This window comes from Esox lucius, chromosome 14, assembly GCF_011004845.1.
Source record: "Esox lucius isolate fEsoLuc1 chromosome 14, fEsoLuc1.pri, whole genome shotgun sequence".
Taxonomy (NCBI): Eukaryota; Metazoa; Chordata; class Actinopteri; order Esociformes; family Esocidae; genus Esox; species Esox lucius.
This window is the reverse complement of record NC_047582.1, coordinates 37,067,602-37,179,116: the sequence shown is the minus strand read 5'-3', so window position 1 is coordinate 37,179,116 and position 111,515 is coordinate 37,067,602. Positions and strand designations below refer to the sequence as shown.

The 111,515-nt window shown below is 41.7% G+C and overlaps 1 protein-coding gene across 3 annotated transcripts; it reads left to right on the top strand.

Annotated features, from left to right (window-relative positions):
* Positions 1-8,642: 8,642 nt before the first annotated feature.
* Positions 8,643-108,550, top strand: ano2b (anoctamin 2b). Of its 3 annotated transcripts, XM_029125222.2 has the most exons (26): positions 8,643-8,859; positions 11,950-12,230; positions 30,821-31,207; positions 33,161-33,259; positions 35,193-35,341; positions 40,220-40,274; positions 40,602-40,653; positions 42,198-42,253; positions 42,666-42,713; positions 44,685-44,749; positions 45,532-45,666; positions 47,425-47,585; positions 50,501-50,583; positions 52,822-52,911; positions 56,968-57,051; positions 86,178-86,252; positions 86,557-86,758; positions 88,720-88,831; positions 89,763-89,820; positions 91,800-91,900; positions 95,153-95,301; positions 95,921-96,073; positions 96,180-96,232; positions 97,718-97,893; positions 103,406-103,511; positions 104,759-108,550. In XM_029125222.2, exons 1-26 carry the CDS (start codon positions 8,829-8,831, stop codon positions 105,113-105,115), a joined length of 3,318 nt encoding a protein of 1,105 aa, XP_028981055.2. In that variant the 5' UTR covers positions 8,643-8,828; the 3' UTR covers positions 105,116-108,550. The 3 variants fall into 3 exon arrangements, with proteins under 3 accessions (XP_028981055.2, XP_028981057.2, XP_028981056.1); XM_029125224.2 differs by lacking the exon at positions 56,968-57,051; XM_029125223.2 differs by lacking the exons at positions 8,643-8,859; positions 11,950-12,230 and adding an exon at positions 19,994-20,410.
* The last annotated feature ends 2,965 nt before the right edge of the window (positions 108,551-111,515 follow it).

Genomic DNA, 111,515 nt, shown 5'->3' with positions numbered 1-111,515 from the left:
TTACTTTTAGTCAGGGAGTTAGTGTTTACTTTTAGTCAGGGAGTTAGTGTTTAAAGACACGCTTCAAACTGACTTCCCTAAGAGGGACATGACACTGGGGTGTGTGTGTGTGTGTATGGGGTGTGTGTGTGTGTGTGGATGTGGAGTGTGTGTGTATGGGGTGTGTGTGTGTATAGCTGAGGTGATTCACTCTGACAAACCATTCTGTTAATTACTGGTCGGATCAGCCTCTTTCGGCTATACCTAATCTGACTCCTCACACATACTCACACAAACAGATGGACAGTGAGATAGGAGAGCGAGGACAGAGTGACTGTGTCCTGGCAGAACAATGGTTCCTGTTGTGTCCAGTGTGGCTGTCCTCCCACTGCAATGTGATAGACATGCCACATAGCCTGTTCCCTGTGTGTGTGTGTGTTTGTGTGGGAATGTGTGTGTTGGGGGTATTTGTTTGATTGTGTGTGTTTGTGACTTAACCACAGAAAACAAATCCCCAAACTGGATAAATCAGAATTTGATTAATGGGACATTTTCCTCTTCCCATTTTGCATTAAATTACTTGGCTTAAGTGTTTAGGTCTAGGCCAAAACTTTGTGTTAGGTTTAGAATTAGGGTTAGGCATTACCATTTAGGCATTAGGTTATGTTTAGGAAAGAATGTTGATATTAATGGGTTTGGTTATAGTTTCAGGTTAGTATTAAGGTTAGGGTAAGGTTTAGGGTCAGCAGAAGTACAACCTTTTATGTGCAAACCAAATTTGGTGTCCCCATTTATATAGCAAATCTGTATAAGTAAATCTGTGTATGTGTGTGTTAAGGTGCGTGTTCATTTGTGAATATGGGAGTGTGTCGATTTCTGTTACCCTATTCTTCCCAAAACAACAACAGCCTTCATCAGCAGGCGCCTATCTTGACAAAGACTTTGTTCAAAACCCGGCCTGGCCTGGAAAATTGGGCTGTGGTGTGTGTGTGTGTGTGTGTGTGTGTGTGTGTGTGTGTGTGTGTGTGTGTGTGTGTAGTGTTACAAGATTAGAGAACGGAACAGAGCAGAAATGCTTCTGATGTACACATTACTGAAATATAACACAAAGTAATATGTTATGGTAACTATGGACGTGAATTAAGATAACAATTGTGTTATGATAACTGTTGTTATGGTAAGTGTTGTTATGATAATTATTATGTTAAGATAACCATTGTGTCATTTTATAATAACTATTGTGTTATTAAAACTGTTATGTTAAAATAACACAACATGTGTTATGATACGTATTATGATAACTATTATGTTAAGATACCTATTTGGTTGTGATAACATATGTTATGATAACCGTTATGTTAAGATAATCAATCAATCACACTTATTTATAAAGTCCTTTTTACATCTGCAGTTGTCACAAAGTGCTTTTACAAAACACCTGGCCTTAAACCCCAAGGAGCAAACAACAGTAGTGTTGAATTTCAGTGACTAGGAAAAACCCCCTAAGAAGGCCAAATATTAGGAAATAAACCTAGAGAGGACCCAGGCTCAGAGGGATGACCACCAGTCCTCTTCTGGCTGTACCAGGTGAAATATTAAGAGTCCAATTGGAATAATTAATAAATGCATGTGGGCTGAGTCTAGAGTCTATTTAAACTTAGTCCAGGTCGGGAGCATGACCAGATGGAGAAGGACAGGGACAACACAGGGGAGGGGGAGGTGTCAGCACAGTGGCAGCAGAAATCGTCAGGTATTGTCTTGATCTGCAACACAACCAGGAAGACTTTGGACAGGGATAGCAACGGGTCTTTCAAGCCTGGTACTCCTCAGGTGTGGGCCAGGACCTCATGTCCTCCTAAGTTTAATAGGTAACTATTGTGCAATGATAAAAGTTGTGTTGTGATAACTATTGTGTTATGGTAAAAGTTGTGTTATGATAACTATAATGTTATGATAACTATTATATTCAAATAACTATGGTGTTAAGTGCTGTGTTACAGTAAAACTTTTTAAAATAGTTTTTGTTATGATAACTATTATGTTATGACAACTACTATGTTACAATATTATTATTATGATAAATATTGTTATGATAACAATTGTGTTACTGTAACTACTGTGTTTTGAAATCTTGGACTACGCCTTAAGACTAACTGACCTGATGACTCTTAGATGTTCCTGTCCAAAGTCCTCCTGGTTGACCTGATGATTCCTAGATGTTCCTGTCCAAAGTCCTCCTGGTTGACCTGATGATTCCTAGATGTTCCTGTCCAAAGTCCTCCTGGTTGACCTGATGATTCCTAGATGTTCCTGTCCAAAGTCCTCCTGGTTGTCCCTGATCTAGTTGCTGCCTGATGATTCCTGCTGGCACTGTGCTAATATTCCAGTGAACCACAAGAGGGTGTTGTAAGACCATATGACCTCTCGTTCATGTGCAGTCAGGATCTGTTGTAGTGCTGGTAGCAACGAGGACTAGGCTGTAGTATCACTTTATGTATGTCATGGCTTCAAGGAGAGAGGTGGCTTGAGGAAAGATGTTTTGGGGAGAGAGATGGTGAGAAGAGAGAAGTGGTGAGAAGAGAGAAGTGGTGAGAGGTGGTGAGATTAGCAGAGCTACGGAGAAAATAGCCAAACCATTGTGAAAACCATTAGTGAGGAAGTGTACATGCAACATGGGAAAAAGAAAGGGCACTTTTGAATGCATGTTCTGTGGGAGAACCCAAGAGAAAAATAAGAGGAATTGTCCAGCTTTGCACGTGAAATAATCACTTTGCTGTCTACAGGAAGCAAAGGGAAACCTGTACATAAGGTGACTACTGAACTGAACGAAACAGGATCTGAACAGGACATTGACCAATACACAGAGAATGTGAGTGTTACTACAGAGACTGAATGTGGTAAAGGGATGACAATATCGAGATGCAGAGTCAGCAGTTTGCAGCTATGCTGATTGGTCAATAACTTGTTTCAGTTAGATTGTGGACCTGTCATATAATTCCAATATATCTACTAAACACTGGCACACAGATGAAAAGGCTGGTCAACACACTACAAGCGGACAAAGACCGACAAGCAGAAAAAGTCCTAACCAGGATTACATCTTTTCGAAAACATTGGAGAGGGTGGTGGCTATCCAAAAACTACTACATAGACCCAACCAGCAGACACACTGGGAAAATAGAACCAAAAAAGACTACATGGTCACTGAAAGGATTTCCTTTGACATTAACTGTTCTTTAAACGCAGACTAATTTGTTAAGTTAAATGTGCCAGAGCATTTTCAACAGGACATTCAACTATTGTGTAAAGAACATTTATTAATTAAGAATAATAGAAATTAAATGTGTATCTCATTTAAAAAGAAAAAATAAGTAAATAGCAATTAATTGTCAAATGGAACTTTTAAATCTGTTGTTGGAACATCCAATGTCTAAGAACCTTATCTTTTGGTCTCAAAAGCAGGAACTCAGACTTTCTTGGAGAAATAGGTGATTCTGATATCATCATCTGACCGGAAATCTGGAGTAGATGAGAAGAATCCACTGGCTGCCTTCTAGAGAGATGATTGTCCCTTCTACCAAGAGGACAGGGATTAACCAGTGTAGGTTACAGATAGATGGTTGTCCCTTCTACCAAGAGGACAGGGGTTAACCAGTGTAGGTTACAGATAGATGGTTGTCCCTTCTACTAAGAGGACAGGGGTTAACCAGTGTAGGAACATGGTACAAGACTGAATTAATATAAGGATGTATATATATAGCACAATTCATACATAGAAGCAATTCAATGTGCTTTACAAAAAAAAGTAAAGAAGATAAAAAATGTAATAGCATAAAAACAAATACTCAAATGAAAACATCAAAATAACATCTTAATACACTCAATACAGCTAATCAGGAAAGAGGAATTCTTCATTTGGCAAAACATTTATAATCAGGAAATCTCCTCAGACAAAAATGTATTCTTATGTGCCACATATATCGCCCCATTAGAATCCCCTTATTTTAAGAACCACAGCTTCTCCAACCTAGAGGATGAGATATACCATTTCCAGGCCCAGGGAAAAGTTATGATCTGCGGAGATCTCAAGAAGCACAGGACCTGACACCATCAGTGTACAAGGAGACAAACACATACCAGGAAATATCCGCAGCCCCCTAACATTAAACCCACTCAGAAGCTTCTATGACAAATTCAGCAACAAAAATGGAAAGTGGTTGCTACAACACCATTGAAGCCTGGGTCTGTACATAGTCAAAGGTCGGCAACGAGGGGACTCATTTGAGCATTACACATACAGCTTACCTCTTGGCAGTAGCACAGTACACTACATCACAACAGATTTAGATCCAGTGTGCCTCAGCATTCACAGTCAGTCCTCTAACATCCCTATCTGATCATAGCAAAATCACTGCATACCTTAAAAGGACAGTCTATCAGTAAACTATACAGTTTGGATCAGATGAATTACATGACACAAAGCAGCCCTACAAGTGGACCACTATTAGCTTAGAGGAGTACCAGAGAGCTATTTGTATCAACAAAATCCAGAAACATTTTTAACCAACAAGGACCCAAACAATAAAGAAGGCGCAAACCTTGCTGTTCAAGAAATAAACTACAGTTGTGGTCCGAAGTTTACATACACTTATCATGGACATGGACATGAATGTCAAGGCAATATTTGGCTTTCAATGACTTGAGACAAAGATTGAGTTGTTTGGCCCCCATGACCAGAGCTATGTTTGGAGGAGTAACGGTAAGGCGTTCAACCTGAAGAGCACAGTACCAACTGTTAAGCTTGTGGGTGGAAGCATCATGCTCTGGGGCTGTTTTGCTGCCAGTGGAACTGGTGCATTGCACAAAGTGGATGGAATAATGAAGAAGGAGGACTACCTCAGAATTCTTCAGCATTACCTCAAACCATCAGCCAGACAGTTGAAACTTGGACACAATTGGGTGTTCTAACCGGACAATGACCCCAAACACACATCAAAGCTGGTTCTAGAATGGATAAAGTAAGCTAACATTAAGCTTTTGGAATGGCCTTCCCGAAGTACTCAACCCTATCGAAAAATTGTGGACTGTGCTTAAAAGTTCACATTTAATTGAACGCTACCAAGAAGAGTGGTCAAATATCCAACCAGAATTATGCCAGAGGCTTGTTGATGGCTACCAAAAGCATGAAACTTGCTAAGGGACATTCAACCAAATATTAGATGTGCTGTATGTATATTTTTGACCCTGTAAGCATTATTTTGACCCTGTGTTGATTACAGAAAACACAAAATGAACACCAAATTTAATCATTCTGCCCCAGAAAAAGAAAAGTTCAGAAAAATTGTTGAAAGCCCAATATTGCCATCACATTCATGTCCATGATGAGTGGATGTAAACTTCCAACCACAACAGTATGTGACAACCTGCCTTGAGAGCAGAGAGGTGGTGACAGGAGAGAGGTGGTCAGAGCTGATGGAAGATGTTGGTGATGGGGTGTGATGTTCTTGTATTAGGCCAGTCTGATGTTGGTAGATGATGATGATGCGGTATGATGATTGTGTATTGGGCCAATTTGATGATGGTGATGGGGATTGATAATCTTGTAAAGGGCCAGTCTGATGATGGTGATGGGGATTGATAATCTTGTAAAGGGCCAGTCTGATGATGGTGATGGGGATTGATCATCTTGTAAAGGGCCAGTCTGAAGGGTGGTGATGAGGAATTGCCTTTTTGTCTGATTGCCTTTCTGACTGTCCATCTGTCTAAGACTATATGTCTCATCGTCTATATGTCTAAGACTATATGTCTCATCGTCTATATGTCTAAGACTATATGTCTGACCGTCTATATGTCTAAGACTATATGTCTGACCGTCTATATGTCTAAGACTATTTGTCTGTCTGTCTATATGTCTAAGACTATATGTCTGTCTGTCTATATGTCTAAGACTATTTGTCTGTCTGTCTATATGTCTAAGACTATTTGTCTGACCGTCTATATGTCTAAGACTATATGTCTGACCATTTATCTGTCTAAGACTATATGTCTGTCTGTCTGTCTATATGTCTAAGACTATATGTCTGTCTGTCTATATGTCTAAGACTATTTGTCTGTCTGTCTATATGTCTAAGACTATATGTCTGTCTGTCTATATGTCTAAGACTATATGTCTGTCTGTCTATATGTCTAAGACTATATGTCTGTCTGTCTAAGACAATATGTCTGTCTGTCTATCTGTCTAAGACTATATGTCTGTCTGTCTAAGACTATATGTCTGACTGTCTATCTGTCTAAGACTATATGTCTGTCTGTCTATATGTCTAAGACTATATGTATGTCTGTCTGTCTAAGACTATATGTCTGTCTATCTGTGTAAGACTATATGTCTGTCTCTCCCTTAGCTTGTCCTTCTCACTCTTACGGGAGTTACCTGTTTTCAGGGAAATAGTATCTTCAAACTTGCTTTCTGCATTTCCACTGAAAAACGGATGCAGGAGCTCTGCTCAGGTGTTTCTTTACACCTGGTACATCAGGTAACTAGACACTAAACATGGTTCAGTTGTACTTGAAGCATTTACCGGTTTCATAGGTTACAGCTGTGCATGAATATTTAACAGGGAGGCTATATTAGCCTGTGGGGTAACTGGGGTAACTTGAGATTGGTAGTGCTGGTGATTGTGGTATGTATGATGGGAGGGAGCATTTAAGGGAGTTCAGGAGGGCCATAGAAGCTCATCAGATACTCTTAATGACAGAGACCCACCTGACACCCAACATCATGTTACATTAGACACCTTTATATAACTCTAACCACGATTTTAGTGAAGCTACATGACATTTTCACAGGCTTTTTTTGGGACAGTTTTTGTCTTTTTGTGTGTTTTAATAGTTTTGGCTAATTGGTTTAACTGTCCAAGGTTCTGCCAATGTTATGAAATACACCGATCAGCCATAACATTATGACCACTGAAAGGTGAAGTCAATGACACTGATAATCTTGTTATCATGGCACCTGTCAGTGGGTGGGATATATTAGGCAGCAAATGAACATCCTGTCCTCAAAGTTGATGTGTTACAAGCAGGAAAAATTGGGAAAGTGTAAAAGATCTGGGAGACTTTGACAAGGGCGAAATTGGGATAGCTAGATAACTGGGCCAGAGCCTCTCTAAAACTGCAGCCCTTGTGGGATGTTCCCGGTCTGTAGTGGTCAGTACCTATCAAAACTGGTCTAAGGAATGTAAAGTAGTGAACCGGCGACAGGGTCATGGACGGCCAAGGCTCATTGGGAAGTGAAGGCTGGCCTGTGTGGTCCGATCCAACAGACGAGCTACTGTAACTCAAATTGCTGAAAAAATGTATGCTGGTACTGATAGAAAGGTCTAGTGGAGTCCATACCTCGACAGGTCAGGGCTGTTTTGGCCGCAAAAAGGGGACCTACAGAAAATTAGGCAGGTGGTCATAATGTTACGGCTGATCAGTGTATGGTCTAAATATTATTTTAGAAGTAACACTTTTTTTCACACATATGAACTACTGCATAGTCAAGTGTGCTCAGTGGTCTGGGCTATGCAATGTTGGAACATGGATTCCAGCTAAACTAAGTTTAGCTGGAATCTAATAAAGCATGAAATTAATGAGAAGGTCTTCAAAAATAAACTATATTAAACTATTATAAAACAGTGCAAACAACAATAAAATGCATTTTTAGACTGAGTGATGTTCTCCATGTGTCATGATATGACCTCACAGCCTGTGAGGGACCCTTCAGTTCAAGCAGAAAGATGATTCAATCTCCTATAAATGTTACATCTATCATGACAGCGAATCATTTTCACACACAGTATTAACTATTACATTTGTGTATTGGTGTAAATAGTTCAAATGTTGTCAAAGATTATGGTGCATATTCCATTCTCACTCTTCTAGTTATAGAGAGGCAGTTTAGAAAATTGTAAATGACTACACAGTATATATTTGGATAGGTGCTTATGAGTTGTAGTTTCACATTTTAACAGGATACACAAAGGATGAGCCATTCAATTAAATGCTTTCTTACCAGTTCCCTCATAAGCATAGAAATAATACAGTAAATTAAGTAAAGAAAAATATGACACTATAAATTATGGATTGCATGCTTAGCTAATTACTTATTTTGTAATTTTTGTAGCTGGCTTCTAAATATCATTCTAGCTAGCTAGATTACAGTCTTTATAGAGAATTCACAAAATGTGCAAACCACAATATGGCTGTTTGAAAGACATAATCATGAAGATTTTTGTCACGAAAAATGTAGGGAAAATAATGCTATATTTTGAAAATAATGCAATTTCTTGATTTGGAACCATTCATTACGATTGGAATATATATTTGTTTATTTTTATGACATTTACATAGGTTCTGTATGACATTTTTAAAAGACTAAACATGTGGATCAGGTTAAGAACGCAACAGACAGTTAGCATGGTTCTGTACAGAATACTGTCAGGTGACATAAGATGAAACATTGTGTTTTCCATATAGGGAGCCAGTAAAACCAACACAACAGACGGCCAGTAATTAGTTCAGCATTCTCCCCCCATAATCTTCTGTGAGGGAATTAGCCTGAGACCACACCCTCTAACTCTTACACTGCAGCTAGCAACAGCACTAAGCCTGGACACAAACTTACCACTGCCTGTTGGACATAACCTTAACCTTAACACTACTTGATGGCCTCAACATTTAGATCACCTAATGATAACACCCTTCGGGACTGTTCACTAAATGAACACCTGACTGACTCAACACCTGACTGACTTGACTGCCTGGCTGATTGACAACCTGATTGACCGACTGTCTCTCTGCTCACCATGGCAACTCATATGCCCCCTTTCCGAACAGGTGAGAACCACAGTCCTGTCCCATCAGTGTGAGTGATTGTATGTATCTATGTGCATAGGTTCAGGTGTGTTTATGCGTGTGTTTGATATTTAAAATGTATGTGTGTGTGTGTGTGTATGTGTGAGCTGCCATGTTTTTGTTGTGAGAATGCAGCATGCGCAGACTAGTGCTTGTCTTAGCATGAGTTTCATTTAATTAGCACATGGTACACATTGATCACATGGTAGTGTCCTAGTCATGTGACTGTCTCCTGCTACAGACCTTTGATGAGGACACTAATGCCTTTACCACCAGATGGAATACACTACATTACTCTACATTACAGAACACAACACTGCATTACCCTACATTACAGAACATAACACTACATCACACTACAATACAGTACATGCGACTACATCACACTACATTACAGTACTACAATACAGTAACATGGGACTACATAACACTACATCACACCACATTACAGAACATAACACTATGTCACACTACATTACAGAACATAACACTACATCACACTACAATACAGTACATGCGACTACATCACACTACATTACAGTACTACAATACAGTAACATGGGACTACATAACACCACATTACAGAACATAACACTATGTCACACTACATTACAGAACATAACACAATATCACACTCCATCACATTACATAACAATACATCACACTACAATACAGTACATGCGACTACATCACACTACATTATAGAACATAACACTGCATCACACTGCATAACACTACATCACACTACAATACAGTACATTACAATTAATTACATTACATGACACTACATTAGAGGACATCACATTATATCTTAATACACTACATTAACTTACACTATATTACATTGTTACACCATATTCATCAGATCTTGGTACTTAGTGGGACGTTGGGTTTATTTTTCTAATGCTTCTCTAGGGGAGCCTCACGGTGACCCTTAGTGGAGGTAATGCATCCCTATTTAAGAAATGGCTGTCCATTTTCAAAGACAAAAAGTTCAAATTAATTCAGCTCTTGAAAGGATGGATATACAATATTAGCCAAACAGACAAACATAGCACGCACATAGTAGCACATAGTAGCACACAGCATGCACATAGTAGCACATAGTAGCACACAGCATGCACATAGTAGCACACAGCATGCACATAGTAGCACACAGCATGCACATAGTAGCACATAGACCAATTAGAATTAAGCAGGAGGTAGTAACTCAAGATTATGATGAGTGGATCCAGTGGGATAGTGGAGTGAATAAGGACTAAGCAAGTGAATTACTGAGGGAATATGACTAACTAACAAGGCATTACTGGCCAGTAAGAACTGTTCAGATCCATCCCACTGTGGGAAACATTGGTGGAATACACAGTTTTAGAGAGAGTAGAAAGAGGAGATGATAGGAGGAGAGCAGGAAGAAGGTATTGAATGCATTGGGAGGGGGCATATCAAAGTGGAATACAAATAACTATATTTTTATATTAGATATGTAGGACAGTTTTTGACCATGTTATCTCCCAGTCAGTGAGACCCAGCAGTGTCCAACCCCCATGTCAGTGGCTTCATTGTGACATCAATATTAGGAATATTAATTTAAGCTTGGTGGATTATATTTAAATTCTTTATATACAGAATCACATTTTTTAAAGGACCAAATGGAAAAAGGTCAAATTACGCTTAATGTTTCTGGATATTCATGCTATTATTCTGCATTGGTCATTTTTGGTAAAATAACTTTAGGAAAAGTAACTCTTTTGAAAGGTGAATTCTGGTTGGTGGAAAGTGCTCAATCGATAAAAACATCCTTATAGAACCCATTAGATATTTAAAATACTTTGGAGTCAATAGAATTGGGCAGAAACCACTAGATAATTAAAACACAGTGGTGTCAATAGAACAGGGTAGATCCACTTCTTTCTCTCGCACTCTCTCTCTCTCTCGCTCTCTCTCTCTTTCTCTCTCTCACATGACACCAAGGAGGGAATATGGTTAATTGGGCCCAAATTGGACATTTTCAGTTAGGGATGTACACACTTTTGTTGCCAGCGGTTTAGACATTAATCACTGTGTGTTGAGGTATTTTGAGGGGACAGCAAATTTACACTGTTATAAAAGCTGTACACTCACTACTTTACATTGTAGCAAGTTTCATTTCTTCAGTGTTGTCACATGAAAATATATAATCAAATATTTGCAAAGATGTGAGGGGTGTACTCACTTTTGTGATATACTGTATAAATACACTGTTGTACTCAAAAGTTTGCTCCGGAAAAACTTAAAAGTACACAGCACCTTTTTGTTTCCTTTCCAAAAAAGTTGAAAAGGAAGGTTTTGACTGAGGAACAGAAGCATTCAATTTACAGTGGTCTTTTAATTTTAACCCTTCTGTTCCTCACTCAAAACCTTCCTTTTCACTATCCATAAATAAAATACATTTTATTTGCATGATCAGTCTTATTTTCAAAATCAATGCCAAAATGTCACAATTTCTTCCAGGGTATGCAAACTTATGAGCACAACTGTATATACATACAGTATTTGTATATATGTATATAAAACACTGGAATCAATAGAATAGGGTAGAACCTATTAGATATCTTAAAGAGTGTGGGGTCAATGGAACAGGGTAGAACCTATTAGATATCTTAAACAGTGTGGAGTCAATAGAACAGGGTAGAACCTGTTAGATATCTTAAACAGTGTGGAGTTCCAGTCTGTCCATGATGCTGAATTGCAGCACACTGTGTCACTATGGCGACGCTCTCTAAATAATCACACCGCTTTTAGACATCACACCCCCTCTAGGCTGACCTTGCTCTGTGTGTGTTTTATAATGTGGTTTGATAAAGGAAGTGTGTGTCTGTGTGTTTATATGTGCGTGTGTATACTGCATGATGTTTTATATAAAATGTGTAGTTGTGTTTGTAATCTTGGCCAAATAGAATGTATGTTTTTGTGTGCAGGGCCAAGCATAACGTGTTTGTGTGCAGGGCCAAGCATAATGTGTGTGTGTGTGTGTGTGTGTGTGTGTGTTTGTGTGCAGGGCCAAACATAATGTGTCTGTGTGTTTGTATGCAGGGCAAAAGAGTGTTGTCAGGATGACCACTGCGGTTAGTGAGTCTTCATCCATTCACAGTGATGCTCTATTTGACCTGAGACCTGGTTCTCCTGATCCATGGCTGCCCTTGGGTCCAAACCGGGCCATCTCCCTGGACTCTACAGGTGGTCTGGGTCTGGACCGGGCCATCTCTCTGGATTCTACAGGTTATTTGGATATGGACTGGGCCATCTCGCTGGACACTACAGGTGGTTTGGATCTGGACCGACCAACAGACTACCTAGAGGAATGGACAGATAAAGTATGAACATAATTTAGGGGCGGTGCTTGAATAAGGTGCTGGTACTCATTTTGGGTTGCAGTACTATTTATATTTAGGTCTGACTTCTTAGCTAATATTCTTCAGTGTGAAATTCAGCACTGTTATGTTGATGCCTATAGTAAACAGATTAATTTCTAAAGTTTCTCAGTTTTGGTCCAGTGGCAATTACTACTACTAATACTCATGCATAGTTAAGAAGTAATACAACCTTAGGGTTAACGAAAACCTTTAACGTGACCTATAACGTGAAGAATTTAATTGAAAAACAAACTGAAATCTTTGAGAAAAAAATAAAATAAAAATCATAATAACCTGGTTGGATAAGTGTGCACTACCTTAAACTAATGCTTTGTTGAACCACCTTTGATTTTATTACAGCACTCAGCAAATTAATCTTCTTCTTCTTGGAACTGTTCATAATTCCCTCCACCCTGACTAAGGCCCTGGTTCCAGTTGGAAAAAAAAACAGCCCCAAAGCATGATGCTGCCACCACCATCTCAGTTCCAAGGTCTTACGCTGCTATACTATTATGCTGGGGGATTGGTCAGTTCTCCTTCCCTGCTAAGTTCTAAATTTAAATAGACTCTGGATTTAGCCGACATGCATTTATTAATTATTCCAGTTGGACTCTTAATATCTCACCCGGCACAGCCAGAAGTGGACTGGTCACCACTCTGAGCCTGGGTCCTCTCTAGGTTTCTTCCTAAAATTCAGCCTTCTAAGAGAGTTTTTCCTAGCCACTGAAATTCAACACTACTGTTGTTTGCTCTTTGGGGTTTAAGGCCGGGTGTTTCTGTAAAAGCACTTTGTGACAACTGCTGTTGTAAAAAGGGCTTTAAAAATACATTTGATTGATTGATTGACCATGCTTCACTGTGGGTATGGTGTTCTTTGGGTGATGTGCAGTGTTGTTTTTGCGCCAAACATACCTTTTGGAATTATGTCCAAAAAGTTTAATCTTGGTTTCATCAGACCATAACACATTTACCCACATGCTTTTGGGGGACTTGATGTTTGTTTTTGCAAACTTGAGCCAGGCTTGAATGTTTTTCATTGCCACCCTACCCCATAGACCCTTCTGTCTTGCCACCCTACCCCATAGACCCTTCTGTCTTGCCATCCTACCCTATAGACCCTTCTGTCTTGCCACCCTACCCTATTGACCCTTCTGTCTTGCCATCCTACCCTATAGACCCTTCTGTCTTGCCACCCTACCCTATTGACCCTTCTGTCTTGCCACCCTACCCTATTGACCCTTCTGTCTTGCCACCCTACCCCATAGACCCTTCTGTCATGCCACCCTACCCCATAGCCCATTCATATGAAGAATACAGGAGATTGTTGTCACATGTAGCACACAGCCAATACTTGCCAGAAATTCCTGCAACATTTAATGTTGCTGTCGGCCTCTTGGAAGCCTCCCTGACCAGTTTTCTTCTCGTCTTTTCATCAATTTTGGATGGACGTCCAGTTCTTGGTAATGTCTTGGTATATCTAATGCTTTGGAAATTATTTTTCACACTTTTCCTGACTGATATCTTTCAACAATAAGATCCCTCTGATGCTTTGGAAGGTCTCTGCGGACCATGGCTTTTGCTCTGAGATGCAACTATGAAAATGTCAGGAAAATCCTATTAGAACAGCTGAACTCTATTTGTGATTAATCAGAGTCACCTAAAATCATGGCAGGTGTGTAATTACTTCTATTTAACATGAATTTGAATGTGATTGGTTAATTCTGAACACAGCCGCATCCCTAGTTATAAGAGGGTGTGCACACTTAGGCAACCATGTTATTGTAAGGTTTTATTTTTCGTTTTTCAATTGAATTGCTTCTGACATGATTTATCTTTGTCTCATTCTTTTACATCACAAAAACCTGGCATTTTAACAGGGGTCTGTAGACTTTTTAAATCCACTGTAATTGAACCATGAGTCCCCAGCCAGAAGTTGCTTAAGTAGGGCAGACAAGACAGTCATTAATGACAACAGGTGAATAGAATCATCTCTACCTTACTCACCCCTCAGGCTGGTTCCCTTTGGGTCCTGGGGTTCCCAGGATGCCGTTCCCTCCCATTCCTCCCCATTAAAGGTTTGACCTAGTGGGTTGGTGCTAGTCACAGATCTGTTATGGAGAGCAGTGCACGCTACTCCCAACTGGGTTGCTGAGGAAAGTGTCAGACGTAGTGAGTGAATTCAGCCCCTATGGGACAGAACAACAGTCCTGGGTCCAGGGGTTTCAGTGGCGGCATGAAACCTAACCATCTGAGGAGCCTGGACTTCTAACTCTGCCCTGTTGCCAGGGGCGTTATTTTTGTCCCCTCCAGATGAGGGCTTGTCCCTGGCCTTGTCATCCCAGGTGCCCCCCCACATAGACTGGCATGGGGTCAGGTGGACCTGGTGGGTTCTGAGGTTGCTGTGTGCTTAAGGGTCTCTCTAGGAACATGTTCCTGTCGGGATTGTGTTCTTGTCGAATCTTGTTCCTGTCTGGATTGTATTCCTGTTGGATCGTATTCCTGTTGGGAACGTGTTCCTGTCAGATTGTGTTCCTGTTGGATCGTGTTCCTGTCGGGATCGTGTTCCTGTCGGGATCGTGTTCCTGTCGGGATCGTGTTCCTGTCGGGATCGTGTTCCTGTCGGGGTCGTGTTCCTGTCGGGATCGTGTTCCTGTCGGGATCGTGTTCCTGTCGGGATCGTGTTCCTGTCGGGATCGTGTTCCTGTCGGGATCGTGTTCCTGTCGGGGTCGTGTTCCTGTCGGGATCGTGTTCCTGTCGGGATCGTGTTCCTGTCGGGAATGTGTTTCTGTCGGGAACGGGTGCCCTGTCTAATGTCTATCAATGATCTCCCTGCTGGGTGTCTGGCCTCTCTGCAGTCACAGGGAGGGGTTTTGCTGGGGCTGCATCATCATGGAGATTGCTCTGCGGGTTGGGAGTCCTATCCTCCTGCTGGAGAATGGGATGTTTCGGTGAGCTGGGAAGTGTTTGATAGACTGTGGTCCTGCTTAACCCACTACTATTTTTATCTCATTGGGCGACTCCTGGAATAATTTATCCAGGATGATAGTGTCCATGAAGGACTGGATTGCTCTGCCTGGCCAAGGTTGTAAAATGGCACCAGCATTTTGCCTACAAGCAATGATGCTAAAAGTCCTGGCCAATCATCCTGCTGCCTCCAAGGTGGCTGCCTGTTCAAAGCAAGGAGGTCAGTCTCAAACTCTAAGTCCATAGACAGCGTAAGGATTAGGCTTGTATGTTTGTAGACTTCTTCATGGGGACAGAGTGTCCTCTGGCAATCTCTTCCAATAACTAGTCTTGGACCTCTTCTCTAAGTTATGGTGCAGGCTGCTGTAGCGGATCCACATCTATAATTAGGCATAGAAGGTACTCCAACTACATGAAAATCACATCTGCAGGAAAAAAGGGTCTCATACTCTGAGTGCCCGCGTCTTGCACCAGTTGTTACAGATTTGATTTTCCCCTCAAAAATTTAACAAAACAAGATAGTTGAAATTGTTGAGACCGGAGGCACAAAGGAAGTTTTAAAGATGTGTTATATATTATAAAGGAGTGCTTTTCCACAAATGTGTACAATTCATCAAAAAATATTCAATGATCAGAAATACAGAATGAAAGGGAAAACAAATGGCAATTTCCAGGCTACATGGTAGTGTAATATAACATGGGCAAAATAATTTATAAAAACCCCAGGATTTATGAAAATAAGGCTAGTATCTAAAACAAATAAATGTACCCAGCCTAAGGTTGCCAAAGTAAGGCAGAGACAAGACAGTCATTAATGACAACAGGTGAATCAAATTATCTCTACCTTACTCACCACTCATGCTGGTTCCCTTTGGGTCCTCGAGACACCCGATGATGTTCCCTCACAGTATGTTATGTGTGTGATTTGAGGCCTTGTTAGTGTCATGGACTGTGTTATTTAAGGTCTTTCTAGCCTCTTGGACTGTGTAATGTGATGCCTTGCTAGTGTCATGGACTATGTAGTGTGAGGTCCTGCTAGCCTCATGGACTGTGATGTGAGGTCTTGCTAGTTTCATGGACTGTGTGATGTGAGGTCTGGCTAACCACTTGGACTGTCATTTTAAGTCTTGCTAGCCTTGTGAACTGTGTGATGTTATGTCTTGTTAGCCTTGAACTGTGTGGTGTTAGGTCTTGCTAGCTTTGTGGACTGTGTGATCTTAGGTCTTGCTAGCTTTGTGGACTCTGTGATGTTAGGTTTTGCTAGCATTGTGGTCTGTGTTATTTGAGGACTTTCTAGCCTCTTGGACTGTGTAATGTGGAGTCTTGATAGTATGATGGACTGTTTGTTGTGAGGTCTCACTTGCCTTGTGGACTGTGTGATGTGAGGTCTTGCTAGCTTCATGGACAGTGTGATGTTAGATCTTTCTAGCTTTGTGGATTATGTGATGTTAGGTCTTGCTAGCTTTAACTGTAATAATAATAATACATTAAACATATAAAGCGCTTTTCTGGGACCTAAAGACGCTTTACATCAGGTACAAAACAAACAACATCTGAGGAGAGTGATTGGACAATATATAGACAAATGTAAAGAAAAGGACTCAGACATGACACTGGACGAAGGGAAAGGGCAGGGGCTAGGGCTAGGCTTGTTTGAAAAGATGAGGCTTGAGGTGGTGGATGAAGATGCTAACAGATTCAGAGTCATGGATTGAATGTGGAAGAGAGTTCCAAAGCCTTGAGCTTTGATTGAGGGATGATGAGGTGACCAGCTGTAGCAGAGTGGAGTGACCGACAGGGTTGGTATTGGGGAAAAGATCTGCAAGGTAGGGTGGAGCAAGCTGATGGAGGGCTTGATAGGTGAGCAGAAGGATTTTATTATCACTGCTGAGGGACGGGAAGCCAGTGGAGTTCCCAGAGGATAGGGGGGATTTGCTGCCAAGACTTGGTGTGGGTGACAAGTCTGGCTGTTGAGTTTTGGACCATTTGTAGCTTATGGAGAGGGGAGAGTTGATGCCAGGAAGAAGAGAGTTGCAGTAGTCTAGACGGGAGGAGATGAATGCATGTATTAAGAGTTCAGCAGCGGTACGGGAGAGGGAGGCCTTTAGCTTGGCAGTAATGCAGAGGTGAAGAAATGAGGATTTGACTGTCTGTTTTATGGGTTGTTCAAAGCTGAGGGAGGAGTCCAGGATGACGCCTAGGTTGCGTGCATGAGGAGAAGGAGGGACAACAATGTCGTCATTGGTGAGAGTGAAGGTGCCAGTTTTGGTGAGCGTGGATTTATCCTATGGGTAGTAGTTCCGTTTCATCACTGTTAAGCTTGAGGACGTTTTGCTAGACTGTTATATGAGACTGTTATGTGAGAAGCTCAGAGCAGAGCTGAGGTACCTGGAGTCCCTTGGGGATCTTGTGTATGCTCAGTTTACCCAGTACTAACTAATGTTGTGTAAATGGTCAGATGTTCAATTAGGTATCATGGTGTGGGTCTTTATCATAAAAAATATTGTAGTCTGCTGATTGGCCAGTTCAAACGCCTCAGGAGGTCAATATCCTTCTCCTGAGAATTTTCATTCCAATTTAAACATAGGCCACTAGTACAGGACAAATCAAAAACTTAATTTGGGTATGAACTAACAGCATACAAACTTTTTCATGTGAGAGTTTTAAGAGAAGAGGACAGAACTGGATTAAATGCAGAGTTCCAGTCAGCTCTTGGAAAGGACAAACATTGTACAGATACATGTCTGTGTGTATCTGAATGTGTATATCTATGTAATTCAATTAGATCTGACTTTATACCATGTAGACCTATGTCTGTATCATTGAAGCTCACCTAGACCTGGGTCTAAACCGTTGACGCTAACCTAGACCTGGGTCTAAACCGTTGACGCTAACCTAGACCTGGGTCTAAACCGTTGATGCTAACCTAGACCTGGGTCTAAACCGTTGACGCTAACCTAGACCTGGGTCTAAACCGTTGACGCTAACCTAGACCTGGGTCTAAACCGTTGACGCTAACCTAGACCTGGGTCTAAACCATTGACACTTACATAGACCTGGGTCTAAACCGTTGACGCTAACCTAGACCTGGGTCTAAACCGTTGACGCTAACCTAGACCTGGGTCTAAACCGTTGACGCTAACCTAGACCTGGGTCTAAACCGTTGACGCTAACCTAGACCTGGGTCTAAACCGTTGACGCTAACCTAGACCTGGGTCTAAACCGTTGACGCTAACCTAGACCTGGGTCTAAACCGTTGACGCTAACCTAGACCTGGGTCTAAACCATTGAAGCCCACCTAGACCTGGGTCTAAACCATTGACACTTACATAGACCTGGGTCTAAACCGTTGACGCTAACCTAGACCTGGGTCTAAACCATTGACACTTACATAGACCTGGGTCTAAACCGTTGACGCTAACCTAGACCTGGGTCTAAACCGTTGACGCTAACCTTGACCTGGGTCTAAACCGTTGACACTTACATAGACCTGGGTCTAAACCATTGACACTTACATAGACCTGGGTCTAAACCAATGAAGTTCACCTAGACCTACAATTAGGTCCGGAAATAATTGGACACTGACACAAGTTTTGTTATTTTGGCTGTTTAACTAAATATTTACAAGTTACAGATAAATCATGAATATGGGCTTAAAATGCACAGAAGACAACAGTGGTGGATGATCATAGGATCCATCCATGTTAAAGAAAAACCCCTTGACAACATCCAGCCAAGTAAAGAACACTCTCCAGGAGGTAGGCATATCATTATCCAAGACTACCATAAAGAGAAGACTTCACAAGAGCAAATACAGAGGGTTCACGACAAGGTGCAAAATATTCATAAGCCTCAAGAATCGAAAGCCCAGATTAGCATACTCTGGACAGATGAAACTAAGATCAACCTGTACCAGAATGATGGAAAGAAAAAAGTATGGAGAAGGCTTGGAACAGCTCATGATCTGAAGCATACCACATAATCTGTAAAACACGGTGGCAGTGTGATGGCATGGGCGTGCATGGCTACCAATGGCACTGGATCACTAGTGTTTATTGATGATGTGACAGAAGACAAGCAGCTGGATGAATTCTGAAGTGTATAAGGATATACATCTGCTCAAATTCAGCGAAGTTGATGTGACGGCACTTCACTTTACAGATGGACAATGACACAAAAAATTCTGGGAAAGCAACCCATGAGTTTTTTAAGGCAAAGAAGTGGAAAATTCTGCAGTGGCCGAATCAATCAGAAACGCTCACCTAGACCTGGATTTAAACCATCAAGCGCACCGTTTTATTTCCGTCCACGTTACCTGTGGCAGCCTTGACCCAGTGTTGATACTCAGAACAGGTTTCTAGGACAACGCACTTGGGGAATGAACATGTATAGCGTAGTCCTGTAATAAAGCATGAAAATAAAAACCAACAAAAGCCCTTGACAACTACCTTTCCATGCTTACAATTTTTTTTAAAGTGTAGAAATTGTAGTGTGATTCTAATGAAAACAACAACAATTTAAATTAGTGCTTCGTGCATGACATTGCGTTTCACTTTAACTCCCTGAGCGCGTCGCTGTAGAAACCATCAGTATCACCCCGCCTGTGCGCACCGTGGTGCCCACTGGGCGTGTTTGTTGTGCATGGATCGGTGTCTCGGGTGGCAAGAAATTTCACATTTTATATTCTTCCTTTGGTCTTTATGAGAAATCTCCACCCACACGGGGCACAGTTCCATGTACAACGAACACGCCCAGCGGTTCCTCGTTACAGTAATTTATCAGGGGAGCTTCGACCAATCAACGCACCTGGGTGAACACGAGTTGCGCGTGTGCCAAACTCCGAGGACGCGCGCAGTCAGATTTAACAAACGTGTTGCTGTATGGATTTTGTATCTCAAAGGTAGATGGACAGATAGACAAGCCTCTATCTCACAGATAGAAATACAAATGAACTCGTTGGAAGATCTAGTTATACCATAGCTGTATAGCTATCCAGATGAAGCGTGTGAGTAGGTTTTACTGATCCGGGGTTGCCTGTCCAGTGAGAGACGCGTGGCTGTGTGTCCCCCCCACCCCCCCAAATTGACGGATTATCAAGATGCCGGTGCGTTCTGCTGCTGCTACTATTTCTTTACCATTCTCCCAGTCTAACACCGCCAGCCAAGACAAGATACTGGTAAGTCTCTCGGCTAATGGTTTTTCACTAACGGTCAACTTTCTTATAACTAACTGTTGATTCTGCGACTTAGTTGTGACGGCATGGTTTTTGTTAAGAATATTTAATATCGGTTAATTGGTTATGATGTGGAGTTTGTCCTCCGTGAACAGTATGCTACCAATGAGACCGTCTCATTTTAAAAGCTCTTACTGAATTATTTAACCCTTAGGTTACATTACAAGACTTGACATGCCCTCACTAGTGGACCCCAACACTGGTTGTTTATAGATACGTCATCATCAATAGTCCTGTTGAGATGCAAGTATAGTCATTGGTGGTTCTTTAAATACACCATGTGGTCATCACTGGTCCTTTATATTACAATGTATAGTAATCAGTGGTCATTAGTGATTCTTTTTAGTTATTAATGATATTTTATGTTTATCAGTCTTATCGTCATTGGTCACCAGTGGTCCTGTGTGGTCAAAAGCAACTATATTCCCTGCCGTCCAGACTCAAAGTAACCCAACATAATAACATACACATAAAAATACCACATTATTCCTATTTCGCTGTGCGTTTGTGTTGTTTAAACTTTTTCTGATTCAGGTTATCACTGAGTTACCTGGGGGGGCTGAGCTCCATCTACTCATGGCTCTACCACCCAGCCTCTGTTCTGGAGTTCTGGGAAGAGACTTCTGGTGAACTGTCTCATGTAATATTGCTGGGTGTCTGACCTGTATGTCTGTTTGACCTGAAAGTTCTGTTCTTTCACACTAACTCATTTTAGTAGTTCCAACCAAATAATCACATTCCTTAAAAATGTGAATGATTAAAGAATTGTAGTAATTTAATTCACAAAATGCCGAATCAGTCTCATTGGAAAAAGAATCCAACTGGGTGAAACAGCTGCCTTTTCTAAAGTATCTGTAGCCCATACATTTATCTGTCTGAATGTGTAGCCCATACATTTATCTGTCTGAATGTGTAGCCCATACATTTATCTGTCTGAATGTGTAGCCCATACATTTATCTGTCTGAATGTGTAGCCCATACATTTATCTGTCTGAATGTGTAGCCCATACATTTATCTGTCTGAATGTGTAGCCCATACATTTATGTTTGGTTTGGTTGACTTTATTGGTCCTGTGGGGATATTTGAATGAGACAATAGAGTTCTGCTGCTCCCATGGAAATACATAAAGTCATACATAGATTCATGCCTATGATCTTTGTCAGGTTACCAAACCATGTAACAGCGCTCTAATGTAGTGCTGTAAAGTGACTTAATCTGTAGAGGAGGAGAATTAATTTCTGGGTCACTCCAGAGGCTAAATCCATTAGGTCTCTTCCCTGGTGGTGTGTACAAACTTTTACTTTGTTTGTCATCTAAAAAGTGGTCAGAAAGGGACTTCCAGAACGTTCTTGAGATAAAGGGGCTAAAAGGTAATGTTTTTTGTTTACCTCACCTTGCTACTACCAGGACATTACCATACAATTACCATACACATACCCTTACTGTTACACCTTTGCTTAACTGGCCGTATCTGTGTTAGCCATGACATGCAAATACATTTTGTCTTGGTTACCACACGGGTTGTCTTAGTTACCAGCCCTAACCCACATGGTGATGCGTTCCGGGTCTTGGTTACCACACGGTGACGCGTCCATGATTTCACAACTGGAGAAGACTGTTAAAACTGGTATAATTTCCAAGCTTAGTTTTGTCAATTCAGTTCTACTTAGATATTTATTTTGTTGTATATTTTGTAGTTTCGACTCTGTGACCGTATAGGAGGTGTTTGTGTTCTGCCTGCTTTTATTTGAGACCAACCCACCCTTGGGTTGAGGCTTGATGTTATTTAAATTATAGAAATATAATTAATATTCATAGAATTGACATTCCTTAAGACCACTGCAGTTTAGCTGGTCCACGATTGAAATTTAAATTGAATTTACATTTTCTTCTAAAACCATAAATAGGACTGCCGGTTCACCCACAGTTGAATGTGTACATAAAGCCTCAGTTTTATTCTTTCTTCATATCTATGTTTTGACTGGGATTCCTATGGAGTGTTGATTTAATTGAAAATAGATATTTCCGAATGTCCGGACCGCTAAACTTTGTTTAACCACTTGTATTATACATCTATTTCTATGCATTATGGTAATTTGATACAGATTACTTGGAACCTATTAGGGGTTAAATGTTGTGCTGAAGGATTCAGGTCAGATGCTGTAACTGCTAAGCTACATCCTCCCCTTGCCATTTATCAGATAAAGCGCAAGTTTTCTGAACACTTCAGAGGAAGTGAATTTGGGTCTAAGATAGAACATATTCAAACATGAAAATAATCTGAGAAGACTAACAGGGCAGCAGGTTGCCAAATCGTTAGAGCATCTGACAAGTACATGAAAGATTGCTAGATAAAAACTGTTGTTCCATAATTGCTCCCAGTTAATTGCAATTCTAAGTCAGGGCCTATTAGGGATCAGGCTGAGTCAACATGGTTTAATAAGACTATCTATCAATCATTACACTAAGAATGATCAGCTATAGCTGTGTTTTCATAAGCAAATGCTTTACCTCAGAATGGAATGAGATATCTTGCAATTTCTCTGCTTTCCTTAAAGCAGGGCATATCATCAATACATAGACTAGGATATTCTATATGCAACAGACCAAAGACTCAACGCCCTGGTGAGCAGATGTGCCAGTATTAAGGGGTGACTAGAGAGGGCATCAATGACAGGTTTTGGTTCTATTTACATTACTTCATGTCCCCCGGGCATCAGTAACCCTATTGCTTAGTTAGGCTGGAACACTTCCCCTAGACCTTTATAACTGTCTAAAGTGAGACTATAGCCCTTTTCACAGGCCATTATAACCTGCAAAACGTTACCGGTGCTGGTCATAAAATTAGAATATCATCAAAAAGTTGTTTCTGTAATTCCATTCAAGAAGTGAAAGTTGTATATTATATTCATTCATTACACACAGACTGATATATTTCAAATGTTGGTACAGTCAATCAATCAATACAATTTATTTATAAAGCCCTTTTTACAACAGCAGTTGTCACAAAGTGCTTTACAGAGAAATCCGGCCTTAAACCCCAAGGAGCAAACAACAGTAGTGTTGAATTTCAGTGGCTAGGAAAAACTCCCTAAGAAGGCCGAATTTAAGGAAGAAACCTAGAGAGGACCCAGGTGAGATATTAAGAGTCCAATTAGAATAATTAATACATTTCTCTGGGCTAAATCCAGAGGGTATTTGATTTTAGACTAGGTCAGAAGTATGACCAGGTGGACAAGGACAGGGACAGCAACGGGGCTCCCCAAACCAGGTAATCCGCAGGTGTGGACCAGGACCTCATCTCCTCCTAAAAAAATCCGCGACACTGTGGCCCTACCCTGGGGAGGCCCCGGACAGGGCCCAACAGGCAGGAAATTAATCCACCCACATTGCCAGGCATGAACCAAAGGGACACCCACCAACCGCAACCCCCCTGAACCCCCCAATTGCAAGTGAGCAACAGAGAGTCAACAACAAGCCAGTGACTCTTCCCCCGAAAGGCATTGGAGGGAGGGCATCCCAGTGGCGACGAGAGCCCACCTGGCAAGATAGCAAGGGTGGACAGTATCAAGCCTACTGGTCACCTTCACGCCCCCGGGCCAGGCTACACCTAATTATAAACCCTGCTGTAGAGATTTAGTTTTTAGTAGACACTTGAAAGTTTGCACTGAGTTTGCATTTCTAACCTTAATTGGCAGATCATTCCACAGTAGTGGAGCTCTATTAGAAAAGGCCCTGCTGCCAGCTGTTTGTTTAGAAATTCTAGGTACCATTAAAAGGCCTGCATCTTGCGATCGTAGGTTACGTGTAGGTATGTATGGCTGGATCATTTCAGCAAGGTAAGTAGGAGCAAGTCCATGTATTGATTTATAGGTTAAGAGTAAAACCTTAAAATCAGCCCTAACCCCAACAGACAGCCAGTGTAAGGACGCTAGGACAGGAGTAATGTGTTCAAATGTTTTTGTTCTAGTTAGGATTCGTGCAGCCGTGTGCAGCACTAATTGAAGTTTATTTATTAATTTGTCTGGATAACCAGATAGAAGAGCATTGCAGTAATCTAGTCTAGATGTAACGAAAGCATGGATTAATTTTTCTGCATCAGTTTTTGATAGAAAGTTTTACATTTTTTGCAATATTCTTCAAAGGAGAGGTCAGGGTCAAGGGTAACGCCTAGGTTTCTTACAGTATTTTGGGATACGACCATGCAGCCGTCGAAGTTTGTTTTTTGGGTCCTAAAACGAGCATTTCTGTTTTCCTTGAGTTTAAGAGCAAGAAATTCTCTGTCATCCACTTCCTAATATCTGAAACGCATGCTTCCAAAGTAGCTAATTTAGGGGCTTCTCCATGCTTCATTGAAATATATAACTGTGTGTCATCAGCGTAACAGTGAAAGTTTACATTGTGATTTCGGATTACATCGCCCAGAGGGAGCATATATAGTGAGAACAATAATGGGCCCAGAACCGAGCCTTGAGGAACACCAAAGCATAGCTTTGACTTGTCAGAGGATATGCCATCCACACTAACAAACTGATATCTTTCAGATAAATAAGATTTAAACCAGGCTAGAACATGTCCACGTAGCCCAATCTGGGTTTCCAGTGATCAATAGTGTCAAAAGCAGCACTAAGGTCAAGATGCAACAGGACGGATGCGGAACCTTTGTCCGAGGCCATTAGAAGGTAATTTGTTACCTTCACGAGTGCAGTCTCAGTACTATGATGGGATCTGAAACCGGACTGGAGTATTTCATAAATGTTATTTGTCTTTAGGAAGACATTCAGTTGTTTGGAAACCCATTTTTCTAAGATTTCTGAGAGGAACGGGAGGTTCGATATTGGCCTTTAATTGTTTAATATGTCGGGATCCAGATTTGATTTTTTTAGAAGAGACTTTTGACACCTATCCCATGGAGGTTCAGGACATTTTTAGGACAACTGAGATTTTGAGGACCATAACTATTTAAGGAGTCAGTTATTTGTTTTCTAATGATGATCTTTTCATCAAAGTAGTTCATGTATTCACTACAACTAAAGTGAAGACCCACTTCACTTGTTGAGCTTTGCTGTTTTGGTAAATTTGCAACTGTATCGAAGAGACATTTTTGATTGTTTTGTTCACCTCAATCAGGTTGGAGAAATAAGCTGATCGAACAGACGTGAGTGATTTTCGGTATTGTAGTGTACTGTCTATTGTTGTGGAAATTCTGAAACCTGATGCATTCTTACTGTTTAAAGGACTGAGTCCCATTGTTTGGATGTGAGAATGAATGAGTTACTAGTTAAAGATGCCAAGAGGGGTCTGGTGTTCGAATAGGAGACATCCTTGACCGGCACCTGTGGATTAGAGGGTTACTCGTAAATCTGTATAAACCTTTAGTGTCCCTGTTGATTATCCAGACATTGTGTCTCCTCAGGGGTTGAGAAGGATAAGGTGGGGGGACAGCCCGCCCTTTGGGTAAATGTTACACAAGACAGATGGCAACAACTTACCACACCCCTTCTAACATTTGAAATAAATACGGATTGTTCAGGTATGGAGTGAGAGACTCCTTGGATGATTATGTTTGTAAGCGTTTGACACGTCTCTCATATTTGCAAATATTAATAAAACTGTTAGATAGTGCCAAAATAACTTTGTCTCTGTTTCTTACTCTTTTTAAGAGTGTCGATCGATGGAATTACCATCACATTATCCAGGCTAGTCTGAATACTTCCAACTTGATGGAGCGCCACTTTCCCTCCAATTTTATGGAGGCTTGCTTAAGTGCTCTAGTATTGTCTGTGTACCAGGGAGCAAGTTTCTTGTTGCGTATTTCTTTTGTTTTTAGTGGTGCAACTGTGTCTAATGTATTTCGCAGTATTGAGTTTAGATCCTTGATTTGATCGTTTACAGATTTATTTACTGTCGTTAATGAGCGAACTTGTAAGAATATCAAGGAATTTTTGAATGGGTTTTGTTTCACAATCCTCTCCAGGGTGCGGTTATGACTATTGCTTGTACACTTTTTTTTTTATACCACATCTTTTCCTTCCCTTTGCCTCTCTATTAATTTGCTTGGACACAGAGCTCTGTGAACAGCCAGCCTCTTTAGCAATGACCTTTTGTGTCTTGCCCTCCTTGTGCAAGGTGTCAATGGTCGTCTTTTGGACAGCTGTCAAGTCAGCAGTCTTCCCCGTGATTGTGTAGCCTACAGAACTAGACTGAGAGACCATTTAAAGGCCTTTGCAGGTGTTTTGGGTTAATTAGCTGATTAGAGTGTGGCACCAGGTGTCTTCAATATTGAACCTTTTCAAAATATTCTAATTTGGGGTTTTCATTAGTTGTCAGTTATAATCATAAAAATTTAAAGAAATAAACACTTGAAATATATCAGTCTGTGTGGAATGAATGTATACATTATACAAGTTTCACTTTTTGAATGGAATTACTGAAATAAATCCACTTTTTGATGATATTCTAATTTTATGACTAGCACCTGTATGTGAAAAACCTTGGACAACATGCTGTGGTTATTATGGGTGCTAGCAATGTTTTTGTGATCAAGGTTGAAAAAAGATTTAGTCAAGCTCCTTAGGAAATTCATTTTCATTTTTCCTTTTCTTGTTAGATTTTTTTCTTTAAAGAATCGTGTGTTTTGGTGGGCCTCTCTGGTTTTTCTTCTGTTAGTTCTGTTCATCAGATAGTGATAGCTTTTTGGGATTTCCATTGTGTTTTCTATCTTCAAATGTCTAGGAAATTTACAAGATATAATTTACCTGTTGGACTACATACTACATTCTTGCTATGGTTTCTTGTCAAATGTTATCATTTTCATGAGCAAATAACCACTGACATGTCAATACGCAAAGAAGGTTGTGAAGACTTTTAATAGGTGTTGCTGCACCTAACCATTACTGGGCATTTAATGGACATACAATGTCTATGGTCCCTGAAGGTTTCTTACCAGCCTTATTGAAAACACAATGGAGTGTTAGGACTGGTTCATTGTGTATCACACTGGCCTCTAGATGTTCAAATATTGTTAGACCGATGTACCCTCATTGACAAATATCATTAGTACTTATACAATCAGAGCATGGCAGATGACTGGGAGAACTGTATTGTGCTTTCAAATATACTGGAAATAAACATCAGATCATATTGCAAAGATTGTTATCACAAAGCTAACTCCTCAGGTACCATGAATTCAAAAGGTTAGAATGGGATGGGAGGCCGAGTCTGAAGAACCAATTGACTCCTTTCTGTGTTTGCAAACATTGCTGCTAAAGGGTGATGGGTGCCATTTTGGTGTCAAAACAGGGAGTTCTTGTAGAGTGGCAAGTGGAAAAAACTAAAAGATTGTACAAGCACCATATCTTTTACATTGTTCTTTTTAACGACAGAGAGAGACAGGGCGACAGACAAAAGGGTGGAGGTGTTATTTAACCCTGGTTTTTATCAGAGACTTGCATAGAGCCGGGATAGTTACCATTGACCCACGGCTATGCACCAATAACATCCATTTACCAGTTATTTATGAGTGCGTTGCCCACTTGGATCATAATTACTTTTTAAATTATATATTGAACCTTATTTTGAGACACAAGGTTCAATACATAACCTTATTTTTGTGCTTTCACAGGTATCGTAATTAGTGTAATTACATTTTGATTGATTGATTAATGTATTTCATAAAGCCCTTTTTAAATCAGCAGTTGTCACAAAATGCTTTTACAGACATCCTGCCTGTAACCCCAAATAGCAAATGTAAAACAAGCACCTGACCAAAAGGGTCACCAACCAACCGCCCTGAAAGACATGAGCAGCAACCTATGACATTACTTTTACATCTTGGAAGAAATGTCAGAAAAGGAACAATTATTAACAAGCAACTGGAATGTGTCAACGTTTATGCCATGTATCACAATCGATTGGGAATTCCATAGTATTGTATATTTTCCATTGTGAAAATGTTCCCCCTTGGGTTGTTCTACAAAGTCTTAGGAGAATCCATAAAACCTTGTGCTTTAACTCTCATGGTAGCTTGACCCTGTTTTCCCTGAGTATGGCCTTGTTTTACTTTGAGAGAGAATAAAAAGCTAGATTTGCTAGTTTGCATAAATATTTCTACAGCTTTTCAGTTTACCCTGGCATGTTCGAGATGCCCCACGCAGGAATGTGGCTGTCAATCGTGGGAAAATCAAGCGATGTGTGTGTGAACTGCAAAATTCCAGGGGGCCCTATAGAAGCGCCTGCTACCTTGCTATCGATATCTGAAGTTTACACAGGAGAATAATTAAGCGTCTTTGTCAAATGTAGCACATGATGTAAATATAAACAACCTCTTAGCTGTGCGCTGAACATTGACTTATACATCTACTGAACAATATTTGGCTTTATATTTTTACAGTTGGCCACGCCTAACACCACAAATCATCATAAGTAGAACAATAATACAGAATGAATCAGAAACACATCACAGGCCCCCAGATTGGTAGTAGAACATTAAGATGTAAAGTATTTTGGACTTTATTCCAGTAATGTTGTGCTTCAAATCCAAATGCAGATTTACCCAACTCACTGGAGACCCAGGGAACCTCAGGAGTAAACCAACTCTAAGGCAGGCAGCTTAGTTTTCTATACTTCAGTAGCATAGTCTTGGTTCCTCTGCACAGTTACAAGTTTTCAGATCACACTACGGTGATCAGTAACAATGACGATATCTCCATTAATGTTCCCGTTTGTGTCGCGTTGTAGGAAGCGTTACGGCAGGTTTCCAGTGATGTCGCTATGGGCAGGTACAGGGTACAATATGCAGTGGAAAACCAACTGAGGCGAGCTGGGTAAAGCTGGCACCATGCAGTGGAAAAACTGCCAAAGTGGTTAAAGGCGAGTAAAGTCGAGTCGGTACCATGCAGTGGAAAAGCATCATAGGTTTCTTCCTGAATTTTGTCCTTCTTAGGGAGTTTTTCCTAGCCACTGAAATTCAACACTACTGTTGCTTGCTCCTTGGGATTTAAGGCTGAGTGTTTTGTAAAAGCACTTTGTGACACCTGCTGATGTAAAAAGGGCTTTATGAATACATTAGATTGATTTGATTGATTGATGGCACTGAGGTGGAGCGTGTGTCCAGCTTCAAATTCCTGGGTGTTCACAACTTCTGGCTGAAGAAAGCCCCCCTGTCCTCCAAGATCCTTGTGCAGCAGTAAAGGTTTACAATCGAGGGAATTCTGTCTAAGTGCGCCACAGTCTGGTTTAGCGGTTGCTCTGTTGCCGACTGGAAGTCCCAGCACATCACTGATGCCCAGCTCCCAGCCATCGTAGACTTCCAGCACAAGTGGTTATGGTTAGGGCACGCTGGGCGCGTGGCATCAGGGACCCTTCACATCCATGCCACAAACTGTTTGCCCCCCTGCCATGAGGCAGGTGGTACAGGTCTCTTCGTTCCCACACCAGTAGGCTCAGGAACAGTTTCTTTCCGTCTACTGTAACTCTGAACTCTGTAACCCATCACTAATCTTACCCACCTGCCCACCACTCAGGGACCTTGTTGCACTACACCCTTGTACTACTGGTCTCTGACACTTTCTTGCAAAGTCTGATAATGGTAGTTTTCAGTTGTTACAGGTACGTGTCTATTGGGATCTCATTACTCCTTCTATTTGCCTCGATTGCACATTTGGAATTTACATTTGTACCTGCACAACTATATATCCCACTTGAAACATAAACTATAATAAACAAACTATAATAATCTATTTGCACTTCTGGTCAGATGCTAACTGCATTTCGTTGTACTGTACTTGTTCAATGACAAAGTTGAATCTAATTTGGATATTTATGATGGAAGGCTTTATGAACTTAGAGCTGTGATAACCGGTTCCAGCCAACAGTTCAATACAGGATACAGTGAAGATTAACAAAATGAAGGGTGCTCTGGTAGAAGGCTAAACTTTTGTCCGTATTAAGTAGATGTTTTAAACAGACTTCCTGATTGTACTGCTAAGGGGCAAAAACTCACTCTAGAAGCTTGGATTCAGTCTGTGACCAAAGAAATCAGATAAAAATGACCAAGGTAATTGGTGCTACCTCCCTAATGGAACGGTGGTACAAAAACTGTTTTCCATACTTTTGGAATATTAGATGTAAGATGTGGGTTACTGGGCCAGAATGAGTGCAGCACAGATAAGTAGAGCAGGCTCCAAGCCCCTGTGGACGTCTTTGAAACTGTGCAAGCAGGGCATCAAGGACCTGATCTGCTGTACATTTCCAAAAGGAAAAACTCCAGACCAACATATTCCGAATTGTCACCCAGGCTTAGGGTTACCGTTGGGATCACTACTGACCAGTTCCTGTCTTTTCTCCTCTAGGGTGGGGGTGTTGGGTCAGTAACCCCCCCGGATGACCAGAGGCCTGGTCAGTTCTTCTCAGACGGGCGAAGGAAGGTGGACTATGTCCTGGTGTTTCACCACTGCCGACAGACCTCTTTGAAGGGGAGCGCCCACCATCACCCCCCTCATCGCCTAAATGTCATCTCCAACGGGAGCTTCCCCCCTGCAGACCCTGTTGGTGGTGCTGTTGGGCAGAGGGGGGGGGGTGACAGGGAGGTGTGTGTGGATCTGGGTGTAGGTGTGGATAGTGTTGTGGAGGAGGCATATTTGGAGGGTGACCCAGCAGAAGGAGAGAAGGTGTTGATTAGGGAGGAGTTTGAAGCCAGGCTGCTGGAGGCGGGACTGGAGATGGAGAGAGATACAGAGGTGAGAGATCTACCATTTGTGGATTATTTTCCTACAGTAGTTAGGTTTCAAAATAGTTTTCAGTACCCCACCTTGCAACAAACATTACCAACAGCCTGAGAGCCACATATGTCATATGAGATGACATTAGACCCACTCCTTTGAATCCTTTGATGTAGAAACACAGGGTGGCAGCACCAGTCATTGTTTATTGGTTGACTTGGTAACAGGAGAGGTTTTTTTTTTGGGAAGAGCCCCATTCTCTTATTGGGCTGGGTGTGATTATCACTGGAGATGATACCTCCTGTTAGACTGGGTGTGATTATCACTGGAGATGATACCTCCTGTTAGACTGGGTGTGATTATCACTGGAGATGATACCTCCTGTTAGACTGGGTGTGATTATCACTGGAGATGATACCTCCTGTTAGACTGGGTGTGATTATCACTGGAGATGATACCTCCTGTTAGACTGGGTGTGATTATCACTGGAGATGATACCTCCTGTTAGACTGGGTGTGATTATCTCTGGAGATGATACCTCCTGTTAGACTGGGTGTGATTATCTCTGGAGATGATACCTCCTGTTGGAATGTGAGAGATTATGGGCATGAAAAACTTAACACAATGCATAAGTACTGAATAACTCTGAACAAAGGACAATAAATAGGACGTGGTGCTGGGACCATTACTGATGGGCTCCAAACACCCTACCCACACATCCTGTCCATACCTCCTGATAGGAGTTGTCCTTGTGACTGTCATAGTCACAAGGAGAGCTATGGACCATAGGTTGGAACATAACATTGTGAGAAAGCATATCTTTTCCTGATAATTTGTTCCGGAGCTGTATATTAAGAGACCACTGCACGTTTTTCTTTCCTTTCCAAAAAAATTGAAAAGGAAAGTTGAGTGAGGAACAGAAGGGTTAGAATTAAGAGACCACTGCAAATTGAACATTTCTGTTCCTCACTCAACTTTCCTTGTCAATTTTTTGGAAAGGAAAGAAAAAGGTGCAGTGGTCTCAATGTTTTCCGGAGCTGTAGGTGTATTTTAGTTCCATACTCTTGTTAAAGAACACAACAAGAGGAATGGTACTTCGCTATCTTGTGCTATATGAGGTACTGTGTAAAAAAAACTTATGTGTGTGGAACCAAGAATTCAAGAGGGGACTCTATACCAGTCAAGCAAGAAACTGTAGATGACATCCGCCACCCTGTCTGACAGTGGATGACATCCGCCACCCTGTCTGACAGTGGATGACATCCGCCACCCTGTCTGACAGTGGATGACATCCGCCACCCTGTCTGACAGTGGATGACATCCGCCACCCTGTCTGACAGTGGATGACATCCGCCACCCTGTCTGACAGTGGATGACATCCGCCACCCTGTCTGACAGTGGATGACATCCGCCACCCTGTCTGACAGTGGATGACATCCGCCACCTTGTTTAGAGCTGTGTGTTGAATGTCACTTATCCACCCCCATGTCCACACCCCCTCCTCCCCATGCCCCGTTCACAACCCAGTTCCTCACCTCCCCCATGAGATGCAACTAATTAAATATCTTCTACTGATTACTTTCTTCTCCACCTCTTTTCCTCTCAGCTGGTATTTTTATCCCTTACATTTCAGGAGATGAGAGTGACACCAAACCAGACCTTTTCTTTCTCTGCCTCTTGTTTATCTTTATCTACCCCTCTGCTCAGCTTCTGTTACACATGGACTGATAATGTTGTAGCCAGTCCCTCATTGGTTAATCACGGTGTAGTTAACCAGCCCTACATGGTTAATGGTGACAGACATAAAGGGTTAATCACAGTTACTCGTATAGCTATAAATCCCTACAGGTTTTATACTGGTGTAGATGGCCAGCTCTACACGGTTAATAATGGTGTGTATAGCCTTTCCTTTTCTAGTATTAAACTATGGTTCCTAGTTTCCTAGCTTGTTGGCTCTTCTCTCTGTCCCAGATCAGGGTATATGGTCCCAGCTTCACACGGCTCCATGCCCCATGGTCAGTCCTAAGCAGGGAAGCAGAGTTCCTTAAGATTAAAGTCCCCACTAATAAGGTAAGACTTCCAACACTTTCTATTTTTTCTATGTACCTGTTGTTTAACCAGAGGCTTTACTACAAAGCACATTCAACATGCCCAGGATTTCTTTTCGTTAGCTGGCTTCACTAAACCTTAAGCTGTGTCACGACGGTGGTTATCAATTTGTTAAATCAATGCAGGTTTTCCCAATCTAGCGACGAGCACGTTCACATAAAAGGGGCGGTGTTTGCACCATATAACCAATCGCAAACATGGACAAGTCTACCAGAGCCGCATATTTAATTGAAGCACAATAATTTTTGAGAAATATGAACATAAGACACACACACAACCCAATCAGCCATAACATTATGACCACCTGCCTAATATTGTGTAGGTCCCCCTTTTGCCGCCAAAACAGCCCTGACCCTTTGAGGCATGGACTTTACTAGACCTCTGAAGGTGTGCTGTGGTATCTGGCACCAAGATGTTAGCAGCAGATCCTTTATGTCCTGTAAGTTGCAAGTTGGGACCTCTTTGGATCGGACTTGTTTGTCCAGCACATCCCACAGATGCTCAATTGGATTGAGATCTGGGGAATTAAGAGGCCAAGTTAACACCTTGAACTCGTTGTTGTGTTCCTCAAACCATTCCTGAACCATTTTTGCTTTGTGGCAGGGCGCATTATCCTGCTGAAAGAGTCCAATGCCATCAGGGAATACCGTTGCTATGAAAGGGTGCACATGGTCTGCAACAATGCTCTGGTAGATGGTATGTGTTAAAGTAACATCCACATTAATGGCTGGACCCAGCAGAACATTGCCCAAAGCATCACACTGCCTCCGCCAGCTTGCCTTCTTCCCATAGTGCATCCTGGTGCCATGTGTTCTCCAGGTAAGTGATGCACATGCACCTGGCCATCCACGTGATGTAAAAGGAAATGTGATTAATCAGACCAGACCACCTTCTTCCATTGCTTCGTGGTCCAGTTCTGATGCTCACATGCCCATTGTAGGGGCTATCGGCAGTGGACAGGTCAGCATGGGCACCCTGACTGGTCTGCAGCTACATAGCCCCATATTCAACAAACTGCGATGCACTTTATTGTGAAACCTTTCTGTCAGTACCAGCATTAACTTTTTCAGCAGTTTGAGCTACAGCTGCTCGTCTGTTGGATCAGACCACACAGGCCAGCCTTCGCTCCCCACGTGCATCAATGAGCCTTGGCCTCCCATGACCCTGTCGCTGGTTCACCGCTTTTCCTTCCTTGGACCACTTGATAGGTACTGACCACTGCAGACCAGGAACATCCCACAATGGCTGCAGTTTGGTAGATGCTCTGAGCCAGTCGTCTAGGCATCCCAATCTGGCCCATGTCAAAGTCACAAAGATCTTTTACACTTGCTCATTATTTCTGCTTCTAACACATCAACTTTGAGGGCAGAATGTTCACTCGCTGCCTAATATATCCCACCCACTGACAGGTGCCATGATAACGAGATTATCAGTGTTATTTACTTCACCTGTCAGTGGTCATAATGTTATGGCTGATTGGTGTTGGTAACTACAGTTGTAGATGTATGGGTACAATGGGAACTGCAGGGATAGTCCAAGTAATGTTGGATTTCCTGTTCAGACGCTCATGACAATAGAAATGATATTGACCTGTTGGCCTGCATATACAGCTCCAGAAAAAACAAGAGACCACTGCACCTTTTTCTTTCCTTTCCAAAAAAGTTGGAAAGGAAGGTTTTGAGTGAGGAACAGAAGCGTTCAATTTGCAGTGGTCTCTTAATTTTAACCCTTCTGTTCTTCACTCAAAACCTTCCTTTTCGGCTTTTTTGGAAAGGAAAGAAAAAGGTGCAGTGAATTCTTAATTTCTTTCCGGAGCTGTATCTATCTTTTCCTGGGGTTTTCATGCAGTTTTAGATACTTTAGATATTTTATAGGTGCGTGCGTTTGTGTGTAGAGTTACAGGGTTAGGGAGGAGCGTGGGTTGAGTGGCACACTCAGTGAGTTCTGGAGGAAGATGAACCAACCGTTCCAGCCCAGCATCCCCCAGCTGGACCATAGCACCAAGCACCTCGCACACTGCTTCTCCAGAGACAAACTACACCTGTAAGTCTCCAGTCAACACAACATCACTGAGGGGTTGGTCTGAATTGAGGCGGAGGGGTAATGCTGTGTCATGTGTCGTCATTGAGGGGTTGGTCTGAATTGAGGCGGAGGGGTAATGCTGTGTCATGTGTCGTCATTGAGGGGTTGGTCTGAATTGAGGCGGAGGGGTAATGCTGTGTCGTGTAAACAGACAATGAAGGACCAGCAGGTGTCATAGATTTCTACTCCGCTTCATCTTCCAGCTGTTCCACTCCCTTTTTAAACAATCTCAGGTTACCTACATTACAAAAGGAAACCACTCAATGTAAGCCATGTCAAATAGACCATATACCCAAAGATTGTATAGACAGACCTGGGATGATCCATCTCCCAATTCTACCGCATAAAACTCCCATCTCCAATATCTAAGCCAACCCTAACTGGAAACTTCGCACATAGCAACACCTCACCACCCAACACTCATTCACTCTTGCCAAAGCAATTGGAAAATAAGAAAGAAACAAAACATTATACAGTTTCAAAAAGATTAAACCATGTCCAATTTTATATTAGCTATTTACAGTGAATTATTGACAGATTGTTCATTCTCCACCGGTTGCCTTTTTCTCTGAGTACTTACATTTTTTCACCTCTACCTGGTAGTCCTGAGGTGTAGTCCAAGACCTCATGTCCACCTAAGTTTAAACAGAGCAGGAGACAAGGAACATTTAGAAAGCGCATTCCTTAGATTAACAAGGCTGTACAGTGGTGACGGAAAACTTGCCCTACCCCCCAGCGCAATAATATAGCAGCAGAAAACCTTGGGGCTGGAACAGGGGAGACCATTGACACTGTGGCCCTATACGAGGGTAAACCCTTACAGGGCCCAACAGGTCAATCCACCCTCATTGCCAAGCATCAACCAAAGGACCACCAATCAATCGCTAACACCCTGAAAAAGAGCTGAGTATCATTCTAGGTACAATTAGAAGACCTGCTTCTTGGGTTTCTAGACTACTTGTAGGTATCTATGGCTGGACCAATTCAGGGAGGTAAGTCAGAGCAAGTCCATGCTTTATAGGTTAACAATAAAACCTTAAAATCAGCCCTAGTCTTAACAGGCAGCCAGTGTGGAGAGGCTAATACTGGAGTAATGTGATCACTTTTTTTTCCTTTCTAGTTAAGAGTCTAGCAGTCATGTTCAGCCCTAATTGAAGTTTATTTATTGATTCATCAGGGTAACCAGAGAGAAGAGCATTACAGTAATCTAATCTAGAAGTAACAAAAGAAAATTAGATTTTCTGCATCTGTTTTTGATCAAAAGTTTCAAATGTTTGCAATGTTCAGATATAAAAAGCAGCTCACTGCAAAATTATCAGTTTCTCTGGTTTTACTATTCATAGGTATGTACTATTCATAGGTATGTGTTTGAGTATAATGAACATTGTTTTATTCTATAAACTACTGACAACATTACTCCCAAATTACAAATACAAATATTGTCATTTTGAGTATTTATTTGTAGAAAACAACTGGTCAGAATTATCAAACAAACAACAAAATACTAATGCATTTTCTACACCGGGACTCGGTACTGACAGAACTACTCACCTCTGAACACCCGACTCTAAGTATCATTACAATGCCTTATCACTGTAATTGTTGTAGCAACAACACGGAGGAGAACTATCGTCTTCAGGTAAAGATAGCAGAGTTAGAGGCTCGGCTTCTGACGCAAACGTCAGGCAATGATTATGCTAGTGTAGAAATAGAAAAAACTGCGTCTGTGCCACCAGGAATAAACTAGTGTTGTTAGGCCCCCGGCACAGCTCCTGCAGCCGGGCAATAACTTTCTCTTGGTCACTGGGAAGAAATGCCGTCGACCAGTTAAACCTGAATCGTTGCTAAATCCAACTGAGACTTTCAACAGGTTTTCCCCACTGGAGTCGGAGTCAAGGCCCGAGCCGTCTTCGGAGGGGAATGATCGGCAGGCATTTTCTACCGGTGGCCTGGAAAAACTGAAAACTTTAGTCATCGGCGATTCCATTACCCGCAGTATTCGACTAAAGAATCTGCCGGCAATCGTACACTGTTTACCGGGGGGCAGAGTCACCGACGTAGCCGCAAATCTGGGGCTGGTGCTAGCGAAGTCTAAAACTGGCAAGTATAGAGTACAGAGATATTGTTATTCACGTTGGCACCAACAACATTAGGATGAAACAGTCAGAGGTTACGAAGTTGAACATAGCATCAGCGTGTAAATTAGCTAGAAAGATGTGTCGGCATCGAGTAATTGTCTCTGGCCCCCTCCCAGCTAGGGGTGGTGACGAGCTCTACAGCAGACTTGCGGAACTCAGTCGCTGGCTGAAAACGGAGTTCTGCCCGTCGCAGGAGGTAGAGTTTGTAGATATGTCTCTCGTTTTGGGACTCTCCCAGAAATAGGGCCAGGCCTGATCTGCTGTTAGCCAGCCTGCTAGCCTAGTGGAGTTTGTCGATAGCATAGCCAGAGTAGTTAGTACAGCTTTACCTATTGCCACTGTGACTCGTTCCAGGCTGAGAGAAGTTAAACAAGGAAGGGCTAACAATAGCAACCTTGTTATGATAAAGCCTTCCTCCACCTCGATCACAAATAAAAATGACTATCGCATCGGAAAATGGGACTCCTAAATGTTAGATCTCTTGCTCCAAAGACGGTTGCAGTAAATTAATTAATCTCTGATCATAAACTAGATGTTATTGGTTTATGTGAAACGTGGCTAAAGCCTAATGAATTCACTGCCTTAAATGAGGCCTCTCCTCCTGGTTTTACTAGTGATCATATCCCTCGTGCATCCCAAAAAGGAGGGGGTGTTGCTAATATTTATAAATTTACTCTCAAACATATCACTGAGTTTCATTCTTTTGAAGTTTTTCTCATGAAAGTTAACCAGACCAATAAATCATTTTACATAGCTACTAATTATAGGCCCCCCGGGCCATACACAATGTTCCTCAATGAGTTTCCAGAATTCTTGTCTAGCCTTGTAGTCATGGCAGATAGTATTCAAATTTTTGGCGATTTCAATATTCATATGGAAAAGTCCAATGAATCTCTTCAAAAAGCCTTTGAAGCCATAATTGACTCAATGGGTTTTATCCAACATGTCTCAGGTCCAACACATTGCCACAATCACACCTTAGATTTAGTCCTGTCACGAGAAATAGATATTGTAGGTCTAATAATTTCCCCCCAAAATCCTGGATTATCGGATCACTGTTTTATTACATTTACAATAGCCTGGGTCCTCTCTAGGTTTTTTTCCTAAATTTAGGTTTCCTAGCCCCTTAAATTCAACGCTACTGTTGCTTGCTCCTTGGGGTTTAAGGCCGGGTGTTTTGTAAAAGCACTTTTTGACACCTGCTGATGTTAAAATGGCTTTATAAATATATTTGATTGATAATGTTTTAATTTAGGAAGAGTTCAGAAATCAATATTTGGTGGAATAACCCTGATTTTTAATCACAGCTTTCATGCGTCTTGGCATGTTTCCCCCAGTCTGTCACATTGCTGTTGGGTGACTTTGTCACTCCTGTCACACATTCAAGTAGCTCAGCTTTGTTTGATGGCTTGTGACCATCCATCTTCCTCTTGATCATATTCCAGAGTTTTTCTATTATGTTCAAGTCTGGAGATTGGGCTGGCCATGACAGGGTCTTGATCTGGTGGTCCTCCATCCACACCTTGATTGAACTGGCTGTGTGGCATGGAGCATTGTCCTGCTGGAAAAAAACATTCTCAGAGTTGGGGAACATTGTCAGAGCAGAAGGAAGGTGTTCTTCCAGGGTAACCTTGTACTTGGCTTGATTCATGCATCCTTCACAAAGACAAATCTGCCTGATTCCACTCTTGCAGACGCATCCCCAGATCATCACCGATCCTCCATCTAATTTCACTGTGGGTGCGAGACAATGTGGCTTGTAGGCTTCTCCAGGTCTCCGGCAAACCGTGGGGCCACAGACTCTGTTTAGATGACCATGTGTTGGGCAAAGCTGAAAATTTGACTAGTTGGAGAAGATGACCTTACACCATTCCTCTATGGTCCTTTGCAAACTTCAGCCTGGCTTCACCTAATCAGTACCTTAAGTAAAATGAGGTGTGCCTGTTTGAATTTAACCAGCACTGTAATGGAATGGCTGCCATACATGTAGAGATTCTGATTTAAGAGAAATTAGGAGTGGTCAAAAATTTTTCCAGAGCTTTATTTCATATGTTCATCAAATAGGTCAGGGTCGATGGTAATGCTGAGGTTTCTCACAGTATTTGGGATATGACCATATAACCGTTGAGGTTCACCAACAAAACTGTTTCTTGAGTCCTAAAATTAGCATTTCGTTTTTCGTCATCCACTTCCTAATATCTGTTTCCAAAATGGATAATTTGGGGGCCTCTCCATGTTTCATGAAAATATACAACAGTGTCTCATCAGCATAACATTGTGTTTGCAGTTGACATCACCCAGAGGCAGCATATATAGTTAAAACAATAATGAGCCAAAACCAAGCCTTGAGGAACACCAAAAACATACCTTTTGATTTGTCAGAGGATATGCCATCCACACGTGAGCTGATATCTTTCAGATAAATACGATTTAAACCAAGCTAAAACGTGTCCACGTAGCTCAATATGGGTTTCCAATCTCTCTAAGAGAAGGGAGTTTCCTTTCCAATGTGTCTCTGACTCCCTGTCTCTCGCCCTATCGCTCCGTCCACCCGGCCCTGTCCCAGTTTCTCTCTGTCTCTTGAGAAATTGTTGCTTCGTGGCCTTTAAAAAAATAAAATAAAGTGTGTGTGTGTGTGTGTGTGTGTGTGTGTGTGTGTAAAAAAACAGCCTGTCTTTAACATCTTGTTTGTTTCCTCCAGGTACAACATCACATCTAAAGATACATTCTTTGACAATGCAACACGGAGTCGAATAGTAAGTCTGTTTTCCAGGATGTTTCTCTGTTGGATTATATGAATATGCTGAATCAATATGAATATGCTGAATCAATATGAATATGCTGAATCAATATGAATATGCTGAATCAATATGAATATGCTGAATCAATATGAATATGCTGAATCAAATGTCATTTGGATGTTTTATTCCTGCAGTTCTAATACAGGACATCATTGAAAATGAGACCTCTGTCTCAATGTGTTTCCCTGTATGATTAAAATAAATATATTGAATCAACATGAATATATTGATATCAATATGATGTTTATAAATTAATATTAATATAATCGTATTCCTATTCAGGTGTACGAGATTTTGAGACGCACTGCCTGCACACGCACCTGTCAAACCATGGGTGAGTCTGACCATTATGGAACTGACCTCCTGGAACCATGACCCACTGACCAGGACAGATTTTTCAATTATCGAAATCGTTGTTAATTGCTGGCCATTAATTTAGAAAAATGTATTACTCACTACTGAGTATCTGCTTGAGGACTTACACGTAGATGTACTTTGACAAGGGCCAGATTGTGATGGCTAGAAGACTGGGTCAGAGCATCTCCAAAACTGCAGTCCTTGTGGGGTGTTCCCGGTCTGTAGTGATCAGTACCTATCAATTGTGGTCCAAGGAAGGAAAAGCAGTGAACCGGTGACAGGGTCATGGACGGCCAAGGCTCATTGATGCACGTGTGGAGTGAAGGCTGACCCGTGTGGTCCGATCCAACAGACGAGCTACTGTAACTCCGATTGAGATAGAGTTAATGCTGGTACTGAAAGAAAGGTGTCAGAACACACAGTGCATCGCAGTTTGTTGCAAATGGGGCTGTGTAGCCACAGACCAGTCAGGGTGCCCATGCTGACCCCTGTCACTGCCGAATGTGTCTCCAATGGGCATGTGAGCATCTGGACCACGGAGCAATGGAAGAAGGTGTCCTGGTCTTTTACATCACGTGGCTGGCTGGGTGCGTGTGTGTCGCTTACCTGGCTTCCAAATTCCCCAGATCTCAATCCAGTTGAGCTTCTGTGGGATGTGCTGGACAAACTGGTCCAATCTGTGAAGGTCCCACCTCGCAACTTACAGGATTTAAAGGATCTGCTGCTAATGTCTTGGGGCCAGATACCACAGCACACATTCAGAGGTCTAGTAGAGTCTGTGCCTCGACGGGTCAGGGCTGTTTTGGCGGAAAAAGGGGAACCTACACAATATTAGGCAGGTGGTCATAATGTTATGGCTGATTGGTGTATTTAAGTTGTAAGTTACTCTGGTTGAAGTGTCTCCTTAAGGACTTAAATGTCAAGATATATATACAAAAGCTTTAAAATCTCATGCAATTTTGTCCAAGTTCAAGTTAAATTATTATTTTTATGTTGATACATTTTTGTTTGGCTTTAAAATGCTTTAACTTGAGTTTATGTTTTCAGTTGTCTTGTCTTTAGGGCTTGGTTTTAGAAGTGTCGGGCTGCTTTCTTCCTGTCCCCTCCGGAAGTGGGTCAAGGTTGTGGGGTCAGGCTGAGATTGAATCAGAGGCCGGAGGGAGTTTGGTCCCTGTAGCTATACTGTGATTGGCTCGTTGATTAAGCTAATCACTGTGCTGTTTCTCACTTTCTAGAGGTCTGGTTAATTAGTTAACAAGCTAATGAATGATTCTTTAAAATGTCCCCACTGAGCCCTCCTGTCCTTTGAATGTGAAAGCTGATACAGATCCCTGGAACATCTCTCACTAATATTAGATGAGCTTGATAATACACTGAGTAACCTATACCTCTCTCTCTGTCTTAATCTCTTTATCTCTTCCTTTCTCTTTTGCTTCTTCTTTATCTCCATCTCTTTCTCTTCCCCTCTCTCTCTCCCCACTATACCTCCCCTCATTTCTCTCTCCCCTCTCTGCCTCTCAGGCATCACCACATTAATAGCTAAAGGTGTCTATGATTCTGCATTCCCTCTCCACGATGTAAGTGACAGATTGTCTTCTTAATGGTTGTTAATGCTGCTGTTAGCTCATGTTAATTCTTGCAGCAAACTAATGTTGCTTTAACGCCACAAGCTAATGCTACTGTTAGCCACAAGCTAAGGTTGCTATTATTCTCATGCTAATGCTACTATTAGCTTCAAGCTAATGTTGCTGTTTGTCTCAAGCTAATGCTGCTATTTGTCTAAGGCTAGTGTTATTTTGAGTCTGAAGATATTCTTGCTCTCAGCCTCATTAAAATGCTACTGTTAGAATCAATATAATGTTCCTGGTAACCTCAAGCTAATGTTCATGTTAACAACGCTGCTGTTATATGCTGTGAGCTTCACTTAGTGTTGTTTTTAGAATCTATTTGAGGGCCATGTGTCTGACCCCCCCCCCCCCATTTCTGCAGGGTGACTATATGGTCGTGGGTCACTCAGAGGAGAGGAATGATAGGCAGGTAACTGCTGTGCTACTCTCCAGTAACATGCTGTATTATTCTGCAAGTTTCTCTGCTGCCCTTGTTTAAAATCTACTGTACTGTAATCTGCTGTATTATACTGTAATTTACTGCACTGCCCTAGTTCAAAACCTGTTGTACTGTAATCTGCTGTGTTATACTGTAATTAATTCTACTGCTGTAGTTCAAAACCTACCCTCCTCTAATCAGCTGTATTATACTGTAATTTCATCTGCTGCCCTAAATCTACTGTCCTTTAATCTGCTTTATGTTACTGTAATTTAATGTGCTGTAATCTAGAGGTCAATATGGATCTAAAAACCATTGTAGATCAGCTTAATTCTTACTGATAGGATCCAGATATTTTTAGGGGAGAGACTGATCCTTCTTCTAATAGACGTGGACCAGATCTGACATTAGATCAATATTGTTAAAATTTTTAACTGCAGCACTAAATTCAGATAAGTATTGTGTTTAACCTTAATGTTTCGCATGCATTTCCTGTGTTAACATAATATTTTCCCTCTAGACGCAGCAGAAAAAACTGCATAAAATAAACAACCCATGTGATAAGCTATATGTTGTGTTAAACAGTATGGGAAAACTTTCATTTTATACTAATGCAATTGCTCATTGAAATAGTAATACATTGAAAAATTAACTACTTTATATATACAGTTCTATTTCATTCTCTTTATCAACAATATAAAGAAATACCAATGTTTTGAGGCATTTAGGTATGTTGAGGTTTTTAGGAATTTGTTTTTTTGACAAAATATTTTGAATATTTTAATGAACTGGCCATTAGCAGTTTTTAAGGAGCAAATAATTCACTTTTTTTCTTTAAGGCTAACCACATGATGTTGGCGTTATATTATCTATAGCTCAGTTGGCTCTTAATGAAATGTAAATATTAGTCTGATTGCTTTAGATTGCTTTGACAACGTACGGCCATTCCTTTGTCATGTTTAGTGTTGTATAGCTGCATTTTACTAAACCATGGTTCCTTTGTGGAGTAGCCTGTTACACAGGCAGAATGACCAATTAATCAAGTCTCACAGATAGTACTAGCAGCAAAATTAACACTGTGTAATAAATCTCTAATTTCTTCAGAATAAAGTTATAATTTATTGAGACCCATCAGTCAACGGTCGTAGGGTCAACTACAGGATTACAGACCAGACCTAAATCAGGTTCTGTCTGGATCTTTGAAGACCTTTTACTGTACTCTAGTGGACTGTACTCTAATACACACTAGTGGACTGTACTCTAATACACACTAGTGGACTGTACTCTAATACACTCTAGTGGACTGTACTCTAATACACTCTAGTGGACTGTACTCTAATACACTCTAGTGGACTGTACTCTAATACACTCTAGTGGACTGTACTCTAATACACTCTAGTGGACTGTACTCTAATACACTCTAGTGGACTGTACTCTAATACACTCTAGTGGACTGTACTCTAATACACTCTAGTGGACTGTACTCTAATACACTCTAGTGGACTGTACTCTAATACACTCTAGTGGACTGTACTCTAATACACTCTAGTGGACTGTACTCTAATACACTCTAGTGGACTGTACTCTAATACACTCTAGTGGACTGTACTCTAATACACTCTAGTGGACTGTACTCTAATACACTCTAGTGGACTGTACTCTAATACACTCTAGTGGACTGTACTCTAACGTATTCTACTGTAATGTACAGTAATTACCTATACTCTACTGTACAATAACATGTGAAAATTACCTATTCTCTCAACTTTACATTACCTGTACTCTAATACTTTAATGTATTCCAGAATACAATACGGTACTCTGGTTTATTCTGCTGTATTTATCTCTACTCTACTGCACTCTGCTTTACTGTGCTTTATACTGCTTTAGTGTACTTTACTCTGAAGTACTTTATTTCTACTGTATTTTAGTGTCCTCTGAAAACTGTCTGTTCTGTCTCAGTTGCTGCATGATGAGTGGGCCAGATATGGAGCCTTTTACAAATATCAGCCTGTGGACCTCATCAGGTATTAATATTACCACATTATTGTTACATTACCTTATTCTTACATACAGTGGGGAAAAGATTGTTTGCCCACTGACAAAGAAATTATCAGTCTATAATTTTAATGGTAGGTTTATTTTAACAGTGAGAGACAGAATAACAAAACAATCCAGAGAAAGGCATGTAAAAAAATGTATTAATTTATTTGCATTTTAATGAGTAAAAAGTATTTGATCCCCTCTGCAAAACATGACTTAGTACTTGGTGGCAAAACCCTTGTTGGCAATCACAGAGGTCAGACGTTTCTTGTTGTTGGCCTCCAGGTTTGCACACCTGGGAGAGACGAGCAGAGTGGGAAAATGGCACATTGATCAATATTTTAAAAGGATCCAGATATGTTAACTAGCATCAGACTTAGTGTACTTTTTATACATTCGTTAATAATTTGTGTGTGTGTGTGTGTGTGTGTGTGTGTGTGTGTGTGTGTGTGCTCCCAGTTTGTGTGTGTGCTCCCAGTTTGTGTGTGTGCTCCCAGTTTGTGTGTGTGCTCCCAGTTAATCTGTGGCCCCCTGATGACCGGTACATAATTTCTGTGACCCCCACCACCATCCAAGTTGCCCATGACTAATCTAAACCTAGCCCTAATACCAGCCTCATCAGGTTTAATACCAGCCTCATCAGGTTTAATACCAGCCTCATCAGGTTTAATACCAGCCTCATCAGGTTTAATACCAGCCTCATCAGGATTTAATGCCAGTGTTCTGAAATATGGTGACTGCTTTCCTCTTGACATCTACCCTACAGGAAGTACTTTGGGGAAAAGATTGGTCTGTACTTCGCTTGGCTGGGCCTCTACACCCAGCTCTTGATACCAGCCTCCATTGTGGGCGTGTTTGTTTTCTGTTATGGCTGTAATACTGTGGACACCAACATACCCAGGTACACATTATCCTTGTTGCTCCTTGTGAGAACCCAGACATCCTTGTTTCCTATTCCCTAGCGCTAAACCATTCCCTAGCACCTAACCATAAACCTGTAATTATAGAGGACTGGGAGAGAGATCGTTACCTGGATTGGTTTCTCTGTCTGGTCACCTGTTACTGCCGGGGGCAGCTGCTCCTGGTTACTACCTGGTTCCCCCCCATGGAAACTGGTTTAGAAAATTATTTTTATAATTCTACAAACGTGTAGAGGAATGCTACAGGAGTTCTGTTCCTCGTTTGTTTGTGACACACGTGTGAATGATATCAGTGGACCATTGGGTTCTCTGACCTGTTAATTGGCTTAAACCAACAAGTGTGTCTGTTCTTTATTCTTCAGGTATGTGGCCGGCTGTCATTTGCAATGTTCCTCTTGCCCCTTGGGGGGATTTAGGGTCAATTTGCCCCTTTGGGTGAACACTTAGGACAGCATAGAGGAAGAGAGACAACGAGGGGCAGGAAGGGATAAAGGAACAAATGTTGTCTTTACAGGATGAATATGCAGATTCTAATCCCCTCCCATTCTTGTATATGTTTTGAATGTATTTCCAACTGATCCCAGAGATGTCTCACTTTATTCTCTAAGCTTTAATACCTCTCTATTTGCAAATAAACTGCTAATTGTGCCAAGAGAATTTTCTCTGTACCTAGTTCCTAAGTTCTAATCTATACAATTGCTGTCACAAAACGCCACACATCATAAAAACAACTTTCTTTTAGCTTTAGTACCAAGTAGTCCATGGTTCTAAGGGGTAGCTATAATGGTCCATGGTTCATTATAAGGGGTAGGGTCCATGGTTCATTATAAGGGAAATTGTAATTAACTTCACCATGAAATTCAACACTACTGTTGTTTGCTCCTTGGGGTTTAAGGCCGGGTGTCTCTGTAAAGCACTTTGTGACAACTGCTGTTGTAAAAAGCGCTTTATAAATAAATTGATTGATTGAAGGGGTAGTTATAATGGTCCATGGTTCATTATAAGGGGACCCTAATGTTGTTTGTATCTTGATTCAGAGTTTATTAGGTCAGTGAGATTTGTTACATAGAGGATTGTCCAGAAGGAATGCAGGAGTGGGGCTTGTGCGCTAAACTGTTTTATAGCGACTGTGTGTATATATCTGTGTTTACGTGTATTTCTGTCTGTATTTCTGTATGTGTGTGTGTATATCTGTGTTTACTTGTATTTCTGTATGTGTGTGTATATCTGTGTTTATGTGTATTTCTGTCTGTATTTCTGTATGTGTGTGTATATATCTGTGTTTACGTGTATTTCTGTATGTGTGTATGTATGTGTTTACGTGTATTTCTGTCTGTATTTCTGTATGTGTGTGTATATATCTGTGTTTACGTGTATTTCTGTATGTGTGTGTATATCTGTGTTTACGTGTATTTCTGTCTGTATTTCTGTATGTGTGTGTATATATCTGTGTTTACGTGTATTTCTGTATGTGTGTGTATATATCTGTGTTTACGTGTATTTCTGTATGTGTGTGTATATATCTGTGTTTACGTGTATTTCTGTATGTGTGTGTATATATCTGTGTTTACGTGTATTTCTGCCTGTATTTCTGTATGTGTGTGTATATATCTGTGTTTACGTGTATTTCTGTATGTGTGTGTATATATCTGTGTTTACGTGTATTTCTGCCTGTATTTCTGTATGTTTGTGTATATATCTGTGTTTACGTGTATTTCTGCCTGTATTTCTGTGTGTAGCCAAGAGATGTGTGATGAGCACCAGAACTTCACCATGTGTCCGCTATGTGACCGGGCCTGTGACTACTGGCAGCTATCCAGTGAGTGTGGCACTGCCCGCACGTCACACCTGTTCGACAACCCTGCCACGGTCTTCTTTGCCATCTTCATGTCAGTATGGGGTACGTAACATTTACTCACCTCTCTACATGTGTAGAGAAAACAAATGTGCAGACACATCACCTCATTCAAGGGTATTTCTTTATTTTTACTGTTATCCACAAAGGTGTCAAAACTATGAAATGTCACATGCAGTCATGTAGTTACCAAAAACGTATATGGCTGTGGGGGTGTTCAGCTCATTAACTGATGTAGGCTGTGTGTTGCTAAGGGGTGTTCTGCTCATTAACTGATGTAGGCTGTGTGTTGCTGTGGGGTGTTCAGCTCATTAACTGATGTAGGCTGTGTGTTGCTGAGGGGTGTTCTGCTCATTAACTGATGTAGGCTGTGTGTTGCTGTGGGGTGTTCAGCTCATTAACTGATGTAGGCTGTGTGTTGCTGTGGGGTGTTCAGCTCATTAACTGATGTAGGCTGTGTGTTGCTGTGGGGTGTTCAGCTCATTAACTGATGTAGGCTGTGTGTTGCTGTGGGGTGTTCAGCTCATTAACTGATGTAGGCTGTGTGTTGCTGTGGGGTGTTCAGCTCATTAACTGATGTAGGCTGTGTGTTGCTGTGGGGTGTTCAGCTCATTAACTGATGTAGGCTGTGTGTTGCTGTGGGGTGTTCTGCTCATTAACTGATGTAGGCTGTGTGTTGCTGAGGGGTGTTCTGCTCATTAACTGATGTAGGCTATGTGTTGCTGTGGGGTGTTCTGCTCATTAACTGATGTAGGCTGTGTGTTGCTGTGGGGTGTTCTGCTCATTAACTGATGTAGGCTGTGTGTTGCTGTGGGGTGTTCTGCTCATTAACTGATGTAGGCTGTGTGTTGCTGTGGGGTGTTCAGCTCATTAACTGATGTAGGCTGTGTGCTGCTGTGGGGTGTTCAGCTCATTAACTGATGTAGGCTGTGTGTTGCTGTGGGGTGTTCAGCTCATTAACTGATGTAGGCTGTGTGTTGCTGTGGGGTGTTCAGCTCATTAACTGATGTAGGCTGTGTGTTGCTGAGGGGTGTTCTGCTCATTAACTGATGTAGGCTGTGTGTTGCTGTGGGGTATTCTGCTCATTAACTGAAGTCTGGCCCACGTTTGAGACACCAACAGTTGAATGTGAGTTGTCCTGGACTCAAGTACAGTGACTCCATACCCTTTGAAGCATACCCAGGAAGACATCAGGACAACATGTTGGACAGTTCTGAAGTGGCCAGTAATGAGTCCAGTTGTAAATCCCATTGAAAACCTGTGGCGTGATCTGACAACAGCAGCTAGGAGGCATCCTTCAAATCTGGGAGAACTGCAGCAGTTTGAAGGGCAAGAGTGGCCCAAACTGCCAGTCCAGAGGTGCCGGAAGCTCATCAATGATAAGATGCACTTGATTGTAGGTTTTATGGTCAAAGGCTGTGCTATGTGATATCGAGTCTGGGGTGTCAGTTTTGTAAACACCATTTTTTCCCAGATATAAAAGGATATATTAAGTTCTGAATAAAAATTGTTTAATTCATATAGGCAATTCCGACAAATTCAGCAATTTCATCAATTGCAATTGTCCACATTAAAAGCAGTAGCCCAATATTAAATAACTATTGTATAAATACAAGCAAATCAATGGTTTTGTTTTTTAAGTATACAGATACATTACTCTATATCTGAGTCCCATCATATTCTCTGAATGACATTTATGTTGCGCAATATGGCAGTAATTCTGCTATCTTCGGCATGGGTTTGGGTTATCGGTTTCTTGCCATCCCCTGGTCAGATGTTGGCCGGTTCCTGGATAGCTCTTTGGAGGTCTGGGGTATAGATGTCATTCTATTGTCTTCAATGCGTAGTCCCTTTATCTTCTATACTGAAAGAAGATAAAACCCAGTTGTTTAAATATTGATTGAATCAAGAGAGTTTATATCTTCAATACAATAACTGTTCTTTTGGCACATTGTCCTGAGTGAGCAGTAGTTTTGTTGCATGGTGTTCTGATTGCATTCAATTCATACTACAATCATCTATACCCAGTAGCTACATGCAATTTCAATAGCTGATTGCATTCAATTCATACTACAATGAATTACACCCAGTAGCTAAAGGAGACACCCAATAGCTGATCTGTCGTGGTGATGTGTAATTATATCTTTTTAAAGTAGTTGGCTTCCTTATAATTTGCCTGTTTTAGAAATGGTATCACATTGAACTAGTGTAATTTAGATGAAGCAGTCAGTAGCCCCTGGTAAAATTTAGATTTTCCTACAAAAATACTGTATATCTGAGGCTAGCTAACTACATGGCATTAGCCAGAATTATCCAATGGATGATTGTAAATACTGTACTTAAAATTACGAGGCTATTACCAAGGCCAGCTATTGGAAAAATGTGGTCTATTGTCACTCCACAGGTGGTGGTTATGACAGCTAGGTTACATTCCAGTAGAGGGAAAAATCATGGGTTCTGTTACCATCTAGACAATGTCTCCAAGTGGGAAAACAGTATTATGATATTTTCTGTTGCTGTTGGGTCGGTCCAAATGTCCATCAGTCACTGAGTCAGAAGCTTGGTGAAAGATGAGAAGCTGCGTAGTTCCTGACAGAGTGGATATAGATTTCTTCAGGACTGGGGTGGGTGGGTGGGGGTGTGTGGGGGTAGGGGGGGTAACTAATTACATAAGACCTCCACTGGGAGGGGAAGGAAACAATTAGATATTTATAACACACACACACACACTCCATAATACTGCTGCATATCAGGTTCAGTTTCTAGACTCTATAGTATTGAAACCTCACTATTAATGCTAATATTGGACTAATAGAAACATTTAATATTGGACCAATAATGGCCTTTAATATTGGACTAATACAAATCTTTAATATTGAACTAATACAAAGTGTGTGTGTGTGTGTGTGTGTGTGTGTGTGTGTGTGTGTGTGTGTGTGTGTGTGTGTGTGTGTGTGTAGTTGCAATGTTTCTAGAGCAGTGGAAACGCCGTCAGATCACTCTGAATCACAGCTGGGACCTGACCGGACTGGAGGATGAGGAGGTAGAGACACACACACTTCTGTTTATATATCATTATGGGCATCTGAGACTTTAACCTGACTCACTATAATCCATGTTCCCTAACTGTAACCCCTAACTTTTATGCATGAAACCTAGCCATAACACCCTAACCATAAACCTACAGTTGTGCTCAAAAGTTTGCATACCCTTGGAGAATTGGTAATACATGTACCATTTGTAAAGAAAACATGAGTAAGCAGGCAAAACATGTCCTTTATTTTTTATGGGATTCACATTCAACTGTAGGTCATAACAGAATGGCACAATCATAAAACAAAACATGGCAACCATGGAAAAACTGAACTGACCCCTGTTCAAAAGTCTGCATACCATTAGTTCTTAATACTGTGTATTGCCCCCTTTAGTATCAATGACAGCATGCAGTCTTTTGTAATAGTTGTCTGTGAGGCCCTGAATTCTTGCAGGTGGTACAGCTGCCCATTCGTCTCGACGATATGCCTCCATAACGTGCAACGTCTTTGGTTGTCTGGCACAAACTGCACGTTTGAGATCTCCCCAGAGTGGCTTGATGATATTAAAGTCAGGAGACTGGGATGGCCACTCCAGAACCTTCACCTTTGTCTACTGTAACTACTGGAGGGTCAACCGGGCCTTGTGCTTATGGTCATTGTTGTGCTGGAAAGTCCAAGAGCATCCCATGCACAGCTTTCGTGCAGAAGAATTGTCTGCCAGTATTTTCTGATAACATGCCCGCATTCGTCTTGACATGAATTTTCACAAGATTCCCCATGCCTTTAGAGCTCACACACCCCCAAACATCAGTGAGCCACCACCATGCTTCACAGTGGGGATGGTGTTCTGTTCACTAGAGGCCTTGTTGACACCTCTCCAAACATATTGCTTATGGTTGTGACCATAAAGCTCTATTTTGGTCTTGTCATTCCAAATTAGTGTGCGAGAAGCTGTGAGGCATGTCATGGTGTTGTCGGGCATATTGTAACTGGGCTTTTTTGTGGCATTGGCGCAGTAAAGGCTTCTTTCTGGCAACTCGACCATGAAGCTCATTTTTGTGCAAGTATCGTGATCGGTCAGTGAAACAACCACATTGTCTTTTTCTAGAACAGCCTGCATTTCTTCTGAGGTTACCTGTGGGTTTTTCTTTGTATCCCAAACTATTCCTCTGGCAGTTTTGGATGAAATCTTTCTTGGTCTGCCTGACCTTGGCTTGGTATCAAGAGATCCCCAAATTTTCCACTTCTTAATAAGTGATTGAACTGTACTGACATTTGCAGGGCTTTGGATATCTTTTTATATCCTTTTCCATCACAAAGTTCCATTACATGGTTAAGCAGGTCTTTTGACAGTTATTTTCTGCTCCCCATGGCTCAGTATCTAGCCAGCTCAGTGCATCCATGTGAGAGCTAACAAACTCATGGACTATTTATACACAGACACTAATTGCAATTTAAAAAGCCACTGGTGTGGGAAATGAACCTTTTAATTGCCATTTTCACCTGTGTGTGTCACCTTGATCAGGGCCATTTGGATGATTTCTGTTATCATTATGATTTTAAAAAGGAGCCAAACATCTATATGATAATAGATGGCTTCATATGATCATTATGTTAAAATAAAATTTCACAATTTCTGCCAGGTTATGCCAACTTATGAACTGTAACTTGTAATACTCCAATTATAACACTCTAAACCAAACCCCTGGGCCAGAAATTGCATTTGCCCTAGTGGGGACCACACAAAAACCTTGTAGAGACAAAATTGTCTGGTTTTACTGTCTTTGTTGGGACAATCTTGTCCTGACCCGAACCCGACCGCCAGGGTGGTGTGTTGACGCCGGGCTGGGTTGCAAGCTGTCCTTACAGATCAAATCATCATGTCTGCTGCTCCAGGTTTTTGCTTCCTTCCCCCACCCCATGGCCCTCAAACCCACATCCCTGGAGGTGTTAGGGCGGTTACCAGCTGGGAACCATAAACCAGGCAGCTGATTTGTCAGTTTTACCATACAGACTTCCTGTTTCTGTGACCAAACGGTGTCGTTCATGAAAACACTGACAAATGTTTTGATGTTTTTGTTGAATCTGTCTACTTTGGACTGTTAATAAAAATATGGATAATAGAAGCTAGAATTCTCAATTTCTCCCTGTCTCTTTTTCCATAACCCTAACCCCTAACTCATTGCTCTGTCCATCTCTCTCTACTGCTTCCCTGTTTTTCCCATCTCCCCCCTGCCTCTCTGCAGGAACACCCCAGGCCTAAGTATCAGACCATCCTACTGCAAAAGAAACAGAAGATAAGAAGAAATGACAAAAAGAAGAAAAAGAAGATTGAGGTGGGAACAAGGGATTTCATTTGGGGGGGGGGGTGTCTATCTATCTCTACATCTCTACTCTGCACTGAATCCCCAAGCAGCATCACATTGTCCTGACATCAGAGGATGCCACCATGATACTAAACACTGTTGGGTGGAAAGTGTGTGGTGTGTGTGTGGTGTGTGTGTGTGTGTGTGGTGTGTGTGTGTGTGTGGTGTGTGTGTGGTGTGTGTGTGTGGTGTGTGTGTGTGGTGTGTGTGTGTGTGTGTGGTGTGTGTGTGTGTGTGGGGTGTGTGTGTGTGTGGGGTGTGTGTGTGTGTGTGTGTGTGTGGTGTGTGTGTGTGTGTGTGTGTGTGTGTGTGTGTGTGTGTGTGTGTGTGTGTGTGTGTGTGTGTGTGTGTGTGTGTGTGTGTGTGTGTGTGTGTGTGGTGTGTGAGAGTGGTGTGTGTGTGTGTGTGTGAGAGTGGTGTGTGTGTGTGTGTGTGTGGTGTGTGTGTGAGAGTGGTGTGTGTGTGAGAGTGGTGTGTGTGTGAGAGTGGTGTGTGTGTGAGAGTGGTGTGTGTGTGTGAGAGTGGTGTGTGTGTGTGAGAGTGGTGTGTGAGAGTGGTGTGTGAGAGTGGTGTGTGAGAGTGGTGTGTGAGAGTGGTGTGTGTGTGAGAGTGGTGTGTGTGTGAGAGTGGTGTGTGTGTGTGAGAGTGGTGTGTGTGTGTGAGAGTGGTGTGTGTGTGTGAGAGTGGTGTGTGTGTGTGAGAGTGGTGTGTGTGTGTGAGAGTGGTGTGTGTGTGTGAGAGTGGTGTGTGTGTGTGAGAGTGGTGTGTGTGTGTGAGAGTGGTGTGTGTGTGTGAGAGTGGTGTGTGTGTGTGAGAGTGGTGTGTGTGTGTGAGAGTGGTGTGTGTGTGTGAGAGTGGTGTGTGTGTGTGAGAGTGGTGTGTGTGTGTGAGAGTGGTGTGTGAGAGTGGTGTGTGTGTGTGTGAGAGTGGTGTGTGTGTGAGAGTGGTGTGTGTGAGAGTGGTGTGTGTGTGTATGAGAGTGGTGTGTGTGAGAGTGGTGTGTGTGAGAGTGGTGTGTGTGAGAGTGGTGTGTGTGAGAGTGGTGTGTGTGAGAGTGGTGTGTGTGAGAGTGGCGTGTGTGAGAGTGGCGTGTGTGAGAGTGGCGTGTGTGAGAGTGGCGTGTGTGTGTGAGAGTGGCGTGTGTGTGTGAGAGTGGCGTGTGTGTGTGAGAGTGGCGTGTGTGTGTGAGAGTGGCGTGTGTGTGTGAGAGTGGCGTGTGTGTGTGAGAGTGGCGTGTGTGTGTGAGAGTGGCGTGTGTGTGTGTGAGAGTGGCGTGTGTGTGTGTGAGAGTGGCGTGTGTGTGTGTGAGAGTGGTGTGTGTGTGTGAGAGTGGTGTGTGTGAGAGTGGTGTGTGTGAGAGTGGTGTGTGTGAGAGTGGTGTGTGTGAGAGTGTGTGTGTGTGGCGTGTGTGTGTGAGAGTGGCGTGTGTGTGTGAGAGTGGCGTGTGTGTGTGAGAGTGGTGTGTGTGAGAGTGGTGTGTGTGAGAGTGGTGTGTGTGAGAGTGGTGTGTGTGAGAGTGGTGTGTGTGAGAGTGGTGTGTGTGTGAGTGGTGTGTGTGAGAGTGGTGTGTGTGTGTGTGTGTGTGTGTGTGTGTGTGTGTGTGAGAGTGGCGTGTGTGTGTGTGAGAGTGGCGTGTGTGTGTGAGAGTGGCGTGTGTGTGTGTGAGAGTGGCGTGTGTGTGTGAGAGTGGCGTGTGTGTGTGAGAGTGGCGTGTGTGTGTGTGTGAGAGTGGTGTGTGTGAGAGTGGTGTGTGTGAGAGTGGTGTGTGTGTGTGTGTGTGTGTGTGTGTGTGTGTGTGTGTGAGAGTGGCGTGTGTGTGTGTGAGAGTGGCGTGTGTGTGTGAGAGTGGCGTGTGTGTGTGTGAGAGTGGCGTGTGTGTGTGAGAGTGGCGTGTGTGTGTGAGAGTGGCGTGTGTGTGTGTGTGTGTGTGTGTGTGAGAGTGGCGTGTGTGTGTGAGAGTGGCGTGTGTGTGTGAGAGTGGTGTGTGTGTGAGAGTGGTGTGTGTGTGTGTGTGAGAGTGGCGTGTGTGAGAGTGGTGTGTGTGTGTGAGAGTGGTGTGGGTGTGTGTGTGAGAGTGGTGTGGGTGTGTGTGTGAGAGTGGTGTGGGTGTGTGTGTGAGAGTGGTGTGTGTGAGAGTGGCGTGTGTGAGAGTGGTGTGGGTGTGTGTGTGAGAGTGGTGTGGGTGTGTGTGTGAGAGTGGTGTGGGTGTGTGTGTGAGAGTGGTGTGGGTGTGTGTGTGAGAGTGGTGTGGGTGGGTGTGAGAGAGTGGTGGGTGGGTGTGAGAGAGTGGTGTGTGGGTGTGTGTGTGTGTGGGTGTGAGAGAGTGGTGTGTGGGTGTGTGGGTGAGAGTGGCGTGTGTGAGAGTGGTGTGTGTGTGTGTGAGTGGTGTGTGTGTGTGTGTGTGTGTGAGAGTGGTGTGTGTGTGTGTGTGAGAGTGGTGTGTGTGTGTGTGTGAGAGTGGTGTGGGTGTGTGTGTGAGAGTGGTGTGGGTGTGTGTGTGAGAGTGGTGTGGGTGTGTGTGTGAGAGTGGTGTGTGTGGGTGTGAGAGAGTGGTGTGTGTGGGTGTGAGAGAGTGGTGTGTGGGTGTGAGAGAGTGGTGTGTGGGTGTGAGAGAGTGGTGTGTGGGTGTGAGAGAGTGGTGTGTGGGTGTGTGGGTGTGTGTGGTGTGGGTGTGTGTGTGGTGTGTGTGTGTGGTGTGTGTGTGGTGTGTGTGTGTGTGTGTGTGTGTGTGTGTGTGTGTGTGAGAGTGGTGTGTGTGTGTGTGTGTGTGTGAGAGTGGTGTGTGGGTGTGAGAGAGTGGTGTGTGGGTGTGAGAGAGTGGTGTGTGGGTGTGAGAGAGTGGTGTGTGGGTGTGAGAGAGTGGTGTGTGGGTGTGTGGGTGTGTGGGTGTGTGTGTGTGGTGTGTGTGTGTGTGTGTGTGTGTGTGTGTGGTGTGTGTGTGGTGTGTGTGTGTGGTGTGTGTGTGGTGTGTGTGTGTGTGTGTGTGTGTGTGTGTGTGTGAGAGTGGTGTGTGTGTGTGTGTGTGTGTGTGTGTGTGTGTGTGTGTGTGTGTGTGAGAGTGGTGTGTGTGTGTGTGTGTGTGAGAGTGGTGTGTGTGTGTGTGAGAATGGTGTGTGTGTGTGTGTGTGTGTGTGTGAGAGTGGGGTGTGTGTGTGTGTGTGTGTGTGTGTGTGAGAGTGGGGTGTGTGTGTGTGTGTGTGTGTGAGAGTGGGGTGTGTGTGTGTGTGTGTGTGTGTGTGTGTGTGTGTGTGTGTGTGAGAGTGGGGTGTGTGTGTGTGAGAGTGGGGTGTGTGTGTGTGTGTGTGAGAGTGGGGTGTGTGTGTGTGAGAGTGGGGTGTGTGTGTGAGAGTGGTGTGTGTGTGTGTGTGTGTGTGTGTGTGTGTGTGTGTGTGTGTGTGTGTGTGTGAGAGTGGGGTGTGTGTGTGTGAGAGTGGGGTGTGTGTGTGAGAGTGGTGTGTGTGTGTGAGAGTGGTGTGTGTGTGTGTGTGTGTGTGTGTGTGTGTGTTGTGTGTGAGAGTGGTGAGTGCGTGCGTGCGTGTTTTAGGTCTTACTAAACTCATGGGGACCAAATGTACCCATGAGTATTGTAAAACCAGAAAAAATTTGACTCATTGGGACCTTTTGCCAGTCCCCGTTAGGCAAAAGTTAATTTCCGGGTTTAGGTTTAATGTCAAACTTAAAATGTATTTTATAGTTAGAATTGGGGTTTCTTTAAGGTCCAGGCGTTGTTGGTTAAGTTTAGGGCTAAAGTTAGGCATTACATCTAGTTAGATTTTAGGCATAAATGTTACTTTATTGAGGTTAAGGTCAGGTTTAGGGTTAGATTAGGTTTAGGTTAAGGTTAGGATAAGGGATAGGGGTAGGTTTAGGGTTAAGATTAGGGCAAGGGAGCATGCAATTTGTATTTTCTGGTCCCCATGAGGGTAGCTGTACAAACTTGTGCGTGCGTTGTGTGTTGAGCCGTTGTGCGTGCGTTGTGCGTGCGTTGTGCGTGCGTTGTGCGTTGAGCCGTTGTCTGTGTTGCAGCCGGTGCAGAGAGGGGAGGACGTGGCAGCAGGGAAAGACAAATGGAGACAGAGGTTACTGTCTGCCATGAACACTGGGACATCGGTAACCACGCTTTCCTCCTCTCTTTATTCTCTTCCTCCTTGTCCTCTGTCTTTCTCATCGTCATCCTCTTCTTCCTCTTTTTCTTGAGACAGACAGACAGTCCCATCATAACACGTCTTGATCGTTCTCTACTATTGTCATGTTGTCTGGAACCTCTGCACAGATACCAGCAGTCTGCACAGATACCAGCAGTCTGCACAGATACCAGCAGTCTGCACAGATACCAGCAGTCTGCACAGATACCAGCAGTCTGCACAGATACCAGCAGTCTGCACAGATACCAGCAGTCTGCACAGATACCAGCAGTCTGCACAGATACCAGCAGTCTGCACAGATACCAGCAGTCTGCACAGATACCAGCAGTCTGCACAGATACCAGCAGTCTGCACAGATACCAGCAGTCTGCACAGAAATCATGTTGTAGTTTATTGTAGTTTATTCTAATTTCTCTTCCAGAGTAGTTTTGGATTCTACTGCTGTATCATCTCAATCATAGCTGCCCCAATCAGCAACATAAACAGTAGTTCACTCTTGATGAGACTGAAGACTGTTCCCAGTGACTCTTCCTCCACATCATATTAACTCAGATTAGATTAAACTTTGTCATTGAACAGTGAAAGTACAGTACAACGAAATGCAGTTTGTGGCAGAAATGCAAATAGAGGAGGGCAAAATAATTTACAGGTATTAAGTATATGTATGTACAAGTGAAATGTATCGGTAGGCAATTAATGCAAATGTATTACATATGGCAAATCTAAATGTGCAGTGGGAAATGTACAGGTATTAGTATAATGTTTGTACAAGTGAGATAAATAGTTGTAGGAATTCTAAATGGCATTCTGAATTTGCAATCGAGGCAAATTGAAGTAGGGTAGCATGTGCAACTGAAATGCAGGGATAGCAGCAATGAGGTTCTCAAGGTAGATGTGTAACAATTGAAAATGCAAGTACAGTGGCAGTTCTAAATGTGCAAGTTTAAAGAGGGCAAGTTTTTAAGGTGCAAGTCAGCATGTGCAAATGGGTTAGGGTTAACCCTGAACCTAATATGGGAATAGCAGCAATGACACATACCTGTAGACATCTGCCTCTACCTAAGTCTGATATGGTTTTTCAGTTTCAGAGTCCAGGAGTAAAAAGGGTGGCTGTGGTTAGTGATGGACAGTCACAGAGCTACAGCTAGGGCTGCACAATATATAGTTTCAGCATCGACATTGTGATGTGCGCATCCGCAATAGTCACATCTCAGAACATTCGATTTAGTAAGGTAAACACATCAGTCAACAATATATATTTTTTCAAATGGAAAACTAGCATTATATCTCTGATATAATGTAATTTTCTCAGATTTATGGGTTATTGGATACAGTTAATTATGATAATTATTATTTTAAACAGAGTTCATTGCTGCATGTGGTTGACAGCAGGCTCTGCTTTCGTGTGACGAAATGAGCGAGGAACAGGCCAAAAAGACAGAAATGGAAAATTTGGCAGCAAAAAGAAATGCATTGTCAATTGCACTCACCTAAAGGATTTAGGAACACCTGTTCAATTTCTCATTAATGCAATTATCTAATCAACCAATCACATGGCAGTTGCTTCAATGCATTTAGGGGTGTGGTCCTGGTCAAGACAATCTCCTGAACTCCAAACTGAATGTCAGAATGGGAAAGGTGATTTAAGCAATTTTGAGCGTGGCATGGTTGTTGTTGCCAGACGGGCCAGTCTGAGTATTTCACAATCTGCTCAGTTACTGGGATTTTCACGCACAACCATTTCTAGGGTTTACAAAGAATGGTATGAAAAGGGAAAAACATCCAGTATGCGGCAGTCCTGTGGGCGAAAATGCCTTGTTGATGCTATAGGTCAGAGGAGAATGGGCCTACTGATTCAAGCTGATAGAGCAACTTTGACTGAAATAACCACTCGTTACAACCGAGGAATGCAGCAAAGCATTTGTGAAGCCACAACACGCACAACCTTGAGGCGGATGGGCTACAACAGCAGAAGACCCCACCGGGTACCACTCATCTCCACTACAAATAGGAAAAAGAGGCTACAATTTGCACGAGCTCACCAAAATTGGACAGTTGAAGACTGGAAGAATGTTGCCTGGTCTGATGAGTCTCGATTTCTGTTGAGACATTCAGGAGGTAGAGTCAGAATTTGGCGTAAACAGAATGAGAGCATGGATCCATCATGCCTTGTTACCACTGTGCAGGCTGGTGGTGGTGGTGTAATGGTGTGGGGGATGTTTTCTTGGCACACTTTAGGCCCCTTAGTGCCAATTGGGCATTGTTTAAATGCCACGGCCTACCTGAGCATTGTTTCTGACCATGTCCATCCCTTTATGACCACCATGTACCCATCCTCTGATGGCTACATCCAGCAGGATAATGCACCATGTCACAAAGCTCGAATCATTTTCAAATTGGTTTCTTGAACATGACAATGAGTTCACTTTACTGAAATGGCCCCACAGTCACCAGATCTCAATCCAATAGAGCATCTTTGGGATGTGGTGGAACGGGAGCTTTGTGCCCTGGATGTGCATCCCACAAATCACCATCAACTGCAAGATGCTATCCTATCAATATGGGCCAACATTTCTAAAGAACACTTTCAGCACCTTGTTGAATCAATGCCACATAGAATTAAGGCAGTTCTGAAGGTGAAAGGGGATCAAACACAATATTAGTATGGTGTTCCTAATAATCCTTTAGGTGAGTGTATGTGGAAATATTTCCTTATAATTGGAAATATTACAGACAGGATGATGTTGACTAAAAACAGGTACTTTGTCAAGAGTGCCTTGCAATTGTTGCCACAACACAACCAATTTGTTTGATAATTTAAGGCGGCACCACAAATCTTCGTATGATGCGTGCAAAGCATCTCAATGCCGTCCAAAGCAAAAACACCATACAAGAAAGGTTCCAAACGGCAGAGAAATATCACAGATTCAATAATGTTTCATGTCGCCAAAGACATGGTACTAATTAACATGGTTACCAAAGAGGGTGACAAGCGGTTTGACAAGCGGTTTGGAATGCCATCACACAACGCAATACAACTTCCCAGAGTTGTACGAGAAATGCAAGACACAAGTAGAAACAGAGCGGTCACAAGTGGAATATTATACAGCAACTATAGACTTGTGGTCCAGCCGGACAACGGAGCCCTACATAAGTTTGACCGTACACTTAATTAATGAGGACTTCCACCTGAAATGTCTCTGTTTGCAAAATGCTTTTTTCCCCGAGGATCATACAAGTGAGAACATTGCAACAGGGATGAGAGAAGCTTTAGCTGATTGGGGCCTAGATGAGTTGTCTAGTCTGTCCTGAACCTCCCTGACCAGGTGTCAATGGGGACACTTGAATTTTTTGATACCGCATCGCTCGTCACATTTACTAAATTTGTAATGAGTACTAAACCCACAAACTCTCAGCTAGACCCGATTCCAACAAAATTACTTAAGGAGCCATTTCCTGTGCTAGGTCAGCCAATGCTGAACATAATAAATTGCTCCCTTTCCTCCGGATGTGTACCAAACTCACAAAAAATAGCGGAAATTAAGCTTCTTCTATAAAAATCTAATCTGGATCCCGACATATTAAACAATTATACGCCAATATCGAACCTCACGTTCCTCTCAAAAATCTTAGTGAAATGTGTTTCCGAACAACTGAATGTCCTCCTAAAGACAAATAACATTTATGAAATACTCCAGTCCGGTTTAAGATCCCATCATAGTACTGAGACTGCACTCGTGAAGGTAACAAATGACCTTCTAATGGCCTCGGACAAAGGTTCCGCATCCGTCCTGTTGCTTCTTGACCTTAGTGCTGCTTTTGACACTATTGATCACTCCCTTCTCTTAGAGAGACTGGAAACCCATATTGGGCTATGTGGACATGTTCTAGCCTGGTTTAAATCTTATTTATCTGAAAGATATCAGTTTGTTAGTGTGGATGGCATATCCTCTGACAAGTCAAAGGTATGCTTTGGTGTTCCTCAAGGCTCGGTTCTGGGCCCATTATTGTTCTCACTATATATGCTCCCTCTGGGCGATGTAATCCGAAATCACAATGTAAACTTTCACTGTTACGCTGATGACACACAGTTATATATTTCAATGAAGCATGGAGAAGCCCCTAAATTAGCTACTTTGGAAACATGCGTTTCAAATATTAGGAAGTGGATGACAGAGAATTTCTGGCTCTTAAACTCAAGGAAAACTCGTTGCTCGTTTTAGGACCCAAAAAACAAAGCGCATTGTTAGCAGATCTCACTGTGAACCTCGACGGCTGCATGGTCGTATCCCAAACAACTATAAAAAACCTTGGCGTTACCCTTGACCCTGACCTCTCCTTTGAAGAACATAAAATGTCTCAAGAGTTGCTTATTTTCATCTTCGAAACATTGCAAAAATTATGTTGTTGTGTAGCCACCTTTCTGAGAACATCTATATGCTGCAATCCAGAATCCTTTTTTGTGAGGTGAATCTTAGTTGTATTTCATACATTTGTGCATTGTGTTCCAATATCCACGAGTTCTTGTCAGCTGTATATACTATATGCTAGGCTGTACCAAGTGAATGAAGTAGAGACGATTAAATAAGTTATTGCTAATTTGAATTAACTGGGTAGACTCTGAGCCTCGTAATGTACAGGCATTGCCATCTTGGTCATCTCATGTAGGTACACAGGTGACATTAGGTTCTGGATCTGGTTGTAAGTTCTGTGCATTGGTTTTGCCATATTTCAGTCAATATTTTTCTTTGTCATTGAGAGTTGTACCATATTAAAAGTTTAAAACAATTAACATTTTTAATAGCCTTTGATGCTCATCTTTGCCAAGGTGTCATGGATGGCACTTTTGCTAGATCTGCCATGGACATAGAACATCATACGTGTGTGTGTTTGTGTGTGTGTGTCATACCAGTTTACTGCTACTTACCAGTTACTTACTCAATGATATTCTGAGGGCAGAAAGAATTGTGATTGGTTCAGGTGAACACCCAATCAATCAAATTATCTTCATTATTACATAACAGGCAAACTGTGTTGCAGAATTGCATTAGGGTGTTTTGATAGGGTGTTTGTCTGTAGCAATTACATTTCTTTCTACCCTCAGAAAATGTTTAACTAACGTGCGTCTTTGTCTGAGTGTGTATGTGTATGTGTGTGGCATTGTGTTTGTGTGTGTTTTTTAACTCTCCTGTCCCAGTTTTCTCTGCCCTAAATCTATCATATCCCAGTTGTTAGCTGTCTGTCTGATCTCAGCTGTATGTCTATTAAGGACATACAGTGGGCCTTGACTCTGACTAGACTCTCGAATAGGAACTCTGGAATAGGAACATGAATTGACTCTGAAACAGGAACAAGACTTGACTTAAGGAGTTGTGTGTGTGTGTGTGTGTGTGTGTGTGTGTGTGTGTGTGTGTGTGTGTGTGTGATTGACACAGGAACAGTTCAATTCTGTCACATTTGGTAAAGGACTTGTCAAGATCAACCATCTATAGGCAGGACAGTTATTTTTGTGTTTAGTTTCCTCTTGCCTCAAGAGCAGCCAAAAATGGATCTGCTGCTATGGAAACCCACACACGCAGCACTGTGCTGGAGACTGTCTACAGTGTCAACCTCTAATGTCAACATCCATAGACAACATCTAATGTCAACATCCATAGACAACATCTAATGTCAACATCCATAGACAACCTCTAATGTCAACATCCATAGTCAACCTCTAATGTCAACATCTATAGTCATCCTATAATATCAACCACCATAGTCATCCTCTAATATCAACGACTAATAGTCACCCTATAATATTAACCACCATAGTCATCCTCTAATTTCAACGACCAATAGTCACCCTATAATATTAACCACCATAGTCATCCTCTAATTTCAACGACCAATAGTCACCCTATAATATTAACCACCATAGTCATCCTCTATTATTAACCTTCATAGTCAACCTCTAATTTCAACCACCATAATCAACCTCTATTATTAACCTTCATAGTCAACCTCTAATTTCAACCACCATAGTCAACCTCTATTATTAACCTCCATAGTCCGCCTTTAATATTAACCTACACTGTCAACATGGGATATTAATCTGTAGTATCAGTGTCTAATAGTAAGCTCTTATCAATCCCCAGTGTTTACCTCTGGTATCAATCCCCAGTGTTTACCTCTGGTATCAATCCCCAGTGTTTGCCTCTGGTATCAATCCCCAGTGTTTGCCTCTGGTATCCATCCCCAGTGTTTGCCTCTGGTATCCATCCCCAGTGTTTGCCTCTGGTATCCATCCCCAGTGTTTACCTCTGGTATCCATCCCCAGTGTTTACCTCTGGTATCCATCCCCAGTGTTTACCTCTGGTATCCATCCCCAGTGTTTACCTCTGGTATCCATCCCCAGTGTTTACCTCTGGTATCCATCCCCAGTGTTTACCTCTGGTATCCATCCCCAGTGTTTACCTCCATTGTCAAACTCTAATAATGACTTAATCTGCGTTTCCACCAAAAAGTACCTGGAACTTTGAGTCCCAGGAACTGTTATTCAAGGAACTAAAGGGTTCCTTCAGCCCATTGTTGTGTGCGTTTCCACCACGGTCTGAAGCCTCGCGAAGATTAGGCTAATTAGTCCGCTGGCGCGTGTTCCGCCGCTGGCGCGTGTTCCGCCGCTGTTCCAACGCTGGCGCGTGTTCCGCCGCTGTTCCGCCGCTGGCGCGTGTTCCGCCGCTGGCGCGTTTTCCGCCGCTGGCGCGTGTTCCGCCACTGGCGCGTGTTCCGCCGCACCCTACACCTTACAAAGCGACCGACAGGCATCTTCATTTATGCGACACTGCAACATCACAGCAACCAGGGAGGAGATTAAAGTTGTTGCTGTTGATCATGATTTCATTGCTTTACAAATGTGGTCATGCAGCGGAGGAGACGAGCAGTAGAAATGCTTTTCGAGTTGCAAAACGAATAAAGTGAATGGATTTTGAGTTATCGCGGAGATTGACCATGAGATGACTGATGAGAAGGATTCGCGTCATCCGCACAAAGAGAATGGTACGATTTTTTTTTTAGTAGGTCTTTATACGATTAAATAAATCACAATTGGGAATAATGTTACTCTAAACTACATCGACTTATTATTGGCACCTTTTTGTGTGTTTCAGATATGAGTACTACAGAATGCGTCGTGTTCTACATCCGTTTGGGTACACAAACGGTGGGAAACTGTGGTTTCAACTTTCACGAGGCCTAGTGGATAAAGAATTTAAGGACACGTTTCTGTACTTGTGCCGTCGATTGCAACCATAACTGGGGTGACATGACATCGCCATCGTGTCCCCATTCACAAAAGATCTCGCCGTTGAGATTTAATAAATATTTCAGCAGTGAGCCAGACAGTGTGTGGAAGTTCCTCTGTTTTCAGATGTACACAAACAGCCACTATACACGTATTTGGTTCAACAACTATTTAATCTGCAAAAATGTAGGTGCAAAATACAGAGTACTGTAAACCAGCAGCAATCTGAGTAGTATTATTGAACATTTAGATGTGGCAGTAACATAAGTAGACTTGCAGCAATTGGTAGTATTATTCAGTAGTATAGATACATGAGTGTAATATGCTTATGAATGGTGGCATAGCACACCAACTACGTAGTGAGAATTATAAAAATATAGCAAGAACATAAAGCAGTAATATACATAACACTGTACATGGTTAATATACATAACACAGATTCTTCCCCCTGAGACTCGAGGAATGCCAACTCTCGCCTCCTTATCGTTCTTTACGCAGCTCTCCTCAGCCTGACTCTTTCCTCAGTATAGCAGCTGCATATACTGGTCCTGCTGCTCCTGTGCTAGCTGCAGGACGGTCCGGTTAACGTCGTCCATGTCCCTCAGTGCGTCAAGGAAGTCTGTGTCTTTTCCAAAAAGAACAATAAACACAAACACACCACAGTAAATGAATAATACACAAGCACAGTCCGCATAGTCAACAGCAGTTTTGAAAAATGTCTTGTACCGACGAATCATTTGATCAAGTTGTTAATGTTTAGTGATTATAAGATACATACAAATGTTAACTATCATGTCATTAATGATCATTTCTGAAATTCCAGTGGAAATATTACTATTTTCAACTAGTTGGTTAGCGACGTGGCTAAAAAATACGACCCCTATTATCAGCCGCCTTACTATTTTCTCCAAATGACGTTTCATTTCCTCTTTATTTATGTTACAAATGCCTGATCACAGTTTCAATTACGTGTTTACTAGAAAGTTTTAGCTACCTTTCTGGTGAAGAAGGGAAAAAAGTCAGATCACTGATAACAGCCTACGTGATGTCTGGTCTGTCACGCAAGTCGACGTTCACGATTTGCAACAAAAATGTCCATACATTACATTAAGTATTTAACCTCCATACATTACATTAAGTATTTAACCTCCATACATTACATTAAGTATTTAACCTCCATACATGACATTAAGTATTTAACCTCCATACATTACATTAAGTATTTAACCTCCATACATGACATTAAGTATTTAACCTCCATACATGACATTAAGTATTTAACCTCCATACATTACATTAAGTATTTAACCTCCATACATTACATTAAGTATTTAACCTCCATACATGACATTAAGTATTTAACCTCCATACATGACATTAAGTATTTAACCTCCATACATTACATTGTTTAAGTATTTAACCTCCATACATGACATTAAGTATTTAACCTCCATACATTACATTGTTTAAGTATTTAACCTCCATACATGACATTAAGTATTTAACCTCCAGACATTGTTTAAGTATTTAACCTCCATACATTACATTAAGTATTTAACCTCCATACATTACATTAAGTATTTAACCTCCATACATGACATTAAGTATTTAACCTCCATACATGACATTAAGTATTTAACCTCCATACATGACATTAAGTATTTAACCTCCATACATGACATTAAGTATTTAACCTCCATACATGACATTAAGTATTTAACCTCCATACATGACATTAAGTATTTAACCTCCATACATGACATTAAGTATTTAACCTCCATACATTACTCTATAATAGGAGGTGGCAGATAATAGGGGTTGTTAGCTAGGCTAACATCATTGATGTTCCTGTAGCTAACATTGGTTTTTGTCTAGAGGGACAATAGCATGACAATAACATGTAGTATACAAATATCCTGACTTTCCCAAAACATAACGTTATAGCATTTAACATGCATCATGTAAAACATTGTGATTTGCCTTAAACCGACTGGTTATCCAGTTTCTGTGTCTTCCACCACGGCTTCCAACAACGCAGCAGCCGAGTCAATCGTTGCCGCAGCATCATAGAAGGCCGACCTGTGACCCGGCAACGCACGTAGACGGTCAAACTATTTGCTCAGCCGGTCAGAACCGCATCTGTTATTGTGATCGTCGATCTTCTTATTTGGTTTACATTTTTTACACTTCTCCCGGCACTGTTTCCCGGTGTGAATAATGTTCAGCTCACCTAACTTGTAGGATATTTTCGTGTACACCTTATCATTACGAATCGCCGTTTCAAATTCTCGCTGGATTTGGTCGTCAGCATAAACACTCTTAAGGCCTGGACTTCGTCGTCGCTCGATTTCCTCTCCATAATGTCTTTTTTTTGTAAGCAAAATAAACTATTTTAATAAATCCTGTACATTACTCTGCTGAGGACATTTAAAAATGGCGGTTGAAAACTTCTGCGAGTAAACTCTACTACTTCTGGACCAATCAGAAATGTTCAGCATTTAAGAACCTCTTATATACAGGTGCTGGTCATAAAATTTGAATATCATCAAAAAGTTGATTTATTTTAGTAATTCCATTCAAAAAGTGAAACTTATATATTATATTCATTCATTACACACAGGCTGATATATTTCAAATGTTTATTTCTTTTAATTTTGATGATTATAACTGACAACTAATGAAAACCCCAAATTAGAATATTGTGAAAAGGTTCAATATTGAAGACACCTGGTGCCACACTCTAATCAGCTAATTAACCCAAAACACCTGCAAATGCCTTTAAATGGTCTCTCAGTCTAGTTCTGTATGCTACACAATCATGGGGAAGACTGCTGACTTGACAGCTGTCCAAATTCAGTATCTCAGAAAATCAATACAAAAAAAATGATTTTTAGAAATGTTGGCCAATTGAAAAGTATGAACATGAAAAGTATGAGCATGTACAGCACTCAATACTTAGTTGGGGCTCCTTTTGCCTGAATTACTGCGGCAATGCGGCGTGGCATGGAGTCGATCAGTCTGTGGCACTGGTCAGGTGTTATGAGAGCCCAGGTTTGCTCTAATAGTGGCCTTCAGCTCTTCTGCATTGTTGGGTCTGGTGTATCGCATCTTCCTCTTCACAATACCCCATAGATTTTCTATAGGGTTAAGGTCTGGCGAGTTTGCTGGCCAATTAAGAACAGTGCAGAACATGGTCATTAAACCAGGTACTGGTAGCTTTGGCACTGTTTGCAGGTGCCAAGTCTTGTTGGAAAATGAAATCTGCATCTCCATAAAGTTGTTCAGCAGCAGGAAGCATGAAGTGCTCTAAAACTTCCTGGTAGACGGCTGTGTGGCTCTTGGACCTCAGAAAACACAGTGGACCAACACCAGCAGATGACATGGCACCCCAAACCATCACTGACTGTGGAAACTTTACACTGGACTTCAAGCAACATGGATTCTGTGCCCCTCCTCTCTTCCTCCAGACTCTGGGACCTTGATTTCCAAAGGAAATGCAAAATTGACTTTCATCAGAGAACATAACTCAGCAGCAGTCCAGTCCTTTTTGTCTTTAGCCCAGGCGAGACGCTTCTGACGCTGTGTCTTGTTCAAGAGTGGCTTGACACAAGGAATGCAACAGCTGAAACCCATGTCTTGCATATGTCTGTGCGTGTTGGTTCTTGAAGCACTGACTCCAGCTGCAGTCCACTCTTTGTGAATCTCCCCCACATTTTTGAATGGGTATTGTTTCACAATCCTCTCCAGGGTGCGGTTATCCCTATTGCTTGTGCACTTTTTTCTACCACATCTTTTCCTTCCCTTTGCGTCTCTATTAATGTGCTTGGACACAGCTCTGTGAACAGCCAACCTCTTTAGCAATGACCTTTTGTGTCTTGCCCTCCTTGTGCAAGGTGTCAATGGTCTCTTTTGGACAGCTGTCAAGTCAGCAGTCTTCCCCATGATTGTGTAGCCTACAGAACTAGACTGAGACCATTTAAATGCCTTTGCAGGTGTTTTGGGTTAATTAGCTGATTAGAGTGTGGCACCAGGTGTCTTCAATATTGAACTTTTTCACAATATTCTAATTTTCTGAGATGCTGAATTTGGGGTTTTTATTAGTTGTCAGTTATAATCATCACAATTAAAAGAAATAAACACTTAAAATATATCAGTCTGTGGTGAATGAATGTATACATTATACAAGTTTCACTTTTTGAATGGAATTACTGAAATAAATCAACTTTTTGATGATATTCTAATTTTATGACCAGCACCAGTATAATCTGCTTTAAAAATGAACCTCTAAGGCCAGCCTTTACCAAGAACTTCTAATGTTACACTCTCTAGAATCAAACCCTAGTATCAAACATTAGTATCAACTTCTAATGCCAGCCTCTGGTATTAACCTCTAGTATCAAACCCCGGCATCAGACTCTAGTATCAAACCCCGGCATCAGACTCTAGTACCAACTCCTTTGAATCTCTATTATTATTATGTACCCCTGTTGCATCAACCTCCAGTGTCGGAGGCTGACCTGCAGAGAGAGACAAACTCCAGGGTTAGAGGGGGAAAGCAAGAGAGAGAAACATTGGGGGGAGTGGGGGGAGAAGTAGAGAGGGAGATGTTTAGAGTTGCTGAGTGGGAAGGAGGGAGAGATGCATGCTGGGCTGGGGGCCAATACAGGATTAGCAACGGCTCTAATATCACCATGGAGACCAGAACACACCCCCACGCTGGGACAGCCTTATCGTCCCGAGGGCGTGTGTGTGAGAGAATAGCAGAATGTTGCTAAAAAGGTTTTTAAACCATTGACGTCTGACTATGTCAAGCCCATCAAATGCCTTGCTAGGGCGGAGCTTAACACACAGCACTCCTCCTACAGGAATGTGGGGGAGGGTTTTTGAAATGGAACTCTGGGAAGCCATATGAGGCAGTATGGGAGCCTGGTTACAGCATCCAATCCATCACCACAATGTTGCAGGACCAAAACCGAGAGCTGACAAGTTGTCCCTGAGCAAAACATTTACCCCAGGATGTTATTGAAAAAGGAGCTCTGCTATTCTGTTTTAATGATAGAACATGGTCAGTAGGGACCTTGTTCTTTTTTATTGATAGAACATCGTCAGTAGGGACCTTGTTCTGTTTTATTGATAGAACATCGTCAGTAAGGATTTTGTTGTTCTATTTTAATGATAGAACATTGTCAGTAGGGATCTTGTTCTTATTAAATGGTAGAACCTTGTCAGGAGGGACATTGTTGTTCTATTTTAATGACAGAACGTCATCAGTAGGGATCTTGTTCTTATTAAATGGTAGAACCTTGTCAGGAGGGACATTGTGGGACAGACATTAGATACACCCCTTCGGTACCATTAGTAGGAAGTAACTGTGAATGAGTGTGTGTGCAGGTGACACATGTCCCAGAGGAAATCCCCAGGCAGTAATTTCCCAAAAAGCTTAACTGCCAGCAGGGGGTGAGGATGGAGGATGTGGATTGTGGTGTGTCTTTGTGGGCATGTATTTATTGTGGTGTGTGTGTGTGGCATGTGTTAGTTTGTTATGGTGTGTCTTTATTTAAGTGTGTGGGTGTGTGTTGTGGTTTGTGTGGGGGGGCTGTATTTATTGTTGTATGTGAGTTTGTGTTTAATGTGATGTTTGTGGGGGTGTGCATTTATTGTAGTGTTTGTGGGGGGGTGTATTTATTTTTGTGTGTGTGGGAGTGTGTATTTATTTTGGTTTGTGTGTTGGTGCCAGGGGAGAGTACTGGCCTTATTGTGTGTGTTTGTGTGTGAGTGTGTATTTGAGTAGTGGGTTTATTTCAGTTCAAGACCTCAAGGTCAGTAATCTGTAAGGGTTTCATCAGTGGTATTGAAGAATAAGGTGTGCGTGCGTGCGTGCGTGTGACCTGAGGGTGATAGAAATAAGTGTTAGAGGAAATACCTTCTGATTAATATATTTTATAATCTTGTAATCACATTTATAGTGCTTATTACATAATAATATCAGATGAGGTGTTGTTGAGACCGATAATCTCACATCACAAGCCTATAATGTGCATGTGTCTGAAATTGCCATTAGGTGTTAATGAAAGACTATCCAAACAGCTGATCCCTGCGATGTTTATCATAACAGTCAGAGGATTGAGTCAGATCTTATGATCTGGGATAATCAGTCTGGAACGGAAACAAATTGGGTGTGGGTACTTGTGTGTGGGTACTTTATACAACTGCATTGTAAGTTCATACAAAGGAATGACTGAAAGGACAATGCTGTAGTTTCAAATAGTTGAAATGCCTCTTCTAGGTGTTTAGTGTGTAAATACTGCTGTAACGCCCATGTTGAATGAATTTCAGGAGTACTGTTCTCCACATTATAGAATTAGGTTTTTCACCTAACCAACCCAGACATAAGATCCTACTAAATCTCCATGCTGTCAAATTAGCATCACCACCTTGGCCACAGGAAGAAAACATCTTGGCCAAAACACGAATCTACATTTGCTTGTTGCTAGATTCATCTTAGAACAAAACAGGACCATTGTAAATAGTTATTTCTGTTGCAGTCCTGAGGATGGTCTTTGATGTGCATATGACTCAGAGATATGGATCTAACGTCCTGCAGTGTCATAACAAGCCATTCAGTGGATATCTCTTTGACCGCAATTGCATGTTAGTTGTTCTTCTAGCTATCCTCTTCATAACAATCAACTTATGGGCCTGCATAGATATTGTTCAGCTATGCACTTTAAAGTATTGTTAAACTTGTTGCTGATTGGCTAGAAGGCAGATTAATTCCTGATATCAGGACAGTACTGTAGAATGCACGTTAATTTATAATAAGACTGGACTCCTAATCATGATGTATAAGGCCACAAAGCCACTGTATTTATATTGTTTTTGGAGTCATTTATCCCCATTACATTGCCGATGCCAAAAAACAAGAACCTAAACATTTGCACATAGTACGTGTTTTTATTCATAATTTCATGTTTTATTACAACCCTGTTTCCCAAGAATTTGGGACGCTGTGAAAATGTAAATAAATAAAAAAAATGCAATAATGTACAAATAATTTAAAACCTATCTTCAATAGAAAATATTACAAAGACAACATATCAGATGTTGCAACTGAGACATTTTATTGTTTTTTGAATATGTGCCCACTCTTTATTTGATGCCAGCAACACGTTTCAAAAAAGTTGGGACAACAAAAGACTGTAAAAGTTGTGTAATGCAAAAAAAAAATGGTGGAATATCACACAACTAATTAGGTAAATTTGCGAGAGATCAGTAACATGATTTGGTATTCAAAGATCATTCTAGAGAGGATGGGTCTGTCAGAAATGAGGACGGTTTCATCAATCTGTGAAAGGCTGCACGGGCAAATAGCTCAACAATTTAAGAATAATGTTAAAAATGCAAGGAGTTTGAGGGTCTCAATCTATGGTACATAATATCATTAAGAGAATCCAAAGTATTCTCTATATGCTAGGGACAAGGCCGAAAATCAATATTGGATGGCCATGATCTTCGGGCCCTCAGGCCACGCTGTATTAAAAACAGACAAGATTGTGTAGTGGAAATCACTGCACTGGCTCAGGAAGACTCCTGAAAACCACTGTCTGTTAACAGTGTCACTGCATCCACATATGCAAGTTAAAACTCTACCATGCAAAGAAGAAAAAAGATATATAAACAAGATCCAGAACCGCCATCGCTTCCTCTAGGCCCAAGCTCATTTAAGAATGGAAAACTGTCTTGTGGTTTAACAAATTAAAATGTGAAATTGCTTTTGGGAATCATGGACACTGCGTCCTTCAGGCTAAAGACAGGGAACATCCGGCTTATCAGCACACAACTCAAAAGCCATCATCCGTGATGGTATGGGGGTGCATTAGTGCACATGGCATGGGTGACTTGCACATCTGTGAAGACACCATTAATGCTGAACAATACAGGTTTTGGAACAAGACGTTGCCATCCAGATGACATATTTTTCAGGGAAGGCTTTGCCTAGTACAAGTGTTGCCTATTTCAACAAGACGATGCCAAACCACATCCATAGTTGGAGTCCGGGTGCTAAACTAGTCTGCCTGCAGTCCAGACCTGACATCCATTAAAACCATTTGGTGTATAATGAAATGAAAAATAGGAGACTCTGAATTGCTGAGCAGCTAAAATCCTATATCAAGCATGAATGGGAATAAATCACACTTTCAAACTGCAACAGTTGGTCTCCTCAGTTCCCCAACAGTTAGTGTTGTTAGAAGGGGTGCAGCACAGTGGTACACATGTCCCTTTCTCAAAGTTTTTGAAACGTTGATGGCATGAAATTCAAAAATCCCTTTCTGCAAAAACAATAACATTTTCAGTTTTAACATTTGATATATTGTCTTTATACTCTTTTCAATTAAATATAGGGCTAAACGATTTGCACATCATTGCATTCTATTTATTTGCATTTTATGCAGCGTCCCTATGTTTTAGAAAATGGGGTTGTAATACATTTGTGCTTTTTCATATATTGGTTGCTATAGACGCGAATTAGTTGTTCATTTGATTAATAATTTTTATACATAGTTGCGTCTGTAGTTAACATGAAAAAGCGTACATTTATTAATCATGCGGATATACACTGATGAGCCAAAACATTATGACCACCTGCCTAAAATGCTCAGATCCTTCAAGTCCTTCTACTTGAGGTTGCCAGGTGAAGTCGCCGTGGATCAGACTTGTTGGTCCAGATCATCCCACAGATGCTAATTCGGATTGAGATCTGGAGAAAGGCCAGGGCAACACCTTGAACCTTTCATCATGTTCCTCAAACCATTCCCAAACAATGTGTGCTGTGTGGCAGGGCGCATTATCCTACTGAAAGAGGCCACTGCCATCAGGAAATACCATTGCCATGAAGGGGTGCACCTGGTCTGCAACAATGTTTAAGTAGGTGGTACGTGTCCAATTGACATCCACATGAATGCCCGGACCAGGGTTTGCCAGCAGAACATTGTCTAGAACATCACACTCCCTCCACCGGCTTGTCATTTTCCCACAGTGCATCCTGGCGCCATCACCTCCCCAGGTACATGGCCGTCCACATGATGTAAAAGAAAGTGGGACTGATGGGATCAGGCGACCTTTTCCTTGCTCCAAGGTCCAGTTCTGACACTTGTGTGCCCATTGTAGGTGCTTTTGATGGTGGTCTGGGGGGTCATCATGGGCACTCTGACCGGTCTGCAGCTACGCAGCCCCATACACAGCAGGGTGTGATGCATTGTGTTTTGTGACCCATTCCTCCCAAAACCACAGTAGACCTTCTGTTGTTTCAGACCAGACAAGATAGCAGTCTTTGCCAACACACATCAATGAGCGTTGGGCGCCCAACACCCTGTCGCCGGTCTGTGGTTTGTCCCTCCTCGGACCACTGTCAGTAGGTACTGACCACTGCTGACTGGGAGCACCCACAAGCCTTGCCGTTTGTGAGATGCTCTGACCCAGTCGTCTGGCTATAACAATTAGGCCCTTGTCAAATTTGCTCAGGTCTTTACTCCTGCTCATTTCTCCTGCATCCATGACATTGACTATGAGAACTGATTGTTTACCATCTGTCTATTCAGTCCTTGTTGTGTGCCCTTGTTGGGGGATGAGTATTATTCGCTACACCTGTCAGGGGTCATATGCTTTTGCTCTTCAGTGTAAAACACAAGCAGTATTTCATACTAGCCAATTGTTTATTGTGTTGTTGTATATGTGGTTAAACATTTTCATTCTGTGCATTACCTTGGAAACTTCACAAAAGGAACTCAGCTACGCCTCCCTTCCTGCAAACTGTTTAAACAAATGCAACAATTGTCAAGATGCTGCAGGCATATTGCACACAACAATATTACCCAGATACTGTAACCTATATTTTCTTAAAAATGGTAAGTCATTTCTATGTCATCTCTGTGTAATGTAGAGAAATACTGTCTCTGCACACCAAGCAGAATAGAATAAGGTTTCAAATTTAAAGCACAATACAATCTAAAAAGTAGCTTGTTACATAATGTAGCGCTCATGCCCAGTTTGTCAGAAATGAAGCAGGTGATTTAGATTTTATTGGTTCCATATGCAATAATCTATTCTTAGAGTGTATAAGAATTTGTCCATTAGAAAGTATTTTTGGTGAGGTAGGGCTGAAGTACAAGTGTTGGGTTGATGATTGTTTTAAAATCATTTGCTCCTGAAAACTGAAGTGGTGAATTCACTGCCCCATACTACAGCTGGTCAGTTGTGGCCGTAGTTTAAATTCTGGTTGCAGCTTACCCACAATGCACTGGGCTGTTGCATGGAGCGAACTGGCAACACTCATCACCACTAGTGCTGATGCCTGTAGTTACATATAACCTTAATAGGCAGTTCTAGGTATTTATAACCTTAATAGGCAGTTCTAGGTATTTATAACCTTAATAGGCAGTTCTAGGTATTTTTGTTTTAGATTCCGTCTCTCACAGTTGAAGTGTACCTATGATAAAAATTACAGACCTTTACATGCTTTGTAAGTGGGAAAACCTGCAAAATGAGCAGTGTATGAAATACTTGTTCTCCCCACTTTATATGACCCTAATAGACAGTTCTAGGTATATATAACCTTCATAGGCAGTTTGCCCTAACTGCTCTTGTAAATCTCTCTGGATAAGATTGGGGACAAGAGAGGAGGGAGAGGTTGGGCATCTCAGGAACGGTCATAATGTGAAACCACTGAAAAAAAGGAGAACAAGAGAAATAGTTATCAAAGACATGGAGGCCCAGGAGATGTAGAGATGAGATAGCGGTAGGAGTATGTTCTCTCCTGAGGTTGAACCATTTAAAATCCTAACCTATTTCACTTCCCGTCTTTGCCTGCCTGCCTCTTACTGTACCCCAAGTGAGGGAGAGTTAATTCTGCCACCTCCTCCCCGGACATTCAAACGCACTCTATGCTGTGTGTGTCGGGCTGTGTGTGTGTGTCGGGCTGTGTTAGGTTGTTAGGTTCTGTGTGTGTCTGTGTGGGTGTGTGTGTGTTGGGCTGTGTTAGGTTGTTAGGTTCTGTGTGTGTCTGTGTGGGTGTGTGTGTGTCGGGCTGTGTGTGTGTCTGTGTGTGTCGGGCTGTGTTAGGTTGTTAGGTTCTGTGTGTGGGTGTGTGTGTCGGGCTGTGTTCTGTGTGTGTCTGTGTGGGTGTGTGTGTGTGTGTTGGGCTGTGTTAGGTTGTTAGGTTCTGTGTGTGTGGGTGTGGGTGTGTCGGGCTGTGTGTGTGTGGGTGTGTGTGTCGGGCTGTGTTAGGTTGTTAGGTTCTGTGTGTGTCTGTGTGGGTGTGGGTGTGTGTGTGTCGGGCTGTGTTAGGTTGTTAGGTTCTGTGTGTGTGTGTGTGTGTGTGTGTGTGTGTGTGTGTCGGGTGTTTGCACATTAGCATGTAGCATGTCATAGCACATTGCATGTTATAGCATATGGGCGGTTGTGTCTATGTGTGTGTATAATGACTTAATACCGTTATTGCACAACATGATAGTGCTATATCAAAATAATGTTGTGGAAAGTTTACAATATTCCGTTTATTTTGTGGAGAGACTCGTCCATTGGCTGTGTGGCTTAGTTGTTTGATTTAGAGCCCACTTGAAACCACTATAGAATGATCATATTTCATTGGCCTGTTGCCCTGTCACATGCAAGTGTGAGCTCAACGAGTCCACTACATGAACATACCCTGTGGAGCATACCATGTGACGTGCATACTTCAACAGTGTGTGAGTGAAGAGAGAGACAGCGAAATGAGTCAGGGGAGCGAAAGAAAAGAAAGGACAGAAAGAGAGAGCGAAGCGAGTCAAAGGACCGAAAGAAAAGAGAGGACAGAAAAGTAAGAAGATGAGTGTTGAAACAACAGATCGAAGAGGAAACAGTTGTTGCCCAAAAGTTACGTGATGAACTGTGACTGTAATTTTGATCCATGTCACAAAAGGAATTATAAAATGTGTATCCAAAATAAATATTAACATCTTGGCATTAAATGGAGTCAAGAGTTTAGAAGATTGCGGGATAAAGAAGTAATGAGTCTTCGATATTTGCTATAGAGGCAATGCTTCTAAATTGCCTTAGCACTAGATTTGAGATTTTATCAATTTAAAACATCTCAAATTATGTACACGCTGCCAAGAAATGGAGTAGGAACATTTACATAGGCCCGAAACACCGGATTCTTCTAGCAAACAGCGTTCAGATTCCCTTTGCTGTAGCCTACAAGGCTTTGTGTAACTAGTTTGCAGTCATTTGTTTTGATGTTTTCTAAATGATTTTGTTTTAAGTGTTGATTAGGTATCATGTCTAAAAAGCCAATACCTGTGATTGGCCCTGTTTGAGAGTTGACAAGCAGTCCTCTGCTGTAGAGACTAAACTTGGGGGCTTATCTTAAGAAAAACTTTTGATTCAACTTTGTCATTGAACAGTACAAGTACAGTATAACAAAATGCTGTTAGCATCTAACCAGAAGTGCAAATAGAAGAGGGCAGAAAATATAAGTATAATGTATGTACAAGTGGGATTTATAGATGTGCAATGAAGGCAAATGCAAGTGCAAATGGCAGTTTTTTTGTTTTAGAATTTCAAAATGAATATTGGTATTACAATATTCATGATCACTATCGCTAATATATCACAACCCTAGTGTAGGTGTTTGTGGGTGGGTGTGTTTTTAGCTAGTTGGGGTTTTAAATGCTATGTAAAATGTGTGTGAAGGGTAAAGGGTTATACTCAAAGGTAACTACAGGACTGAACGTCTAACATGAAAACAGTTTCTTGGTCATGTGATGTTCGCTTCCCCCGAGTCACCCCCAAGATTAAATGAGGCCCGATACAGCGTAGCAGGATTTTAACTTGTATTAACAAGGGAAACCCATGAAAACAAAGGTGGCTTTTATAGCGCAAACCAAGATAAGTCCAGGAAAGCTGTGCTTCTTTCTACTACATCTTCCCTTACTCACTCCGATGGTCCACTAGCTAAAGGTTTGGCATTTGTCTCAGGTTCCTTAAGCGTGTGTCTCGGTTTCTCCTTCCTCCTCCTTTCGTGTGAGCCGGGTTGTTCCTGCTTATGAAGGGAGGCAGAAGATGATCAAAGGACGGGCAGGTGTAGGTAATTAGCCCAGTCAGAGTTACCTGTGATAACCATTCCTGTCATCAGATCGCCCTGAGCTCAGGTCGGCCACAGATCCAACACAGTAATATACGTTTTCCATTTGAAAATCTAAGAAGTAGACTAAGATTTTAATATGGAGTCCACGATACGTCACAGCTTTAAAGGTGCACTCAGCGATTTGACACTGACGCAGGAATTATAGTGAGTCAAATAACTGAAATTATTCTATTTGTGGCAAATTGTAGTTGATTCCATCGGTTTGCTGGCTGGATAGTAAATCAATCAATGAAATGTTACATTTCTTGACTCTTATGTCACCAGGTAAGCCTGTTTTACTTAAGCATTTGTCACAAAGTGCTTATACAGAAACACAGTCTGAGAAAATGTTGCTTGTACTAAACAAGACAATCTTCTGAAAACAAGGAACCGTCTGATTCCTTTGCATTGAAATTTTAATGGACCGCTCTAAACTTGTTGGATTCGTTTAGTTAACCGCAAACAAAATGTAGCAGTACAACTCCGAGATTGCTTTTTAATGCTATATAAAAATCCCTTGGTCAGGTATGAATGGGTTGAAAAATTAGACCTATGGAGCTATAAGTAAGGTGATATGATGCAGATCTCCTCCACCTACCACTCATGGACACACATCTCCCAAATGAAAAACCATGAAACCATGAGCTGCTACAGTTAAACGGCCACTGTTACCCTCTCCTGCGTGTTCAGCCTGTAAGCCCAAGAGACCACAGTCAGGGCTGGCCCAGGACGTTCTTCCACCTCCCCCACACACACACTCCTCAGAATATTTTTTGCAATGCTGTTAGAAAATAATCGCAAGGACTTGTGTGATATCTAACCATCATCCATGACATCATAAATACCTGTGTGATATCTAACCAACCATGACATCATAGATACCCGTGTGATATCTAACCATCAACCATGACATCATAGATACTGTGTGATATCTAACCATCAACCATGAAATCATAGATACCCGTGTTATATCTAACCATCAACCATGACATCAAAGATACTGTGTGATATCTAACCATCATCCATGACATCACTGATACCCGTGTTATATCTAACCATCAACCATGACATCATAGATACTGTGTGATATCTAACCATCAACCATGACATCATAGATACCTGTGTTATATCTAAGCATCGACCATGACATCATAGATACCCGTGTGATATCTAAGCATCGACCATGACATCATAGATACCCGTGTGATATCTAAGCATCGACCATGACATCATAGATACCCGTGTGATATCTAAGCATCGACCATGACATCATAGATACCCGTGTGATATCTAAGCATCGACCATGACATCATAGATACCCGTGTGATATCTAAGCATCTAAGGAGGTTCTACCGACACAGAAAAATGTAAGCTTCAACTTCTGGCTATGCATTCAATGTACAATAAATAACCCAACAACAGACAGGTTCCCTGAAAGCTGCCTGGTTTAAACAAATAAACCATATATATATATATATATATATATATATATATATACAGGTGCTGGTCATAAAATAAGAATATCATCAAAAAGTGGATTTATTTCAGTAATTCCATTCAAAAAGTGAAACTTGTATAATGTATACATTCATTCCACACAGACTGATATATTTCAAGTGTTTATTTCTTTTAATTTTGATGATTATAACTGACAACTAATGAAAACCCCAAATTCAGTATCTCAGAAAATTAGAATATTTTGAAAAGGTTCAATATTGAAGACACCTGGTGCCACACTCTAATCAGCTAATTAACCCAAAACTCCTGCAAAGGCATTTACATGGTCTCTCAGTCTAGTTCTGTAGGCTACACAATCATGGGGAAGACTTCTGACTTGACAGCTGTCCAAAAGACAACCATTGACACCTTGCACAAGGAGGGCAAGACACAAAAGGTCATTGCTAAAGAGGCTGGCTGTTCACAGAGCTCTGTGTCCAAGCACATTAATAGAGAGGCGAAGGGAAGGAAAAGATGTGGTAGAAAAAAAGTGTACAAGCAATAGGGATAACCGCACCCTGGAGAGGTTTGTGAAACAAAACCCATTCAAAAATGTGGGGGAGATTCACAAAGAGTGGACTGCAGCTGGAGTCAGTGCTTCAAGAACCACCACGCACAGACGTGTGCAAGACATGGGTTTCAGCTGTCGCATTCCTTGTGTCAAGCCACTCTTGAACAAGACACAGCGTCAGAAGCGTCTCGCCTGGCCTAAAGACAAAAAGGACTGGACTGCTGCTGAGTTATGTTCTCTGATGAAAATACATTTTGCATTTCCTTTGGAAATCAAGGTCCCAGAGTCTAGAGGTAGAGAGGAGAGGCACATAATCCACATTGCTTGAAGTCCAGTGTAAAGTTTCCACAGTCAGTGATGGTTTGGGGTGCCATGTCATCTGCTGGTGTTGGTCCACTGTGTTTTCTGAGGTCCAAGGTCAACACAGCCGTCTACCAGGAAGTTTTAGAGCACTTCATGCTTCCTGCTGCTGACCAACTTTATGGAGATGGCACCTGCACACAGTGCCAAAGCTACCAGTACCTGGTTTAAGGACCATGGTAGCCCTGTTCTTCATTGGCCAGCAAACTCGCCAGACCTTAACCCTATAGAAAATCTATGGGGTATTGTGAAGAGGAAGATGCGATACACCAGACCCAACAATGCAGAAGAGCTGAAGGCCACTATCAGAGCAAACCTGGGCTCTCATAACACCTGACCAGTGCCACAGACTGATCGACTCCATGCCACGCCGCATTGCTGCAGTAATTCAGGCAAAAGGAGCCCCACCTAAGTATTGAGTGCTGTACATGCTCATACTTTTCATGTTCATACTTTTCAGTTGGCCAACATTTCTAAAAATAATTTTTTGTATTGGTCTTAAGTAATATTAAAATTTTCTGAGATACTGAATTTGGGATTTTCATTAGTTGTCAGTTATAATCATCACAATTAAAAGAAATAAACATTTGAAACCTGTGTATATATATAGTCCTTCGCAGGCATTTTAGAGATTGTTAGATTCCCATTTGCCCCTTTCTTAACAAAAGGGAATGTGATGTCCTCACTTAATTTGAGTACTGGTTTTAACCAAACACACCAAGCCCTTCCCAGGCACGGATTAATTTAATCAGTGCGTTCGATAGTTGGCTATACTGATATCTATGGAGAGCATAATTGTCTGTCAAACAAGAAGGTGTACCACTTATTTTTTGGAATAGAAAGATATATATATATATTCCAATTATATATTTAATTCTATGATATGATGATAATGTATCCTATGCGATCACTCTCTAACCCTGCATCAGGGATGGACAATGTTGCTGTCACTTCACAGCCAACTACCTATAGTAGGAACCCCAATGTCTTTATGATAAGCCGCCTGTTATCCCCCATGGCACCATCCCATAGTTGTTACAATTACAATAGAAATAGCACTATTATATTACATATTTATTGTATATTTTTATATTCCCGTAGAACTGTTAAAAAATTATATCATATGAGCTTTAGAAACAAGTGCTTTCGTAAATGCATGGTTGGTATAGTTTCGCTGGAGCAGTGTAAAATAAGCATTACGTTAATTGACCCAGCCTTACGAAATTTTGTTTATTTACATATCGAATTTGATTTTCCAACATCGGCCTTGCTTTTCAGAGGTGGCAAGAAATTTGAAACCTGCATGGGCTAAAAACAGACACAGAGCTTGCTTTCCTATTACTAAACAGGTAAAATACACTGTTTCGATGTGATAACTTCTGACAGCAAGATAGATATTTTACATCCATTGATTTGTTTTGGGGTATGCAGCATTGCACTTCCATCTGGTTACTTCATAGCTAGCTTGCTATCTAGTTCACTAGCTAAAGCTGTTCTGTCAAATGTTACATACTGAGCCTTTAACAACTGGCTGTAGGGCCTAATACCACCTATTACTCTACTGTTGATTTGGTTTGGGACAGGTCCCCTGTGCTTCCTGCCATTAACAATATTCTCGATTACTTTGCTGATGTAGAGGGAGAGATTGTTGTACTGACAACACAATGCTAGATCACTTGCCTGTAGACTGACTCCTCATTGTTGACCTGGGGAGACCAGTGTTCAGAATTGGAGTGTTGAGGGCACCTGGGGAGACCAGTGTTCAGAATCAGGGAGTGTTGAGGGCACCTGGGGAGACCAGTGTTCAGAATCGGGGAGTGTTGAGGGCACCTGGGGAGACCAGTGTTCAGTCTCGGAGTGTTGAGGACACCTGGGGAGACCAGTGTTCAGTGTCGGAGTGTTGAAGACACCTGGGGAAACCAGTGTTCAGTGTCAGGGAGTGTTTAGGACACCTGGGGAGACCCGTGTCCAGTGTCAGAGTAAAGAGGGGAGGGGAAACTTTTTGGCTCAGTGGCCACATCAGAAATTTAAAATGAAATTGAGGGCCCCATTTGCTTTGTAATTTCTTGACATCTTTTTTTTGTATTTTTTTTTAAAACTTTTATTTAACCAGGGAGGCAGTATGCCCTGGGAACTATAATCCAAGAATAAAACAATTAAATACAAAATACATACAATTTACATACAGACTGACATTAGCCATCTCAATCTATTAAAACACATTTCTCACTATAAAAATCTAACTTTTCTTTTTTTAAATTGGCATATGAACACAGAGTCATCCAAACGAAACTCCAATTGGATAATATTCCACACATGAGGTGCTTAATATGAAAAGGCAGATCTACCCAACTCAGTAGTTACAAAAGGTGTCTTACACTAACCAAACGAAGGGCACTATGAGAAACTGAATCAAGCAACTTCAGAAGAATCTGATGCACTTTGGTATATTGTATCACCATAGACAAACACAGGCATGAAAGTTGACTGAACATTTCTTTTCCTGTTTGCCAGAGAAAAACAAGATTTCTATAGAAGAATACCACTTTGCACTTAAGCTTCTTAACAAGCTCATTTGTAAGTTTCTTAGAGGGATAGTTCCAAAAATCTTATTTCGGTGACAGTCCCCTTACTCCCAGTTTTCCTTCAGGCACATTTATACAGTAGAGTCTGGGAGTAGAGTGTTGAGGACAATCCTCGGGAGACCAGTGTTAAGAGTCAGTGAAGAAGAGATGTTGCTGCGTTTTGTGTAGCCTTTGGTCGGAGGTCAGAAAGTGCAATATCCAAGTGTGTTGTCCAGACCCACATCATACTGGACAACACACTTGGTTGAGGGTTAGGTTTCTACTGGCCCGTTTGTCTCTGCTGGCCTCTGTTGGTGTCTGCTGGTCTCTGTGGGTTTCAGTTGTGCTGGTGGCTTTCTACAGTTCTATATTCATCTCTACTGTATTATATGGTAACATTGATTTCTACAGTTCTATATTCGTCTCTACTGTATTATATGGTAACATATTGATTTCTACAGTTCTATATTCGTCTCTACTGTATTATATGGTAACATATTGATTTCTACAGTTCTATATTCGTCTCTACTGTATTATATGGTAACATATTGATTTCTACAGCATTCTGTGGTTCTACGCTTTATTCTAGGCCAGGGATTTCTAAACAGATCCACTGAGGGCCGAGTGTCTGTGGGTTTTTGGTTCCCAGTTCACACCTAAACAACCAGGTCAGGGTAGAAACTAACCAATTAGTGACCTAATTAGTCAATCAAGTACAAGGTGAGAGCAAAAACCTACAGACACACACTGAACTGTGATAATATCCTATATTATACTGGGCTCTGGTTATATCCTATATTATACTGAACTGTGATTATATCCTATATTATACTGGGCTCTGGTTATATCCTATATTATACTGCACTTTGTTGTTCTGTATCGATCTCCACTGGAATCTGTGGTTCTATACTGTTTTCTACTGAACTTTACAGTTGTATAGGATTCTCAAGTGGATTCTATAGTTCTATATTGTTCTTTAGTGGACTCTCCTGTTCTGTATTGCACTTTAGCACTCTACTGGACTTTATTGTGATCTACAAGATTCTCCTGTTCTTTTGTGGTCTCCAGAGGTTTGGACCATTCTCTAATGGTACTCTTCTCCATTCTATACTGTTTTCTAATGGTTGCTACCAGAGGCAGTTGTAGTGATTTGGGGGCCCTAGGCAGAGACTGGTTGAGGCCCCTAAATTATGCATTTCTTTACCTTCTAAGCCATACCAACCAAAATTTGGACATACTTTCTTTTTTTTATGGTTGATTGGAAATGCCGCTTCCTAAGACACTTGCATTGCTGCCCCTTTCTGAAGAGAGTAAATCTAGAAGTAGAAAAAGTATTTAATTAAGGATATAGGCTGCCATATTAGCAACAACTACAGTAAGTCATGTTGTTCAACTACAGAGAAGCACCTAGTCATGTTGTTTAACTACAAACCCGATTCCAAAAAGGTTGGGACACTGTACAATTGTGAATAAAAACAGAATGCAATGATGTGGAAGTTTAAAATTTCAATATTTTATTCAGAATACAACATAGATGACATATCAAATGTTTAAACTGAGAAAATGTATCACTTTGATTTAAAATTTCATGGCATCAACACATCTCAAAAAAGTTGGGACAAGGCCATGTCTGTGTGGCATCCCTTCTTCTTTTTAGAACAGACTGCAAATGTCTGGGGACTGAGGAGACAAGTTGCTCAAGTTTATGAATAGGAATGTTGTCCCATTCTTGTCTAATACAGGCTTCTAGTTGCTCAACTGTCTTAGGTCTTCTTTGTCGCACCTTCCTTTTTATGATGCGCCAAATGTTTTCTATGGGTGAAAGATCTGGACGGCAGGCTGGCCATTTCAGTACTCGGATCCTTCTTCTATGCAACCATGACATTGTAATTGATGCAGTATGTGGTCTGGCATTGTCATGTTGGAAAATGCAAGGTCTTCCCTGAAAGAGACGATGTCTGGATGGGAGCATATGTTGTTCTAGAACTTGGATATAATTGTCAGCATTGATGGTGCCTTTCCAGATGTGTAGGCTGCCCATGCCACACACACTCATGCAACCCCATACCATCAGAGATGCAGGCTTCTGAACTGGGCGCTGATAACAACTTTGGTTGTCCTTGTCCTCTTTTGTCCAGATGACATGGCGTCCCAGTTTTCCAAAATGAACTTCAAATTTTGATTTGTCTGACCACAGAACACTTTTCCACTTTGCCACAGTCCATTTTAAATGATCCTTGGCCCAGAGAAAACACCTGCACTTCTGGATCCTGTTTAGATACGGCTTCTTTTTTGACCTATAGAGTTTTAGCCGGCAATGGCGAATGGCACGGTGGATTGTGTTCACCGACAATGTTACTGGAAGTATTCCTGAGCCCATGTTGTGATTTCCATTACAGTATCATTCCTGTATGTGATGCAGTGCCGTCTGAGGGCCCGAAGATAACGGGCATCCAGTATGGTTTTCCGGCCTTGACCCTTACGTACAGAGATTGTTCCAGATTCTCTGAATCTTTGGATGATATTATGCACTGTAGATGATAACTTCAAACTCTTTGAAATTTTTCTCTGAGAAACTCCTTTCTGATATTGCGGCACTATTTTTCGACGCAGCATTGGGGGAATTGTTGACCCTCTGCCCATCTTGACTTCTGAGAGACACTGCCACTCTGAGAGGCTCTTTTTATACCCAATCATGTTGCCAATTTACATAATAAGTTGCAAATTGGTCCTCCAGCTGTTCCTTATCTGTACATTTAACTTTTCTGGCCTCTTATTGCTACCTGTCCCAACTTTTTTGGAATGTGTAGTAGCTCTCATGAAATCCAAAATGAGCCAATATTTGGCATGACATTACAAAATGTCTCACTTTCAACATTCAATATGTAATCTATATTCTATTGTGAATTAAATATAAGTTTATGAGATTTGTTAATTATTCCATTCCATTTTTACTCACAATTTTTACAGTGTCCCAACTTTTTTCGAATCGGTTTGTACAGTGAAGCACCTAGTCATGTTGTTTAACTACATATATGTAATATTTTTTTACATTTTATTTAGAATTTTCCCCGGGGCCCCAGGCATTCTGGGACCCTAGGCAGCTGCCTACTTTGCCTGATGGTAGCGCCGCCTCTGGTCGCTACCAGACTCTTGTTTTCTGCTGGACTACTGTTCTATACTGCTCTCTACTGGATTCTATGATTATATACTTTTCTCTATTGGATGTTATGGTTCTATAGTGGTCTCTACTGAACTATTTTGGTGCCTGATTCTATAGTTCTATACTTTTCTGTATTGGAATATGTGGTTCTAAGCTGTTGTCTAGTGGACTCTCCTGCTCTATAATGCTCTATAGTTAGTGCTCTACTGTTCTCTAGTATTATCTGTCTGTGTTTGCTGTTCTGTAATGGTCTGTACTGGACTTCTGATTTCTACTGGATTCTACTGTTCTCTACTTGTCTTTAATGATATATATTGGACTCTGATTTCTACTGGATTCTACTGTTCTCTACTTCTCTTTAAAGATATCCATTGGAGTCTGATTTCTACTTGTGCCTAATGATCTTTACTGTTCTGTACGTGTCTAAAGACCTGCTCTTTAATGATCTCTTTTGGTGTCTGCTGTTCCATATTTGTCTTTAATGTTGCTGAACTCTATAAACTTGTAAGGGGATTGTGCTTTTAATGTGTTCATCTTTGCCCTTCGACCTAGACTGGTGAAGTGAAGCTGACTTGGAGGGACCGTCTGCCTGGATACCTCATTAACATCTCGTCCATCCTCTTTATGGTCAGTTCACTATCCCACTCTCCCTCCCACCCATTGTCCCGCCCATTGTCCCGCCCACTGCCCCGCCCACTGTCCCGCAATCAGACCGACCCACAGACCCTCCCACACTCTCAGACATACTCTGCTCTGAATATCAATCTGACAGTCCGCCAGTCCGTCTTAATTCCAAAGGATATAAGTTTACATTATAAAAATGAGTGTAAAACACATAATGAACATTTAAATTGAAGGGTTAGCTTTAGGCTGCACACATTCTTGATATAAGTATTACATCTCCTCCTCTTTCCCCTGTGTTTCCAACTAGTTTGGGCTGACTTTCTCACTGGTGTTCGGTATGATTGTTTATCGGATTGTCTTATCTACTGTCATGGCGATGAGTCCGGACCCCCAGACGAAGTCAAACGTTCGTGTCACTGTCACCGCGACGGCGGTCACCATCAACCTGGTGGTCATTCTGATACTAGACGAGATCTACGGAGCTGTGGCCGTCTGGCTCACCGAACTGGGTAACACATCCCACTCAATGTGGCTAAATTTCCTGTATAACACACCCCTCTCCATGTGGCTACATTACCTGTATAACACACCCCTCTCCATGTGGCTACATTACCTGTATAACACACCCCTCTCCATGTGGCTACATTACCTGTATAACACACCCCTCTCCATGTGGCTACATTACCTGTATAACACACCCCTCTCCATGTGGCTACATTACCTGTATAACACACCCCTCTCCATGTGGCTACATTACCTGTATAACACACCCCTCTCCATGTGGCTACATTACCTGTATAACACACCCCTCTCCATGTGGCTACATTACCTGTATAACACACCCCTCTCCATGTGGCTACATTACCTGTATAACACACCCCTCTCCATGTGGCTACATTACCTGTATAACACACCCCTCTCCATGTGGCTACATTACCTGTATAACACACCCCTCTCCATGTGGCTACATTACCTGTATAACACACCCCTCTCCATGTGGCTACATTAGTGTTGTATTGGGTTGGTCATTATAACATCGTTTATCAGGCTGCTCAGCTTCAGATGACCGGCCTGCAAGGAAATGTTTTTGTAGCACTAATCTCATCTAGTTTACTGCCAGAGCCCAGCACTAACCTAGCACCCAGATTACACACACCCAGCACTAACCTAGCACCCAGATTACACACACCCAGCACTAACCTAGCACCCAGATTACACACACCCAGATTACACACACCCAGCACTAACCTAGGACACAGATTACATACACACATCTAACACTAACCTAGGACACAGATTACACACACATACACACACCCAGCACTAACCTAGGACACAAATTACACACACCCAGCACTAACCTAGCACCCAGATTACACACACCCAGCACTAACCTAGGACACAGATTACATACACACATCTAACACTAACCTAGCACACAGATTACACACACATACACACACCCAGCACTAACCTAGCACCCAGATTACACACACCCAGATTACACACACCCAGCACTAACCTAGGACACAGATTACATACACACATCTAACACTAACCTAGCACACAGATTACACACACATACACACACCCAGCACTAACCTAGGACAGAGATTACATACACACATCTAACACTAACCTAGGACACAGATTATACACACACCCAGCACTAACCTAGGACACAGATCACACACATACACACACCCAGCACTAACCTAGGACCCAGATTACACACATACACACACCCAGCACTAACCTAGGACCCAGATTACACACACACACACATACACACACCCAGCACTAACCTAGGACCCAGATTACACACATACACACACCCAGCACTAACCTAGGACCCAGATTACACACACACACACATACACACACCCAGCACTAACCTAGGACGCAGATTACACACACACACACATACACACACCCAGCACTAACCTAGGACGCAGATTACACATACACACACCCAGCACTAACCTAGGACGCAGATTACACACACACACATACACACACCCAGCACTAACCTAGGACGCAGATTACACACACACACACATACACACACCCAGCACTAACCTAGGACGCAGATTACACACACACAGACATGCAGCCACACATGCACACATTAAACATCTTGGGAGGAAGCATGGGGGAGGGAGGGATGAGTTATAGTGTTATCAACCCTCCCTTTTCCCCCCTCTACCTCCCCCTGTCACCTCCTCCTTTCACCTCCCCTCCACAAATCTTTTTTTATTTCCTCCATTTTACCTTGCCTCCTCTCCTCATCCCCCTCTCCTCATCTGACCTTTATCCATGTCCCCTTTTGCATGTCTTTTCCCCTCTCCATCCCTCTTTCCTCTATTCTTTCCATCTCTTTCTCCTCTCTCCGTCCTTCTCTCCTCTCTTAACATCCATCTATCTTCTGTTAATCCCTTTATTTTCTCCTCATTTATCTTTCCTGTGCCAGAGATTCCAAGAACAGAAAGGGACTTTGAGGAGCGTCTGATCTTGAAGGCTTTCCTCCTGAAGTTTGTGAATGCCTATGCCCCGATCTTCTATGTAGCGTTCTTCAAGGGACGGTACGCACACGCACATCTTTTTATAACCCTTTTTCTCGTGTTTTGATAGCTTTGTATTTCAGTTTTGCTAACTTCTTAGTTGGCTAACAATCACCGTTACACTAGATAGAATTATTTTAAAGGGGCAAAATGTTGAATTGGTTCTCTATGTGGAATCTAGGTGAATTAATGCAATTACATTTCACATTGTACCCAACTCCTTCCAATCCAGTGAGGTACAATTTGTTTTATAATTGACATTTGGTTTCCCCCTTCAACAGCTCTTCGGGCAAGCATTCCGAGACTATGGGAATTAATCTGAGAGACTGAATATATACCAGCCATTACAAACTAAATTTCACCTCGATCGTCAGCTTTAAAAAAACGGAAACATTAAAGTGTTATCTCTTGACACTATTCAGTGTTTTTCTTTTCAATTTAACATACATTTAGTGAACTGTGTGAAATAGAAGCCATCGGTAAATGGGGATTTTTATGTTCCGTGATGATAAAAAGGAGCTGAGCGTGTTTTTTGGCAAAGCTGACGGAAAAGAGAGATATGCAGACTTTTCTTTGGACAGAATATGATTATGTCCTTTAGACTTCATCTGGGTGGGGGCTTTAAACTTTTTTGGTACTTAAGAAGCGTTCCCATAAAAGCCTGCTCCATGTAGCAATCGAATAACCAATTCACTTATTATTTTGAACAATTGGACAAACTTGATCAGTGTCAAGCCAGGCCTGACAACTGAATGAATGTTGTTCTTGAGACCATCCATCACCTTACAAGCTACCAGGTTGAGGAAGCGATCATGTCTAGGACCTCTCATGCTGATGTTTTTCAAAAAATCAGAATCTCCAGGCTGTTCATGTCTGTCCTGGTGCAGTTCATCCTGAAGGTCTGGAAAAGGTCTTCCATCTCTAACTACATTCCCCCGGTGTGTGTTTGCAGGTTTGCAGGCAGGCCAGGAGACTATGTCTATGTGTTTAATGACTACAGGATGGAAGAGGTGAGCAAAGTCTCTGTTTGTTTGTTGAAGGGAGTATATACACTGCCCTCCATAAGTATTGGGACAGTAAAGTGAAAATTTAATTTTTGCTGTAACACTCAAGGCATAGTCAAATCCATTTAATGCAGTTATAGCTGTGAGTCTGCAACCCAATGAAATCACCAATCTCTTGGTGTCACCCTTTTTAAATGCTTTGCCAAGCCTTTACTGCAACTATTTTGAGCGTTGCTTGTTTTGGGGTGTTTCTGACTTAAGTCTCCTCTTCAGCAAGTTAAATGCAAGTTCAATCGGATTTAAATCAGGAGATTGACTTGGCCGGTCTTAAAAGTTCCATCCTTTCATGAGCTCCTTGGTTGCTTTGGAAGTGTCTTGGGTCATTGTTCTGTTGCATTATGAACCGCTGGTTCCAGAGGCAGTCATACCTTCCCATACCCTGACTAGACCCCCAACCTGACTTGACCCCCACCCTGACTTGACCCCCACCATGACATAACCCCCACCCTGACACAACACCCACCCTGACACAACCCCCACCATGACATTGCCTCCATCCTGACTGTACCCCCACCCTGACACTCCCCTCACCCTGACATTGCCTCCACCTTGACACTCCCCTCACCCTGACATTCCCCTCACCCTGACATTCCCCTCACCCTGACATTCCCCTCACCCTGACATTCCCCTCACCCTGACATTGCCTCCACCCTGACATCGCCTCCACCCTGACATTCCCCTCACCCTGACATTCCCCTCACCCTGACATTGCCTCCACCCTGACATTGCCTCCACCTTCTCCACAGACGAGGTGATATGCTTTGTATCATCTGGGGTTCCTTTTTGCCATCCAATAACTTAGTTGATAAAGGTTCTGTCCATAAATAGCACCTTCCAAACTGTTGATTTGGGTCTGACTAACATTTGTGAAATGGTTGTTACTGAGTTCCTCTTTTAGTATCCCAAATTGCTTTCATTTCATAAACAGCTCCCTAGTCTTCATGTTTCCCAAGGCAAAAACAAAGGATGGAACTGAGACAACACTGCTCTCATATGTAAACAATCACTGCAACAGGCAACACCTGATCAGTTAGAAAAACATGTGTGCCAGATATCCCAATATTTATGATCACATAAAATGGGGGGGTGGAACTCTTTAATTGTTTTTGTTAAAATGCATGTTGAAATGGACAGAAATAAAAGGTGGCTTTTTTGCCTCCATTTTTTCCAGCCTGCGTAAGCCGAGCCTACTAAGAAGACCGAATGTCTCTTACTGACTGACTACCCCTTGTTAAATAGCGTAGTAGTTAGAGATGCCTTTCACGTGGGCGACCGTGGTTCGAATCTCAAGGTGGCAACATTTTCTGTTGGGGGCCGGCTGAACTAGACTTGTTTGATCATATTTTCATATGTCTTGAGTGTACAGAGAAAAACAAATATTGAATTTCCTGTTCCAATAAATACGTTTCTTGTTTTAGACTAGGCCAACAGGTAACGGAAGCTCCTAACCAATCAAAAATCTTAGCCAATTAATACCACAGTTGTGCTGACACTCATGCAATGAGTTTGACAACCGTTGATTTAATTGGTTCTGTGTTTTCATTGTTTCTGTGTTTTCATTGGATCTGTGTTTTCATTGGATCATTGGATCTGTGTTTTCATTGGGTCATGACATCTGAGGCTGAATGATCATGTGTTTACCGGATGGAAGTTCCTGACCCAAAAAAGTCTTAAAATATAAATGTCATTTTTTGTGTAATACATTTGTATTCTCTGTGTAATAAATAATAATTTGTAAATATTTATAATACTCTGTAATAAGTTATAATACTCTGAAATAAATGATAATACTCTGAAATAAGGGATAGTACTCTGTAATAAATGATAATATTATAGTTATAATACTCTATAATAAGTTATACTATTCTGTAATAAATGATTAATCATTCTCTGTGTAAAGACTGATTTGCCTTCCGTTCCTCCAGTGTGCTCCAGGAGGCTGTCTTATAGAATTGTGCATCCAGCTCAGTATCATCATGGTGGGGAAGCAGCTCATCCAGAACAACATGTTTGAAATAGGCATCCCGTGAGTACACTCTGACACACACACCCACTCTGTGTTCTGGCTGTGGAGACCATAACAAGTTCTCAAACCGTTTCCACGGTCACCCTCATCTTAGGTCATCATGTGACTTCTGGTTATCTGCTCCATTGAGATTAAATTACACACGCGCAAGCACAGACACACACATAACACAGATATGTACAGATACACACAAACACACACATGCAAACACAGATACACACAAAAAACAGAGATGAGCAGATAAACACACACACGTGCAAACACAGATACACACAAAAAACAGAGATAACTCTTGGGCTTCCCTCAGCCCTTGGGCAAGGAAATCTCCTGTATGGTCTTCCAGGAAAAAAGCTGTTTGCAAACATCCACTCTTCCGCTCTTCAAGCGCACAGTTTGGCTAATGTTCGGCTCGGATGTTCGGCTTGACCATAGGTCCATTGTGCTGGCAAAGTGTGTCACGGTTTGAATCTCCCTTTTCACTCCTTCACGGCATTGAGTACTTCTTTTGCAAGGCAAAATGTATGTAGAATGTATGCTGAATATATGTCGAATACATTTAACTTAATTCAAAATACATTTCAGGTATCAAAATGTATTTCACCTTTTATTCTGAAATGTATTTAAAAATGTATAAATACATTTAACTATATTTAAAATAAATTTCAGCTATTTTTCCGAAATGTATTTGAAAATGTGTAAATACATTTCAGTTTTGTCCAAATGTATTTCACTGTCAACAATGCTCTCATTACAATTGTAATGTATTATAGAAAATACATTACAAAATGTTTTTTGAAGCCCATATTAAAATGCATTTTCCAGGTCCTGTGAACATAAAATGATGAAATGTAATTACCGACGAATTGATTATATCACATTTCGGTGTTGAAACACATTTTATAGATGTGTACATTACCAAAATACATTTAATCTTAGTCAAGTAAACGTGGTAATACCACTACTTGTCTGTCATGTCAACCTAATTCTGTTTGGTGTAGTGGTTAGCGATCCTGACTGTGGAACATAAGGTGGTAGATTTGAAACACCACCTTGCCGATTGTCCGATATGTTTTAAGAATGCATTAAATAAATGTTTTATAAATATATTTAACCAGCCAATTTCAAACATTTTGACATATATTTACCAAATGTATTCAGGAATATATTTTCCAAATGTGTTTGGAAATATATTAAAAATACATTTATTTTCCGTATGGGTTTCCCGCTAATGTATTTTCAGCCAGGCAGTACATACCTGGGATCCAAAGTTTATACCATGTTTTTAAATCCCTGTTTCTCTATTGTCTGAACGAGGAGCATATCCTTGGCGAATCCGTAATTACTAAATCCATAATGTCCCTCCATCTTTTACTTTTCTTCTTGAAAGGGCGTCCACTTGACAATGATGCAACCAGTGTGCTTTGATTCAGACTGGCTGTCGTTTTAGACCTGGCCCGGTGGATGTTGGAGTTTTGCGCTTCTCCATACTTTCACCATATTAGACCACATGGCAGCTTTTTAGGTGGCTACAGAGGTTACTCGTGTTTCCACCTTTTGTAACCACAGACTGCTTGCGTAACTTGATTTTTATTTTTTTTGTTCTGTGTCTGTTGTCTTAAAACCAAACCATGTCCACACTATCGACGTTGCACCTTTTTTAACCACACATTCTTCACCTACTGTGGTAACTGGCTGAGTATCTCTATGACTCTCATCCTCCATTGGGTTTTTCCCACCTCCCAGACTTCTCTGTGTTCCTTCCTGTGTGTTTGTTTGCAACAACATGCTGTGCACGTGTTTTTTTTCCAAGGTTGATAGGGGCCCCTTTAATTCCAAAATGAGAGAATTCTCAGTCATTGCACCTGGTGGAATGACATACATTTGTAAATTAATACATTTAACATAGAAAACTAAAATACCGGTATGGAAGGTAAAAAATTTATCCAAACCGGTACACACTTGAAGACCAGTATATAGTTTTTTTCAGTATACCACCCAGCCCTACTTTCCAGCTACCTAGTTAGGAATTCCAACTTCTGAGCTAGCAAGCTAATAGCCTCACCATATAGAAAACCGAGCTACCCCCTTAATAATGTGGTATTTGCGTGTCTCGCTGGTCAAGGACGCTATCCCAATAAGACATTTCGCTAGCTACTGACAACTATCTAATTCTAAAGACATGAAGGCAATGTTGTTTTAAGCACTTTAGCAATGTCAATGTATTTCCACATCCTGGTGTAGACACTAAACAGCAATGTTTCCATACATGCACTTATATCAGCAAAGTTGTGACAACTGCTGTTGTAAAAAGGGCTTTATAAATAAATTTGATTGATTGATTGATTGATTGATTGAATCTTATAGGCCTCAAAGGGCACATTTGAAGCCCATCTGCACCAGACCTTTTGTTATCTTTGGTGCAAGTGTCTGGGAATGAGATTAAATGGTATCTCAATCTGACTTGTCGGTCCAGCACATCCCACAGATGCTCAATTGGATTGAGATCTGGGGAATTTGTAGGCTAGGGCAACACTTTGAACACATCATCATGTTCCTCAAACCATTCCTGAACAATGTGTGCAGAGTGGCAGGATGAATTATCCTGCTTTAGGGAATACCATTGCCAGGGAGGGGTGCACCTGGTCTGCAGTGATGTTTAGGTAGGAGGCGCATGTCAAATAAACATCCACATGAATGCCCGGACCAGGGTTTCCCAGCAGAACATTGCCCAGAGCATCACACTGCCTCTACCGGCTTGTCCTGTTCCCACAGTGCATCCTGGTGCCATCACTTCCCTGGATACACAGCTGTCCTTGTGATGTTAAAGAAAACGGGACTCATCAGACCAGACAACTTTTCCTTGCTCCAAGGTCCAGTTCTTGTACTCGAATGCCCATTGTAGGCACTTTTGATGGTGGTGTGAAGTCCTCATGGGCACTCCCCTGCATCCATCACACTGACTATGATAACTGATTGTTTGCTTATCATCTAATCTACCCAGACCTTGACATGTGATCCTGTTAGGAGATGTTATTTTCTGTGAGTGGTCATGATGTTATGGCTCTTCAGTGTACACACACACACACACACACCCAAAATATCCACACATTCGTACATATGAATGTAATAGATGCAGAAAATATCTTCTTTCCTCTATCCATTAACATCCCTCCCTCTGTTCCTCCCTCTCCCATCCCTCTCTTCATCCCTCTCTCCATTCCTTTCACCCATTCCTCTCTCTCCCCCTGTTAGTAAGTTGAAGAAGTTGATCCGAGCGTTCAAGGACAAAGGGATCTCCCTGGAGGAGCGCGAGGGCCAGCTGACGAGACATCCTCAACAGTGGAACCTGGATTACACTCTGGTCCCATTTGATGGCCTGACGCCTGAATATATGGAAATGAGTGAGTCAGAAACACTGTATGAACTAATAATTATCTTAGCTCTCCCACCCCTACAGGAGGGAAACTCCGCTCTGCTCTGTCCTGCCCTAATGGACCAGCCCAGTTCCTGTTAAAGCTAGGACAACAGTGTCCCTGCCCATTTTCAGAAAACATGGGGTTATCAGACTGTCAAGATCTCGACCACTCTAACTACAAAAGTCTGGAGCTATTTTCGAAACAGAGTTGCTACCTGCATGCAAGCAATGAGGCTGCAAGCCTAATGTCATGGCGTGGGAAACCTCTACCCCTTGCTTTACTAATGACCTCACTCCTCAAGTTCATGAAGTTGTTCCATGGAAGTGCGTGCGTGCATTCACTTGTACTTGTACTAACCTGGTGGAACTGAAAATCCCCCAAAGATTATAAATCAAGGAACTTCTGACCTTGTCAGACCATGTCAGGTTAGGGTAAAAGTTACATTTAGGTTCAGGATGAGAGTTAGGATTATTGTAATTATTTAGGTTTTGGAGTTGGGGTTAGGTTAAGATTATGGGGTTGGGTTAGAATTAAGGAAGATTTTGAATGGATCACCATAAAGACAATCCTAAAATATGTGTTTGTGTGTTTGTTCTATCTGCAGTTATCCAGTTTGGTTTTGTCTCTCTATTTGTGGCGTCGTTCCCTCTGGCTCCTCTCTTTGCTCTCATCAACAATGTGATCGAGATCCGCCTCGATGCCAAAAAGTTTGTCACTGAGCTGAGACGACCTGACTCTGTCCGTACCAAAGATATTGGTAATGCCCACATGCGCAAACGCACAGACACTCTCACATAAACGAATACAACCAAATGTGTGCACACTTATAGTAACTCTCCTCTCACCTTCCTTCATCTCTGCAGGCATCTGGTACAACATCCTAAGTGGAATGGGAAAGTTCTCCGTCATTATAAATGTAAGTATTAAACATTAGAACCAACATTAGCAAGCAGCTGCTTATCAACAGATAGTTTGTTTAACCTTTGTTGATAGTGTTACTGTCTATACCACATGTACAGTTGGAAATGTTGACTCAAATGAAAGCGTAGCTAAAATATCAAACAGAACAATATTTAAATGAACCAATTTAATCAATCAGTAATATGGGAGTATTCGCAGTGCCGTTTTTATATGTAAAAAATTGGTGGGGCACAAACCATTTCAAAATATAGGATTACATACCAGTAAAGCTACAAAACTCCTTCCTGCTGATGTTTATTTAACACATATAGCGTGGCTCCAAAACTCACTTTTAACGACTGAGCGGCTTGCTTCTACTGGAGAGAGAGAGACATTCTTGTGTAACTCCTCGCATTCTCTCTCACGCACATGTAAAATTACCAATGTCACATTTACAGACCTAAATTAGGAATGCAACCAAAATATGCTTTCATTCACCAAGGATGTGAGCTCACTTGAAGAGAAAGGTGGCACAGCGGTTCTTCCTCTGGGCAAACTTTTAGATGACTTTGGGAATGAAGTCATGTAGCTGCTGAATCAGCTGGCTTTCGAAGGACAACATGGTCAATGCGTTGAGTCGCGGCTGTCCCATGGTATTGAGTCGCGGCTGTCCCATGGTATTGAGTCGCGGCTGTCCCATGGTATTGAGTCGCGGCTGTCCCATGGTATTGAGTCGCGGCTGTCCCATGGTATTGAGTCGCGGCTGTACCATGGTATTGAGTCGCGGCTGTACCATGGTATTGAGTCGCGGCTGTCCCATGGTATTGAGTCGCGGCTGTCCCATGGTATTGAGTCGCGGCTGTCCCATGGTATTGCGAGTGAAGGTTTTTATCCTCTTCAAGGTGGAAAAGTTCCTCTCTGACTCGGATGTCGTCATAGGTGTTGTTATGATCATTTTCAGCTGAGTGACGGTCTCAGCAAGTCTCCTCTAGGTTGTTCTCATTGATGGATCTTAACAGAGACAGGGCCGTCTTATCAGTGTGAAGCTCAGTGTGGCGGTACAAAGTGGTCAGCTAAGACTTCAACTTTTCCTCGTTTCCTAGAGGCCATAGTTTCACTGCACAGTCAAGCTCAGATGTAGGGAATGACAGGACAAATTGTGGGAAGAGTGAGCGGTCAACCAGCTTGGCAGCGATCAGGTGGTCACTTTTGCTCCCCTTGGATGATGACCGTGTCGCATGCCTCCTTCATCACCGGCGCAGTGTTGGTTAGTCGTCGGCCTGGCTCGACGGTTCCATCGTGAACTGTGGCACCCCATTCATCAGTTTGCTTCCAATAAATCAGATAGCGGAGGGTTCTGCATCAAATGTCCTCTAACCTACTAAGTATTGTCCTCTAAGAATTGCTGTAGATCTTTAATGTTTTGGGACTGTATTTGCTCCACTTGTCCTGGTGTGAGAAACTCACTAACAATGTACTTTACCTTTCCCTCTTCCGTCAGGCGTTTGTCATCTCGTTCACGTCTGGCTTCATTCCCCGAATGGTGTACCAGTACATGTACAGTCCCACCGGGACCATGCATGGCTTCGTAGACCACTCGCTCTCCTATTTCAACATCTCTCACTTCCCATCCGGCACGGCACCCACCTCTAAAGCTCCTAATATCACTTTCTGCAGGTTAGTACACACATACAGTATGACAGTACTGATGATGATGATGATGACCCAGACCGTGGGAATGGGGCAGTACTGGCCACACTGGCTACAGCTCAGTAAACTAAAAGGCTGGACAGGTGGCCATGGGGCCAGTATAAAGATATGTATGGAGGAAGGAGGGTTTCTGACCTCAGTCATCCAGGACTACATATCAGGCAGTCAAATTGTCCTTTAATTTTGGCATTTCTCTTAGTTAGGATAGCAGACGCTTTCCTTGTCACTAAGGTGGGCTCAGGGTTCATATGTGTTGAAGAACTGTGTTTGTGAATGAAGGCTAACCCAATGCATATGGGATGCTGGGTGTAGAAATTCTGTACATATCTGTATTAATGATGTGGTCAGTTAGATTGTACATATCACTCATCATGGCCTGTTGGTATGGAGAGAGGAAGCTTGGGAAAGTATAGGATAACATCTTAAGATATTAGTAGTACTTAAGTTCCTAAGGGTCTTGAGATCCTGATGTACAGGGTTCCTAAGGGTCGTGAGAACCTGATGTACAGGGTTCTTAAGGGTCATGAGAACCAGATGTACAGGGTTCCTAAGGGTCGTGAGAACCAGATGTACAGGGTTCCTAAGGGTCATGAGAACCAAAATGTACAGAATTCTTAAAGTTCCCGAGATCCAGATGAATAGTTAAGAGTCTAAAAATAATGATCTGGGGTTTATTATTAATGAATGTTTTGATGACAATATGACTGTTTTTGTTAGCTGTACAATACAAATGTAAATGTTAACAGAATAGATGAATACAATAACATGTGAACTACTTTCATGTGAAAATCATGTTATAAGTTCCTTTAAAATCCATGTTATAAGTTCCCACATGCAGTCATGGCCAAAAGTGTTGGCACCCCTGAAATTATTCCAGAAAAGTATTTCTCACAGAAAAGTATTGCATTAACACGTTTTGCTTTACACGTTTATTCCCCTTGTGTGTATTGGAATAAAACAAAAATGTGTGTATTGGAAAAAAACATTTTTTGACATAATTGCACACAAAACTCCACAAATGGACTGGATGAAATTCTTGGCACCCTTAACTTAATATTTGGTTGCACACCCTTTGGAAAAACTAACTGGAATCAATCTCTTCCTATAACCATCAATAAGCTTCTTACACCTCTCACCTGAAATTGTGGACCACTCTTCCTTTGCAAACTGCTCCAGCTCTCATATTGGAAGGGCGCCTTTTCCCAACAGCAATTTTAAGGTCTCTCCACAGGTGTTCAATGGGATTTAAATCTGGACTCATTGCTGGCCACTTCAGAACTCTCCAGTGCTTTGTTGCCATCCATTTCTGTGCTTTTTGAAGTATGTTTGGGGTCATTGTCCTGCTTGAAGACCCACGATCTCGGATGCAAACCCAGCTTTTTGACACTGGGCCCTACATTGCGACCCAAAATCCTTTGGTAATCCTCAGATTTCATGATGCCTTGCACACAGTCAAGGCACCCAGTGCAAAATATCCCCAAAACATCTTTGAACCTCCACCATATTTGACTGTAGGTACTGTGTTCCTTTCCTTGTAGGCCTCATTCCGTTTTCGGTAAACAGTAGAATTATGTGCTTTACCAAAAAGCTCTATATTGGTCTCATCTGTCCACAAGATGTTTTCCCAGAAGGATTTTGGCTTACTCAAGTACATTTTGGCAAACTGTAGTCTTGCTTTTTTATGTCTGTATGTCAGCAGTGGGGTCCTCCTGGGTCTCCTGCCATAACGTTTCATTTCATTCAAATGTCGACAGATGACACTGATGCCCCCTGAGCCTGCAGGACAGCTTGAATTTCTTTGGAACTTGTTTGGTGCTGCTTATCCACCATCCGGACTATCCTGCGTTGCAACCTTTCCTCAATGTTTCTCTTCCGTCCACGTCCAGGGAGATTAGCTACAGTGCCATGGGTTGCAAACTTCTTGATAATGCTGCGCACTGTGGACAAAGGAACATGATCTCAGTCTGTCTCTGGAGATGGACTTGTAACCTTGAGATTGTTGATGTGTTTCCACAATTTTGGTTCTCAAGTCCTCAGACAGTTCTCTTCTCCACTTCCTGTTGTCCATGCTTAGTGTGGTACACACAGACACACAATGCACAGACTAAGTCAACTTCTCTCCTTTTTATCTGCTTTCAGGTGTGATTTTTATATTGCCCACACCTGTTACTTGCCCCAGGTGAGTTTAAAGGAGCATCACATGCTTGAAACAATCTTATTCATCCACAATTTTGAAAGGGTGCCAAGAATTTTGTCCAGCCCATTTTTGGGGTTTTGTGTGCAAATATGTCCAATTAACTTTAATTTCCTTCTTTCTTTTGTTTTGTTCCAATACAAACGAAGGGAATAAACATGTGTATAGCAAAACGTGTTAATACAATACCTTTCTGTGAGAAATACTTGATTTTCTGGAATAATTTCAGGGGTGCCAACACTTTTGGCCATGACTGTATAAGTTCCTCAAAGTTCCTAATTGTGTGTTGTTTATGCATACATTTGTATGGATAATATTATGTATAAGGAATAACACCTTTTTTTACGGTTTGTATTTGATATTATTGAAGCATTGTGGAGTGTCACTTATCAACAATATATAACTGTGAAGTAGAATTCAATATATAACAATAGAATGTATAAAAATTCAAGAAAACAGTGACAATTGAATATTCCCATATAAAGAAAAAAAACAAAAGTACAAAATTACAGGCATTACAAGACATGGAAAAACATTACTACTTCAAGAGAACTGATTTCAAATAATTGTTAAGACTGAGACAGCTGAGAATACAGGACAGTGGTGAGACAGCTGAAAATACAGGACCGTGGTGAGACAGCTGAGAATACAGGACCGTGGTGAGACAGCTGAGAATACAGGACTGTGGTGAGACAGTTGAGAATACAGGACCGTGGTGAGACAGCTGAGAATACAGGACCGTGGTGAGACAGTTGAGAATACAGGACCGTGGTGAGACAGTTGAGAATACAGGACCGTGGTGAGACAGCTGAGAATACAGGACCGTGGTGAGACAGCTGAGAATACAGGACAGTGGTGAGACAGCTGAGAATACAGGACCGTGGTGAGACAGCTGAGAATACAAGACCGTGGTGAGACAGCTGAGAATACAAGACCGTGATGAGACAGCTGAGAATACAAGACCGTGATGAGACAGCTGAGAATACAGGACCGTGGTGAGACAGCTGAGAATACAAGACAGTGGTGATATACTGTGAGTCACACACCTTGCAGATTAGATTTAACTTTACTGTCACTGAATAGTACGAGTACAATACAATGAAATGCAGGTAGCGTGGAACCAGAAGTGTAAATAAAAGAGGGCAGGAAATTTACTATTATTAAGTGTATGTTACAAGTGGAATGTAGAGATGTGCAATAAAAGAAAAATACAATGGCAGTTCTAAATTAGCAATGAAGGCAAATAAGGCATGGCAGAAAATTTACAAATGCACTAGGATTAAGTAAAATGTATGTGCAATTGGGAATGAATAGTTGTGAGATGAGGCAAATGCTAAGTACTAATGGCAATTCTAACTGTGCAACTGAGCTTGTTGGAGGTGTAAGGTAGTCAGTGCAACTGAGCTTGTTGGAGGTGTAAGGTAGTCAGTGCAACTGAAATGCAGGGATTGCAACAATGACGTCCCCGAGGTAGTCTGGTGCCACACGCCCTGTGTAGACACTGCTTGGGCTGGATGTCCACGATGGTTGGGAGCTGGACCCCAGTGATGTGCTGGTCGATGAGAACTGGGGCGGAAAACCCTTCAGACTTCCTGTAATCCACAATGAGCTCATTGGACTACTTGCAGAATATATTTAGCTAAATGTACCAAAACTTTACCAAAACTTTAATTAGAAGCGTCATTCACTGACAATCAGCCCATCTACAACTGTTAGTTGTTAATTTGCTGTAAATTAAGGTTTGGGTTAGAAGGGGTGGTGAGAAAAGGAGGTTCTGAGGGCTTTATCAGAGGGGAATGTTATCAGGGATGGACTGTGTTTTCTGGCCAAGGGGCTGACTTGGGAAGTGTGTGTGTGTGTGTGTGTGTGTAACTGGTGGGAATGGGTTGACCCTGGCTGGTTTGCAGATTGGAGCTTCATTCTCCAGGGAAACTAGTGGCAGCAGGAAATCAGTCTCTCATCCCCTGATGCTGGTACACACAGGGGATGGGGGGTGCACACACAGGGAGAGGCAAGAGAGAGGAGGAGAAGGACAGTGAGCGGTTAAAAGACAGACTGAGAGAAATGGAAAGGGGATGTGAGAGGAGAGAGAAAGAGAGGGAGACCACGAGTGTTAATCAGAGCCAGTCTCCCACATTCCTGTGCTATGTCTATATATGGTCATTGATGTGGCCTGTCTGAGGTTGAATGGGTGTTTATAATTCAGAAGAGCCAATCGAACATTTGATTGAAGTAATTTTACTCTGCTTTGATGTAAAATACTGTCCTTAAAGGATTTCAGAATTCTGACCAAACGCCCTTCTGCAGGATATTGGGATTCAATCAAGAGTTTACCTACTTACACTATTAATCATTACTACCACTAATATCTCTACCCACTAACACTATTACTACTATTACCACTACTATCGTTACTACTACTAATATCTCTACCCACTAACACTATTACTACTATTACCACTACTATCGTTACTACTACTAATATCTCTACCTACTAACACTATTACTACTGTAACCATTACTATCATTACTACCACTAATATCTCTACCTACTAACACTATTACTACTGTAACCACTACTAGCATTACTACCACTAATATCTCTACCTACTAACACTGTTACTACTATTACCACTACTAGCATTACTATCACTAATATTTTTCCATACTAACACTATTACTACTATTACCACTACTATCATTACTACCACTAATATCTCTACCTATTAACACTATTACTACTATTACCACTGCTAGCATTACTATCACTAATATCTTTACCTACAAACACTATTACTACTGTAACCATTACTATCATTATTACCACTAATATCTCTTTCACTAACACTGTTACTACTGTTACCACTACTATTACTAATATATCTACCTAACACTATTACTATTAATACTACTACTATCATTACTACCACTAAAATCTCTACCTACTAACACTATTACTACTGTTACCATTACTATCATTACTACCACTAATATCTCTACCTACTAACATTATTACTACTGTTACCACTACTAGCATTACTACCACTAATATCTCTACCTACTAACACTATTACTACTGTTACCACTACTAGCATTACTACCACTAATATCTCTACCTACTAACATTATTACTACTGTTACCACTACTATCGTTACTATCACTAATATCTACTTATTAACACTATTACTACTGTAACCATTACTATCATTACTACCACTAATATCTACTTATTAACACTATTACTATTCTCATTACCAATACTAAGTATCTACCCCCTCTCCCAGGTATAGAGACTACAGGGAACCTCCATGGTCAGCTGAAGCCTACCAGTTCTCTAAAGCCTACTGGGCCGTGCTGGCTGCCAGACTTGCCTTTGTGATCCTGTTTCAGGTATAGGTAGACCACTAATCCTAATTTGCAGGAATTAGTAGTATATTCCTACTAATATATATAGTGTTAATAGAAATCTATGTGTCTGTGTGTGTCTCTTTGTTTTTTAGGTTTGTCCTTGTGTGTCATCTGTGTGTGTGGGTGTGTGTGTGTGTGTGTGTGTGTGTGTGTGTGTATGCATTAGTGAGCCAGAGCAGGTACATCTTCATCTTTCTTTAATGCATTTTGTCGTTTTGTATCTCATGTAATTCATTTGTCATCTCATCTGTCTGGACAATCAGATATTTCTTGTGTTATTATGTCATCAGATCCATGCTCATAAGGATCAGTGTGGTGGTAGTGTTGTTGTGATAGTGTTGTCATGGACTGGTGGTGGTAATATGGTTGTTATAGTGTTGTCATGGACTGATTTGGGTAGTATTGTTGTAATAGTGTTGTCATGGACTGGTGGGGGTAGTATTGTTGTAATAGTGTTGTTGTGGACTGGTGGTGGTAATATGGTTGTTATAGTGTTGTCATGGACTGGTGGTGGTAATATGGTTGTTATAGTGTTGTCATGGACTGGTGGGGGTAGTATTGTTGTAATAGTGTTGTCATGGACTGGTGGTGGTAATATGGTTGTTATAGTGTTGTCATGGACTGGTGGGGGTAGTATGGTTGTTATAGTGTTGTCATGGACTGGTGGTGGTAATATGGTTGTTATAGTGTTGTCGTGGACTGGTGGTGGCAATATGGTTGTTATTGTGTTGTCGTGGACTGGTGGGGGTAATATGGTTGTTATTGTGTTGTCGTGGACTGGTGGTGGCAATATGGTTGTTATTGTATTGTCGTGGACTGGTGGTGGCAATATGGTTGTTATTGTGTTGTCGTGGACTGGTGGGGGTAGTATGGTTATATTGTTGTCGTTGACTGGTAGGGGTAATATGGTTGCTATAATGTTGTTGTGGACTGGTGGGGGTAGTATGGTTGTTATAGTGTTGTTGTAGACTAGTGGTGGTAGTATGGTTGTAATGGCATGGTGTTGCAGTCTGGTTGTAGAGTGGTTGTAGTCTGGTTCTAAGTGTGGTGGCGGTATGGTTGAACGGTGGTTGAAGTGTCATTATATTATGGTTGCAACTGCAGAAATAAGTCGTATTTAAGTAACGGTGGAACATGAAAAGAAAGTTGTCAATACAGCACTAACCAGTTGAATATACTTGTCTTTTTCTTGTACTCCTCCTTTCCACCTCCAACCTTGGACACATCAGAACCTGGTAATGTTTTTAGGTCTGCTGGTTGCCTGGATGATCTCAGACGTACCTAAGGACATAAGTGAGCAGTTGAAGAGGGAGAAGAAAATGCTGGTGGATGTGTTTCTTCGGGAGGAGAAGGAGAAGCTCCACCTAGTCCAGACCCTCTTCTCCAAGAACCATCCCAGCGAGGGCCACCCTGAAACAGCCCGCTTCCGTACTCTACATCCAGGCCTCACCCAGAGCCTCCGCCAGCCCGAGGATGGAGAAGGAGGAGGGACAAAAGGGATCCGCAGGGCAGCCAGTTTCAGCCAGTTCACCAGACAGATGTCCATGTCTCCTCGCAATGACGCTGCCCGACACACTGCTGTCTGAAACAATACTGTAGCCATTCAATATAAAAAGGTCCAGTACAGTAAGTCACAATACTGTGGTAGATGCGTGGTGGCTGAATACTTTCCAGCTGATCTCTCACAGACTGTAGATGTCAGATAGATAATGCCAACACTGATCTGCAACAACCAATGGGATCGATCAATGTGCTATCTTTCATTCTAAAATATTATCTAGGCGACAGTTTGCTGGAACTAATTTCTGTCTGAATTAATCTGAGAAAGTCTGTTGCATCAATTTACATATAGCTATGAATAATTGTGCTTCAAAGAGCAGTATTTCTGAAGATGGACAATAGCCAGCATAATTGCATACCTTTGTCCAGTAGTAGCTTTCTAAGGTTAGCTATGCCAGTCATTGAAACATTGCTTCTAACCAACATGCTACCTATGAAGTACTTTGGTAGTTATAAGGCTCCCAACATTCCCCTTCTGGATCAGCAGCTGACTGTTGTTACTTAGCTGACTCACATACAAAGTTCTACGTTACTGAGATTAATGGTATCTACTGATTTCTGATCAAAGTCCCTTCCTGGCGCCTGCATTCTACAACTATATGGTCATTTCTAACAGGCTAAGCAAGCTAATTTTGTCAGTGATGGTACTCAAGCTAGCTAGCTAGTTAGCTATGTATTTCTAGCTAAGCAGCTGATAGTCACTGCCCTGGTGATCAACTTCCATGCTCAGAATTTGTGCAGGTGATAGCCTCTGCTTTGTTTTTTATTTTCTAATCATTTTGAACTATTAGATTGTCAACTTTGCTGTAATAATGTAGTTTATAAAGAATAATGTATTTATTCTCAAGTAATGTAGTTACTCTATAGTAATTTAGTTACTCTGCCTATTTCATGTGGAGTCCACGAATTGGACAGTAATATTAGAAAATATAATTATTTTGTTGAACGGCGGGTGCTCAGGAATATGTTTGAATATGAGGTCCATATCCTACAAGACAGATAGCTACTGTAGAAACTTCCACACAGGTAATGAGGCCATCTGATGTGAAACCCAATATGGAGGCTGAAGACTTCCAGCTGATTTCTCACACAGTCTCAAAAGGACAATAAACTCTGAAGCACTGGGATGTAGAAATATGCTGATAATGGTTATTACCAATGTGTATGTTTGTTGTTTTTACACTTATTTTACCAGGTAGAATTACATACACTTTGAAGTTCTTTTTTCAGATAATGTTCACATTGACCAGTGTGTGTATGCCTGGATTATGTATGTATAAAGTTTAGTATGATAATGTAGCTTTGTATTCAGGTTTAAGGCAGATGTCCTGATATACAAACTGATATATATATATATATGTGTACTAACAGAATAGTATGTGTGAAGATAATGTAGCAAGTTATACAGGATCAATGCCTTTGTCTGTCCTTATAATGTAGCTACATGTTAAGGTTCGCTGTGTCTGTCCTTATAATGTAGCTACATGTTGAGGTTTGCTGTGTTTGTCCCTAAAATGTAGCTTCATATAGAGGGCCACAATGTCTGTCCTTATAGTTTAGCTACATATAGAGGTCCACTGTGCATGTCCCTATAATGTAGCTACGTATTGAGGTCCACTGTATCTATTCTAAAAATGTTGCTACAGATTAAGATCCACTGTGTCTGTCCTTATAATGTAGCTACATATTGAGGTCCACTGTGTCTGTCCTTATAATGTAGCTACATATTGAGGTCCACTGTGTTTGTCCTTATAATGTATCTACATATTGAGGTCCAATGTGTCTATCCTTATAAAATAGCTACAGATTAAGGTCCACTGTGGCCATCCTTGTAGTTACAAATGAAGGAGCTGTGTTTTTGCAGATACAGTACATAAGGTCCATAATGGAAAGAATGTAGTGCTGGATTCAGGTTCACTGTACTACTTGATAATGTAAACATTGAGGTTTATAACTGGATCACTTATCTACAGACATGTTTATAACTGAATTATTATTCTACATTGAAGTTTATAACTGGATCACTACTCTACATAGATGTTTATAAATTAATTATTATTCTGCATTGAGGTTTATAACTAGATTGTTAATCTACATATTGAGGTTTTTAACTGGAACGCAAATCTACATATTGAGGTTTAGGTCTGGAACATTATTCTACATATTAAAGTTCATGGCTAAACAATTAATCTTTATGTTGAGGTTTATACACAATCATGAATCTACATATTGAGGTTTATAATTACATGAATAATCAAGAAGATAAGGTTTACAACTAGTAATTCATTTACATATTGAGGTTTATAATGAACATTATTCTACATATAAAAATTTCTAATTGGATTATAATCTACATCTTGAGGTTAATAACTGGGTGATTAATCTAATTATTGATGTTCGTCATTTCATCATTGATCTAAATATTGTGGACCAGTGGGTTTCAGCAATGGCATCAGTGTTTCTGTGTTGTGGAAGACTCCACCCTTCCCTTCTACGCACCAACCCTCCACCCTTCCCTTCTACGCACCAACCCTCCACCCTTCCCTTCTACCCACCAACCATCCACCCTTCCCTTCTACGCACCAACCCTCCACCCTTCCCTTCTACGCACCAACCCTCCACCCTTCCCTTCTACGCACCAACCCTCCACCCTTCCCTTCTACCCACCAACCATCCACCCTTCCCTTCTACCCACCAACCATCCACCCTTCCCTTCTACGCACCAACCCTCCACCCTTCCCTTCTACGCACCAACCCTCCACCCTTCCCTTCTACGCACCAACCATCCACCCTTCCCTTCTACGCACCAACCCTCCACCCTTCCCTTCTACGCACCAACCCTCCACCCTTCCCTTCTACGCACCAACCCTCCACCCTTCCCTTCTACGCACCAACCATCCACCCTTTCCTTCTACGCACCAACCATCCACCCTTTCCTTCTACGCACCAACCATCCACCCTTCCTTTCTACGCACCAACCCTCCACCCTTCCCTTCTACGCGCCAACCCTCCAGCCTTCCCTTCTACACATTATCCTTCCACCCTTCCCTTCTACGCACCAACCCTCCACCCTTCCCTTCTACACATTATCCCTCCACCCTTCCCCTCTGTACACAAAACCTTCCTCTCTACGCACCAACTGTCCACACAGAGAGAGTCATATACAGAGACAGTCATAATATGTCATTTAAGTATCTAAAGTAGAGGTTTTAAATGTCAATGTACTTTAAGTTCTATATAAACTCTGCTGTGCTTGGACTGATGCCTATTCTGTCATTAGGATCTGTCGTTGTTTTTTTTTACGTTTAATAACACGTGTGTGTGTGTGTGTGTGTGTGTGTGTGTGTGTGCGCGTGCGCGCACCTACATACGTGTAGGCGTGTTTGTGTTCGTCTGTGTGTGTTTACTTGTGTGGATGAAGGGCAGGTGGACGAGTTGAATAAAGACAACAGAAAAATCCATGTATCGTTTTTTATGCAATTCATATGTATAACCTACATGTTACAACTATGCTAGTAGTTCTTGCATAAGCAAAAGTTGTGAGGTCCAATCGTGTATTTGTACAACTACACAACACTGTTTAAGCTCCATTTACACCAATCAGCCATAACATTATGACCACTTGCCTAATATTTTCTTTTGCCACCAAAACAGCCCTAACCCGTCGAGGTATGGACTACACTAGACCTCTGAAGGTTTGCTGTGGTATCTGGCACCAAGACGTTAGCAGCAGATCCTTTAAGTCCTGTAAATTGCGAGGTGGGGCCTCCATGGATCAGACCTGATTGTCCAGCACATCCCACATATGTGCTGGTGTTTGAACTACAGTAGCTCGTCTGTTGGATTGGACCACGCGGGCCAGCCTTCGCTCCCCACGTGTATCAATGAGCCTTGGCTGCCCATGACCCTGTGTCCAGTTCATCGTTTTTCCTTGGACCACGTTTGATAGGTACTGACCACTGCAGACCGGGAACCCTCCACACGGGCTGCAGTTTTGGAGATGTTCTGACCCAGTCGTGTAGTCATCACAATTGGGCCCTTGTCAAAGTCACACAGATCCTTACGCTTGCCAATTTTTCCTGCTTCTATCACACAAACTTTGAGGACAGAATGTTCACTTGTTGCCTAATATATCCCACCCACTGACAGGTTCCATGATAACGAGATTAGTGTTATTATTATATCTGTGTTATTCACATCATTTGGACATCATCCACAATGGTTCCAAAGATTATGAATCTGTGTAGGACTGAGGTCAATATGAAGCCACATAACTGTTACTACATTTCTCAAAACAATTATGGGAACACAATTATCACAGTATAACACCTAGTCAATTAAACTTCAGGGATATCAATCTGTCCAGTGTAAGTGATTGTGAATCAATGTTACCTGTTTTGGTGCAAGTGAAAGCTCCTTCAGGATGGCACAACGCTACGAAGTAGCACCACAAACTGTCCAGGAGCTCACTGATGCCCTGATGCAGGTCTGGGAGGAGTTCCCCAACACCATCCGCCGTCCCATCAGGAGCATGCCCAGACATGGGGGCCATACACACTGCTGAGTCAAATTTAGTTGCCGTGATGCAAGAACAGCCTGTGATTACAATCAAAATCATTACTGTACATTAATGTATTTTGTTCATTGAGACCTGATGTGTGATTTTAGTTTTCCCTTAATTTTTTTAGCAGTGTACATTAAAAAGGAATGATGTCGTATTTGTTCATTGTGATGTAAAGCAAGTCCGTCATGTGTGTGTAGTAATTATGTTGGGAGCATACAACAGAGAATCCTACAATTCAGATGTTCTATTGGTCAACAGACCAACATACCGGTTTAAAGTGTAAAGGAGGCCCTCCTCACCCACTGGAGAGTGGAGATCATCTCTCCTCAAACACATCAATGGACACTGAAAAACTGGGTCAGGAAATACCCCTCATTTCCTGGATGCAAAAATATAATTTTGACAGCTTTTGTAAGCTGGTCGACCAAAAGTGAAAGTAAAGCTTGTGCCTTGTGGTGAGTTGGTTTTAATGTGCAATCGCTGTAATTCAACTAACATCCACAAGGTGGGATTGCTTTTCAACCATTCTGTGTATTTTGGGTCTTGTTTTAATGAACCAGGTGCACTTCAGATTGAGCTCACCCACAGATTGCCTGCCATTTTTTAAAACAGAGCAAAACGTGTCTTCTTCATTGAGGGTGAGGCCCTGACGCGGCAAAGCATTCCCACTTTGGTGTGGTCAATACTAGATTGCAATGTATTTTTTGCATTGCATTCACGTTTTCAGTATTTCTGTAATTTTACACCATGTATTTCACTCAGCACTAATATCATACACTGTATTGGACCCTGTAGTAAAAACATGGTATGAATCCATACTGCCCGGAAGGGATGATATTTGGGTGAAAGTGGTGCTTAAACTGAGGTCGGTGATCTCCATTATTGACAGTAGAGGACATATGTCCAACATTATACCCTCAAAGCCACTAATCACGATAGGCTTCACTAGCCTGCCACACTTGTGAGCTACATTTCCCCAATAACCAGTTGGCTAAATGTCTATTTTGCTAAGCAACATTTTAAAGCACATCTGGCTTAAACAAAAGTGTGGAGTGGACTCTGCTTAGAAATAGCTTTGTGAAAAATTATTCAAAAACATCCATTTAACATCCAGATATGTCGTGCTTGGTGTGTCGGCAGAGGAAGGAATTTACACTGCTAACTAAACTTACACAAGATTACATTTTTGCGTTTCATAGAAAATAAACTTCAAAAACCATTTTTGAGCTATACAAAATGCTTGCCTGAAATCTGAAGGATTTAACATTACGGATATGCATGCTTTTATTCTGAAATCTATATTATGATGATTATCTAGGTGTTCAGTCAAGCTTATGACTCAAATCAAGGTTTAAGCCATTTAAACCTAATGTTCAGTGTTAAGCCATTTAAACCCATTGTTCAGTGTTAAGCCATTTTAACCCATTGTTCAGTGTTAAGCCATTTAAACCCATTGTTCAGTGACTTTAGTAACAATACAGGCAGCTCTGACCTCTGGAGGAATCTACAGGCTCTGTCCCCCGTCCCCAGAGTGGGGGAGTTGACTAAGAAGGGAGGAGAGGGGTCGACGGAGGTAAAACGGGGAGGAAGGTGAGATAAGGGGGGGATCCAGAAAATCACAGGATTTTTTATGAATTTATTGGTAATTTATGGTGGAAAATAAGTATTTGGTCAATAACTAAGGATCATCTCAATATTTTGTTATATACCCTTTCTTGGTAATGTTTTCTGTAAGTCTTCACAATGTTTTCACACACTGTTGCTGTTATTTTGGCCCATTCCTCCATGCAGATCTCCTCTAGAGCAGTGATGTTTTGGGGCTGTCGCTGGGCAACACAGACATTCAACTCCCTCCAAAGATT

Excerpts from the sequence above, each read along its gene's own strand:
- ano2b (XM_029125222.2), top strand. The coding sequence starts at position 8,829 with ATGGCAACTCATATGCCCCCTTTCCGAACAG. Across the intron at positions 40,275-40,601 it reads ATGCAACACGGAGTCGAATA|GTGTACGAGATTTTGAGACG; the intron begins GTAAGTCTGTTT and ends ATTCCTATTCAG. Across the intron at positions 97,894-103,405 it reads CCTAATATCACTTTCTGCAG|GTATAGAGACTACAGGGAAC; the intron begins GTTAGTACACAC and ends CCCCTCTCCCAG.